The following is a 109,918-nucleotide window of genomic DNA, read 5'->3' on the forward strand; positions in this document are numbered from 1 at the left end:
CTTGTATACTTTCATATTTTTGAATGATATTTTGTATACATGCTTATAATATTATAAGAACATTTCTAATAAAAATTTAGAATTTTTTAACCTAAGATGAATATTATTTATGAATTTTTATGTGCAACAAACTAAAAAATTCATATTTAATTCATCTGTTGTTAAAAAAATTTAAACTTTTGTAAGAAAGATTCATATAATTTACTAAACATAAAAAAAAATTAAAATTTCAAATAATATGCACGAGTTGAATGAAAAGTAGCGACTAAAAACACTGACGGAAAAAAACTTCGGGGACTAAAAAATGCAAAAAAATAAAAATTCAAAGACTAAAAACGAAATTCTGAAAAGTTATAGAGACAAAAAACATAATTAACCCTAAAAAAAATCTATATTTACATCCCCTCCTCAAATTTCAATATGAATATAAATAAAATTTGATGATTACAATTAGTTTCTTTATTTACCTGAATGGAGTGAGCATATAACACTCCTTGACGAGTATACACTTCTTTGAAACTTATAGAAATTCTATCTTATTTTTGTTTGGCCATTCTTTTTTTAAAATATTGTCTTATTACGCTTGCTTCACTTGTTCTATCTTTATGAATGGGATAATTAGAAATGAAGATGTCTTCTTCGTAAAAATATTTAAAGGGCAAAAAACCATTTTGCAACATATCAATCTTTATATAGTGCCTTTTTTGGTAGGACACCGGTGCGTTATATATGTATAGGGGTCGGGATTTGAACCCCGGTCATCCCAGTTATCCATTTAAGGGTAGAATTTCTAGCCACTAGACTACTTGACAAAAAAAAATAATCAGACTTTTATGTAACTAAAGAGATTATGAATGTATTTTATTTTATATAATTTACCAACATATATATGGTTATTTAATCAAGGGATTTCTTCTGATACATAGACAAACATTGGTAGCACACCTCGGTATAATAGGAGGTGGGCAAAGAGTTGGAGGACAATCAGAATCTTGAGAACATTTAAAAATTGCTGTAATGAAAAAAGAAAGAAAAATGTTACTAGGATAAAATATTGTATATGAAGTAATTAAAGAAAATTTGCAAAGGATAAAAAGATAGTTTACCATCAACATTCCTTGTAACAAAAACTACAGAAATAAATATAATCATAACATAAACAAAGTTCACAATTTGAGCCATATTTCTCTCTATGTATGTATCAAATATATATAATATGCACTTCATCATTTATAAGAGTTGTCTGATAGGATAAAAAAAAAAAACTGCATGCTCTCTTTTATTGCATCAATCGAATAGTTTTTACTTTTATAAAATTGTAAAAACCCTTCACAAAATTAATATCATCATTAAATACCTCTTAAGTATATCAAAGTGTTGTATTTGTCCCTTCAACACCTAATATAAAATCACATGAAAAACTTATCAATCATAAGAATGAATTCATTATTTTTTTATACTAAATTTCCAGGCTATTTCTATTGTATAAGTTTTTTTTAATAAGCAAAAATTGAATTATAAGGAGTACAAGGGGTACTCAACCCTTATAATTCTAATAGCAACTATTACATGCTAATAATGCATTTTAATGGATCCTTACATCAATCTAAAAAAATACAAGAAGACTTACTAGCTATTTTACCTATAAACCAAAACCTTCAAGTTGAATTTTTAAGTTTGATCAATAATTCCTCGCATGAAGGTTTTATGATGGATAATTATGATTGAATTAATGGAAAGATATGTAGTAACAATAACAACTCAAATTTCTAAATATTATGTAAGAGAAGTTATTTATAAAACAAATGCGATCACATTTTATTGGAATTTTGCATTCAATTCTTTAAATAGTATTAAATATTTCATATCATTAAATATTTACCTTTAGGTAGGACACGAGTTCAGGTTCTCTCCATTTATTATCCCTTCATTTATTCTTCATTTGGAGAGAGATAGACACATTAAGAATTAGTGGGACCCATTAAAAGTGGGTCCCACTAATTTGTGGACCCCACTAATTTTTTCATGTGTCTATCTCTCTCTAAATGGAGAATAAATAGAGATATAATAAATGGAGGGAACCTGAAACTCGTAAGACACATGTTAACATAACTCTTTTCCTAAACGAAAATGTTAAGGGCACATCTTAAGAAGACAAATGTGGTATCATTTTATTGGAACTTGTGCATTCAACTCTTTAAACATTAAATATTTTATATCACTAAATGCAAATTTTATACTTTTACGTAGTTTAACATGTGTCCATGTTAACTAGCATGACCCTTTCCTAAATTATAAAAGATATATTTTATTTTCATATTTAGTTGGATAAAATATTTATTTTTAGATGATGGATATTATTTGGTAAAGTCTAAAAAAGAAAAGTATTAGATAGAATGTGTTTTCAAAAAAAAATTAATAAATAAAGAAATTTTAAAATAAAATAAGTACTCCCTCCGTCCCAAAAAGAATGACCCATTTTGAATATATGCACTATTCATATATATTGTTTTGACCATATTTTTCTACTAATAAATAAAAATAAATATTAACATATAAGATGTTGTTAGATTCGTCTCGATGAGTATTTTCAAAATATCAATTTTTTATAATTTTTACTATTATACAATTAAAGATATTAGTCGCCAAAGTTATGCATTGGCATGCGTGTTTCGGTCAACTGGGTCATTCTTTTTGGGACGGAGGGAGTATAAAAGAGGGTAGTATAACTAACAATTTGTGTTGTGGTGCAGTGGTTGAAATCAGTAAGACTGAATTCAAAGGTATGTGTCTCTGGAATCTTGAAATCTTTGTTTCCCAATGAAGAAAATGTGACAAAGGTTAATTTGAAAGTGAGAGGTATAAACATAATAAGGGGCTGTATTAGTATAAAGAAGATTTCTTTAAAAGCTTCATCAAACATACTTTATTTTAAGTATCAAGTATAAACACTTACGAGTATGTAAAGGAATATTTTGAAATACTTTGACAAAATTGATTTTCTGAAAGTTATAGAAATAGAGGACAGACAATGTACAATGTTAAAAAATTTCAACATCACTTTATCACTTTCCACCACTCCACATCATTTTCTCTTTTTTCCACCTAATCATTTAACTTTTACCCTCTCCAATGATTTTTTCATTCAACACTCTACTCCACCACTTTCTCTACCCCGCCATTTTTATTTCATATTCTTGTTTAAATTTAGGAGAATGTTAACCTGTGCCCTTAAGGGCACATGTTAAGAAGATAAATGTGGAAAAAAAAATTATTGAACTTGTGGTGTATTCAATTATCTAAAAATTAAATTCTTTGTATCATTAAATACTATATTTCTATTTTTAGGTAGCTTAACATGTGCCTTTAGGGCACAAGTTAACATGACCCTTAAATTTATATTTATATTTTTATGATTACATAAAATTATAATTATCGATTAAAATTAAATTAAAATAATAAACACTTAACAATTTATTTTTTTAATAAAAACAAAATTTATTTAAATAATTTATACGATACAAATCATTTTAACTTAATTAATTTAAAATACAACACACAAGTAACATAATTAGTACGATGCAAATAATTTGAAATGCAATACAACACACAAGCAAGATAATTAGTACGATACAAATAATTTAAAATGCGATACACACACAAGCAACGTAATCAGTACGATACAAATCATGTTCAATCACGTCCCATTACAAACTTTGTCCATATGTGATTCACTAAATCTGCTTGCAATTCTTGATGACCTTTTGGATCACGGAACTCGGATCTAGCACACACATGATTTACAAAAGCGGGTAACACCTCGGTCGAGTATGGTTGCGGTGCACTAGATCCACTTTCCTCAGATTCTGTGTCCAAATCAAATGAACCAAGTCTCTATTTATAGACAAAAAAATCATGAATTTTGGTAAAAAAATAAAAAATTATTTTGCGATGAAATAATTGAGTTCAAAGTATTAATGAGATAAGAATCCGCCCAACCAATCAGATTATAACACGTGTCCCTATCTTCTTCTCTCTCCGCGTGAATTTGTCCCTCACTCTCCCTTTCGCGTGTGCTTCCCACACGCCTGTTTTGGCCAAATGAAATGAAATCGCGTGTCCCCTCCGTCAGATTTCAACATAGTTGAAAATTTTCAACTCTTCTCTCCTCCACATCATCTTCAACACACTTCCTCCAATCATTCAACACTCTAAACGCTCATTCAACTCCTCATTAAACTCTCCATTGCACATGGTCTAATAAACAAGCTAGAGGCATGCTAAGGGAGAGCTTTCGAATATCAAGCTAGCTTTTTTCTCATTAAGTGTTTCACTAGAGGCAATGACATTTCTTTTTTCCCTTTTTGCACATCTTAAAGTCATTTCATTAATTCTACTTAACTAATTAATTATTCTAGAGGAAATAATCTTGAGTCTCAAACCTTTGAGGCATAACAAACACGTTAGATACGACACTAATACAAACACGTCGACACTAAAAATAATTTGAAAAAAATGAAATAGTTCCAGCAACCACATGTGTGAGTGTCAACCATTAATACATGTTGGATATCAGACACGCTTTCAGAGTGACGTGTCAGTGCTATATATATATATATTGTCATTATCCCTTGAAATGTAAATGCAAAACATGGTAATCTTAAGAAGTCAATAAAAGATTCCTATCTTTCCTGTCCTTCTCCAAATCAAGCTTTTCCTTCGGTTCCTTTTCCTTCTCATCAATCAGAATCAATTTCAAACAGCGACTAAAGGATAAATAATAAAATAAACACAAGATTTATAACCAACAACATGGCCTTGAGAAAAGTTTGTATCTTACTGCATCGTATATCTTGAGATTCTTCTTATGCAGAAGGCACAACTTATTTTTTTTTTTTTTGTCAAATAGTCTAGTATTATTTACCTCAATGGAGTCAGTAATATTGTAACGCTCCTTGGCGAGTATATACAAGAACAACAACAAGCTGATGCAACCTACTTGGGGTTGGTCGAGTGGTGTTGGCTTGGGCCCTTGAAGTATGTTTTTCTCAAGGTCTCAGGTTCGATTTTCACTAGTGCCGATTTCGGTGGGCTAAGTCCATACAGAGCAAAAAAAACTCTGACTTTAAATGGGATCCCCACAAGTGGGCGGTAGGATTGGTCCCCTTAAATAAATAAAAAAAACAGCAAGCTGATGCTTGCATCTTGTTTTGGAACTTAAATTCCATGTCTTTTTTGTTTGGCCATTTTTTTAATAAATATTGTCTTATTATTACTTGCTCCACATGTCCTATCTTATGAATGCGATAATTAGAAATTAAGATAAGATGTCTTCGTAAAAATATTTAAAGGATAAAAATGTATTTTTGCAACACATCTCTACTACTTTTTTATTAGTAATTTTATAGATTAAATTGAACAACAAAAATAAATACAAAAACAAAATTGACTATTTAAAACAAATTCTCAGAAATCAAAATAACTAATAAAAGAGACATTCAATTATAGATATGTTTGCAATTTCTATACATTTAAAAATCAATGTGACAACGGATACTTTTCAAGGACCAAAATAATAGATGATTTCTCCATGTTTAAATATTTGTGAATGATATATATTATTGAATAAAAAAATTTACTTTTTGAGTTCATTGAATAACCAATATATTTATTATATATTATTTATTTGATATATTTAATGAACCTAAAATATGAAGGGGAAAAATTATAATAGAGACTAGAAAGAGTATTTCATGAATAATTAATTAGGTCAGCATTCAACAATTGCTTATAATCCTCTTAAAGCAATTAGAATTGGGATACCAACCCCTTTTAAGTTTTGACAACACATAAACTTATCTAAGATCAAACCCATGTCAATTGCTTATCTCAAAATGTCCATTTTTTATTTTCTTCATTTTAAATGTCATTTTGAACTTCAAACAACACTGACACAACATCTGTACACGTGACTACATTTAATCAGTTTTGCATTTTCAGATTATTATCAGTTTCAAAGACCAATGTTTGTGTTGCTATTACATTTTATGATGCATGCAAGAAATTAAAATAATTTTTTTTTGGGTAGTTTATTTTCCACCAAAAACAGTTCTGGAAAACTGACAACTAATCCCACACAAAATTATAAAACGGAGAGATTTTACTTTCTTGTAAAGGAAGACACTTGACTTTTCATAGTCAATTATTACACAGAGAAACTAAAGAGATTATGAATGTATTTTATATAGTTCAACAACAATTCCATGCAAAGCACTGGGAAATAATAAAAGAGTAAGTGCATTTTTTTATCACCAGTATTTGACTTACTAGATACTTAATCTAATTCGGGGTCTGCCATCAAGTTGTTCCAACCCTCTTTCAATCGTAATTACGAAGATTAAACTGTGATTCTTCTTATTAAACCCATTGCCAATCCTCAAAGTATGGTTTAATACATGCACAAATGCGTCTGTTAACACAACTTGCTATAATAGGCGGCGGGCACATATATTTTGGACAATCATATTCTTGAAAACATTTAAAAAATACTGTAATAAAAAGAGAGGGAAAAAATGTTGTTATTATAATGGAATGAAATATTGTGTCTAAAGTAATTAAGGAAATTTGTAAAGGATAAAAAAAAGGATTTACCATATCCATCAACGTTCATTGTAATAAGAAATACAAAAATTAATATAATCACCACATAAATAAAGTTGATAATTTGAGTCATATTTCTCCCTCTCTCTGTATCTAACAAATATAATATGATTTTCATCACTTTATATAATTTAAAAAGTGCATGCTCTCCTTTATTACATCAATTGAATAACTTTTAGCACTTAAAAAAATGTAAGAACCCTTCACAAAATTAATATCATTATTAAATGCCTCTTCAGTACATCAAAGTTTCGTTTTGTCCCCTCAACATACTTAGTAGGGAGGTCAAGTAATCATCGTAATAAAAATGTTTAATTACACTTTTTGGTCGCTATTTTTATTTTAGGTTTCAAGTTGCTCCCTTATCTTTTAAACGTTTCAAGATGGTCAATTATCTTTTCTTCCGTTCAATAAGTTAGTCTCTTCCGTCAAATTTTTTACTAACACCGTTAAATGTGGACACGTAGCGAACAAAAAACACACGGGGACAGACACATGGTATTACTTACCCAGTCATGTGCCACATCAATTTCTTTTAATTTGAAAATAAAAATAAAACAAAATAGCTTTTCACATCCAAAATTTCATCATTTTCATCAAAATTTCAAAAATTCACAAACCTTCATAAAGCTTAAATTCCTTTCATCCACAAGCTTCAAAACACTTTTATAAGCTGAAATCCAATAAAAAAAAAGGCAAGGAAATCATTCAAGAAATGTCTAGTTCGAAGTTCATAGTAGTTAAGAAAAAGCTTGAATCGTTTAGAACGTTTCATAGCTCAAATCAGGTAGGTTTCACTTGATTCATGATCTAAATGATGTTTTAATGCTTTTCCACTAATTAATTTTGCTTGGTTGTGGCTGAATCGTGTTTTGCCATTTTTTATGTTCTTGAAACTTTTTCTTCGAAATTTAAAATCTAAGCTTCCACTAAGAAATATAAGTTTGGATTCATGATCAATGAAAAATTTCGAGTGAAATGACATATTCATTTGTAAATTTTGAGGTCCATAAGTGACTCCGATGGTGTCGCCACCATGCCGGAATCACCTCCGGCCGAACCATTTTTTTTTTTGCACGTAGGAGGAAGAAGAGCTGAGGTGGCTTGCTCAGCGCACCCCAGGCCTTCTCCACGTGCCCCCTCTTTATTTTTAGCTTTTGTTTTATATTTATTTTAAAATTAAAAGAAATTGATGTCGCACATGACTAGTAAGTAATCCCATGTGTCTGTGCACATGTGTTTTCTGTTCGCCGCGTGTCTACATCTAATGATGTTAGTAAAAAATTTGACGGGAGGGACTAACTTATTGAATGGAAGAAAAGATAAATTACCAACTTGAAACATTTAAAAGATAAGAGATCAACTTGAAATCTAAAATAAAGATAAGAGGCCAAAAATGTAATTAAGATATTGAACGGAATTAATTCTTTCTTTTTTCTTTATACCAAATTTCCATTATTTTATTACATTTATAACATTTCATGATAGCAAGGCTATTTCTACTGTATACGTTGGATTTCAAGTTCATCAATAATTCCTCAAGATGATGAATAATGATGTATGTTTGGATTAATGAAAAGACGTTCTAAACTATGCCTAGAGCTGCCCCTAAATCCCCTTCTGCTAGGACGTCAAGGACGGCTCAACAAGACGTGGCCTTGCCCGTCCACGTTAGCAAAGCACGTTTACCACGTGCCCTTCCATGTGAGGACGCGTGTTCATTCAAGCATATCCCTTATCCCTAATAAGCGGAACTACTTGGACCAAGATGAAGACCTAAAACGGTTTCTCCCTCCATCCAAGGAGAGGTCCTGGCAGTCATCCTTAATGGGATGTTCAACATAGTTTCCCCCATATTTATCCTTCCAAGATGCTAAAGATCAAAACTAAAAAACTCAAATAACCATCACTCATGGCCAGTACATCACACACTTGTATCGACGGCCTTCACGACAACGTTGTACCCTCTCCCACTCGGAACAACAACAACACCGTCCTTTCCCCGTTCAGAACAACGACATCCCCATTCACTAGAGGAAATGCATTTCTTTTTTCCCTTTTTGCACATCTTAAAGTCATTTCATTGTTTCAAAAAAAAAAAAGTCATTTCATTAATCCTACTTAACTAACCAATTATTCTAGAGTAAATACTCTCGAGTCAAACCTGATTGTAATATTGACTGAGGCATACACAGACACGTTAGACACGGCACTGACACAAACATGTCAACACTAGAAATAATTTGAAAAAATGAAATAGTTCAAGCAACCACATGTGTCGATGTCAACCATTAACATGTTGGATACCATACACACGCTTCCAAGTGACGTGTTGGTGCAATATAGATTGTCATTATCCCTTGAGATGTGAATGCAAAGTTTAACTATAAATCTTAAGAAGTTCCACAGAAGATTTACTATTAGGTTGGTCCAGTACAAGTCAAAGTTCTAAAGTAATGGAATAAATTTGTGTGTGACCACAAAAAAGTGCGCTAAATTGTCTCTACTATGAAAATCAGAAGTTCACAGGAAGCAGACAGAATTCTATTTGTATTGCTACCTAAAATGTTAGAAGAAAAGTTTTCTGTATTCATCCGCCTCCTGTGACATCTCTTCAGGGCTCCTATCTTTCCTCTCCTTGTCCAAATCAAGCTTTTCCTTCAGTTCCTTTTCCTTCTCATCCATCTGAATCAATTTCAAACAGCGAATAAAGGATAAATAATAAAATAAACACGAGATTATAATCAACAACATGGCCTTGAGAAAAGTTTCTATCTTACGGCGTCGTATATCTCGTCATTCTTCTCAAAATCACCACCTTTTCGCGGGACAACATGAATGTGAACATGAGGTACTGTCTGTCCTGCTTGGGGCCCATCCTAAAGTACATAAAGATAATTCCATTATTTCTGAGACACGAATAGCATCTCATGCAGACAGTCCAGAATCACGAAGTTAAACAATGAAAATTGTAACTTACACATAATTGATAATTGTCCAAAGAAAAAAAGGAAAATTGATCAAAGCCAAATGGAAAGTAAGCATTCAGAAAGTTAAGCTTTTGATTCACAGGCTTACTAAGTTGGTGAAAAGAAGGAAGAAATAAATTGCTAAAACAATTATATATCATGAACCTTAGTAGCAAATAATTTAAGCAATAATTCAACAGTCAGAGTCAGACCATGGTTATGAGTATCTTACGCTAAATGCAACTCGTATTTCAATTCAATTCGATGCAAAACTAAATCCAATGGATACAAATTCCTAGTGTATCTCTATTTTAGAAATGAGGCACATCTTGAATCCCGATTCATTATGATGAATATTAATCTATTCTATTGAATCACTCCTAAACTAAGCCATGCAGTTTTATAGTCAACTTTGTCTAGAGAGTCATTTTTCTTTTGTCATTTGATTTAGGACAAATCTTGAAGTATTTTGATGTTCGTATAGGATATATCAGCTTATAACTTTTCTAAGTCACGTGTTTTAACTTAAAAATATCATAATTTGATTTGTAATGCATGTTACGATTCATAATAAGATTTAAGTACAATTCGGAAACTAGATCTTCCAATTCACGACCATGAATCCAATTTGATAACCATTAGTCAGACATCTTGTACATATAAAACATGTCATTTTTTTTAACTACTTCATCTTGGACCATAAGTTTTAAAACATGTCATTTTTTTAACTACTTCATGATTCATTACTAATATATATTAAAGCGTCATCTAGGTCACATTAGCATATAAATGAAAGTCACTAAAAGAAAAGGTAAGCAACTAGGAAAGAGGAGCAGAAAAAATGTCAGCATCCATGTGTTTTCAATATGGTCAAATATGAAAGGTGAATGTGTAGTTAAAGACATGATTGCTACTGTAAATATGCAGCACAAAGTGCACAACTATTACTGAACAATTAATTTATCCTCTACCAATAAAATATAGATGCTAAAGAAAAAGTAAATGCAAATGTTAAAGAATAATGAATTGAACACAACGCATATTTCACTTCAATCTTACTTGGATAGCCAAAGTGAGTGATGAAGCCTTATGGTAGCTCTCAAGTTGTCTACCAACTTTTTGTGCAGTGAGCCATAAATCAGAAGTCTCATCAGCAGTGAGATCAACAAAACGCTTAACTTCGCGCTTTGGACAGATAAGCACATGTGAAAACTGTTAAGTCAAACGTTTCCATACTCCTCTATATTCAAGCTTACAACATTACATTGTGCAAAATACAATAATCTAAAGCCTAATCCTTAAAGCCCTTTAGCACAAAATTGTGACATAAAACAAATACGGAGTATAAACAAATGTAGCTGTAATTCCAAAATCTGCAAACTAACATACACAAGACACAAATTGATTCCTTATACGGCATATCAAACAATCAACGACATGTACATCCTATCAAGTATCAACAGGTGAATGCATTCTAGTGACCATTATGAAACCATAAATCGAAATAAACATCAATAATACGAATCAGCTTCATAATAGCATGTTTGGGAACCCATTTGCAACCTTTAAATCAAATTTGATTGAAGCATCTAGTTTTGTATAAAAGAATGATATTCGGTTGTTTCATATTAAAATTGATTTTGTATCCAAACCGTGATACCATTATAAGTGATAAAAAGTACCATTTATCGTGTATTGAAAATTCTACACTAAACTTACACCGGAAGGGCTGGAACACACTGCTAAATTTCCTAGTCTTTGTATATGTTTGTACTAGTTACTATATTTCAAACCAAAACAGTGACGCAGTATGAAATTCACTCAATAAAATGTTTCATTCATAAGCATTTATTATGACAAGTGCTATTTTTGTAGCATTGGATAAAAATAAGTTGAAAAAAGCTTATGAAAAATGTCATAAGGTCTTTTTATAAGTTCTACCAAACAGTCTCACAAAACTTATGGAAGTAGATAAGCTCAAATAAGTCAATCCAAACAAACCTTTAAACTATAAAAACTACATCAATCACACTACCCCAGAAGTGTATTATTGAAACCCATGAAAAAGGATATGACCTGCAAAGAGACAAAAACAAACGACATGTCAAAATGGGTCTTTTTTAATCTCATAAAAAACAACAATTTCATAAAGAGCAAACAACCACTTTGGTCCCTGAAATTCTATCTTGCTGTCACATTTGTCCCTGAATTTATCCAAATTGCAATTAGGTCCACAAGTGTCTCTTTTATTAGTCATTAATATGTTTTTAGGTAGTCAATTTAGTCCTCAAATGTGTTTTGTTAGTCAATTTAGTCCATAAAATTACTAACTAAAGAGGTACTAGGGATGTATTTGCAATACATTCAGGACCAATATGACATCGGGTTACACTTCCAGAAACTAAAATGGTGGTTTACCGATTTCATAAACAATGTACTAAAAAGACACATTTTTTTTTTAATTGTTCTAAAGAGGTAGCCAAACCTAATTAACTTTCTTTGAGTAAACAGTAAAAAAAAAGTTTGATTTAAAGAAGAAGAAGAAATGGCGGAGATTGTTACCAGGAAGAAGAGGACGAAGGTTAACCATAGCATAAGAGAGATTGGTTGAGTAGAAAACTTCAGTGTGGTGTATCTTGTAAGGGCCAAAAGTGTAGTCTTGTGCAGCCATCTGAGGAGAGAAAAAGGGAAATTGGTGAAGGAAAGTGGAGAAGTAAAGGTAGAAGAAGAGAGAAAGTGGTGAAACGATTGTTACCTTGATGGAGGAAGAGTAGATTGATCGGATTCGGAGAGGTGTTGAAGAATGTCGAAGAAATAAATGGGGGATTTGGCCAATGGTGTTCAACAACATTTGTACTTTTACAAACTAGTAGGAGAAACTGACTTTGTTAAAAACAAATTGCCTAAATTTCACTTATGACCCCCAATTTTTATAAATTTGTGGTTTTTGCCTTTTAACTTTTAAAATAGTATTTTTGGCTTCTAATTTTCACAAACTTGTGATTTTGGGCTTCTAACTTTAGCTTCTTTTGCAAAAGGATAACCCTTACTGATTTTGAGCAAGTTAACGCACATGTGATAATGACTCACCTGCCACGTCAGCATGGTTAGCCTCATATGCTAACGTGGCATGTGAGTCACTTGCCACATTTGCGTTGACTTAGTTAGGAGGCCAAAATCACAAGTTTATGAAAATTAGAGGTTCAAATGTACTATTTAGTCAAACAAATTAAAAAAATGAAAAAAATAAATAAAAAAATCATAAGTTTGCTTACATGTTTAATTGGAAGGATCTTTGGATTGAGATAGACTCTACCCTTATGGTGAACGCCTTCAAAGCCGACTCTCTAAATCCTTGGAAGCCTAAGATCAGATGGGCTAATTGTAAAATTTTAGCCATGAAAGTGAATATTATAGTCTCTCATATGTTTAGAGAAGGTAATAGTTGTCCAGATACCCTGGTTCTTAGATTTTGGAACTTATGTTTTGGTTTGATGTGTCACCTTGTCTTAAAGATAGTTTATTTAGAAACAAACTTGATTTACCTAGAGCGTCTTGGATCACACAATAATGTTTTTTAGAACGAATTTTCTGATAGAAGCATTGGCAGAGGTGTGGAGAGTAAACGATGGAGGTGTGAATAGTAAGCCAATTTCTTTGGGTAGTTTCACTTTTACAAATAAAAAAAAGGCCCAGCCTAAAATCGCCTTTATTCTACTCTGCTATCTCTCTCTCCTATCTCTATCCACTTTTCTTTTATCTTGTAGTCATTCATTTCTGGTTGTGGAGTTCAAGTTCCTCCTTCAAGCAAAAATGGCGAATGTAGCAGCTATGGCTACCACCAACAACACCACCACCACCACCACCAACAGGTGGAATATGTCTTCGCTTCGCTCTGCTTTGCCTTCCATTCCTCCTACTTCCGCTTCCTCATTGCGCTTCACCGCTTTTCCACGCCGTTATTCAACAACAAAAACACTCCGAATTTCCAGAACCAAACCTAATTCCCTACTCGACTCTTTCACCGGAATTCTCCCTCCAACTTCCTTCTTCGCTCCTTCATCTTCAGGTATACTTCATTTATGTCTTTCATTCATTGCTATGCGTTTTTGTTTTACTGCTTTAGAATTCATTGATGGCAACTATTGGTAAATTGAATCTATAATCTGATTAGAAGTTAGAACAGTTACTTCCTTACATATATATAACTGATTTGTATGTTTCTGTAGTGATGTGTTTCTCTTTTAGTTCTCACAAGAGAATTCTTCTAGAATATTTTCAACTGCTTTCTCATTTATGTACCACACCTGTATAACACTTGATCAATGCCAGGTTAAAGACATTACTAAGTTTGTTTGCAAATTTTTTAGCTTTTTTCGATAGTAGATTAATAAATAAAGGTCAAATTCTATTGAATTTTTTTAAAAAACTGTTTAAATAAAATGCAGATGTATATATTTTGATTCTCAATTTAAAATTTTTATATATAATTTAATACTATATATGTAGCGGTGTTGGTGTCCTATGTTATTTACATTAGCAGTGTCGACGTATCAGTATCCATGTCGTGTCAGGTATCTTTGCTTGTGTCAACGTGTCTGTGTTTCATAGATAATGATTACATTTATAGGCACATTTTTGTTTTTCTATTTCTATTTAGAATCTGATGTTTAGATCATTGCTATTCCACTATGATGTTCAGTCTTGAGCATGAGAATGTGTTAGAATACCACATGTACTAGAAATATGGCTTAGTTAGTGTTTGTAAACCTTGAGAAGTCCTCCCCTTAAAATCCGGTTTTGCCAGTCCTACCCGAATTCTAAGACTCATCTGTGCACTCTTTTGGCCTCTCATATTTTTCCTACACTTTCCCTTGGTTTCTCGGTTTATAACATGGTATCACAAAGCTTGTTGATTCAAACACCGTGACTTACTTTCTTGACAAATCCCTTTTCTTTCCTTGAAATTCAACCTAGTTATACTGCTTCAATAAATTGTTCATACCAAAAATCACTATAAAAATTGATGAAAAGAACTGTCTTTAGTGGAAATGACAGATCAAAGGTGTTCTCACAGGCTACTAAAATTGCAATATTTTGTTTTTTAATCGATCAATACCTTGTGACTTTCTCTCCTCACTCAGATAAAGTGGAGAAATCGTACTGTAATATTTCTGCCGAGGTTGTTTCTTTTTTGTTGAGTGTGATTAAAAAGCTGCTTTTCCATAGACAAAGTATCCATTATCTTTTGAAATTTAGCATTGAATTCACTGCTTTACTTTATCTTCTTGAGCAGACTTTAATGGCTTTGATCATGGTTTCACTGTTATTGACAACGGCGGTCGAGTCTATGCTATGAGACATGGAAGGAAAGTGCCTAAACTCAACAGGCCCCCTGATCAGCGTAAGGCACTCATTCGAGGCCTAACAACACAGCTCCTTAAATATGGCCGTATCAAGACCACCAGGGCAAGAGCCAGTGCAATTAGGAAATATGTTGATAAAATGATCACTCTTGCAAAAGATGGTTCTCTTCATAAAAGGAGACAAGCCCTTGGCTTCATCTATGAGAAGCAGATTGTTCATGCTTTATTTGCAGAGGTTCAGGAGCGTTACGGTGAAAGAAATGGTGGTTATACAAGAATTTCAAGAACCCTACCAAGGCGGGGTGATAATGCACCTATGGCGTTCATTGAACTTGTGTAATTATTAGCTGCTGGCTTTTACGGGATGCAATTATTAGCATTCAAGCTGCAATGTTGAGATTTGTGATGCTTCCAAATGTAACAATTGATTCTACAGTTTTCCCCATGTTTAGTTGTATTTGTATTTGTCAGTTTGCATATTTTCTGAGTTGTATGTATGGACAAACATCCATCTTTGATCTGCAAAAGTTCATAGATTCTGTTATCTGTTTTTGACATCCATGATATTCTTGGCTTCCTCAGGTTGCTGCTTAATTTGTATGCATAATGTGAAAATTATACATACTCCGTATGACAGACAACCAAAAGGCTAGATGCAGTGCTGCTCAATTCTCGTTTTGTTATCGAAAAAGAGTAAACCGTAGGGTTTTTAAAAACATTTTTTGAAATGTAGAAACTATCGTTAAAAATCGAGCAAAATGTAGGTACCAAAAACATACATAATCGGGTCTACGTCAACTTTCCGTCTAAGAAAACAAACAGGGAGCCTAAATTTAGTAACAAAAGTAAATGAGTGCATTTGTTTGAGTTTTTAATTTTATATTTTTTTAAAAGAATACCTTTCTCATTTTAAATGTTTAACTTTGTTTGTTAAAGATTTTTTAGAAAATCATTTTTAATCTTAAATGAAAAGCCAATGCACCCAATATTTAGTCTAACAAATGGGTAGGACATTGCATTATATATGTAGTGGGACGGGTTCGAACCCCGTTCATCCCACTAGCCTATTTAAGAAAAAATAAAAATAAAATGAATGGTGGTATTTTTGAAAATATGTGTGGGCATCAATCTTCATATATTACGCTCATTAAAAATTTATATTATATAAATAATTTATATAAAATTTTTAAAAAATCTAAAATAATTTAATATGTTATTTATATTTACAAAAATCAACATATTAAATAATCTTAAATATTTTTTAAAAATTTATACTCGTTAAAAAGTATTATTGAGAGGAGAAATCGGTGGTTTAATTATTAAATAAAGTAAGTTTAGTAAAAAAAAAAAATTGTTAAATAAAGTAAGAATACAAGTTAGATTTAGATATCTAGATAAGGTCTCTGATATCTCACAAAATGTCCCATTCCCTTTTCGCCAGTTGCCATCCTTCTCTACTCTTTTGCTGCTGTCATCACTTCTTCTCATCACTCTCTCTCTCTATAATCCTTTTCAAAGTAAAAGAAAAACCTTTCTGCGTTATCTTATCACAATAACAAGAAGAAGAACACGATGCTGAGCATGGGAACTCTAACTTTGAATTCATCAACTACAATGGTAGCTCATACCACTTCCAATACACTCCTTGGAACCAAAAGACACATCCTTTCCAACAAAACTCATTCCTTACCAATGAATTTGGTTTCTGCCACTAACCAAAATTTCACCTTAATCTCTCCCTTCAAGAAACAAACACCTTTTATCACTGCTGTTGCTTCTGTTCAATCAGACAACGTTAGTTCTTCTGATGCTCCTCCCACCAAGGTTTCTTTCACTCTAATGTTTATTTATTTTTTATACTAAGTTGTTAATTTGGTGTATGTTCCTGCAAAATGACATTTAAGTTGCTCTAAATATTTGATATATTGTTATGAATGGGGTTAGAACTTAGAATGTCATGTCCAGTTAAAGTAGCTCAGTTGGTAGCTATTAGATATATAGTGTGTGAGTCTAGCCACTAGAATGTAATTTCTTTGTTTAAAAGGGATGCTGAATTGCCACAATTGTCCTCAAAATTGCATGTGTAAAATTAGTCCCTAAACTTGAAAGTCGTTGATCATTTTTTTTATTCAAATATAATTTAGATTAGGGCAGTCACACCGCATGCAAATTCAGGGAGAACCGCCAATCCATTGATGATTTGTAATGGAACTTACTTATAAGTTATAACCTACCGATTATGTCAACAAGTGTGAGCAGAATGTCTAACCATCTATGCCAACTGCAAATGTTTGATCATATTATTAATCCCCTAAATTGGCATCACATGGACTAATGTGATCAAGTATTTTTCAATGTTAGGAATGAGTATAGAATTTTGTTTATTTAAGCATCAATTGGTGATTAACTAGTTTGTGAGCTAAGCAATTAACCTTTGTTCTTGGTGATTTATATGCATTTGATGAATCTTGTAGCAATTTTTTATTTGTTTTTTTATATGGTAATTAGTTTTTTTTTTTGGTTTGCTCAGAATGAATTCAACAAGTACTATTTCATTGTTGCAAACGCAAAATTTATGTTGGATGAGGAGGAGCATTTCCAAGAACAGTTATTTGAACGCCGTCGCTACTATGGAGAGCGTAATAAAGAACAGGATTACTGGCTTGTCATTGAGCCTAAATTCTTGGATAGTTTCCCCGACATTACCAAGAGATTGCGGAGACCTGCTGTTGCTCTCGTGTCAACTAATGGTCCATGGATCACGTAAGAACATTAATCATTTCTTCATTTTCGGTGCTTAGAGTGGCTGTTATAAACTTTGAAACATGTATATAATTCATTTGGGTTTAGATTATACACTATGGTCAGCACATCTCAATCGTTGGATTAAAACCGGACAGTTCATGTTCTAAGTTTAAATAGAAAAAATAGATGTATGTTTTTATATATGCTTGCATGAAGAATTGGATTCCCTACAATGGAAGAATCTGAAGTCAAGCAATCTGAACTGTGTTTTTGATCAGACAGCTCACAACATAAATATTTTGAATTTTCTTTTTAGATATGAATTCCCGAGCTTAAAATTTAAGTTATAGTATCTTGATTGAATGATCTAGCTTCTTCATATGCCTCATTTTGTTTTTGTTTTTACCTCTTAGAAGTGTAGGTTGCTAACGACTATAACATTTTTCTCTTTACCTTTTTCATGACAACTTTTAGTGTCTAGATCCACCGGAGTGAGATTTGACCTTTCAAATGGTATAATATGAAATAAGTGCATGATCAATTGAATTTTTGCAATGAAAGTTGTCAACATAGCATGAAATGCCAGCATTTGATGTTTTAGACAAGTTGTAACTATTCCCTCATGCGTGTTTTGGCAGATTCATGAAGTTAAGACTAGATCGAGTTTTATCAGGAAGTTTTGAAGCTGACAGCGTAGAAGAAGCATTAGCTTCCAATCCTGCTAATCTGGAGTTTGACAAACCTGATAAATGGGTGGCACCCTATCCTAAATATGAATCTGGATGGTGGGAATCTTTCTTGCTCTCTGGACAGAAAGAGGTGAACTCCTCATAAGACATTTATTTTCCATTCTGTTTCAGTGATTGGTATTTGTAGATCTTTTTCTCCAAGCGCTTTTGTTAATGTAAAACCAATGTAGTCGATGTCAGCTAAATTTGCTTTCAGTTTTGTAATTTTTGGTAGGTGGTATAATTATTTAAAGTCGAAGTGTCGTCCTCAGAATCTAAGTTCTAGGTATTGTTTTTATGACTTTTGTGTAAAACATGTTATGGGAAACCTGCAATCTGCATGGATCCCCAAGTGAATCCAACAATGTAGAATCAGTTATGACTTTTGAGTATTGCATATCTAGAATTACCCTTTCCTATATGTGGATACACTTTTGAAATTGAGTTTGTGTCATAATCTAACCATGATCTGCAGTCGGTTATGGTCTGCTACTAGCCATTGCTAGTCACCCTCCCCAAACCATAGAACAGATTCTGCTGATGGCTACTTGGCTAGGCCCTTTTCTGCTAACAATTAGCCGTGTTACTAGTTGTGACTCATTATTTATTGAACAAACTAAAATGGTTTGTTTAGCTTTGATTATGACAGAGACAAGTTGTATACAACTTTTAGAAAACCTTTTATGATGACTATACCACATTATGTACACTTATAACAAGAAATTTGTACAATGTTAACTGGTGTATAAAAATTGGTGTGCATGTCCCAAGACAATCATAGTATGTACTTTTTTGGTACATCATATATATATATATATATATATATAGAAACATTGTTTGGTTCATGTCTTGGTCCATCTAGGATTTGCATTACCTCTACTCTAGATTATTATCTTGCAAGTGTACGGACTTCCCAAAGATCTTCTTCATCAACTCTGCATATCGACTTCTTAATTCAATCATCGCCTTCTCAGAAAGAATATCTATAATATCTTGATGCCTTTCATATACTGCTGGCAATGTCAGCAATGCTACCGTCGCTACATCAACAGAGCAAAAGAGAACATTTTAGTACCAACTTGCATTCAAGATTTCAAGTAATATTTTTACAGTTGATGAATCACAAAGTTGCTGCAGTTAGGAGAGCGGTTCTATTGAATCAAAATCAGTCTGTTCAAGTTTTGAATATATAGTAAATTTGATTCAAAATACAATTTCAGAATATGATCCATCTGATCTTTGATCCAACGGTGTTGATCTCTTTACTGCGGCAACTGGAGATTCCTTAACCGTATGAAATCGAAATCTGGCTCGTAATTTGACGGTACTGTAAGTAGCTGACCTAGGTAGAAAATAGTTGCAGCAGTGAACCAATTACCAAGAACTGAAACAACTCCTAATGTCCATGTAACCTGAAGATTATTTATTTGTCAGGTAAAACCAAATGATACTGTGATAAGATGACTAAGCCTATATTTGGTATCATGGTGGATATGTCAGAATCACACCAACTTGGATATTCCAAAAGCCACACTATGTAGCTTCTGCAAAATTACGGTGGATCACCTTGATTCTAACATACTTACAGTGATACCAAACATACACTAAACAAGCTTAAAAGGATAGTGAAAGGCACCAAGAGAAACTTCTTGAAATCTCGTCCGCAAGCTAGGTCTCCAAATATTTTGAGCTGTTTGTTAAGTCTTTTTGTCATTGAAATAGCAGTATTAACAATGAACCCTTCTGGTAAGATGAGTGCTGATAATTTAGGTGGAGGTCTATTAAAAATAAAACAACATCATTCCTTGGTGTAAAGCAATAATCAAAGTATGTAGTATATATTGATTGATAGAGGGAAATAAACTCACATGTCAATGAAGGTGGTTAGATGAGTCCAGAGGAACAGTATGGACAATAGAATTATGAGAGATTCACAAATGAAACTAAGAAAGGTGTATTCCATCATCTTATAAATAAACAATATGGCAGTTACACCAGCTAGAATGCTTCCTGTGATCCTCTTATCTCTCCACAGTATAATATCAGCAACTATAAGCAACAACAGAAACACTTTAATTTCCAATGGTTGGAGTATCAATCCGGTTCTAAAGAAAACAAACAAATTTAAATACACAGAAACACAATGATTGGTCATAGTGTTTGGCTAATTGTGCTTATGTCTTTGATAGCAGAGTGACAATTGTAGTTTTCTTTTGTGCCTAGTTGGGATTGTAGAGTACGAAGTTTTGTTTATAAATACTACAGCTCAGTTTATAAGTTAATCTCTAAACAATACCCTATGGAGCTTTGACCCCCCCCCGCACCCTAACCCTCCTAATCGAAACCCAACCCTCCTAGTCGAAATCCAAAAGGCAGGCGCAAACACTTGTGCATTCAGCTCCACTGGCTCTGCTCGAATGTCTATCCACTTATTAGTGAATATGAACCCTACTTAAGTAATTAAAAACAACATGAATGAAACTTGCATTGTATGAAAGAATGAATGGAATGCATATGAGTGGTAGCAAACGCTTCACAAAAATTTCATTTCACGAGTAGTTGAAATTAATGAGTGTCATAATGAGTGTCGCACAGCTGCTTCTCAAGGTTATCAGAAGCATGTGAGCATACCTATTCCAGAACCTAGTACAACATGAACAGGCCTCTTCCGGCCAAAGAAGCGATTCCTGGCAGCAGAAAATGCAAAGTAATTCTCAAACACAGTTTCAAATTCCGAGTCATCGTCATCAAATTCTCTATTATTGCTGAGAAAATCAGAGTCTGCAACATCCATGAATTCCGCATCATGAACCATTATTAATATTCCTCCTTTTTTTCTTTTTTCTTTCTTCTTTTCTTCTTTCTATTATATGTTAGATCTTTCCCCAATGCTATAAATAAATATAGTAAAACCTGTATATACAATAACATTAAAAAACAGTGACATGCATTAACAAAAACAATGTCACAATAATATATAGATTGCATAAATAAATGAAGAATGTAAAATTTTAATAATGACAAACACATACATTGGATTAATCAATGGGGAGTATAACCTTTTAGAGATTTCTCCTTTTGAAGACTTGTTGAATTTGTTTTGGCTAATTGGTGTTCTACCTCTTTGTAATAAGGTACAAATTTTAGAACCCTACAAAATAAATCTGACCCCATAAAATTCGCACGAAGGCAAACATAACTTAATCTTTTCTATAACTTAATCTTTTCTAAATATTGACTATTTTTTTAGACTTTTTAATATTTTGTCAATCTGATAATTTTTTAAGGAAAATAAGGGAATAAGCTCTTTTGTTGTAATGCAATACTAGACCCTTACCCGTGCGATGCACGGGTGTGATGAAATTATTTTTATTTTACAATTGCATAAAACTGAAACATTACATATTATCAAAATAATAATAATAATAAAATAGAGAATCCGAAATTCAAAAGATTTATTTTCTAAGGAGAAGTGGTGTGGCATTGTAAGTGAGTGGTTAAATGAAGAAATATTATTGGTTTAAGGATTATGATTTACTTTACATGAGTAACAAAATGACTATCTAAAATTTATATATACAGGAGTAATAAAATTAAAGGGTACATACCTTTTAAAAATATTCCAAAGGGACATATGTGAAGAGCATCAACCTCACAGTTCAGTTCGTTTGAGTAAGAGATGATGACCCAAAGCCTAAAATCAAAATTTATAAAAATAAGTATATCAATAAAAAAAATGAATAAATAAAAAAGTAAAGAAAAGGAAAGTAAAACAACTATTACATAATTCAATTAAAAATAAAGTATATATTATTTAATTTGTATCATAATAGAATATAAATACACATATACAGTAACAATTAACTAAACCTATAAATGATGTGCAACACAAAAGTTGAATGTATGATCTGCAAGAAACAAAAAATGTCAAATTCTCTTAATTTTATTTGTTATGCAAAAAGTTAATTTTTGCAAAAAATAAAATAACTACAACAAATCATGGTTTTAGAAAATAACATAAGTATTTATACCTGATGCACAAAAGATGAAGAGGCAAGATAATGGAAAGAGAAATTGCACATTATAAGATATGAAAAAATCTATTCTCACATTCAACCGGAAAAACAAATGGTAATCTTATTAAGCACATGATTGAGCACCAGGGGATGAAAATATTTGTTTCTAACATTCGTAATGGTTAGTTAGGAAAATATGAATAGGATACAAATTAAAACAGTTGTAAGCTATATATTAAAATATTGGTAGAAGAGTCCAAGAGATGAAAATTGAATTGTGACTTAAGAGATGAAAAATATATTACCGTGAGTTACAAAGTTAATTAGTGTGTATTTTTGTATTCTCCTTATTATAATATAGTAAGCAAAAATTATTATATTCACCAAAAAAAGTAAAGGCTAAGTAAAAGCTTGAGTGAGTGTATATTAAAAAGGCATAAGTATATAAATGTAGAATATGAAAAGTATAGAGATGACAATAATAATTATAATAATAACTAATAATAATAATAATAATAATAATAATAATAATAATAATAATAATAATAATAATATAGATGATGTGGCTAAATGAAACAATTTGATTGGTCTAAGTGGATTAGGGTTAGGAGAACTATTTAGGAATTATATATATAGATATCCAAAAACAAATTCTCTTTAAATACTAACGGTTATTGGGAAAGAACTAAAATAAAAATAATTGTATTCTCCAAATTTTCGTTCATTAAAACTTGTGTTATAGAAATGAAATTTTTTACCATGAATTGGTCCAAGGTCAAGGGTTTATTGGCTCATGTGAGGAAACTTCCTGGCTCATGTGGTCAAGTGGTAAGGTTTCTTGTGTTCTCCTACAGGTTCCCCGACGAAGATTAGTCATCGCTAACAGCGGTGAAAACTTCGTAACAATATTTTTGAAATGGTATTACTAGCTACTCCATTTAAAATTATAAAAAAATATGTGCTTTATGTTATGGTGAGTTTGTTAATAAAAGATTTTTGTTGCTACTAAAAAAAAGCAAGGGTAATGTTGGTATTATGAAAAGTCTACACCAAAACTCATGTATTCTCTTTATATATAGTATAGAATAGATATAGATGAAAAAACCATTAAAAAAAAAAGAGAGGAAGTTAAGGGTAATTATGAAATAATTAAAAAGCCATAAAGGAAGTTAAGGGCAAAATGGACAAAAAATAAAAGTCAGCCCAAACTCCCCTATCCCTTTATATATATATTGTTATAGATTTTACAAAATTATTTTTATTAATGATATGAAAAATGATAAATAAAAAAATTAATTATTAATTACAAAAAGGAGATAAAAAAATGAAACAAAAACAAAAAAGAGAGATTGAATACACATGGCTTAGTGCATACGATACATTTGGTTTATTGCATCATTCACATTTGTATCGTTGCATGTAGTGCATTTTACACTTTTAATGTTGCATATATATATATAGAGAGGATGTATACTATGAGAATGGTAAAGATATATGAGAATATGAGAATGAATGACAACCATTAGATTTAAATGAAGGAGTAGGATTAGAATCATGTGATTGTAATGTAGCATTATCATTCCATTCAATTTTCTCTCTCCTCCAGTACATGTTCAATCCATTCCCACTACCAATTGGGCTACGTAGCTCAATTGGTAGTGGGAATGAATTGAACATGTACTTGAACCCCAGGGTACATGGTTCGATTCCCACGGAAGGCAAAAACTCCACTAGAGAGGGGGGTGGAGAAGATCGTGAGGTAAAGCACCGGGATCGCCAAGATGGGGCCCGGGGGCTGTTACAACGTTGTACCAAAAAAAAAATCAAAAACTGTATAAAATATGTTATCTGATACAGGACAAATTATAACTGATAAACAATTCAAAATAATTATCATATATACTAATTAAATCATACGCGGGACAAAATACGATACGGATTCAAATACGAAATTTTTTATTTATAATTACAAAATATATACATTGGTAAAAAATATGCTTTCGCATATGGGATAAATTATAACTTATAAAAAACTCAAAATTGCTATTATATATACTAAATAAGTCATTAAATATTAATGAAAGTCTTCTGCTTTTTTTTAAATGACTGTCTTAGTGCAATATTTTATTTTTTAATTTTAATTAGCAAGGCGTAACGTTACAACCCGTGCGATAGCAAATATCTATTACCGGTTAATATTATAGATCTAAGTTCAAACTTATTATTTTCACTTTTTCATATTTTAAATGCGTAAATATAATCATTACTATACTTGAAAAAAAATGTACACACAAAGAAAACAATATACCACACCAACATGGGATGATATCTATCCACCAAGGTAATTATTTTTTAGTTACGGTGATTATAAAAGAAGAAAAAACAAAAAGAATATACACACCACATGATGTTATAGGAGTAAACAGTCACTTTGGTCCCCGAAAATGGCACTCGCTGTCATATTAGTCCATGAATTATCAAAAAACATTTAAAACTCCCTGAATGTAACTTCCGTTAGTCAAAATAGTCCCCGGCGTCAAGTTTTAGCAAAGAACTGTTTGATAGTGCTAACGTGGACAATTTGTTGACTTTGTTGACCAATACGTGTCACTTTTCTTTAAAATTTAATGCCACGTAGGCAGGGACCATATTGAAGGAAAAATTAAACAAAAAGGAAGATGAACATTGAGGGACTAAATTGACAAAGAAAAAATCACCCCCAAATATAAAGTGGGAATCCAAAATCTTCTTCCTCTTCTGTTTCACCAAAAAAAAATCTTCTTCCTCTTCTCATGGCCATGTTCTTCTTATTCTCATTGAAGTTTTATCAATCATAATCTTTATAACCATTTTTGAAAACCTTGAAAGATGAAAGGGGGAGGTAAAGTGGGAATCCAAAATCATCTACATACATTATTTGACTATTTGATTTGGTTTTGAAATTCTTAGTAATTAAGAATATCGAAAAATCCACTCAAATTTGTTTGAACATATCTGGAGAAGACAAGTGCAATTTCAATTTATGTTAGAAGCTTCTTTATAGTTGTTTATGAAGAAGTTAGATAGTTTTTGAAAAAGTTGAGATGAATAAGTTAATTTCAATTTATGTTAGAGGCTGCTTTATGATTATGGAGAGATTATGATTGATAAAATTTCAATGAGAATAGGAAGAAGATGGAGATGGGAAGAGGAAGAAGATGAAGATTGATTTAGGGTTTTATATTTGGGGGTGATTTTCTCTTTTAGTCACTTTAGTCCCTTAATGTTCATCTTTCTTTTTGTCCTATTTTGCGTTCAATATGGTCCCCGCTTATGTGGCATCAAATTTTAAAGAAAGTGACATGTATTGGTCAATGAAGTCAACAAATCGTCCACGTCAGCACATCAAACGGTTCTTTGCTAAAAATTTACGTCAGGGACTATTCTGACTAACGAAAATTACATTCAGGGATCTTAAAATGTTTTTTGATGATTCAGGGACTACTACAACAGCGAGTGCCACTTTCAGGGACGAAACTGACTGTTTGCTCGATGTTATAGAGAATGCAAACTATTCGCATCAAATCATAGATCAAATCAACGTCCAATTTTTTATTTTTCTTATGCCCACTAGAATCCATACTATTATTGTTTTTATAATAATTGAATATAATATACTGTATTATGTTGGTGCGCCCGGGTCAACCTACAATATTAACGTAACCAATTATCATTGCTTACAATTTGGCATATGCCCTCTCTATCCTTTATTATAAACAATATTTTAACATCTAACCTCCCAACACCCTCTAGAGAAGGAGAAAACAATTGACCACGAAGAAGGATAGACACAAGATGTTCCAAACTTCCAATCAACTAGACTTCAAGAGACCCAGCTTCACACTCCACCAAACTTTACTGATTCCAGCAAAAAATAGGTTCACCTGTACAAAGAACATGGGGGGTGCCAAAATTTTTACCTCTGAAACTATTTTCAAGATAAAAGTTTCACTCTATCGATGCGATACTTAGCAGAAAATGTTCCTTCCGAAAAACAAACATCATTAAGCGAGTTTTAGATAATCCACACAATAATTTACCAAATTAATATCCACTCTAATTTATTTTTCCTATTCAAACCCAAATCTAAAAAAATCTCAAACGACCCAATGATATCATGAGGGGACATCCACTCAACCCTAAGTATAAAGAAATGTTAGTTTTTATTATTAGCAATGATATAGACACTATGCGGGGGTCAACGTCCATTTTCTATTTTTGTGCCTAATAGAACATACTACTCCGTCCCAAAATATAAGCAAAAGTTGGTCAACAAAAGTGGATGTATTTGGTCCAAATCTTTAACCAAATACATCAAGTTTATTTGACTCACTTTTGCTTATATTTTGCGACGGAGGGAGTACTATTTAGGGAAGGTTCCCGGGTCAACGTCCATTAGTAGTATAAATTATCTAATCAGTAATCATCCTTGCTTATAATTTGGCAGATACAGGCAGTATTCTTTATTATAAAATAAAAATCGTTTTATAATAAAAAATTGACTTTTTAAATTCATTAAATAATTAATATATTTAGTCTATATTACATATCATACATATTATTTATTAATGAATCTATAAAGTAAAAAATTTCTTATAAAAAAATCTGAAAGAATAAAATAAAATTATTTCTTAAATTTATTGAATAATTGATCAGACATATTAATTATTGAATAAATAAAAAATAATTTTTTAGCTTAAAATAAAATCAAAGAGTGTTAAGTATGAAGAAATTAAACACTATATAAACTAATATTATTTTTTTTAATATTATTATTATTATTATTATTATTATTATTATTATTATTATTATTATTATTAATTATTATTATTATGTTAGCTGGCTCTATCCATATTCTATAATTAGGCCAAAACATTCACATTTTTACTTGAAATTCAGATACCAACACTTGAGCAAATTAGTTTCCCTTTGGCTTTAGTTTGCATAGAAAGTCATTTATTTATTTTTTTTGCAATGAAGATCCAATTTGATTTGCAGCTTTTCACATCCATTGTGTTCATTGGTTTTGTAGCACTCTTATTTCGCTTGTACACTAGCTTGGTGCATAATCCAAACGTGCTTCGTGCTAAGCTAAGGAAACAAGGTATAAATGGTCCACCTCCAACTATACTTTTTGGAAATTTAATGGAAATAATGAAATCTCAACCCTCCATTCCAAATTCTCCTTGTTCTGAACCCCCTCTTACTCACAACATTGCTTCTCTTCTCTTTCCCAAATTTGAAGAATGGAGGGAACAATACGGTATGTTAACTTTTGTTATATATATATCCTTTAATTTTTCTGAAGCACCTACTTTTGATATGTTGTATATATAAATAGGCAAACTGTACATGTTTTCTTTTGGAAGCATTCAAACATTATGTGTGAGCCAAACAGACATAGTGAAAGAAATCACCACATGCACTTCTTTTGATTTGGGGAAGAATTCATTTACAAAGAGACTACTTGAGTCTTACTTTGGTGATGGTATTATAACATCAAATGGGACTACATGGGCTCATCATAGAAAGATCTTAGCTCCAGAGTTATACATCAATAAGGTTAAGGTATAAAATAATACTATCTCGAACTTTTTTGTTTTGAACTAAAAACGATATTCATTCATTTAAATTGATATAATACATCAAAAAATACAAATTCATATTGCTAAAGACTTAAAAGGATGAATCTGCGAACAAACTCATAGCATCCATGTTAATAGCATACAACGGCAAAAATGCTAACAAATGTGAAAAAACCTACAAATATGACGCAATTGAAGTGCTCGGAATACCCATATGCCTCTAAGTCTTCAACGTTGAAGACACCAAAGTCATTGGTTGAATATGCACTAAGTCAAATCTAATCTGTACCGAACAAACACTGCACTTAAGACGGGAAAACAAAATAATGTCGCACCAAGACGACGACCAACACAATGTCACACTAAGACGACAAAATCATAAAAAGAAAAACTAAATTATTTGAAAGTCAATTATTTGAATATAAAGTCACTTATCTTCGAACTTAAATATAATACTTTCTTTAATTTTTTTTTTCTCTCTCATTTTATAAGACATCGAAATGGTTAATGTATGAAATAATATACTCTATCCGATCTTAATTATGAGACTCTTCAGTTTTCTCTTTGTCCCATTTTTATTAATCTTAGTTGAATTTTCAAATATATTAATTAAACATATATGTAGTTAATTTACTATTTTTTTAGATTTTAATTGTTGTGTACCGTCGGTGTAAATTTTTTTTACACATACATCTAATGACGCGTTGCCACATCATTTAATGAATGTAGAACATCATGTGTTTTTAATTACCATACATGATGTGTCGGTATATTATTGGATGAATGTGCAAACTAACTTTACACCGACAGTGCATATAAATTAAATTCTTTTTTTATATATAATATTTGTATTAAATACACTAATTTGAACATTTGTTAATTCTCTCTTAAAGGATAAACATTTATTAAAATTTATACAAATTGTCAACAAATTTAATATCACAATTAACTTTCTTAATTTCTATAATTTATTTAATGAGTCATATATTTAGGAATGGATTAATTAATTACCGTAATTTGCTTTTTAGTTATTTATGTTTGCATTGGCTTCTTATAATTGACTAATTACTTTTAATGTCTTTCAAAGGGAATGGTGAATATTGTTGGTGAGTCTTGTGAATCTCTACTAAACTTATGGAGTAGTAAAATAGAGGCACAAGATGAAGTTGCGGATATAAATATTGATGAAGACATAAAAAGATTCTCTGGGAATGTTATTTCAAGAGCATGCTTTGGAAGTGATTATTCCAAAGGAGAAAAACTTTTCTTAAATTTTGAAGCTCTCCAAGAAGTTGCTGGTTCATGGAAAAATCTATTATTAGCTTTTCCTGGCATGAGGTAGCCATAGTTTCTTTTGAGAAAATATTTGATGGTTGCATTTTCTTATTTTACTTAAAAAATTTGCATGTCACCTTTTTTAACTATGTTTACTTTACAAACATGAAACAAATAAAAATAAGGTGGAAACTATATAATTAAAACTAAAAATAGGAAGAAAAACAAAAATATTGTTGTACAAACAGGGCTGTTTTTGAGATTTTTGTGACTTAGAGGCGAACTTAATTTGAGCTCTAGACTATTCAAACATTTCTTGTGATATTAGCGATCTAAAGTAGTTTTTCAATAATTTCGAAATTAAAATTATTGAAAAACTACTTGAGAATAAGAAGCAACAGGAAAAATAAAGAATTTTGAAATATTTTTTTTAGTTCGGCCTAATATCCGTAAAAAGAATTTTTTTTAGGCCCAAATTTTGAATTTATTGTTTAGAGCTTAAAACAGTCGCCCTCTTCGTAGTACCTCACCGTACACAAAGTAATCAACATTACATTATTATCTTCCATTTTCATTTTTGAATCAATCCAATTAAATTCGCTTTTATATGTATATATATAACAGATATCTTCCAACAAAGTCCAATAGAAAAACATGGATGTTAAAAAAGGAGGTGAAAAGTTTGATACTTGAAATGGTGAAGGAAAGAAAAGAAAAAACTAGTTTCCAAAATGACTTGCTGCAAATGGTTATTGAAGATGCCAAGAAAAGTAATCTCACACAAAAGGCCAGTGACCGTTTTATTATTGATAGCTTCAAGAATATATACTTTGCAGGCTTTGAAACAACTGCAGTTACTGCTACATGGTGTCTTATGTTGTTGGCCTCAAATCAAAATTGGCAAGATCGTGCTCGTGCCGAAGTACTAGAAATTTGCAGAGGTAGCACCCCTGATTTTGATATGCTTTCAAAGATGAAGCTGGTAAGGACAATTTTCATTTTATGAGTAAACCTTTTACAATAGTTCCTGAATTTATAAGTTGGTGACTACTCCCACCAGCCTTAATTATATAAGAAAAAGTTTATTTTTCAGATTCATTGAATAACCAATGTATTTAGTCTATGATATATCAGTTATTCAAAGAATCTGAAAAATTAACTTTTGTTGATAATTAAGGATGGAGTACCACTTTAGTCTCTCTGGTTCAAAAGTGTTAAATGAATATCCCAAAATTGTTAGGTTGTTAGAAATGTTAGTTACAACTTGCTAGTGTTTGTTAGTTAGCAAGTTTGTTAGATTACTTGCATAACAAGCTACTATGAGAACTCTATAAATAGAGCCTTTGAAATGTGTTTTTCAACCACTCAATGAATTACATATTACCAATATAACTCTCTTCTCTCTAGTTTTAATTCAAGTCTCATTAATTCTTTGATTTTGCTAAGCATGTTCATCTTGCTACATTGATAATCATTGTTCTTGTTTTGAGCGCGCGCAGCACCCAAACCCGACACATTGCAGGGTCGGTTTTGTGCTCTAACAAAAAAACTAACGTGCTCTAAGTTAGTTAGCGACCATTTTGTTGGTTTAATCTTTTTGATTCACTACTACAAAAAAGAGTTTTAATAGCGCCCATTTAATAGCGCTTTTTTGAAAATGCTATTAAAAGATTAAACGGAGCCCTTATTATAGCGCCTTTCTAAAAAGCGCTGTTAAAGCCTTGACCCAAAGTACATATAATAGCGTTTTGTTAGAAACCGATATTAAAGACATAAACGCGCAGCTTTATATTAGCGCTTTTGAAAAAGTGCTGTTAAAGCTAATACCCTATAATAGCGCGTTTTACATAACCGCTATTGTAAAATGAAATTAATAAATAAAAATTGTGGTGGGTGGGTGTCGAACCCTGGTCCTTGGTTCCTAAATCATCATATAATAAAAAACACATAAAAAAAAATAAATAAGCAGGGAAAAATTTATCACTAATTTATCACCACGATCTTCAATCCACTTCAAGGAAAAATTGAATTCAAACCCTAGAAAAAAAAATCAATGTTCTTCTAACTTCTTCAAACCATTCCTAGCAAACATTGAACTCAAACCCTAAGATTCAAAATCGATCGTCTTGTGGCTTCAAACCCAAAGGAATCTCGGTCCTCTGTAATCAAACTCAGAGCAAACGGAACTCAAAGAGGTTGATTCCCAGATAAATTGAAGTTAGAGCAATCGGAACTCAGATAAGTTGTTTCCCAGATTAATCGTTCAACTCGTCTTCTCCAATCACACTCGGCAATTCTAATATCCAAGAACCCATAAACCACTTTGAACCCTAACCCATAACCCAAAAATCATCTTCTCTCCAAGAACCTTAATCCAATAACCCACGAATTTAACCGTCACCATGCTTTCACAACTCAAACTGCCGTCATTAAGGTATGCTTACAATTGAATTTGCAAAATTGATTTAATTTAGAAGACAAAGTTGTTTTTGGGTGTTGGTAATCACCTGTTATTTTTTCAACTGTAGTGGTGTGTTTACAATTGTGATTTTTAGTGGAAGATATTAAATTTGTGATTTTCAATTGCACTTATTTTTAGTTCATTGTTCCATATCTACTCTAATTTTCAATTGCTATAGAAGCTTATTCCACTTCTTACACCAAAGTAGTATGACAGAGCACTTAAAGTGACTCATTAAATTTGACTTATTTTTAAAGGGGTCATTGAGAAACTGTAAGCCACTAGACAACATGACATATATTGATCCAACTGTGTATGCGAGCTATTACTGAGTATGCATAGCAGTGGAGTCACTCTCTGATTCACTCAAACGGGTATGTTATTGACTGTGAAATGTTTTGTTGATATATTTATTCCTTTTTTGCTGTCTCAAATCATGAGAGTTACATGAGAGTTCATAGTAGTCTATGGTTTATTTTCTATTTATCTGCATATATGATATATGATATGATATTAGTGAATGCACATTTTTTTTATAATCTGTTAGGATTTGGCATTTGATCACTTTAACTATTATTATATTCAGTTTCAATTTCTTACTTTTGGGTTTAATTTGTTTACCTTATTATTATTTTTATAAAAAAAATTTGTGTTACTGATTTTTAAGGTTTGGGTCCAAAGGAAGAAGAACACAGTAGCTTTTTCCACAAAACCAAAGCAAGTTGCAGAGTCTAGGTGACTCTCTCATCTTTAATTATGTGATTGCGTGTTACAAATTTTCATTCAATTCAATTTATACCAACTAATAATAATAATTCTTATTTATGAATCTCTTCTTCAGTGGATTTAATAATGTGGAAAGATGTTTCAAGATCAGCATTTGTGTTTAGTATTGGAACATTCATTATAATCTCATTTTCTTATGCAAGGGATATATCAATTTGAGGTTAGAAATCTACACTAAAGAGTTTATCTTTTACTGCTCCAGAACTGAAGTTTTTCTGCAGTTGGCAGTTTTGGCTAGATGTGGCAGTTTCATAACAATTTGGAAGATGGCTAAATTCGGTAACTTTTCAAATTGTACTGTATAAGTCTGTTCAAATTTTTTGCATTTCAATTCAGTTCTTTTTTTTTGTGATCTGTTAGGATTTTGCATTTCTGCACTGCTGGGAGATAACATCTACAACTACCTTGTTCAAAAAAACATCTACAACTACAACTTTCGAGAGCTACTTGCCCATCCTATTGTGAGTATCTGTTGATTTTGTTGTTTGGAATGCCTACTCTTTCAAGTTTCTCTACTCCACTCATCTATTTAGGTTACTATATACTTATGTAGGTACTAGGTATGAGTTGAAGTTATTAATCTAGCCTTATTCTAGTTACACTGTACATGTCCTAAATTGATTAAGTTAATGCACTCCATTCACCATTTTATCTATGTCATAAGTTTCTCATTAAATTTATTTGTGTTGTTATAAATTTCAAGTGTTAGATTTGGGCTTGTTTATTGTAGAATAAAAGTTCGATACATATTTCCATGTCCACTTTTAGTTGATCCTTTCCTCTAATCAGAAGAACGACCAAATGTATGCAGGGGTTTTAGATATCCCTTTGTACTTTGAGCCTTGTTTTAATGTACTTCAGTGATTCCAATTTGTCTTAGAAATGCTGATTTCTCTTTTACTATCCACATGGTCTTTTACTTCAAGGTTATTATTATATTCGGAGAACTCTTTAGTCAAGGTATGTTCTCTAATGTTGGACTTCTTTAGTCATGGAAACAAAGTATCACTCACTAATGTAATCTAGCTGTTTTTCTTTTAGTAAATTAAGATAAGTCTCAGAGAACATAACCATGTTGAATTGTGAGAAAAACAATAAACAAAAAGAGATACAAAAGCAATCAAAGTTTTCACGTATTGTCTTCTAGCAGAGACGGAGGGGTATATTTTTTGTCTTGCATATATTTGGCACATCCCAAGCGCCGACAAGTTTTTATATAACTTTAAAATGCCTCAATAGAACCTGTTATATTCATATCACATGAGTAATTTCATGATAATAATAACTTCACATTCTCATTCATGTTCATTATAGTGTTTGTTTCAAGACATTTGAAAGTCCTGTTATGATTAAGCCATGCATTCGAGCGTTGTAGATTGAAAATGGAATAAATCTCTATTCAGCAACAATTCTTATATGCCCAGTCTCTGTCGAAGGTGCTTCATTTGAATCAATAAGTTATATAAATGATGCAGCACAAACCTTAAGGTATCCAAGTGGAGTGTAGGTGAGAATTAATATGAATGTCAAAATGGAAGAGCTCAACTACAGGTTATATGTCTCTTAATTGATATTAAAGCTTTTGGTTATTAGTTAGTTTATGTTTTTCCCCCTTTCTTTTTAATTTCATTATAGTTAATTAATTTTGTTATAGGTTAGTTTGTGCGAGACCGCGACCGTCGTTGTTCCATCTCGTCGAACCTCCATCTCCATCCTTATCAATTAAGGTCTTCCTGAGCTATTTGCATTATGTGCTTTGTCACGCTTGGAATTGGAGAGTGATGCTTTCGTAGTGTTTCTTTTTCTGCTCTTTTGTTATTATAGGTTTCAGTTGCACTATTAGACACGAGTTATTGGATCAATATGTCATGAGCACAAGATATTGACTATATTGAGTATATTTTTAATTTTTCAGGGACTACATGAAAACATCAGAGGTGTTGGCTTGGTTTGGGAAATGGTAGAGGAATGCTTAGGTTAATTTTAATTTGGTTGCTTTGGTGTTCTGAACTCATCAGCTAGTTGCAAGAAATGGTCTGTTGGGAGGTTATTATTCACGTTGTAGTAAACCAATTTTGTTGTCTTGTGCTGGTTGTTATCTTATTAAGGTTGAGAATCATATATAGGAAGGACCTTTGTATTAGCATATTAGCATAATTGAGTTTCTTTTGATGGTGATAGTTATGTACTCAGCTTGAATATTATATCAGTCCAAATGTATATTACTCATGTTATATATTGGAAAAGTACTTTTTATTCTCTATAAAGTACTTGATATTATTTGCTATATTTTAAATTTTAAAATTAAGCTCCAGGTTACATATATTAAAAAAAAAAAAGCACCAGGTTGAATTAAAAAAAAATAAATCATAAGACATACAATAGCGCTTTCATATAAATCGCTATAAAACGTTTAGAAAAAACAGCCTTACTATAGCGCTTTAAGCACGGGCGCTATTAAAACTGGAACCTTTAATAGCGCTTTTCTCATAAACCGCTATTAAAACCTATTGACAAAGGCATTAAAATACGCGTAATCAGTTATACTATAGCGTTTTAATACTTATAATAGCGCTTTTTGAAAACGTTATAATAGGCGTGATACCTATAATAGCGGATCCATCAATAGCGCTTTTAAATGCTATAAAAGCCAAAAAAAAACGCTATAAAAGCCCTTTTTTGTAGTAGTGATTGGAATGAAATCGAGAACAAATTAATTTCCAAATTACTCTCTTTGGCCATTATTATAAACAAATATTTTTTATAAGTCAATGAATAACTGATGCATCTGATTTATAGTACCACAAACAAACCATAACTAATTAATTGTACTTGTTTGTTTTGGCATGAAATGCAGCTGACAATGGTTATTCAAGAATCCTTGCGCCTTTATCCTCCTACGCCTTTATTGTCAAGGAAAACTTTCAAGGACATGAAATTTGGGAATATTGATGTGCCCAAAGACACTGACCTTTGGATATTTATTATAACTATGCATACAAATCCTAATATATGGGGAGATGATGCCTACAAATTTAACCCAGAAAGATTTGCCAATGGAACTGTAGGTGCTTGTAAGCAACCACAAGTGTATATGCCATTTGGAGTTGGCCCAAGAGTTTGTCTTGGACAGAACTTAGCCATGCTTGAACTTAAGATGCTCATAGCTCTCATTTTGTCCAACTTCTCTTTCTCCCTCTCTCCTAGATACATACATTCACCTGCATATGGAATTACAATGAAGCCTAACAATGGAGTCCAGCTTCTAGTAAGAAAACTATAAACTATGGACAAAACTAGGTGCAACATATCCTAAACTGTCTCTTTAATAAACCTATTTTCAAATCTCAAGTTTCATAAAACTATTTGTCTCTTTAATAAAAGGGTTCTTTTTAAGCCACTAGCTATATTTGGTCTAGTGGCGAGGGATTTAGGTAGTATGCTAGAGGTCATTGTTTCGATCCTCAGCTCCATTGTAAACAAAAAAAAGTTTCCTTTTTCTTCGGCGCTCCCTTGAAATTACTTTTTACAATTAATTGTACAATAGTTTTGTAATATTGTAGCAGTAGTTTCTTATTTTCCTGTTAGTTCTATGAATAGTACATTAAGTGTTTGGATGTATAGTCCCTTTATGTGCATGACTTATACTTCTACATGTTCTTCTTTGTCTATTCAAATTAAAAAAAAAGGCACACAAAATTCTGACCATCGACGATGTTCTCATTTTAGAATTCAAACTGTGTTCGAACTCTAGAATTTGTGTTTTTTCAATGCTCGAATTCTACAATGCGAGCGAGACATTTTTGGCTAGCAAGAAGGCACACAAAATGGTTAGAAGGCGCGAAAAGAAACACTCTTTTATAGAACAAACATGGGCCACCACTTCAAGACTAAAAGAAAGTATGACAGTACTAGTTAACTAAGTTCACCATTTCCACCTCTATTAATTAAATTTTATAGGTTTATTAAGTCAGAGGTTCAAGTACTTGAGAATAGTTTACATACACAACTTACATAAAGTGCTTTATACATTGTTCTTACTATTCTTTTCTTCATTTGAAAAGTAATCTTCTCTCTGCTATTTTGTGAATGAAACAATAAGAACAAAATATGTGACAAAGCACCTAAAAATTCAACCATAGTTCATAGCTTTCTTACTAGGAGCTGGACTCCATGGTCAGGCTTCATTGTAATCCCAAGTGCAGGTGAATGTATGTATCTAGGAGAGAGTGAGAAAGAGAAGTTGGACAAAATGAGAGCTATGAGCATCTTAAGTTCAAGTATGGCCAAGTTTTGTCCAAGACAAATTCTTGGGCCAACTCCAAATGGCATATATGCATGTGGATGCTTACAAGCACCTGCGACTCCATTAGCAAATCTTTCTGGATTGAATTTGTATGCATCATCTCCCCATATATCTGGATTTGTATGCAAACTTATTATCAATATCCAAAGGCCAGTGCCCTTGGGGACATCAATATTCCCAAATTTCATGTCCTTGAAAGCATGCCTTAGCAATAATGGTGCTGGAGGATATAGGCGCAAAGTTTCATGAATAATCATTGTAAGCTGCATTGCACACCACAACAAATAAATGTAATTAACTATTGTATGTTCCATGGTACTCTATGACAAAATATAAGCAAAATTCAGTTTTTAGTTTCTTTACATAATTAATGTATCTGATCAATACTCTGGAAAATATAAGCAATATTGTAGGCGCCATTTCGAGGGTTTATTCAGAATGAAATTTTTAGTTACCTGTTTCATCTTTGAAAGCATATCTAAATCTGGGATTCTACCTCTGCAAATCTCTAGTACCTCGGCACGAGCGCGATCTTGCCAATTTTGGTTTGAGGCCAATAACATAAGACACCATGAAGAAACAACTGCAGTTGATTCAAAGCCTGCCAAGTATATATTTTTGCAGTTATCAATAATAAAATTATCACCGGCCTCTTGTGTGAGATTACTTTTCTTGGCACCTTCAATAACCATTTGCAGCAAGTCCTTTTCAAAACTAGTTTTTTCCTTTCTTTCCTTCACCACTTGAAGTATCAAACTTTTCACCTCCTTTGCTAATATCCATGATTTTCTGTTAGTCTTTGTTGGAAGGTATCTGTTTTAGTACATATAAAAGTGAATTGAATTTGATTAATTCAAAAATGAAAACAGGACAATAATAATGTAATGTTGGTTACTTTCTGTGCAAATGCAGAGACTAATCCCTCGAGCCTTGCAAAACCCAAATGGGTGGCACACTCATGACCTTGGTTAAACTAGAAGAGACCCGTGTAATCTCATCTAAACGCTCTTGGTTTTAACGCTGCTTCATGCCCAAGCCAAGGATTGAAATCAAGACCTTGGTTAAGCTAGAAGAGACCCGTGTAATCTCATCTAAATGCTCTTGGGTGTGACGAAAGTAGATATTGAAAACAATGTGAAAATTTTGTATGTAATAGTAAAATGAAACCTACAAATGTTTTCTGAAACTAAAAGAAAGTGTTAGCTACCTCATGCCAGGAACTGCTGAAGAGAGATTTTTCCAGGAAAAACCAACTTCTTGGAGAGCTCCAAGTTTCAAGAATATTTCTTGCCCCTTGGAATAATCACTTCCAAAGCATGCTCTTGAAATAACATTACCAGAGAATATTTTCAAGTCCTCATCAATATTTATATCAGCAACTCCACTTTGAGCCTCTATTTTACTATTCCATAAGTTTAGCAGAGATTCACCAGCCTCACTAATAATATTCACCATTCCCTTTGAAATACATCGGAAGTAAAACTTATAAGTAAATTAAGGGAACGATGTAACATAAATAATTAAGAATCATTATTATTAGGCTTAACCAAGGTTATCAAAACCGGATCGGACCGGCCGGTCGGACCGTGAACCGGTCATGAAAACGGTTCGGTTTTGAGCAAAAAACGGATAGGAAACCGACCGGCAAAAAACCGCATGAACCGGGGTCGAACCGGCCGGGCGGTTCAAGTGGTTTTGCAGATTTTTTAATTTTTTTTTAAAAAAATAGGGCAAAACCACGTCGTTTTAACTTTTTTTTTTTTAAAAAAAATGAAACAAAACAATGAAGTCGTAGGAATAGGAAAGATTTTTGTTTTTCATCTATTTTTCATTTGGTTTGAATTATAAATTTTATTTTATTTTGACTTGTGATATTTTATCTTTTTAATGTGTGAAATTATGAAATATTGAGCAATTATTCATATATTTTTATTTATATATTAATTAAAATATATATTTAATTAAAAACGGTTCGACCCGATTGAACCCGGTCCGACCAATTGAACCTTGAACCGGTGAGCTCGCCGGTTCGATAACCGGTCCGGTTCTGACAACCTTGGGCTTAACTACCAAATTACAAATGATAGATAAGGAGCCAAAATCATATAATAGCTATATTTAAGTAAAAATATGAAATTAAGACCTTATTATTATTTACCTACCTTAACTTTATCGATGTATAGTTCTGGAGCTAAGATCTTTCTATGATGGGCCCATGTAGTCCCATTTGATGTTAAAATACCATCACCTAACAAAGGCCTAAAAAGTTTCTTGTGAAATGGAGGTAACCCCAAGTCAAAAGAAGTGTATGTGGTGATTTCTTTTATCATGTCTGTTTGGCTCACACACAATGATTGAATGTTTCCAAAAGAAAACACGAAAACTTCACCTGTTTACCGGTTGAAGAAAAGAGTAAAAAAATAATAATATAATCCTGACAGTATATCATAATATCATATAATATATTTGATCTAACGGACAAAACATGTGACACACGGTAAGAGACCTATTAAGATTTAAGATCCCCCATCCTAAACTCCGCCTAATTCCGGTGATAAAAAACTGTAAAGATATTTGACATGTTAGGATGCGAGTTTAAACTCAAATTTATCACTTTTCAACATTGAGTGCATGTGAGTTTCACCTTTACACTCTTTAGGAAAAAAATATTAACACCATGAAAAATACATATATATAATTAACATACCATATTGTTTCCTCCATTCTTCAAATTTGGGAAAGACAAGAGAAGCAGTGTTGTGAGTGAGAAAAGAATGAGAAATTGGAATGGTAAGCTGAGATTTCATTATCTCCATTAGATTTCCAAGAAGTATAGTTGGAGGTGGACCACTTATACCTTGTTTCCTTAGCTTAGAACGAAGAACATTTGGCTTGTGCACAAAACTAGTGTACAAACGAAACAATAGTGCTACAAAACTGATAAAAACAATGGATGTGAAAAACTGCGAATCAAATTGGACCTTCATTGCTAAAAATTCACTCTCTAAGCAAACTCAAGTCAAATGAAATTTCGCTATAAGTATAATATTCATGGATCTGGCCAATTAACATAATTAATAAAAAAAAACAGATGTTAGTTTGATGTTTAATTTCATCATATTTAATATATGCCATGTTGTAAGCAAGGATGATTATATTAATGGACGTTGAACTGCGCATTGGGCAGGTGAATAAGAAAATAGTGGTTGACTGAGTACAAATCAAAAGTACCAGAATTACTCAACAACAAATAAGAAAAAAGATGCAAAACAAAAGCACCAAAGAGGACTCCCAAAGACTAAAAAGAACCTCAACCACCTAGAGCATCCAATAAGGAGAGGAAGAGAAAAGTCATCTCTAAGGGAGGACCCCAATAGATATCACTCGACCAGAACCTGAAAAAAAATCAGGCAAGACATCCTCACATCGCCTTACTGGACCAACACAAGAGACGTTGTACCTCCCATAGTATAGGGAGCATGTGCTATCAGGATTTTTACCTAAAAACCATTTATAGAGTTTCACCCAATCCACAAGATTATCAATCGTTGAAGGCCCACCGGCGAAGATAACATCATTCTGGGAGGTCCATATAGTCTACACAACAGCATGCCACACTAGAATCATACCTAACCGAGCCCGACGCGGCCCACACCAAAGAAACTCTCAAAAACCTGCATAATTAATTCTAGTGGGAGACACGGTACCAAACAGAAGAGATCCGATCACAAGAAATGAAAAGATGGTCTATCGACTCCTCAACCTCCCAACAAAACACACAAGAAGAGTCAGTAGCTCCTACGATCACCCCTCGCCTACGAAGGTTTTGTCGAGTGGGGACCCTTTCTTGAAGGAGTGTAACATTAAATATGAAGTAATTAACATGGTGTTAAAAAATTTGGTAAAGAACTCGAGTTTAATTTCTAAAGTCGTGTATTAATTTGAGAGGCAATCCAATTCAGTATTGAAATGCAAAAATATAGGACCTAAACCGTAGGGATACCTTAAAATGTAGAGCGCTTATGTTTGGTTAAATACAAAAATATATATAAAAATATGCGGATAGTTTATATGATAAAAAATATAATCCTTACCAAAAAAAATATAAAAAATATAATTAACATACCATACTGCTTCCTCCATTCTTCAAATTTAGGAAAAACAAGAGAAGCAGTGTTGTGAGTGACAATGGAAGTTGGAGTGGTAGGGTTAGATTTCATTATTTCCATTAGATTTCCAATTAGTATAGTTGGAGGTGGACCACTTATACCTTGTTTCTTTAGCTTAGTACGAAGCACGTTTGGATTATGCACCAAGCTAGTGTACAAACGAAACAATAGTGCTACAAAACCAATAAATACAATGGATGTGAAAAACTGTGAATCAAATTGGAGCTTCATTGCTAAATAAATACTATTCACTTTCTATGCAAACTCAAGTCACATGAAATTTTGTTCTAATGAGAATGGTATTGAAGGGATAATGTGAATGTAGTATCCTAATTATATGGATCTGGATATGTCTTGAATCTCAGTTACAAGAAGTCAGAAAAATCTTTGTTGAATCTTTTTGCATCTTTGATGTTTTGAAGATTTTTTGGGAAAAAATATATTTTTTTGGAAGACACTCTGACTTGGATTTGTTTTATTTTAAAACAGATTTGTTACTAGTTTTTTGGCATATATTTTTCCATAAATAGGGATTACTTTATTCATAGACAAATTGAGAGAAAGAGAGTAGAGATGTAGAGGCAAGGATTAGGGTTTGTCACCACACAAGGGCTAGGGTCTTAGAGAGGAAAAATGGTTTTTTCTCTTGGTACAACTCTAGGGTGGGCGAACTATCTTTGTGGTACACCTTGGGAAACACTTATCAAATTGAGTCTCTTGGCCACGGGAAGAGATTCGTGATTTGGGTAGAATTAGGATTAATTCTTATAACCCAATTGGGAATTTCTTTGTAAAGTTACTCGTTTGATATAGTGGAACGGAGGGGCTGCTCTCTCCCCCAGACTAGGTCATTATTGGACCGAACTGGGTAAACAAATATTGTGTTCTTTATTCTCCTTTATCTCGTTTATCGGTTATTATTATTATTGCTTATTCCGCTTAATTATTTGGTTGCCGTTCTATTGCTCCACAAATCAAGTTATTCATTGGTGTGATTTTAAGACGAATTCACAACAATTGGCGCCCACCGTGGGGCAATTGGAACAATTTGAAGTGAGCACCATGGGTTCTAAGTTGGATATTGAGGGACTTTCCGAAAGCAATTTGGAATTGTGGAAAGTGAAGATGGAAGCAATTTTAATGTTCGGGATGACGGGTAAAACATGGAGTGTTGTTATCCGGTGCCTCGAAGATAAAAGGTTAATGGAGATGGCGAAGAAGGTCGGCCTGGAGAGGCGATGGTAATAATACTCGGGTTACTTCTGAAACAACAACTTTATTATGTGGAGGTTCTAGTGGAAGTTGAGATTCAGTGGAGTGTTGAGTCATGGACCGTTGGATGCTCCTTTCACATGTGTTCAAAGAATGAATACTTTGAGACTCTAGAGTTAGTTCAAGGTGGAGTTGTTCATCTTGAAAACGGAAAGCTTGAAGGTTCAAGGTATGGGTTCAGTTTGTCTTACGAAGTTTGACAATCGTGAGTTTCTTTACATGATGTGAGGTATGTTTCTGAACTTAGATGCAAAGATAGTTGGTCATGCATCTTTAACTAGTGGTGACTCTCATAATGTGGTTGAGTTGTGGGACTTCGGGTGGACCTGTTAGTGACATGAGTTTAGTTGGACTAGTGAACAAGGTTTACTAGGTGTTGAACTGAACTGGAATTGTTGGAGACTAACAATAACTTGAAGTATGTTTCAGAGGAGTTTAAGAGGTCTTGCGTGTTACAAGGTGGAGATCATGGTGGGTATACTTTGGTGGAAACTCAGTTTGAGGTAGAGTCTTTCAATAGTGGTAGACAATCAACATTAGCTCTTGGCTATCTAATCGGAGATAGGGAGGAAAGTGGTATTGTTGAACCAAAAGGGATGACCATGGAGACCTTGTGGGTTATGTTTCAATTGTGGCTGAAGAAGTGCAAGACCTTGAGATGATCTTCAGGGAGGCAATTGAAAGCAACAGGTGATCAGACTTGGTAACTTGTGAGACTGTTGGAGGTAGTTGGATACAAGGAGAGTTTGATGTTGCAGCTTGTGGAACCACCTAAAATTCCAAGGTTGGTTTGGAGCCAAGCAAAACTTCGAGAGTACGGAAGGCATTCCGGGGTCGAAGTGTGGTGAAGGCTTGTAGGGCTATCGCAAAATCCCATGGATAGTCAGAGGCAAGCGATTCTTCAGGAGGACGGAAAAGGCACAATCCGGGGGCTGAAGAGGGATGGTGGAGCTTGTTGAGCTATCTAAAATTCCGATGATAGTTGGGAGCAAGCGTTTCTTCAGGGAGGTACGAAGTTGACCACTTCGGAGTCTGAAGAGGGTGCGGTGAATCTTGTGGGGCTACCTAAAATCCTATGGTAGTGGGATGCAAGATCTTCATGAGAGCGGAAGGCATTCCGAGGGTGAAGAGGGAGGTACGATCCGGTGATCTTGAATAGAGGTTCAAGATGGAGAGAGCAGCACGGTGGTTGATCGGATCACCATCGATTTAAAGGCAAGGTGGAGAATTGTTGGATATGCCTTGAAATCTCAGTTACAAGAAGTCAGAAAAATCTTTGTTGAATCTTTTTGCATCTTTGATGTTTTTAAGATTTTTTGGGAAAAAATATATTTTTTTGGAAGACACTCTGACTTGGATTTGTTTTATTTTAAAACAGATTTGTTACTAGTTTTTTGACATATATTTTTCCATAAATAGGGATTACTTTATTCATAGAAAAATTGAGAGAAAGAGAGTACAGATGTAGAGGCAAGGATTAGGGTTTGTCACCACACAAGGGCTAGGGTCTTAGAGAGGAAAAATGGTTTTTTCTCTTGGTACAACTCTAGGGTGGGCGAACTATCTTTGTGGTACACCTTGGGAAACACTTATCAAATTGAGTCTCTTGGCCACGGGAAGAGATTCGTGATTTGGGTAGAATTAGGATTAATTCTTGTAACCCAATTGGGAATTTCTTTGTAAAGTTACTCGTTTGATATAGTGGAACGGAGGGGCTGCTCTCTCCCCGAGACTAGGTCATTATTGGACCGAACTGGGTAAACAAATATTGTGTTCTTTATTCTCCTTTATCTCGTTTATCGGTTATTATTATTATTGCTTATTCCGCTTAATTATTTGGTTGCCGTTCTATTGCTCCACACATCAAGTTATTCATTGGTGTAATTTTAAGACGAATTCACAACAGCTACAATACGTATCAGACAAGTCATGTATATATTAGAATATGTTGGGATACACCAATTTTGTTCTATTTTTTTTTAGGTTTAACTATACATTTGGTCCGTTACGTTTATTTTAGGTTTCTATTTTGTCTCTTATATTTAAAATGTATCAATTTGGTCCCTTACGTTTATTTTAGGTTTCAAGTTAGTCCTTTCCGTAAATTTTGTCACATGTGGCAGCCAATTTGCATATGTGGACTGACACGTGACACTTGAACACACTGACACGTGTACTGTTCAAACGGTGTTAGTGACAAAACTAACGGAAAGGACTAACTTGAAACCTAAAATAAACGTAAGGGACCAAATTGATACTTTTTAAACGTAAGAGACCAAATTGAAACCTAAAATAAACGTAAGGGACCAAATGTGTAGTTAAGCCTTTTGTATAATAATATTTTAAGTGCAAGTCTCTAACTTTACTTGTATTGTTTTCATTCTCAATCCATTTTATTTTGATTTTGACACTTATTTAGGTGATTGGATTTATTTTGAGACTTGTTTAATATTGTTGAGTTTTTATTGGTACTTTATTTTATCGAGACTTATTTATTTTAAAGAATGACATCGATATTACGAGATGTAGCGAATTAAAACTAAATTAACTATTAATAGTTTACATGAAGCAATTTGGTGATCTATTTGAATTATTAATTATTACTATTTACTACATGATTTGAGTTTTTAATCTTTTGAGTTATTTTCTATCATGCGTTGTTGAATCTTTTTTTCTTTTCATAAAACAATATAAAAAAATAGTAAATACTATACCAACCCGTCAACTCGTTAGTAAATGGGGCGGACTTGACCTTTGAGCTCCGATCCCAAAGTTAGTCCATCGCGCCCCACCCCAATTTTAGATGAGCTTTAGGCAAACTTATAAGTTTTTTTTCACATAAACTATATTGAAAAACTTATAATAATACATAAAAGCTTATTTATTTGCATAAGGTATTTCGTATAAACTATAATAAAAAAAAAAAAATCCAAACTGGCCTTAAATATGTTTTTAGTCCTTTTAAATATATCAAATTTCATTTTAAGCCTCTCTAAAAATTTCGTTTGAACTTTGGTCCAACTAAATTTTCAATTTTAGTCCCTCATTTTTTACGAAAGTTAGCATGTTCCAGATGACTTATTTTTATGACATATTATTATTATTATTTATTATTATTATTATTATTATTATTATTATTATTATTTATAACTATTATTCAAGACCTTAAAATATCATTACGTTAATTATATAACTATATTTAATCTTTAGTTTAACAATTTAATCTTTAATTTGAAGTTATAGATAAATCGGTTAAATGTGTTTTTGGTCCGTATATTTTGCTCACCTTTTAACAATAGTCCCTACATTTAAAAAAAAAAGTTTTTAAAAAACCTTATAGTTTTTTTTTTAACAAGCTAAAATGAGATATATTAACACCAACAGCCTCCCCAACACAAGACGTCCCGAGGTAGACTAAACCTTATAGTTCTTAAAAACTTTTATTTTTGTTTCTTAAGCTCTATATGGCAATACCTCGTTTTAAGCTTATGACATATAGCTTATAAAAATTTATATGACAAAAAATATCCTTTTGATAAGGTTAATTTCTCAATAGTTTTTAGCTTATTTTTGCTAAATTGTAGCTTATATTTTTGTATTTCTTTCTTTTTGTATGGCAATTTCTTTATTTATGCCGCTTGAGTTATGATTTGTAGACAATCCTTAAATTATCAAGGAGTGAATTAAAAAAAAAACTTTTAAAAGTAATGCAAACATGAAATTTAGTGGAGCTAAGTCATCGATTTGCATTATTAAAAAATTAAAATTTATTAGGTAATCAAGAAATCAATAAGGATTGAAATCTCTTTTTCAGCATAATCTTAGAAAGGGTAATTAATGAAGGTATCAATTGACTTGCGAATATTAGAGCCTCCTGTAATGATAGATTGAAGATTTGGAATAGTTGTCCTCCTAAACTCAATCTCATGTTGATGGCTGATGTTGTGGGCGTTGCTCGTCCACGAGCTTAGTTTCTTTTCTTTTCTTTTCTTTTCTTGTTTGTCTGTTTTTTTTCCATCTGTCATAAAAAAAAAATCAATAAAATAAATAGGTAATCACATTTTGAGTTGGCTTATCTCCATTTTTGGGAAGTTGGATCTGCTCAAGTTCCTTAACTCTCCAATTATCCATTTTAACTATGACTAATTTTGTTCTATAATTTAAAAATTTATTTATGTCATTACTTTTTTTTTTATATAGATTATTTATGTCATTACTGTTTATAATAATTATATTATATTACAAAATTATAGTTAAAGTTTTTTTAACGATAATTAAAATATTTATTCTAAAACTCATGTTTCCTTTCTTACTTGAACATGTTTCACTTTGCTTCTTATTCTTGCGTGAAAGTAGAAAATGATGTTTGAAGAAGAAATGTAGACTACAAGTTACAACGATGCATTGTTGTTATGAAATTAAAATTTAGTTTTTTAGTCAATATGGGGTTAATTTCTTTTAATTTGGTCTACTAAAATTTATTGGGCTTCTTTCTCATTTTGCTATTATTGGGTGTCGTGAAGAAACCAATTTTTTTATGTGAGCATATTCATTTTTATAATTTTGTTACAAATTGTTTTAATATTTATTAGTTCAGTTCTGATTTTCATTATTAATTAAATATCAATTCAAAATTGTAGTTCAATTAGTTGAACCATGACTCAGAATTTTCATGGATTTAATTTCCGATTCAATTTTTAAAACATTGGTATTAGCTTAGTAAAAAAAAAATGTTACAACGCATTGTGAATTACATATATTATTCATTCTCTTCTCGTTGAAGCAAATTACATATATTATTTGATTGACTGTTTGTTTACCAATCTATCTTGGATAATATCCATCGTACTTTCAACCTCGATGATTAGACTGTGAAAATATTTCATATTTTTAGAGAAATCAAAAAATTGTGTTGAAATAATTCTTATTTTTCTTATCTAGATATTTCACATTGCAAATCTATAACAAATTTTTTGTTGAAATAGAATTTCCTAAATATAATCTTTTGATGAATTTTTTTATAGCTTAACAAAATTAAACCTTGAGAATGTACATATATATCATTCATGGTTGTGGCAGCAGATCTAATTATTTACAATGAACTTCCTTAATCATATATGGATCTTCAAGCTTGAAGAAAGATGAAAATGTTCCTACTTGGTTGTTGAGGGTTGGAAAATCAGAAATGATAAGTAGCATCATCATCAAGCTTCTTGACTAAGTGGTTAGTCCAGCAATTTCTTTTAGTGGAGTCCATGTAAACTTTCTCCTGATCATTCACACAAACATGAAAATAAAAATGTTCAAAAAAAATAAAACATGAAAATAATACATCTTATCTTAACATCACTATAATTCATTTTGAATAAACTTTTCAACAAGTATTTATAGAAACAGTTTAAATAATCCTGCAAATAATACAAATATTTTAGTTAAAAAATTTCTGCATAAGTTGGAATGAGCTTCTCTATTTCCATATTTTCATACCTATATACTTATATAGTATTAGTTTTTCTATGTTAGTTAAGAATAAATTACTTATTATAAAAAAAATAAAAATAAATTACTTATCTTGGTGGAGAAGTTCTTAAATAAGCTACTCCCTGCATCCATTATATTAGGGTGTCCCAAACAATTTGAGGACTTTTTTCTAATATTAAAAATTAGACTTCTAATTAATACAACGTAAACATAAAAAATAACACATAAAATTTGGGTGCAAAGCGTAAAAGTCGGGAGATTCATTATCCGAAAAAATAATATTATTTGTATAAATTATTAAGACCCGGGGGTGCAGCTGCACCCTCTCACGTGTATGTGGCACCGCCACTGGTATGCGCCGTTGCATCATCATGGAATGTGGTTCGATCTCTAAGAAAATTTACAATGGAGAAATTCAATTTTTGGTACTTAAGTGAATCATACGTGTACACATAATTTATTTATAAATTTTTAATAATAATACTTAATAAGCGACCTATCTTTTCAAACGGGCATCTAAAAAAACTTACTAGATGAGACCTACAAATAATCTTTGGGGCCTACTAATAATCTTATATGAACCCACAAGCACACACATCACTTCACACAAATGCTCCAACCACTATGATACTACTCTCTCCGTCCCAAATCTTTAGTCTTTTTTACTTTTTAATTTTGTTTTAAAACTTTAGTCCTTTTAAGAAAGCAATGCACATTTAGTGATATTTTACCATTTGCACCCTTACAAAAGTTAAAGCATTAATTAAATATATTTTATCTTTCTTAATAAAGTAAGGATAAAAATGACTTTACTTATCATTTCTTAATCTCCGTGCAAAACTCCAAAAAAACTAAAGTTTTGAGACGGGTGGATTAATACATTGTGTCATTTTCCACAGTTTACTAATACTTAAATATGATGTTTTCTCTTCCGACCCCGCCTTTCTTTTATACCCCAAAAATTTCATTTTGCCCGTTGTGGTTTGAAGAAAATTTGGCAACATATTTCGGTTTTTAAGAACCGAAACAATTGAAACACAAAATATGCAAATGAATTCTTCACCATGATTTCTTTACTTGAATTTATGGAAGCAACATGATTTTTTCACCATGAATTGAATTCATGGAAGCAATCACCAACTTTGATTTTGATGAACTCATTCGAAAACACCATGAATTACGATGTTTATGGAAGCAAATGAATTCTTCACCATGAATTGAATTTATGGAAGTGATTTCTTCACCATGAATTGAATTCATGGAAGCAATCACCAAAACACCAAGGAAGAAGAAAAAAGCACAACAGGCCAAAACAGCAGAACAGGAATTCAGTTTGTATAAACCGAATTGCTTAAACCGTAAAATTAATTCGGTTCGTACAAATCGAAGTACTCACAAGGATAAAAATGGAAATTCAGGGGTAGAAAAGAAAGACGGAGTCGGGAGAGAAAACATCCTTAAATATTTTCAACAATTACTTTTAAAATTTTCAACTGACCCAAAATTTGAGGCCTTGTGCAGAGGGTCATGTACCCTTACATAGGACGGCCCTGATCTATAAGTTTTTTTTTTTATCAAAAAAAAATTAATTCCTTTAAGAAACAAAGATACAACTAATGAAAATTTTCCCTTTGTATCCTTACAAACATGAAGAAAATGCATTGAACTTTACTTTTACTAATGAATTAAGGGCAAAATGGTCTAAACTTATCTAACTTAAAAGACAAGATTAGTCACAGAGTAGATGTTAATCTAAGCTGGGCATAGCATATATATGTGGAAAGTTGAAGTTAGGCAAATTCAAGTCCTCTAGGCTCTAGCACATGTTTTATGCACCAGAAATTAAGGACAACAATCACTAGAAACAGACAATAAAAGAATAAAAACCACATAATCTACAACAAAATGATAGTAATAATGCAAATAGCAACATGAAGTTTAGAAAATTTGACATCCTACCAATTTCCACATTCAGCAATGACCCTCACATTAGGCCTTAGTGTAGGCAGTAGAGCAAGGAATTGCAGTTCTGCCTTTGAGAGAACCTAAGAAAATGCCAAAAGAACATTTACACCAGTACAATTTGAGGTATGAGGTTTATGATAATTTTCAACAAAACATATAAGTAATCATTATAGTGTTTATGTATGTATGGTGTATTTTAATTTTATTAATGTAATAAATGTAATAGCATAATCCACACCTTGGCTTCAATGATCCAAACCACTAGTCCTTTGGCATTTGGCGGCAATGCTTCCAATCTGTAATCAACTTCTGGTGGGAAATACCACCTTGCTATTGGTTGCTTTCCTAAATGAGCCTGTCATTCATGACAAAATTCTATATACTTTAAACTTGAGTAATAATCTATGAAGCACTAATAACACCAAACACAGGTAATAATATGAGAAAACAAAAGTTATAGAATCTAACTACATGTGAAGGTGTCATGTTTGTATTTGTAATTATTTTGCATAATTTGAATACCAGAGACGTCTTTAATCTGAAGTGTTGATGCTTTACGCCACCAAACACCACTAATTCTAATATATGTAGACAGACACAGATAATAAATTAAGAAAATGAAAGTTGTAGAATATAACTACACGCGTCAGTCTCATGTTGGTATCAGACACCGATAGATGTGAGATATGAGACACACCTTCAATTCAAAGTGTTGTGCTACATTTTCTATCCATCAGATAACAAGAATGAGTTATCAAATCTACAAAAGAGAGAAAAACTTACAGGACAAACAGGGTGAACTTTGGTAAGAGTGGTTTCGGGATCACCGAGACCACGAGCAGTAAGGTCGAGAAAATAGTACCCCTGACGTTGAAGACGAGATAAGTAACGACCTTCATACCCTCCTTCATGAGGAGTATATATAGCAAGTGCTTTATGTTCTTCAACATCTGAAAGCCAACGTCCAATATCAAGTTTAACCAAATCTCCTCCAATGAAGTCACCTAACCCAATTCCACTACTGCACCTCACTACCCTTTTAGTTTTGTTACTGTTACATTGTTTTCCTCTCCAATCCACAAACAATCTTATTGTGTTGTTCTGTTTTTCAGCTATGAAATTGTTCCTTGTTGGTTGTTGAACATTTGAGCATGTTAGTCCTCCACAACGTAAGCTAGCAGATGCTAACATTTTTGTTCTGTTAATAAAGAAATTTAATAATGTTTGTGAGTGGTTATTGGTGAATAAGGTACATGTTTTATTTTCTTCATAAGTTGAAAGATAAAGAAATATTGGTTAGAAATATGTTTTGGTTGGAAATTAGGAAGGGGGTGAGTTGTATGGTGGAGAAATGAGATAAAGTTATCAACGATAGGACATAGGTTTTGTCTTCACTTGTAACCTTCAATTAGAGATGGTGTCATGTGGTCAAGCTTTCCCCTTATTTTAAACAGCTCTGTATTTAAACACATAAATTCTGAACCTGTATCTTTACCCCGTATACAAATCAGTGTAGACGTCAAATTTGAGAGAAGTGTTTCGCGCTGGGCCAAGAGTCCATCTGCGTGCTGAATCGGGTCATTCGACCCCCAAATAACAACACTACAACAAATATGGTATCTGGCAACACTTTTTTAGGCAACACATAAAAATTGTCCCCTAAAAGTTGCCTTAGGCAACGCTTTATGGCTGTTGCCAGAAGTGTTTTTGCAACCGCTTATAATCGTTCCCTAAAATATTATTGGGGACGTTTTCGGAGTGTTACTCTATTATTTAATGGCGATGATTGTTAATTGTCCCCTTAGATACTTCTGGGCACGCTTTTAAATTGTGGCATTATTTCTAACAAAAGGCTACATTTTTATGTTGTTGCATAAGAATTTCAGCCACAACAAATTTTTGGAGGCAATCTTCCCTCCAAACTTTTTCACCAAAAAAATCAAATCTATTATTTTTTATTTTATTTTTAATAAACATAAACATTACACTTCCAGACACACTCAATCTCAAATCGCTACTATTCACATCTACGCCCAATCTCATCTACTCACCTTCGACCATGTTCCTCAAACCCAAATCATAAACGGGTCACGACTCAAAACCAAACCCTTCTTGAACCAATAACCCAAATCCCAAATCGATTTCATTTTCCCTTCTTGTCTTAGATCGCTACTCTCCAAACCCAAATCGCTTCACGCATCAAACCGCTCATCTTCACGCCCTCAGATCTTGGATTTCTCTCTTCAGACCTCAAATCCCAAACCGCTACTCTTCACACACAACTCAGATCGATTTCTATTTCCCAATCTCACGGTATACTTGACTTCTCTCTGCTTTGGATTTCGACTTAGCTTATTATTTATTTTACGTTGTTTATGATCCAAATATGAGAATTTGTAGTGTAGTTTTTCCGGTTTTGATGATTATTTTTTGTTCTCATTTTGAATGGTGTGATGTTTCCCTTTTGAATGATATGTACGAATTTTTAGCTACTGTGAATAGATGAGATTGAGCAAGGAAATAATTTATGGTTCATTTCATGATTTTCCTACTTCTTTGTGTTAATTTCATGATTTTGAAATTTGGGTCGCTGTTATTTTTGCTCAATATGTTTATTTAGAATCAACTTTTATGCTAAGACTTGTTGTACTTAAGTTTTTTTTACTGATTAAACTAATTAGTATGAAGATGAAGAACTAATTAAACTAAACTTGTTTACATGAAGTTGTGGGTCTATTAACAGTTCAGTTTTTTATTGGCTGATATACAATATGTGCAAGACTTTTGTAGTCACAATTTTATTTATTAATTTTTTCCATTGATGGATAATGTGGTTGTTTATGTTTTTTGTTTGTTTTGGATCATTTTGACAAATTCTTTAATTTGAAGTTCATGAATGCTCTATTATGTATGAGTTATAGAAATTGGTGGAATAGGTTGGTGTTCTTGTTATGAATTTAGCATTGGAAGACTTAGACTAAGATGCTTATGGGTTAGTCTATTCCTTGATTAGCTTGTCTATATATTTATGTTATTGAACTTGAGGAAATTTAGTCACATGGTTTTTTCAATCAAAGCAATACAAAGATTGCTACATATAAACCGAGTGGAGCAATCTATATGGCAATATTTAGATATTGACGATCGAGTTTTGCTCACAAAACTGAGTGTTGTGTTTTTTCGTAATTAAAATCTCATTTGATGTTTGTTTGGGAATGGTACCACAATTTACAGCGAGCTTTTTGGTGCTGAGTTACAGGACCAAGCCAACATTTCAGATTACTTCACTTGGCCAGGGGTAAGCTGCAGCAATCATTCAATGTTGGACAACCCTGATCTTGCTCACTAGAAACAAAGGGAATGTGACTAATATATCTTAGCTAAAAGCTTTGAAGTTACATGACCTTTCAAATAATAACTTTGGTGGATTGATTCCTCTTACTTTTGGAACTTTGATGAACATGAGAGTCATTTAACATTACTCAATCTAGCACATAAGGACTAAGTTGTGGAATCTAGTGATAATGACTCGTCAATATAATGTTAGGAGGAAGCACTCTAATGTCTTAACTCACTATTATGCAAGTATTTTGCACAGTGTTGAACAACATCAACTTGTTATATCGTGAGTCTCTTTATCAACTTCAACTTAGATTGGGGTTTCCCTAAATTTTGCCAAAACCCTGACATCCTCTTTCATCCCAAATTAAATTTCTCTGTTCTTGGCTCAGTTAGAAGTTTGATGTTAATTTTTCTGATTATTATTTGCATGTTTTTCATATTCTGTTCAATTTCAAGCCTAACAAGATTTGGTCATATTTGAATGGAACTTTGTTGGTTTTTGGTGTGTATAGGTTTTCGATAATTGTTTATACTTTCTAGATTTTGATTTTGGGTTTGCGGGTTTTTGTGAAATATAGTGATTACTAAATACTAGATACTAATTACTATTTAATACTTAGTATGTAGAGGATAATGGTTTTATGAATGAGCTAGCCAATTCACGTTGAGTGAAAACTCATGCTTGGAGTATGAATGAACCAATTTATCTTGACTAAACCTCATGAAATTGATATTGAAATGCCAAATTACTTGTTATGCCCCTTTACTTGTTATTGAAATTGATATTGAATGTGAAATTGAAATTGATAATCAATTGTATGAAATGTTAACATTTGGTGTAGGTGAATAATGTAGTACAACTAAGCGAGAAGAAGGAATTAACTGAAACAAGCCTTAAAACAAACTACTTTGGTGTAGGTGAACATTGGAGAACTTGGCATTTACTTTTAGCAAGAAAGGGGCATAGTTGCCAAAATCAAGTTAACATTCATTAATTCTCAACTCCAAGTAGGTAAAGGTACACATGTTTAAGTGGCAAATAATTATAATTATGTGCTTGTATTTAAATGCATTTTCTTGGAATATGTAGACAAATTCGATCCTTACCAAGCAATTGAAAATTGTGGTGCAGGAAGCAATTTACTCTTAACACAAAGTGATTTTGATTAGAAACTTAACTTGTCTGATTGTAAGTTATTTGCAATTCAATTTTCCACTACTAATTTCATATTGTCTACATTTTTTAAGTTATTTCTAACCTGTGTATCTGGCCTTAAATTATGTAAGCCTATCTAATTGTTTGATTTTAGCTCTTCTTTTATTTAATTTAATTATTCAATTAGCTATGTAGACACCATTGTGTTTGGTTTTACAGCCCTCTACCATCTAGAGGAAGTCTAGGTATTGTTGTTTGTATTTAAGAGTTGTTGTAGTCTTGTTGTTGAGTTGCATGGTTATTTATACTGAGACAAAACTTCTGAAGTGTATTGGATATCTTGTTGAGTTGTGAGAAATAAAGAAGCAAACGAATTTGTAAAAGGAACCATCACTTATTCTCATATTCCTAAGAGATAGTTCAGATATGAAATTGAATTTTCAATGAAATGACTAGATGTAATTTGGTACATTTACATTATAGAGGACAGTGATACTCTAATTTTGTAATGGCAATATGCATTCTAGTGTATATAGGGTGTGTTGTTAGCATAACTAGTGAGATTGTAGTTCAGTTTTTGTTCAACTATTTGATTATTTGGTGTAGCAGGTTCTGCATTGGAGCAATACGATGAAAAGGGATCATCATCAAAGATATGTTGGAATTGATCAAGAACATTGAAAAGTATGCAAAGGGCATGTTATAGGTGGTTCTTCATATGATTATGCAACCAAGATAGTGGGGGCAATGAAAAGAAATTTACAATTTACACAAAAAGTGCCCAATTTTAGTTGTATTGGTTTTGAGATATTGTCTTAATTTGTATATAAGTAGTCATGGGAGAAGTAACCATGACTTTAGGTGTTTTATAGTAAGAGTCCACATGTTGCTAATTTTTAGTACCCATAGAAAGGAGGTACTCTTTATGCAATTTTGTAATACTACATACATTTGAATGAAGGAGTTCATATATTTGCCTCATTTTTATTTGAAATATATAATTTGGATATTAAATTTGGTTAAAATCTTTTCAAAATTATTGTCTATATTACAAATGTAAATTTAAAAACTGTTGCCTATAAGTTGTGGCCAAAAAATGTTGCCAATACATAATGGGGACGTTTGAAAATTGTTCCCTTTGCTTAATCTTTAGGCAACAATTGTAGACTGTAAATAAAGTTGGCAACGCAGAATAACTGTTCCCTAAAGTTTTTTGAATAATTGTTCCCTTTTCTCGATAACATAGGCGACAGTTTTAAAAAGTGTGCCCAAAACGCGAAAAAACTGTAACCTTAGATAATAGGTAACGCTCGCTTATAAAACAGGTGAAAACTGTCCCCTATACTTTTAGGCAACAATTTTCATGGTTTGGGCAACAGTTTTCAACGGTTGTCTAAAAGCAAAAATGTTGTAGTGCAATGTACATCATATGATGGATACACCTTGATTACAAGAAATTACTGCTCTACAGGGACACGTGGACTAACTGGCACTGCCGCCCTGCCATGAAATGTCACTTGTCACAATTACAACGGAGAGAAGAATATTCTAGGTATTTACAGCCATAATTGTTTCCTTATATAAGGTTTACAAAACGCTACATCAAGTGTGCAATATCTAACCCTAAATACATCCCACTTACGGCGTTTACCGACTTGATCATCAAAGTGTGTGTAGCTAGGTATCACTCCCTACTTTCCAACAGAGTTCAACCATCACCAACAACCAGTTAAACCACCAGCTAAAGTCCATACACAACGGGTTGTCAAAAAAAAAGTCCATACACAACGATTGTCACCGCCGTATGATCTAGATCTTAGGTCTGGAACATATCAAGAAGTAAAAAGATTTGACATAACAATGTATATTTATACGGTTTTTTACTTTTATACTATTAGAAAAAATCGCGACAAATAAAAACGGATGTATTTAATTCAAAATTTGGATCAAATACATTAACTTTTGTTGACCCAAAGAATTTAATCTAATAACTATTAGTTTTTAATTCCATAAACTAGACACTCTTAAATTGTATGGCTCATATAGTTTAAAAGAGATCCGTCAACAATATCTAGTCTAGAATTTTTTAGCTACTCGTAACTATAATAACAACTATAATAGGAATTTGAAAATTATACATGAAAAGACAAAAAAGAATGAATAAATTGTTCTCTAGTATTCTTCATTTGGAGAAAAATGTTGGATTTCAAGTATGAGTGGTTAAGTTTCACATCGGCTATGTATGAGAGAAATGTTGAATTTATAAGAGAGTTGACCCATTAACCTAATGCCTTAAGGTTTTGGGTTGAGATATGGTGTTTCCTAGGGATGGCAAAAAAACTCAAACCCAAGAGACCACACGAACCCAAACCCAAGTCAACAAGTGAAACCCGAGTTGACTGGGTTTGGGTTCGGGTGACACCTGATAATATGAGTTTGGTATTAGTCAAACTCACCCACACCCGAAACTCATACACCCACCCGAAATATGTTAAATTACCTTAATTTTAGTTGTGATTTAATTTCTTGAAAGTCTATGTTGTAATTTCTTGAAAATCTATGTTTGAATTACATTGGAAGACCTTAATTTTAGTTGTAATTTAATTCCAAGTCTATGTTGTAATTTAATTTCTTAAATTTGCAAATTATTTTCATATGCGATGCGGGTTTGGGTTTTGGAAAAAAAAAACTCGAACCCAATGGGTGTGGGCGTAGGTTTTGTTTTGCCACCCGAACAGTCTTTGGGTTTGGGTGTTGATTTCGGGTGTGGGTTTGGTAAGTGTCAAACCCGCCGCACCCATGAGCGCCCGTTGTCATCCCTAGTGTTTCCCTCTCTTGTGGTCCAACTATAGGATGTGTGAACTCACACTTGGGGGGAGAATGTTAGGTTTCAAGTGTGAGTGGTTAAGTCTCACATCGGCTATATATGGAAAAAATGCCTTAAAGTTTTGGGTTGTGATGTGGTGTTTCCCTCTCTTGTGGTCCTAGAGCAATGAATGATGGCTGTGAAATAAAGAAAAATAGCAGGTACTTAATTTAAATTTTAAACCAACTATATTATTTAGTTAATATTATTGTTGTATACCCCTATTCATATTGAAGAAAAGTAGAAGTTTTGGGAGATTTATTATATCAAAAAATTGTTTTTAAAGAGTGACTTAACCACTCATTCTTCTTATTCATATAGTCGCGAAATTTAACCACACACACTTTTGAAACTCAACATTATATATGTAGCATATAGGAGGCACAAAATTTACTCTTGATTTATTTATTCATAGTACTAGTTATTGTTACAACATAATGCCTTTTATTTTTTGCTCACTATGAGCTATATTCATAATTTTGATCACTCATTATAAAGCTCCCAAAATTGAAGATATGGGACTCCTTTTTCTCTGGATTTCTTCCTCCCATTGTTGAGGCTGAGCATTTGCAAAGTAAGATTGTTTCTGATTCTTTAATAGCCTTTCAACCTGTTGAGCTGATCCGGGGAATGCAAGTTCCTTCACTGATCTATGTATTTGACTTATCACATTGTCTTCCTCACCTTCAAATTTTCAATCACAACCAAAAACATATATAAAACTAATTAGCTTTTTCTCATTCAAAAAAGTAGAATAAAATATATTAATCAATGTTAACATGTATGAAAAATATAAATAATTAATACATGCTAGTGAATATAGTATACCTGCAAGGAAGTTCCTCTGATTGTTCTCAGCATTGATACCAAATCCAACTAAATAGAGATTTGAGGAAGCACTCACAGCAACTGGATGACCTGCTGGAATTACAAAAACATCACCTGGAGATAACCTAGCTCTGTACCTTTGCACTTGTCTGCTTCTCTCTTGTCCTTCTTCTTTCTCTGCCTCATCTTCTTCTCTTTGCTCATGTTGATTCTCATTTTCATGACTTACAAGTTCAAACTCGCCGTTTCCTTCAACAGTTGTTACTATCAATGTGGCCCTTGAATTGTAGTGTGGCAAAAAGAGAGATCCCTAAAATTATATTTGAAAAAAAAAAATCATTAAATTTTTTAGCTATATGTTCTCTAATTTGAACATATATATGTAATAAATTAATTTTGTTATACCTCCTTAATCTCTACGGCGTTGACAAGTATATCCAAGTCTTGTAGTTGTGGATTTTTTTCGGGGGTGATCTCAAAGAAGTTGCCAAACTTGTTGGAATAGATAGGGTCACGGTTTCCCAAGTTGAATGGTTCATATTCAGAAGATGCACTTTTTTTAGAGCTAGACTTTGCATTTTTGCTCAGTTCCTCAATTTGTTCCCTTGTTAGTTTGACTATTATATTTGCTTCCTGGCTCTGTTGCCTCCTCCTATCCTTAAGGCCTCTTCTATGTTGTGGTTCTTTGTTCTGCTCTTCTATAAGGACCCTCTCAATCTCCTCATAATCAGCCTATATATATTTATAAGTACATATATAGTGAATATCTACACAAATTTAACAAAACAAATGCATGCAAAATGAATAAATAGGGTTTAGTATGCTTACATTGAAGGCGGCCTCTAGAATATTCTTGCTGAACCCAGATAAAAAGGATTGTTGGTTTTCGCTTCCAGACAATAAGAAAGACTGTCAAAAGGATCAAGAACAATGGTATGAGTAAAAATAGTTATGCTGCAAAGTTTTACAATTAACACCGCGAAATGTGGGCAAATATAGTTGCAATTGTTGTTGTGATGCAATTGTAGTTAGTGACCTCTAAAACTTTGATATTACCTCAAAATGACCGGGTCTGTTTACGGGGATGGCAAGATCTAATACTTTAAGATCTTCGTTGTCGTCGCGGTTTGCCAAATAGGCAATGGTGCCAGCAGGGAGTTTGATGGTATCACCACGCTCAAGGTTGAAGGAGTTTCTATCATTAGGGTTCAACACGGTGAGAATAGCTTTCCCTGCAAATTCCAATTAAAGGAACTTTCAAAATAAAAAATTACTCATTCTTTATTAATTTAATGAACTTTTAAGGTAAGAAATGTCGTTTTTTGTAAACTCTTTTTTTCCTATAAAACACTACATCTTTTTCAATATGTAAGATTTTTTTTTATGCAATTCAATATATAAGATTAGACCATACATAATGATTTTATTATGTAAAATAAAATAAACTACTTGTAATAAATATTTAATTACCACTTAGAACTGCAAGGATGAAGTCAGCATCATTTTGTTGTGGGAGAAAGATGGTGTGAGGCTTGGACTTATATTCTAAAAGGCGGTAGTTTTGGAGATTCTCAAATATTTTAGAACGTTTGTCGAACCTTTGAAGGAGACGGATGTGACCGTTTTCATTTTCAAAAAGGGTTTGGACACGGTTAGACTTAAACAAAAAAGGGTTCTCTTGATCCTGATCTTGATCGGATCTAGAAGAGACACAAACTGAGGAGACTAGGAAAACAATTCCTAGCAGCATTAATGGAGCTTTGATTGCCATTTTAATTTTGAATTAATGTCACTTATAACTTGGATGATGAGATGATGGAGTACACTGAGATTAAACGGTATTTATAGCTATAGAAATGGAAGATAGATGATTGTGATGCATGAACATTTGGCTATGGTGTGACATGCATATTGACGAGTGTTGAAATGAACAAATTGAGGTGGCAAAATGAAGACAATAGTGGTACTGGACTTGGGTGGTGGAGTTTTGTTTGAATTTGATGAACTTGGACATTCTTTTAGTATAAGGGGATGCTTTATATTTATTTTCATCACTGACCAATGGTTGGATTTTGCGTATGAATTATTGAAGCAACTAGAAAACGTTAGTACTCCATATGATATGAGATAAACCAAGAAAAGAACTAACTTTTTTTACTTTTTATTTAAAATTTTCTCGGTAGCCATTTTTTTTTTTGGTACAAAATTTTTGGTATGCATTTATTTAAATATGTACGGGTATGGTATAGTTACTGAGATGATTTAAACGGTGTTTATTAATTTTTCTATATTAAACACTATTTGTAGACCTATTAGAATTGTCAGTGTATCGATAATTCGATACATGTCCAAATAAGATGTATACTGGAATGTTCAATTTTTTTTATTATTAAATATAAACGATATTAATTCATTGAAATTGATAGATTACATTGATGCCAGACTCGGATTCACCTTGACATAAACAAATAAATGGGCAATTGATAATGACAATTTTCATGGTTATAAGTTATAACGTCGGAAATGACCTACAGTTTCATACCCTTCAATTTGTGGATGATACGATTCTGTTTGGTGAAGGTAATTGGGACAATGTCCATTAAAACCTTCGAGGTTTTGAATTGGTGTCTGGCTTGAAGGTCAATTTTTAAAAAAGTAAATTATACAGGATTAATCTTGATGAAACTTTTTTGTCTGTTGCGTCCTCTTTCCTACAATGCGGGGTAGATTCAATTCCATTTCACTTTTTAGGCATTCCAGTCGGTGCCTTGACATTTTCAATCAAGCATTACTTTGCAAATGGAAATGGAGAGCACTTAACGAAGGAAATTCTATGTAGTGCAAATTATTAGTACATAGATCATATGGTTCAATGGACAAAAAATTTATGTGCATCGTGAACAGGTCTGAAAAAGGACAGTCAGTATGGTGAGAGATATCACGAAGATAGGAGGAGAAGATAATGGTGACTGGTTCAAATCTAATGTGTGCACTGTGTTGGGCAAATGAGATAGCATTCGGCTTTGGCAAATAAGATGGGCAGAGAATGTTAGCTTGCAGCATCTTTATCCACAATTGGAGAGCAAAGCTTTGAATTATGAGGCTGTGATAACAGATGTTGGCTTTTGGAATGAAGGCAATTGGCAGTGGCACTTGCAATGGGTAGAGGAATTGCTATCAACCGAGATGGAAGCTTCATCAGAACTAACATGCATGTTGACAGATATCAGTCCAACGCTAGACAGTCTAGATCGCAGGAAATGGATCCCGAACCATGCCGGCATTTTTTCGGTGAGCTCAACTTATGCATGCTTTCCTTCAAAATTGTGACGCACAAACGACCATTGACAATAACGTTGTGGATGCGCTACAAAATTTATGGGCGAATGATGTTCCTTCCAAAGTGAGCATTTTTGGTTGGCGGTTATTATTAGCAAAATTTCCGACCCGTATGGCTTTGGCGAGAAAAATATTATTGTCAATCCTCGTGAATTTGGTTGTGCGTTTTGTTTTCGAGAAGAAGAAGACATCGACCATTTATTTTTTAATTGTTCTTTCTCATTACAAGTATGGAAAAAAAAAAATTAAATGGTTGAATGTGGAATTCATACCCTTTGAAGAATGATGAAAGCATTTTAATACTTTTGACAGTTTGGTGAAGCATAAGAAATACGCTAAAGCAAGGCACATAATTTGGTTAGCAACCACTTTGAGTCTATGGCGTGCACGCAATAACACCATGTTTAGAGGAGAAGTGGTTAATTTGTCTTCCTTAGTAGATCAGATTATTTTTATTTCCTGGTTTTGGTTTATAGGATGAATAGGGAATATTTGTTCTTTTGTATTTTCTAATTGGTGTAATCACCTGTTAGTATTCATTCAAAGCATCTAACGGTATATTTTATTTTTGAATTGTAAGATTTGAGTACATCTAGTACTTCTTATAATTCAAATTTTTCTTATAAAAAAAACTATTTTTTATTCATTGACCCCACTTAAAATATTATAAACTCACCGCATGGATTGTTATTTTTGTAAATGATACTACAGTGTACAACTAAAAACAACACAATGATTAGTATTATGGAGTACTGAGGGATGACAATGGGGCGGGGTGGGGATGGATTTTGCTATCTCCAAACCTAAACTCATAAAATTTGGGTTTCCGTAAGCCCATCCCAATTTCAAGTGGAGATAAAAAAAATATAACCTCAAACTCATATCCAACGGGGACCAGCTATCTCAGAAGGGTTAAGGTATCCTTACGCCTCTTTCCACATAAATTTTGATTGTATTTTAGTATTCTTTTATTAAAAAAAATTAAAAGTCTAAAATTATTTTGTTTCAACATTATTTTTTTATATAAAGAAAAGAAATAGAGAAAACAATTTATTTATTTCTCAAATTAAAAATAAACATATGAATGTAGTAGTTTAAGAGATTGTTTAACGGTTTCTAATTTAAAAGAGGTCAAATATAATTTTAATATAAGCGGGATGGGTTCGAGGACGAGTTCGGGGTGGATATTAATGTCCCCATTATCCGCCCCAACCCCGTCTTTTGAAATCGGGAAAATCCCAAACCCGAACCCAAATTCAGTCAACTCGGATATTTTTCGTCAAAGCGGGTAAGATTTAGACGGGTACCGCAGATATGAGTTTTATTACCATGCCTAAATACTTGATTATATAGTATTACATTATTAGTACAATATACTAAGAAAATGGTATTAAGTGTTCCTGTGAGCATCTTAGTTGGTAGGAATATTGTACCTAATTTATATTGATCAAATTTGGAACTATGGTGTTTTCACTTATTCATCTAAAAAAGAGGAATTCTAACCACTAAACTACTTAAAAAAATGACCTTAAGCCTAAAAAACAAAAACAAAAAAATCACTTCTTTATTTTATAAAATAAATTGAATTTTAAGGACAAATGACTTCGCCACTTATGAGAATTTATGGATCGATCCATGATTGATGCAATACAAATTTAAAATCATTAATGACTTAATTACAGTTTTGTCTCATGTATTCACTTATACATAGAACCTAGAATATATCGACCCGTGCGGTGCACGGGTCTAAGTAGCCGTAGGATGTAACGATAAAATAAAATATGATAATTGCGATAATGAAAGGTATATGAAAAAAATTGATTAACAATAAACAATAGTTCAACAATGAATTTGAATAAATATTCATACAAAGGAAATTATGGTATCTTACGAATTGGAAGTCGTATTTGTATATTCACCATCATCGCCGAAAATATATGGACGGGATTTATTTTGTTAAACGGTTGAGATTAGAAGACGATTAAGGGGATTACATAAAAAAAATGGAATTAAACGGTTAAGATTAGAATAAGATTAAGGGGATCACATAAAAAAAATGAAATTATGGTAAAAATTGCTTTTTGGAGGAATATAAGAGATTACTTCCCTCATTTGTACTTGTACATGCAATCAGAAATCGTTGATTTAAGGTTGTACTTTTGCTGATTGTATAGTGAAACATAAAACTTTGGAATGGCGAGAGTGGCTTTAATCGAGAAGGTTTGTGTACACGACATATCAAGAAGTAAAAAGATCTAACATAATAATGTATTTTTGTATGGTTTTTACCTTTTATACTATATTCAGTTATATAAAAAAATTGCGACAATAAAAACAGATGTATTTGATTCAAAATTTGGATCAACTATAATATATTAATTTTTGTTGAACCAACGAGTATTAACCTAACTCCTTAAAAAAAACGAGTATTAAACTAATAACTATTAGTTTTTAATTCCATAAACTAGATACTCGTAAATTTTATAGCTCAGATAGTTTAAAAGAGATTCATCAACAATTTTTAGTGTACAATTGTTTCGTGACTATAATTACAACTACAGAGTTTTGAAAATTATATATGAAAAAAGAAAAAGAATGAATAAGTTGTTCTATAATATTCTTCATTTGGAGAAAAAGATATGTGCATAATTTCAAATTTTAAACCTACTAATATATAAATATATTGGAGAAAAGTACTAGTTTTGGGAGGTTTACTGTCAAAAAATTGTTTTTAAAGAGAGGGACTTAACCACTCATTCTTTTTATTCATATAGTCGCAAAATTTAACCACACACACTTTTGAAACTCAACATTATATATGTAGCATATAGGAGGCACAAAATTTACTCTTGATTTATTTATTCATAGTACTGGTTATTGTTACAACATAATGCCGTTTTATTTTTTGCTCACTATGAGCTATATTCATAATTTTGATCACTCATTATAAAGCTCCCAAAATTGAATATATGATACTCCTTTTTCTCTAGATTTCTTCCTCCCATTGTTGAGGCTGAGCATTTGTAAAGTAAGATTGTTTCTGATTCTTTAGTAGCCTTTCAACCTGTTGAGCTGATCCGGGGAATGCAAGCTCTTTCACTGATCTATGTATTTGACTTATCACATTGTCTTCCTCACCTTCAAATTTTCAATCACAACCAAAAACATATATAAAACTAATTAGCTTTTTCTCATTCAAAAAAGTAGAATAAAATATATTAATCAATGTTAACATGTATGAAAAATATAAATAATTAATACATGCTAGTGAATATAGTATACCTGCAAGGAAGTTCCTCTGATTGTTCTCAGCATTGATACCAAATCCAACTAAATAGAGATTTGAGGAAGCACTCACAGCAACTGGATGACCTGCTGGAATTACAAAAACATCACCTGGAGATAACCTAGCTCTGTACCTTTGCACTTGTCTGCTTCTCTCTTGTCCTTCTTCTTTCTCTGCCTCATCTTCTTCTCTTTGCTCATGTTGATTCTCATTTTCATGACTTACAAGTTCAAACTCGCCGTTTCCTTCAACAGTTGTTACTATCAATGTGGCCCTTGAATTGTAGTGTGGCAAAAAGAGAGATCCCTAAAATTATATTTGAAAAAAAAAAATCATTAAATTTTTTAGCTATATGTTCTCTAATTTGAACATATATATGTAATAAATTAATTTTGTTATACCTCCTTAATCTCTACGGCGTTGACAAGTATATCCAAGTCTTGTAGTTGTGGATTTTTTTCGGGGGTGATCTCAAAGAAGTTGCCAAACTTGTTGGAATAGATAGGGTCACGGTTTCCCAAGTTGAATGGTTCATATTCAGAAGATGCACTTTTTTTAGAGCTAGACTTTGCATTTTTGCTCAGTTCCTCAATTTGTTCCCTTGTTAGTTTGACTATTATATTTGCTTCCTGGCTCTGTTGCCTCCTCCTATCCTTAAGGCCTCTTCTATGTTGTGGTTCTTTGTTCTGCTCTTCTATAAGGACCCTCTCAATCTCCTCATAATCAGCCTATATATATTTATAAGTACATATATAGTGAATATCTACACAAATTTAACAAAACAAATGCATGCAAAATGAATAAATAGGGTTTAGTATGCTTACATTGAAGGCGGCCTCTAGAATATTCTTGCTGAACCCAGATAAAAAGGATTGTTGGTTTTCGCTTCCAGACAATAAGAAAGACTGTCAAAAGGATCAAGAACAATGGTATGAGTAAAAATAGTTATGCTGCAAAGTTTTACAATTAACACCGCGAAATGTGGGCAAATATAGTTGCAATTGTTGTTGTGATGCAATTGTAGTTAGTGACCTCTAAAACTTTGATATTACCTCAAAATGACCGGGTCTGTTTACGGGGATGGCAAGATCTAATACTTTAAGATCTTCGTTGTCGTCGCGGTTTGCCAAATAGGCAATGGTGCCAGCAGGGAGTTTGATGGTATCACCACGCTCAAGGTTGAAGGAGTTTCTATCATTAGGGTTCAACACGGTGAGAATAGCTTTCCCTGCAAATTCCAATTAAAGGAACTTTCAAAATAAAAAATTACTCATTCTTTATTAATTTAATGAACTTTTAAGGTAAGAAATGTCGTTTTTTGTAAACTCTTTTTTTCCTATAAAACACTACATCTTTTTCAATATGTAAGATTTTTTTTTATGCAATTCAATATATAAGATTAGACCATACATAATGATTTTATTATGTAAAATAAAATAAACTACTTGTAATAAATATTTAATTACCACTTAGAACTGCAAGGATGAAGTCAGCATCATTTTGTTGTGGGAGAAAGATGGTGTGAGGCTTGGACTTATATTCTAAAAGGCGGTAGTTTTGGAGATTCTCAAATATTTTAGAACGTTTGTCGAACCTTTGAAGGAGACGGATGTGACCGTTTTCATTTTCAAAAAGGGTTTGGACACGGTTAGACTTAAACAAAAAAGGGTTCTCTTGATCCTGATCTTGATCGGATCTAGAAGAGACACAAACTGAGGAGACTAGGAAAACAATTCCTAGCAGCATTAATGGAGCTTTGATTGCCATTTTAATTTTGAATTAATGTCACTTATAACTTGGATGATGAGATGATGGAGTACACTGAGATTAAACGGTATTTATAGCTATAGAAATGGAAGATAGATGATTGTGATGCATGAACATTTGGCTATGGTGTGACATGCATATTGACGAGTGTTGAAATGAACAAATTGAGGTGGCAAAATGAAGACAATAGTGGTACTGGACTTGGGTGGTGGAGTTTTGTTTGAATTTGATGAACTTGGACATTCTTTTAGTATAAGGGGATGCTTTATATTTATTTTCATCACTGACCAATGGTTGGATTTTGCGTATGAATTATTGAAGCAACTAGAAAACGTTAGTACTCCATATGATATGAGATAAACCAAGAAAAGAACTAACTTTTTTTACTTTTTATTTAAAATTTTCTCGGTAGCCATTTTTTTTTTTGGTACAAAATTTTTGGTATGCATTTATTTAAATATGTACGGGTATGGTATAGTTACTGAGATGATTTAAACGGTGTTTATTAATTTTTCTATATTAAACACTATTTGTAGACCTATTAGAATTGTCAGTGTATCGATAATTCGATACATGTCCAAATAAGATGTATACTGGAATGTTCAATTTTTTTTATTATTAAATATAAACGATATTAATTCATTGAAATTGATAGATTACATTGATGCCAGACTCGGATTCACCTTGACATAAACAAATAAATGGGCAATTGATAATGACAATTTTCATGGTTATAAGTTATAACGTCGGAAATGACCTACAGTTTCATACCCTTCAATTTGTGGATGATACGATTCTGTTTGGTGAAGGTAATTGGGACAATGTCCATTAAAACCTTCGAGGTTTTGAATTGGTGTCTGGCTTGAAGGTCAATTTTTAAAAAAGTAAATTATACAGGATTAATCTTGATGAAACTTTTTTGTCTGTTGCGTCCTCTTTCCTACAATGCGGGGTAGATTCAATTCCATTTCACTTTTTAGGCATTCCAGTCGGTGCCTTGACATTTTCAATCAAGCATTACTTTGCAAATGGAAATGGAGAGCACTTAACGAAGGAAATTCTATGTAGTGCAAATTATTAGTACATAGATCATATGGTTCAATGGACAAAAAATTTATGTGCATCGTGAACAGGTCTGAAAAAGGACAGTCAGTATGGTGAGAGATATCACGAAGATAGGAGGAGAAGATAATGGTGACTGGTTCAAATCTAATGTGTGCACTGTGTTGGGCAAATGAGATAGCATTCGGCTTTGGCAAATAAGATGGGCAGAGAATGTTAGCTTGCAGCATCTTTATCCACAATTGGAGAGCAAAGCTTTGAATTATGAGGCTGTGATAACAGATGTTGGCTTTTGGAATGAAGGCAATTGGCAGTGGCACTTGCAATGGGTAGAGGAATTGCTATCAACCGAGATGGAAGCTTCATCAGAACTAACATGCATGTTGACAGATATCAGTCCAACGCTAGACAGTCTAGATCGCAGGAAATGGATCCCGAACCATGCCGGCATTTTTTCGGTGAGCTCAACTTATGCATGCTTTCCTTCAAAATTGTGACGCACAAACGACCATTGACAATAACGTTGTGGATGCGCTACAAAATTTATGGGCGAATGATGTTCCTTCCAAAGTGAGCATTTTTGGTTGGCGGTTATTATTAGCAAAATTTCCGACCCGTATGGCTTTGGCGAGAAAAATATTATTGTCAATCCTCGTGAATTTGGTTGTGCGTTTTGTTTTCGAGAAGAAGAAGACATCGACCATTTATTTTTTAATTGTTCTTTCTCATTACAAGTATGGAAAAAAAAAATTAAATGGTTGAATGTGGAATTCATACCCTTTGAAGAATGATGAAAGCATTTTAATACTTTTGGCAGTTTGGTGAAGCATAAGAAATACGCTAAAGCAAGGCACATAATTTGGTTAGCAACCACTTTGAGTCTATGGCGTGCACGCAATAACACCATGTTTAGAGGAGAAGTGGTTAATTTGTCTTCCTTAGTAGATCAGATTATTTTTATTTCCTGGTTTTGGTTTATAGGATGAATAGGGAATATTTGTTCTTTTGTATTTTCTAATTGGTGTAATCACCTGTTAGTATTCATTCAAAGCATCTAACGGTATATTTTATTTTTGAATTGTAAGATTTGAGTACATCTAGTACTTCTTATAATTCAAATTTTTCTTATAAAAAAAACTAATTTTTATTCATTGACCCCACTTAAAATATTATAAACTCACCGCATGGATTGTTATTTTTGTAAATGATACTACAGTGTACAACTAAAAACAACACAATGATTAGTATTATGGAGTACTGAGGGATGACAATGGGGCGGGGTGGGGATGGATTTTGCTATCTCCAAACCTAAACTCATAAAATTTGGGTTTCCGTAAGCTCATCCCAATTTCAAGTGGAGATAAAAAAAATATAACCTCAAACTCATATCCAACGGGGACCAGCTATCTCAGAAGGGTTAAGGTATCCTTACGCCTCTTTCCACATAAATTTTGATTGTATTTTAGTATTCTTTTATTAAAAAAAATTAAAAGTCTAAAATTATTTTGTTTCAACATTATTTTTTTATATAAAGAAAAGAAATAGAGAAAACAATTTATTTATTTCTCAAATTAAAAATAAACATATGAATGTAGTAGTTTAAGAGATTGTTTAACGGTTTCTAATTTAAAAGAGGTCAAATATAATTTTAATATAAGCGGGATGGGTTCGAGGACGAGTTCGGGGTGGATATTAATGTCCCCATTATCCGCCCCAACCCCGTCTTTTGAAATCGGGAAAATCCCAAACCCGAACCCAAATTCAGTCAACTCGGATATTTTTCGTCAAAGCGGGTAAGATTTAGACGGGTACCGCAGATATGAGTTTTATTACCATGCCTAAATACTTGATTATATAGTATTACATTATTAGTACAATATACTAAGAAAATGGTATTAAGTGTTCCTGTGAGCATCTTAGTTGGTAGGAATATTGTACCTAATTTATATTGATCAAATTTGGAACTATGGTGTTTTCACTTATTCATCTAAAAAAGAGGAATTCTAACCACTAAACTACTTAAAAAAATGACCTTAAGCCTAAAAAACAAAAACAAAAAAATCACTTCTTTATTTTATAAAATAAATTGAATTTTAAGGACAAATGACTTCGCCACTTATGAGAATTTATGGATCGATCCATGATTGATGCAATACAAATTTAAAATCATTAATGACTTAATTACAGTTTTGTCTCATGTATTCACTTATACATAGAACCTAGAATATATCGACCCGTGCGGTGCACGGGTCTAAGTAGCCGTAGGATGTAACGATAAAATAAAATATGATAATTGCGATAATGAAAGGTATATGAAAAAAATTGATTAACAATAAACAATAGTTCAACAATGAATTTGAATAAATATTCATACAAAGGAAATTATGGTATCTTACGAATTGGAAGTCGTATTTGTATATTCACCATCATCGCCGAAAATATATGGACGGGATTTATTTTGTTAAACGGTTGAGATTAGAAGACGATTAAGGGGATTACATAAAAAAAATGGAATTAAACGGTTAAGATTAGAATAAGATTAAGGGGATCACATAAAAAAAATGAAATTATGGTAAAAATTGCTTTTTGGAGGAATATAAGAGATTACTTCCCTCATGTGTACTTGTACATGCAATCAGAAATCGTTGATTTAAGGTTGTACTTTTGCTGATTGTATAGTGAAACATAAAACTTTGGAATGGCGAGAGTGGCTTTAATCGAGAAGGTTTGTGTACACGACATATCAAGAAGTAAAAAGATCTAACATAATAATGTATTTTTGTATGGTTTTTACCTTTTATACTATATTCAGTTATATAAAAAAATTGCGACAATAAAAACAGATGTATTTGATTCAAAATTTGGATCAACTATAATATATTAATTTTTGTTGAACCAACGAGTATTAACCTAACTCCTTAAAAAAAACGAGTATTAAACTAATAACTATTAGTTTTTAATTCCATAAACTAGATACTCGTAAATTTTATAGCTCAGATAGTTTAAAAGAGATTCATCAACAATTTTTAGTGTACAATTGTTTCGTGACTATAATTACAACTACAGAGTTTTGAAAATTATATATGAAAAAAGAAAAAGAATGAATAAGTTGTTCTATAATATTCTTCATTTGGAGAAAAAGATATGTGCATAATTTCAAATTTTAAACCTACTAATATATAAATATATTGGAGAAAAGTACTAGTTTTGGGAGGTTTACTACGTCAAAAAATTGTTTTTAAAGAGAGGGACTTAACCACTCATTCTTTTTATTCATATAGTCGCAAAATTTAACCACACACACTTTAGAAACTCAACATTATATATGTAGCATATAGGAGGCACAAAATTTACTCTTGATTTATTTATTCATAGTACTGGTTATTGTTACAACATAATGCCGTTTTATTTTTTGCTCACTATGAGCTATATTCATAATTTTGATCACTCATTATAAAGCTCCCAAAATTGAATATATGATACTCCTTTTTCTCTAGATTTCTTCCTCCCATTGTTGAGGCTGAGCATTTGCAAAGTAAGATTGTTTCTGATTCTTTAGTAGCCTTTCAACCTGTTGAGCTGATCCGGGGAATGCAAGCTCTTTCACTGATCTATGTATTTGACTTATCACATTGTCTTCCTCACCTTCAAATTTTCAATCACAACCAAAAACATATATAAAACTAATTAGCTTTTTCTCATTCAAAAAAGTAGAATAAAATATATTAATCAATGTTAACATGTATGAAAAATATAAATAATTAATACATGCTAGTGAATATAGTATACCTGCAAGGAAGTTCCTCTGATTGTTCTCAGCATTGATACCAAATCCAACTAAATAGAGATTTGAGGAAGCACTCACAGCAACTGGATGACCTGCTGGAATTACAAAAACATCACCTGGAGATAACCTAGCTCTGTACCTTTGCACTTGTCTGCTTCTCTCTTGTCCTTCTTCTTTCTCTGCCTCATCTTCTTCTCTTTGCTCATGTTGATTCTCATTTTCATGACTTACAAGTTCAAACTCGCCGTTTCCTTCAACAGTTGTTACTATCAATGTGGCCCTTGAATTGTAGTGTGGCAAAAAGAGAGATCCCTAAAATTATATTTGAAAAAAAAAATCATTAAATTTTTTAGCTATATGTTCTCTAATTTGAACATATATATGTAATAAATTAATTTTGTTATACCTCCTTAATCTCTACGGCGTTGACAAGTATATCCAAGTCTTGTAGTTGTGGATTTTTTTCGGGGGTGATCTCAAAGAAGTTGCCAAACTTGTTGGAATAGATAGGGTCACGGTTTCCCAAGTTGAATGGTTCATATTCAGAAGATGCACTTTTTTTAGAGCTAGACTTTGCATTTTTGCTCAGTTCCTCAATTTGTTCCCTTGTTAGTTTGACTATTATATTTGCTTCCTGGCTCTGTTGCCTCCTCCTATCCTTAAGGCCTCTTCTATGTTGTGGTTCTTTGTTCTGCTCTTCTATAAGGACCCTCTCAATCTCCTCATAATCAGCCTATATATATTTATAAGTACATATATAGTGAATATCTACACAAATTTAACAAAACAAATGCATGCAAAATGAATAAATAGGGTTTAGTATGCTTACATTGAAGGCGGCCTCTAGAATATTCTTGCTGAACCCAGATAAAAAGGATTGTTGGTTTTCGCTTCCAGACAATAAGAAAGACTGTCAAAAGGATCAAGAACAATGGTATGAGTAAAAATAGTTATTCAAAGTTTTACAATTAACACCTCGAAATGTGGGCAAATATAGTTGCAATTGTTGTTGTGATGCAATTGTAGTTAGTGACCTCTAAAACTTTGATATTACCTCAAAATGACCGGGTCTGTTTACGGGGATGGCAAGATCTAATACTCTAAGATCTTCATTGTCGTCGCGATTTGCCAAATAAGCAATGGTGCCAGCAGGTAGTTTGATGGTATCACCACGCTCAAGGTTGAAGGAGTTTCTATCATTGGGGTTCAACACGGTGAGAATAGCCTTCCCTGCAAATTACATTTTTTTTTTCATGTAAAGCTTTATATCTTTTTAATGATTTTACTATATAAAATAAAATAAACTACTTGTAATAAATATTTAATTACCACTTAGAACTGCAAGGATGAAGTCAGCATCATTTTGTTGTGGGAGAAAGATGGTGTGAGGCTTGGACTTATATTCTAAAAGGCGGTAGTTTTGGAGATTCTCAAATATTTTAGAACGTTTATCGAACCTTTGAAGGAGACGGATGTGACCGTTTTCATTTTCAAAAAGGGTTTGGGCACGGTTAGACTTAAACAAAAAAGGGTTCTCTTGATCCTGATCTTGATCGGATCTAGAAGAGACACAAACTGAGGAGACTAGGAAAACAATTCCTAGCAGCATTAATGGAGCTTTGATTGCCATATTGATTTTGAATTAATGTCACTTATAACTTGGATAATGAGATGATAGAGTACACTGAGATTAAACAGTATTTATAGCTATAGAAATGGAAGATATATGATTGTGATGCATGAACATTTGGCTATGGTGTGGCATGCATATTGACGAGTGTTGAAATGAACAAATTGAGGTGGCAAAATGAAGAGAATAGTGGTACTGAACTTGGGTGGTGGAGTTTTGTTTGAATATGATTTGATGAACTTGGACATTCTTTTAGTATAAGGGGATGGTTTATTATTTTCATCTCTGACCAATGGTTGGATTTTCCATCCTGCGTATGAATTATTGAAGCGACTAGAAAACGTTAACTCCGTATGATATGTGATAAACCAAGAAAAAAAATTAACAAACAACTTTTTTTTTTTTTTTTACTAAATATAAACCATAATTTTTACTCACCAAAAAAAAAAAAAAAAAAACCATAATTTTTTTACGAAACATAACATTTGTATAAAGTTTAAATATGTCAAAAGTATTAATATTGTCAAAATATTACTGGAAGTCATAGTCAAAGCCATAGAAAAAGAAAAATAGTTGTAAATCCTGAGTAAATTTGGGAAATTATGTCCCAAGGTTTTGAGCAAAATGAGAGGCGCATGTGTAAAAATATATTTCTTTTTTTAAAAAATTTCATGTTGCCCAATAATAATTTCATGTCAAACCCTTATTGGGTAAGTATAAAATTTCATGTTGCCCTTATTGAGAAATAATATGCGACACATTGATGCACCACAGACAGTTACAAGGGCCGGCCCAGACCAAGTGCAGGATGTGCTATGGAGCTGGGCCTCAAATTTTTGGAGGCCTATTTGTCCAATTTTTTGAGCCAAATTTACTAACTTAGATATTATATATTTGCTAATGTCATTTTAAAACATAAATTGGGATTGGCCAAGTGGTGTAGTCAACTGTGTGTTTTTATGAACCTCAAGGTCACTCTATCAAATCCGTATATTCACTTGCATATTTATAATTTTAAAAAATATTGATTTTTTTATTTTTAAAATGAACTTTTATTAAGAGTATACTTTTAAAATTACAACCGGGCCTCCAAATTGCTTGGACCGGCCCTGACAATAACCCTACCCCAGATGTGTGTTTCCTTATCGATTTTGTAGGTGGTAGGCAAGCAATACCTTAAACAGTAATTTCTTAAATACCGCGTAAATTTTTTTTTTTATATATGTGTTCGGAGGAAGTATTGGAGTTCCTTGAATCACTCCCATCCAACTAAAGAACGTGGGGCAAAGCAAAGCAATTAAGCTGATGTTATTGTGTTTTTAATTGACCAAATTTTGCTTTTATTTGTGTTTTATTTTAGAATAAAGTAGTCGACACTGCAATCAACGTAGCACACTCCGAAAGCTATTAGGTTTGAGCTAATAATGAGATATTTGAATAGTATATATGAGATTCTAAGTTTGATTCTCAATTCTTATTGAAAATGTTCTAAGTTCATATGACAAAAATATATTTGTTTGGTAATATTTTTCTAATAAGTTTGTAACTTATTTATTTATTATGATAAACTAATTCAATTTGCTTATAATTTTTTATCTTGAAAAAAATCAAAAATTAATTAAGCATATTATTTTTTGTTATTTTATATTTAAGTTAGTTTAACTGCTAATTTATTCTATGAATTGGAAACACTAACACAGATATCAGATACGACACAAACATTGACATGTCAAACAACATAATTTAGGGTGGTGTTGATGTTGAACACTTACACGTATGTGATACCGAAACATGTCTAATCTAAGGAGTGTGTACTTCATAACTTATAACTTATTTGGTATCAATTCATCATCTATAAACTAACTTACTAATTATCCATTACTTTTTGACAAACCAAGTTATACCAAATTGAGTAAATCACATAATTGGTCCTCGGACTTTAACTTTTAAAAAGGTCTCGAATTCTATTAAATTGTCAAGTGTGTCTCTCTGTATATTACAACTTACTATCAATTAAGTTTCAATATTTTATAACTGGCTTGTATTTGGTGTTTAAGTTTATCCATTTATACTTTCAATTTAACCCAGGACATATTCTTTGACAGAATAATATGAATAAAATTTAATAGATTCGTAAACATTTTTCAAATATTTATAAAGTTAAGGACTTGTTTTTTTTATTTACAACGGAGTAGAAAATCGAACACAGAATCTCATGTATTGCAATATTTCTTCGTCTTCTTTTTTCTTGAAGATTGAATTTGCTATTGTCTATTTCAATCTTTTTCTAAACATCAAAATTCTCAATTCTCATTATAGTCTAAATGTACCAAACATAAAAAGAATTGAGGTTTAATTAATTGTGGAGTATATTACAAAAAAATAAGATAAACAATTAACTTGTGCACGTTTATAAAAATATATAAATGACCCGTGCGAGAAAAAAATAAGATAAAAGATAAAAAAAATTTAACAAATAAATAAGATAAAAGATTAATTCATGTCGTTTATGAAAATAAAAGACTAGTGTAAAAAAAACGAATCTATTACAAATAAATAAAATAAAAACCTCACATATAATTTTGCCATAATTATTTATACTGAAGCTGCAAAAAGCAAATACTTGATTTAGACGACCAAAATCCTTATTTGTAAAACCAAACAATAATATGATCACCAACCACAGCTGAGAGAAAATAAATTTACCACACTACAAAATTTATGACAAGCCCAACTAAAATCACAAACACAAGCCAAGAGGTATTTTAGACCTTTTGGAGTAATAATAATAGTAATGACAATTCTTCCATTAGCATGATGTTGGCAAGGCAAAGTAAATAAATATAGTACTGTAGTAGCTATAAATAATCACTCAAACACCACTCAATTTGCAGGGCAAGACCATAGTGACTATATTAGTGCATGAAAACCAAATGGCACTACCGCATGGCTATGGCTATGTAGCATCGTACTTCAAATAAAAAATAGGGATCTAGCTCCAGTATCGTAGTAAAAGCACACAATTAGACACAGTAATTAATTAATCACAAGTAGTAGTATTGATTTATGTTCAGACGATTTAAATTACAAAACAGTTTTAACATTGTTCAACGATCTGAGCACAATGTGTAACATTGTTACTACTAAAAATCAAATTCCGTAAAATAAATACTACACTGATACATTTCAGTTATATTTAGCTATTTCTATTTTATCAAAATATTACAATTATGTAACCAAATGATCACTCTTATGTGGTCAATGAACTCCAAGCTAGAATAATCTTTAACAAAATTTTAGTTACATCTGATTTTCATCTCCATGGCTCAATTTCCTAAGAACTAAAAGATTAAAACAAAATAAAATTATTACCTTATTTTCATGTGATTGGTGTGTTTGTGCTTCGTAGATCATGAGTAATCATAAGACTAGTTACAATGGTTTCAACACCAAAACACATTCAACACTCACTTTTTCACTCCACATCATTTTCTCTTTCTTCCACCTAATCATTCAACACACATTCAACTTTTACCCTCTCTAATGGTTTTTCTATTCAACACCATACTCCACCATTTTCTCTACCCCAGTCACACCACTTTCTATTTCATATTCTTATTTAAATTTTAATTTTTGTTTTTATGATTAAATAACATTATAATTATTGATTAAAATTAAATTAAAATAATAAACTTAACAAAATTTATTTAAATATTTTTTTCTTCTTAATTTAAAATGCAATACATCACACAAATAACGTAATTAGTACGATACAAATTAACTTAAAATGCAATACAACACACAAGTTACGTAATTAATACGATGCAAATTAACTTAAAATACGAAACAACACACAAATACGAAACAAATCATCTTTAATCCTGAAACATTCCAAATTTTGTCCATATGTGCTTCACTAGATTTGCTTGCAATTCCTGATGAGCTTTTTTATCACGGAACTCAGATCTAGCACGCACATGATTTGCAAAAGCGGGTAATACCTCGGTTGAATATGGTCGCGGTGCACTAGATCCACTTTCACTAAAAAAAGATTTATAGCATAATTAGAAGAATTGTTGGGATCCATTTCACTAAAAAAAGATTAAAACTTCAAAAGAAAGACTAATTAGAAAGATAATAATAGATTAAGATAGTGAAAAATTTGGTTTTTTTTTCTATGTCCAAATGAAATGAACCAAGCTCTATTTGTAGAGAAAAAAAATCACGAATTTTGGTAAAAAAATAAAAAAATAAAAAATTAATTTGCAATGAGATAATTGAGTTCAAAGGATAAAAATCATAAAAATCCACCGGACCAATCAGCAGCAGCCACGTGGCTGCCTTTTATCCAAAGCACCTTCTCTCTCTGCGTGACCAGTTCCCACACGCGCTATGTCCGCGCGTGTTGCGCACGCGCCAGGCAGAGCAAATTAAAACGCGCCAAGTGGCGTTCCAAGCAGGTTTCAACTGTGTTTAATTGTTTCATCATCTCTCTCCGCCAGTTCACATTCAACATACCCTTGCAATGGTTTCAACATGAAATTGGAGATTCAACACAATGGATTCAACACCATTGTAACTAGTCTAACAAGAATAATAAAATTATGATATTTTAACGGCGAAAGGGAGCTCCCTTCAGTCCAAGCAAAGACAAGAGAAAGATGAAATTTAGCTCCCGCATCATTCACGCATTCACAATATAGCATAATATTATGCTTTTGCTATTGTGTTTGAATGAATGAGTCGGCAGCTAATTCAAAACCTTTTCACATCTTTGAGTGGACTGAAGAGAGCTCTCTTAAACTATTTCTTAAATAAATAAATTCATGCTAACCAAATATTTGAACACCATGATTGCATACGGAAAGGGATATTAAAGAGCAAAACTAAGCCAAAAATGAGACAACAATTAGAACTTAAATAATAATTCAAAAAGTTTTAAGGCTCTCTAAATTCACATTACTAATGAAGAACACTATTTGTGAACATCCAACATGCAGATCTGTTTAATTTATGTAACTGGAATGTGAAAATATAATATCATTTGTAAGATATAAATTCACCTGATCTTTCTCTTGAGATGGATTTATGTAAGCCTTCATACTCTTCCCAATCATTAGTTAGTTCAGTGATGATTAACGATGAACTTAGTAGAAAGGACAACGGTTCAATTCTCCACAACTGTGATTGGGATGGGCTGAAACCACATAATGCCATAACTAACCCCTCAAATTAGGTAGTTCAGTGGCTGGTGGTGAAAAAAAAAATTCCCAATGTTTGATGAATTAAGGATTACGTACTATACTGTAATAAAAGCCTTAATATGCTAAGCACTGCCAAGCTAAGCAATCTATATATGTTTTTGTCAAAATTAATAAATGGCATGATCTAACAATAATTTCATGTAATTGGCTTCTATGTATTTGGAAAAGAAATTCTTTCAAGAACCCTAACCCTAGGCCTTACAAGGTTCCTTTCAAAAAATTCTAACACTAAAATATAGTGCCCATTTTTTTATTCCTTGAATATATATTTGGCGCAATTCATCAAATCATGGGTGTAATTTCACGAGCATAAAATAAAATCATAAAAACATATGCAATTAACAAAAATCTAAATAAATAAATAAAATAAAAACTACATCTTGAACTTACTCTTCTCATGAATCAAACTCAAAGCCCAACCTAGAATCCAAAAGCTTCAACCAACTAAAAAGGAGTATAAAAATAGAAATATGAATCAGAACACTAAGTTGAGGAGTTATAAATATATAAGAAAAAAACAATTTATTAAATTTATTAAATGAGTTCAAACCAAAAAATAGAAAAAAGATAATGAATGGTCAAAAGCAGAAATCACGTAAGAGAAACTGTTTGAAAAGAACAGGTGGAAGTGTAGTTAATGTCTTCATGAGAATCAGAGAAGTGAAAGAAAACGATTAAAAATCTCATATCCATACAAATCAGGCAAATGCACCATTTCCAAAAAATAAATAAATAAATAAATAAATAAAATAAAAATCCAAATTATTGCAAACATAAAAACTAAAATAAAATCCAAATATAGAAAGAAAGGAAAAAAAAGCGTTTCTTTTTTCTTTGGAGTTGGATCATCTTCTTCTTTAATTAATGTGTCCTGCCAAATCTCCTGCTTTAACCTAATGACAGAAATAATAAAGAAAAATAAAATAGTACATCTGAAAAGAGAAACAACAAAGATCCTACCGTTATAATTAGTGCATGACAGACAACATGGAACGATTAACCGGAGATGATCCGAATCCTTTTTTTCTCCTTATTTATTCATTTATTTCCTTTGAATGATAAATAAACACTCGCCTTTACTTTCTTTCGGAAACTGAGAAAGACCCTTTTATTTATCATAAATAGTAACACAAATAAAAATCTCAACTACTTTGTACTGTACAAGTACTGTTGATAAAGAGAGAAAGAAATATGAGAGTGAAAGCTGAAAGGTGGGGTTCTCGTTACTCCTTTAAGCCTCTCTTTATCTTCCATTTGTACAAAATTTTACTGTTTGTGCACTAATATCAATGAGTCTATATGTCCTTTTATAGCATTTACTGCAGTTAATGAAAATGGTGTTTCTTATAATGGCGGATTCTAGAGAAGAGACGTTAAACGGATTGAATATGATACATGCATGATATTATGTATTATATAATTTTCTTTTTTTTTTTATTTTTCACTCTCTTTTGTATCAATAATATTGGTGGATAACCACAACAAAATTTTATGTTCAAATCTCTCAGAGTTCAAATTCAAATTAAATTTTTCCTGAAAAAATCGGAAACTTTTTTTCCATAAAAAAAATTCCTGAAAAAATAACTTTTTCGGAAAAAACTTCCGATCTTTTTTTGGAAAAAAAGTTCCCGATTTTTAGGAGAAAAATTTTCGATTTCAAATAAAAACAATTTTGAAGTTTTTTCTGGAAAAAAAATTTTCCTATCTTTTTTCGGGAAAAAAGTTCCGATATTTTATTGGGAAAAACTTTTTCGAATATTTTCCAGAAAAAAAATTTCCGATTTTTCTGGGAAAAGTTCCGATATTTTAGGAATTTGAATTTGGACTCTGAGGAATTTGGACATAAAATTTGGTTGTGATCATCTACCAATATTGCTGATACAAATGAGAGTGAAAAAAGAAAATTATATGATACCTACATCATAATATCATGTATCACATTCAATCCATCCATCCTTTTTGGTGAAGTACAAGAGAAACTTTTTTAGGAATATTCTATCACTATTTTCTTTTTTTCTTCTTTTTGAATTTTGATTTTTTTTTAAGAGACTATTTTTTTAAGGAACTTTTGATGTATTCCGTTTTTTTTTTTTCTTTGTGATAGTTCTCTTGTATACCACCCCACACTTAGATGTTGCTATTTCCAAAAACAACCCCACACTTAAAATGTTGTCAAGACAAGAGAACTAGATCTCTACCTAACTCCAAAGATGGTAAATACTTTATTTTTCAGGTCTTAGGCTTATAATCTGGTTTGTCACCGAAAGAAAAGGGATATTTTATTTTTACGGATCAAAGAGGTTAGCAAAGGATAACAATATATGGGTGGCTTGAAAAAGGCTCTAGGTTAAATGAATAAAATGCCTCAATGCGTATAAGTAAAACCAATCGGTAAGCAGAGAATAATTGCAAGTTCTAGAAAATGAACAAGTACACGGATACTCTCATAAGTGTATAGAAAGAAATTTGTAATACCGTGAAAATATTTGGCTCAAATTCTCACTTGGCTTCGATTTCTAGAAAGTCGAATATTTATCTCATGGACACTATCTTCCTTACTAGTCTCGTTGACGATCTGCAAAACATGGATAAAGAAGATACTATGAGTCTATTTATACCAGTAGCCGAGCCAATGTTGGGTAGAGGACATAGAATCAAACAACCTTCAATTCGCCTACAAAACCATGTGACGAATACCGCTAGAAGATTGAGCCCATCCAACTGTCCACCTCCTCCAAAAGCAAACTCAGGTGCACCTTATCCCATAACTAACTATGTGAATTATGATCATTTTTCTATTGCACATTGTTCTTTTCTTTCAGCTGTTTCACAGGAAAAAGAGCATATCACGTATGCTGATGCAATGAAAGATAGTCGATGGAGAGAGGCTATGCAAAGCGAAATACATGCACTTGAGATCAATGGAACATGGACAGTAACAGAACTGCCACCCGGGAAGAAGGCACTCGATTGTAAGTGGGTTTACAAAATAAAGCATAAATCAGATGGAAGTGTAGAACGGTTCAAAGCACGATTAGTGATTCTTGGAAACCATCAAAAGGAAGGGATTGATTACACAGAGACTTTTGCACCAGTCGTGAAAATGGTTACGGTTCGTGCGGTGTTAGCCGTAGCAGCCACACGAGATTGGGAATTGCACCAAATGGATGTGCACAACGCATTTTTACACGGAGACCTTGAAGAGATTGTATACATGAAGCCTCCCCTTGGATTTCTTCCACAACGATCTGGTACAATATGTAAACTTAATAAGTCCCTATATAGACTTAAACAAGCGCCTCGTTGTTGGTTTGCAAAACTGTCAATTTCTTTAAAGCACTATGAATTTCTGCAATCTCGCTCTGATTATTCTCTCTTTGTCTTACAAAAACCGGGAGTACACATTGTAGTGTTGGTGTATGTTGATGATCTCGTAATTACAGGTGATAACCATGATGCTATCAATGATTTTAAAGCATATTTACATGATTGTTTTCGCATGAAAGACTTGGGGATCCTTAAATATTTTTTAGGCATCGAAGTGGCTAGATCCTCAGCTGGTATCTTTCTTTGTCAACGCAAATATGCTTTAGACATTATAGCTGAAACTGGGCTTATGGGAGCTAAGCCATCAAATGTGCCAATTGAACAGAATCATCGGTTGGCACTCGCTGCAGATGTGCCGTTTCCTCATCCAGAGCAGTATAGGCGGTTGGTAGGTCGCCTTATTTACCTGTGTTTTACCAGGCCTGAGCTTTCATACTGTGTGCACATTCTCTCTCAATTCATGCAGGAACCTAAAGTAGACCATTGGGAGGCTGCTCTCAGAGTTGTTCGATACTTGAAAGGGAACCCGGGACAAGGTGTTTTATTACAAAGGGACTGTGACCTGCAACTGCAACTATCTGGTTGGTGTGATTCTGATTGGGCCGAATGTCCTTTAACTCGGCGATCTCTTACTGGATGGTTTGTTTTCCTCGGCTCCTCTCCAATTTCATGGAAGACTAAGAAACAACAAACAGTATCTCGTTCTTCCGCCGAGGCTGAATACCGTTCAATGGCAGCTATAACAGGAGAACTAAAATGGTTAAAAGGCCTTCTTTTCACTCTTGGTATTTCACATCCCAAGCCTATGAAAAATCATTGTGACAGTCAAGCAGCGCTTCATATTGTCAAGAATCCGGTTTTTCACGAGAGAACCAAGCACATTGAAGTGGATTGCCACTACATTCGTGATGAATACCTTACTGGTAATATTGCACCAGCCTATGTTCCTACACAAGCACAATTAGCAGACGTGTTTACTAAGGCTATTAGTCCCACTCAATTCACTTCCTTGCTAAGCAAGTTGGGCATATGTAATTTACATGCTCCAACTTGAGGGGGGGGGGGGGGGGGGGGGGGGGGGTAATGACAGGCATTATTTTAGGATGGAAAAGATTGTAATTAATATGCTAGTTGACTGATATTGTGATATCAGTACCACATAATTGCTCTCAATTATGTATAGGCGTGAACATAGGAGATTTTCATAGTAGTATCAATTTGTTTAGCTCAATATTAGGAGATGTTATTATTATTCTCTTGTATATATTTGCACACTGCAATACATGAAAGGCATCAGAGTAATTTTCTATCACAGGTTCCTTTAACACATATCCTCATTAGGTATGAAAAGAAAAAGTTGATCGGAACTTTGTGGAACTTTGACGATGCTTCTGGTATGTATGATATGTTGAATAATAAAGGACTTAATCATGTTAGGTTACTTTGTGGATTGAAATCCATAGTATAACAAGAGAGGCAAAAAATAACTTAGTTATTGTAATTTCACACTTTTAGATTTTCATATTAATCGTGTGATCACTTAAGGGCTATTTTCGTAGTAGTGAATCTTGAACGAATTGTGAAAAAGTTGGTTTTCTCATTCATCTTTTTACACTCATGAGTTCGAATTCACTCTATCACCGTATCTTAAACTATAACTCCAAAATTGTAAAACAAAAGGTAACTCGGTCGATTGCTTTAAACCTCCGCGATTTCAACGACGGAATTCTAGGAATCAAGGATTAGACATTAAAATTTGTGTAAAGATAAAAACCCTAACACATGAGAATCAATGGATTGAAGGGTGAAAGACTTACCAATGATGAGAGTTGCATAAGTAAGAGATTCTACGACCAAATTCAACCGTTGAAGCGAAAGATCGTTCAAATATATGTGTCTGATCAAATTTAAAATGACACTTGTTGGAATTAGAATCACGACAAAACATTTGGAATGAAAGGAAAGTAGAAATTATGAATAAAAAAAATAGAAGGATAGACTGATACGAAATCGTATGAATTTATGTTCCGAGACATTCCATTAATTTCTTACTACTCTAATCAGAGAATTTCATCTCATACTATTCCACTCGATTACATTCCATCAACAAAAAAATAAGCGAGACTGATAAGAAATCGTATGAATTTATGCTCCTTGACACTCCAATAATTTCTTACTATTACCAAATCGGAGAATTTCATTTTATACCACTCTACTCGTTCACGTTCTATCAATTCAAATGTAGTCTTAATTTCGGCAGAGACAAAATGAATTATTCTCATCATGTTAGAAAAGAAATTTATAAAATAATTTAAATTGATGTAATAAACCATTAAACCCTGTCGCGCATCAGAGTTACACACTTCCTTATCAAAATATTGACTGTCCAGCGGTTCATGATCGGATCCAGAATCAAAGAACCACGGCCGACGAAGATTCTGGAAGAATCAAAACTGCGGAGGATTGCGGCGGCAGTGATATTAGTCAATTACAGTGCTAGTTTCGTTCATTTCTAGTACGAACCGTTTCGTGTAGAGATTCAATTGGATCCAGAAAATCGATGGCGTATAGAAGGAAACAATACGGAACTTCAAAGTCTTCTCCTTCGATTTTCCACGACGAAGCATTTCGAAACCCTAATCCAATTGCACCTTCTTCTTCGAACAGTGGTGAAGTCGTTGATGCTTCTTCTTCGTCTTCGCTTGCTGCTAAAGCTATTAGAGCTTCTTCTGCGGGTCGTGATTCTTCGCTTTCGTCTCTCTATGGTCACTCCAATCTCTCGTCTCCTCGTTCTCAACAACAACCTACTCCAACTGCTCCTCCATCCATAAAGGTTTATCTCTGATTTTTTTTTTTTTTTTTTTTGCTGTTTTTGTTCAGCTTTGATATTCAGTAAGTTTAACTCTAATAATGCAAATTAGAGTGTATTGTTGATGATTTTTCCGTAGCATATGATTTTTGAGGTATTTTTATTGTTGATTGATATATAATATTTATTTTTTGAATCGCCTAAAAATGATACAAAGGAAAATTAGATATAGAGATAGAAGATTGTAATTTTCTATGGAAAATGCTTATCTTTACGAAGCTTAGTGGAGACAAAACGCGAGAATGAGTTTGGGCCGTTGATTTAAACAATAACCTCCCATACGGACCTAACATATTTAATTATCTTTTTTTTTTTAATTATGCACATACAATTCTTAGTGCGAAGTTCGGAAAAATTGAAAACTATTTATGAAAAACTTATTGGCAGAAACTGTTTTAACAAATGCGCCCCAGCTAGTTATGGATTAGAACTATTTGTGTACATTACCTTGAAGATTGATGTTCATGTCACATTGAGGAAAATGATGGTATATATGGGCAATTCAAAATGATGTTAACTTTGAGGAAATTAGTGAAGATGTAGTGTATATGCGTCCAGTTTGGATTAGCTTCTAGTTTATGGGAGCATCTCAACTGAAATGAATGAGAAATTCTTGTAAGTTAATAGATGCTCGTGAAGAAGTTGGGCGAGGGAGTTTTCGTTGAGAAGTTGATTTCAACTTATGAGATATTTGTTACCACTTTTCTTTGGCTATAAATGCTTATATAGAAAAGTTTATCCAAATTAACTCATAAACTCTATCACCTTTAATTCCTCTGAAAATCTTTAAGATTAGATACAGAGATAGAAGATTATAATTCTTCTAAGCAAAATGCTTATCTTTACGAAGCTTAGTGGAGATGAAACGAAAGAATGAGCTTGGGCAGTTGATTTAAACAATCAGGACCTCCTGTCATTTCCCTTAAATACGGACCTAACACTTTTAATTATCTTTTTTAAATTATGCACAAACAATTCTTAGCGCGAAGTTCGGAAAAATTGAAAACTATTTATGGAAAACTTATTGGCAGAAACTGTTTTAAGAAATGTACCCAAGCTAGTTATGGATTATAACTACTAGTGTACATTACCTTGAAGATTGATGTTCATGTCACATTGTTGCCTGCGCATTGTAAAGTTTGTGTTTCCGTGTGGTGCATATGAAATGGTATATATGGGCAATTCAAAATGACATCAACTTTGAGGAAATTAGTGAAAATGTAGTGTATATATAGGACTAGTTTGGATTAGCTTCTGGTTTAAGGGAGCATCTCAACTGAAATGAAGTTTTACTAACTTATGAGAAATTCTTGTAAGTTAATAGATGCTCGTGAAGAAGTTGGGTGAGGGAATTTTCGTTGAGAAGTTGATTTCAACTTATGAGATATTTGTTACTCTTTTCTTTTGCTATAAATGCTTATATAGAAAAGTTTATCCAAATTAGCTCATAAACTCTATCACCTTTAATTCCTCTGAAAATCTTTATATCATCAATGCCTGGCATTTAGGATCGGCGTGTGTCTATTTCTCTGAGGACATTTTTTTTGTATATTTTTCTTGTTGGACGAATTCTTTGGTTGATATTACCCACAACCCAGATGTTGGAGCTGTTTCATTAAATTCTTGATGTCATACAATTCTAGTTTCAAATTTGTAGTGATACAAAATTAGATATCTGCAAGATCTATTTGTTACAATTACTGCACATGAAACCTAAAGCTAGTGCTGAATTGCTGATTTCATATGAATGAATTGAAGATTGGAAATCAACGTCTAACACATGCTTTTCTCTGTTTTATTCAATTTGTATTCTTTATAACCCGCCAAATGTATCATTCTGTTGTTTCAAAATTTTAGGCTAGTTTTGCTAAACATAATAAGGTGTTTGTAAATGTAGGATTCAAGAGAATATGAATATACATCTATGAAGAGATTGAATGAGTCCAAGAATGGATTTTGGGGTGCTCTAGCGAGAAAAGCAAAATCAATTATTGAGGATGATAGTTTAACCCGGCAATCTGAAACACCTGGGACAACAAGGTCACAAATTCCTGGGGTAACATCTAGGGGGAAGGTGAGTTTATAATTATATCTCTTAATACCTTGGATAGGATGCTGCTTTGTAAATTGCATGTTATCCCTGGGAAAGAAATTGAACTGTTCCATATGATTTCATTGATCTCTAGCTCCAGCATTTTCTGCAACAACGTTGTAGTAAATTTCTTAATGTTGCTTACAAAAGATAGCATTGCATTTTAAAAGAGATAGATATTGTACTGAAAAAGTTGGAACTATATAGTCTAGAATGTCAAAGTTTAGTCTGCTAGAGTATTTTCACTGTATATATTTGTTAACAGAAATAGAAGATTTAATATCAAATAAAAAAGAAACAAGGAGAAGTACAAATAAAATGAAGATAAGGAATCCTATGTACTACATCAGAGTACAAGTTAAAATGCATCAAAACTGCCCGATCAGTATTAGTGTTAGAAATGGAAACTACATTGAGATGATATTAACAGAACACCAAATGGGGGACATATACACCATATGTACTTAATTTTCACAATCTTTCATCTCACTAGTAATTAACTGCTTATTCTGTATTTTTGAACCGTAAAATTGGATGCTAGTGTCGTTCTCTGCGCAGGACCAAAATTTGAGTCACTTAGAGGAGGGAAATCTAAAAAGGGACAGTCCGGCAATTTATAAGGGATTGGATGCTATCACATCTTCTCTTAGTCATATCGGTGGCACCATTGGTAAATCTTTGGAGGTGAGCTTTGATATAATTTTTTTCGCTGATGATTAGATCTATATTTTCATTCTCTTAGTTGCGGTCGGTCGGATGGGATTATAGGAATCTTTTACCTGTAAAAGGAAGGTTGAGTTGCTCATAAGCAAGCATTGTGATGATGTGGCACCTCTAAGAAAACTCCACTTAAATTAGTAGGTTGTTTGATGTGTTATAGTAGGTTGTTTATCCCATTCTTTTGAAGTTCAAGACTTCATGTGTACCTACATATTCTTCTCTCCCTCTTCCATGAGGACATGCTTTGTGGACTTATTATACTCATGCAATTTGTATTTGCAGGAAGGTTTTACAATTGTTGAGAATCGGACTTCAGATATCATTCAGGAAACCCGTAAGCATATCAGGAAAAAGCCTGGAAACTTTGTAGGACAAAATCAGGAAACAAACCATTCCACTACATTGCAAGACCCTCAGTTGCGGAACCAGATGTCACCAGTGCAAGCAGACCAAGAACTTCAGCTGAAGGCATCTCGCGACGTAAGGTGGCAACTGTGTATTACTTTTTAATGTGGTAAAAGTGCATGTGTGGTTAAGTGCTGTAGCAACATATGTTCTATACTCTTGCTCTATGTTGTTTGTTTTTAAAATTTTCTCTCCCTCTCATTTCATGTGTTTTTACTAAAATATACTGCATTTTTGTGTGTAACTAATGATACTCAATATAGGAATGATTCATGCAAATCGATTTATGCTATTAAGCAAGCGCATGGATATGGTGTACTAGATACAAATTTACATGATACAATGACTAACATATCAAATTCCAAAACATAAGTACCTATTAAAATACTCATTTATAAAAGATTGTGTGTTTGTGTTTATACACCGATTTGGAAAGAGAGAATTTTTGCTATAGGTTTAAAACATGTTTTGAAAGTATTTAAGTGTTAAACCATCTTTTTCATCTTTTTAATTCCTAAAATTACAAATAATGTTGGAGTGTTGTTTGAGTGACCATGCCTAACATATGACAAACATAGGCAGCATTGCTTTATAGTTGTCCGGTACAGATTCCCTCACCTAAAACAAAAATGTACACTAATTGTTGACACAGGTAATCAGATTCCTAAATGATGCTTGTTTCCTCTTGTTCCATTGAATCTATTTATTAAATCCAGCCATCTTTCCAGTTTCTAATCACTAATTACATTATCAACATTCAACATTAAGCTGTAAATATTTTTGGGGTGCTAAAGCTGACACAGGGCCATAATTTTCCTAGCTCCATCTTATGGACAGATATCTGAAGCTAGAGTAATGCTAAGCTAATATTTTGTTAGTTTTAAGTTTTCTATCAGCTCATTCTTACTCTTGCCTTTACTGCCCTTATATAGTATGTTTTGGATTCTTTCAATAGTAGATAATGTTTCTTCATTTTCTATTCCATGGTTTTTTTAAGGTAAAGGATTTTCATTAGTATTCTTGAATTTATAGATATGAATGTCTTTGAAGCAGCCTTTGCCATGTGGTTTTTGTGCAGGTTGCAATGGCAATGGCTGCCAAAGCAAAACTGCTTCTTCGGGAGTTGAAGACTGTCAAGGCTGATCTGGCATTTGCAAAGGATCGATGTGCTCAACTAGAGGAAGAAAATAAAATCCTCCGTGTAAATCGTGAAAGGGGAGATAGTCATGATGATGATGATTTGGTATGCATTTTTTTTGGTCGACTTTCTTTTTTTTTAGTTTCATTACCTTGTCTTTCAGTAGGACAAAATTGAAGGTTATTATGTCATGTGTTTGTTCGTTTAATTTACTTCATATCAACCTATGATGTAGACACCCCTCACTTTTGCAAACTCATCTCACGAGTACAATCATCCACCTTTGCTTGGTTACTAATTATAATACGCCTTTTACGGATATATAGTGCTTCTTACCAAACCCCCAATATTCTATGCTCGTGAGGGCATATCTGCTTATATTTAACCCACTTCAAGCCCCATACGATGGGAGTTTCATGCATGGGATGACTATTTAATGATACAACTGCAGGGTTTTAGACTTCAAACTTAGAATGCTTCTTTAATAACAGTGCAACCTGCTTCTTTTCAGTTGTCATTTTTTTTTTTGTGAAAAGTATTCTGGGATGATTGTTGTCTACTAAATTGGTATTCTTATAGGGAGAATGTATATAATAAAAATCAGTATTTGTCTAGTAAATAAAGCTTGGGTATCTAATTCCAGATTGGATTTCTAGATTGTCTACTAAATAAAGCTTGGGGGCTTCTTTAAATTTAAATAATCAAAGTCATCAAAACAAAATGTCAGAAAGAGTTGGATGGGGCTGTAATCTAAAGGTCTCTTTGGTTTGGCAAAACATTTTTTGTTTGCATTTGATGTTTACACTAATAAAGTGATAATCACAAAAATACCATGTTATTTCTACCAAAAGAAAAATACCATGTTATTTTCACTTTATTTCTTTTTTTTCAAAGTTTAGTATAGAAAACATCGGAATCAACTATATTTTACTCTTCGTTGTACACATTTTCGTAAACAATAAAAAATAATACATGGTATTTTTGTCCTACCAAATAGGCCACCTTTTTCAAAAGGAATGAACACACCTTTTTCTCCTACCAAATAGGCTCCAAGTATTCAGAGTTCAATTATTTTTAAACCTGGAGTTTGACTATACCCTAAATTGGCTTCTATGTTTCAACTGTAAAGTTGTTGGATGCTTTGAAATGTCGACATTGTTTCTAGAACCCAATAACATGAATCACATTCCAAGAGAACTGATGGCCATAAGTTTCTCAATCTATTTGTATACATGAATTTTGGAGTACTTATTTTGTATAAAAACAAAATATGTACTATGCAAATGTGGGGCCAAGGGGAAAATGATTTGCTATGATTCCCTAAAGTTCAGTATTAATATATTCTAAGTTCTGTACATGTATAAGCTCTATATAAGATATTCTATTAAGCTTAAGAAAATTAGATGAAAGCAACTTATGAATATATCATTTTTTTACTAAACTATTTGTATAGGTTCTTTCAAACATTTTCTTAAGTGTTTGGCATAAAATAAACTCTTTCAAACCACCCCGTAATCTCCATTTGCATTGTATGTTAATTAGAAAATTAACTATAAAAGAAAGTACTTTTACTACTCTCCCTGCTTTCCCTTCTAAGACACTCAAAAATAAGAGACAGGAAGTTGTTCCCAAATTTAGAATGATTAAATTTGAGTTTTTCCCAGCTCTGGTTCATAATTCAGTCTTAAATAAATTGATTTGGTTATCCAGGTTTTAAGCACATTGTGTCCTTGTGGAAAATGTTCTCCAACTATGCTCATTCCACCAAAATTTTCTGTATTTAATGATAGCATTTCCCTTACAGATACGACTTCAACTTGAAACTCTCCTAGCTGAGAAAGCTCGCTTGGCCCATGAGAACTCAGTTTATGCCCGTGAGAATCGCTTTTTGAGGGAGGTTGTTGAATATCATCAGCTTACAATGCAGGATGTTATCTACTTAGACGAGAACAATGAGGAAGTCTCTGAAGTTAATCCTCTTAACCTACCCCCAGTGCCTGTTATGTCCCTTGATTCTATTACTTCATCTGCAAAATCCCTATCACTGTCTTCAGAAGCCAACCTTGGCACGGATTCAGAATTAACAAGAAACATTTCATATCCCATATCAGCAAAGGATGTAAAGAGTTCTGAGGTGATTGTAAAGGATTCTACTAGTTCTGGAGTTACAAGGATCTCTTCTATAGCTGGAAAGGATGCAAAATGACATGAAATTCTTCTATTAGATTGGTGATGCACCGTTTTTTATGCCTCTGATTTTTTATTTAGATGTTGCTCGTTTTATATGTCGTGGGTGACATTAGCTTGATGTAATTTTGTACCTTATATCATGTAACTTTACGTGTTTTTGTTTTTAAATTATAATACCTGCATATACAACCTAGATTGGCTATTTTCTGTATAGCAATATTTGCCAAAAACAAAAACAGTTTCTGTATATCAAAATACTGTTACTTCTCAAGTTCAGTTTATTATTTTGGTGTGTGCATCATGGTGGATGTTTAACTTTTAATCCCAGATACAGTAAAACGTAAGTAGATTGTAGACTACTATCTCACCAAGTGCATTTAGTGCTTTTTTTTAATAGAATAAGTGCATTTAGTGCTTGTTAAAGGGCAAATTGCTAAAAGATACACAATTTAGTGACAGTGATAGGGTACCAATATTTCTTTATTTCAGTTCATACTGTTTTTGTGATCTTGTGTGTGGATATTGAAAACTTCTTTTCCAGAACTAACCACTAATCTTGTGGTTGGTGTTCCTTTGTACATGGAACAGCTTCCCATTATTTCAGGAGTTATTTTGGGATCACATCACATTATATCATTGTTTAGCTAAACTTAATTTTTCATAAGCATAAGCATGTGTGCATTAGTGATTTACCAACTGGTTTTAAATATTTTGTGGGGAACCTCACCTACACTATTGAGTATAGAGAAGTTTGGTCAATGGTCATGTATTGCAATTCCAACGTAACATGTAGTTTTTTTTTTTCTAACAGTTCCTTATCAATTTTTAAGCTTTTTACATAATCCACATCCAAGCACAAATAAGCTCAAGTGAAAACGAGACTAATTAGAAAAATGAAATACAATTTTCCAAGTGAGTGACACTTGTTGCATAATATTCATAGATTAGTGAAAACCAAGCTATGAAAACCATATGTACTTTAATTTTTATTTTTTTTGACAATTACGAATTTCTCTTACTTTAAAATTTAATTAGAAATTGACTATCCATGATTCAGATTTTTATTAAGTAATCTGCAATATATTAAGGCTTCGGTTGGTCACTCCTTTTCTTTCCTATTTTGGTTGTGAATGAACCCTACTTGGGCAGATAGTTGGTTGTAGCATTGACTAGATTCCGCGTACCATTAAATCATATTTGCAATAACTGGCAACTTATGTCTTTTTTTGATTTGCGATTATTGGCTGATCTAAATGTACTTGCTTTGATCCAATGTTTGCAATATTTTTCATCTTTTCCCCAAACTTTTCGGTGAGTCCTTTTCCTTGATTTAAAAGATACCAAAGGTTCACATTTTTGTTTTTTGACAAGACAAAGGTTTAAAATAATACCCAATGAACTTTTTTTTTTCTTTTCAAAAAAGACATACAACAATCATAAAATATATATATACACACAATAAAAATAGGTGAAGCTTGTACTATCTCTTTTTTTTTTTTTTTTTTAATTTTATAAGCAAGCTTGTACTATCTCTTGATAATTATAGAGTATTTACCAACAATCAATGAAAATAAGTCTCATAATTAAGTTTTCAAGTGGTACTCAACTCATAACTAATTTTTACTCCACATTTATATGATTTATTCTCATTGATTGTTGAATAAATAACTTCAAATTATCAGCGTAGTGTAGAAAAAACCATAAAAATATATTGTTTTGATATATGATATATTTTAAATATTTACATATCACCCTAATATTGAAACTGCATTTTATTCTCTTTGTCTTAATTATTAACAAAAAGAATTCATCAATTTCTTTTTATGGTCATAAATATAAATAAATATTAAATATTTTTGTTCATGTAAACATAGTTCAATTGGTAGGGACGTTGTATGTAAAATGCAATTACCAAGGTTCGAACTCTGGTACTCCCATTATTTTACTTTAAAGAGTGAAATTCTAGCCATTAAGCTACTCGACAAAAAAATATATCTTATTTAATGTTTTTATTCTTAAATTATCCCTCAATAAAGTAATTTTTTTTTCAAGAAAGCTTTTATTTCATTCAACACATTTCCAAAAGAAATTTTTTCAAAAAAAAAATTCCATAAGAAATAATTTAAAGAATACAATTAAATAATTTTTTATTTAGAAAAAGTTAAATGACATTGACCATTTTTATAAAGAGTTTAATTGTTGTGCACCGTCGGTGTAATTTTTTTTTACACATACATCCAATGACGCGTTGCCACATCATTTAATGAATGTGACACATCATGTGTTTTTAATGACCATACTTGATGTGTCTGTATATTATTGGACGCATGTGCAAAATATCTTTACACCGACGGTGCATATAAATTAAATTCTTTTATAAATACTAACATGTTATTAATTACAAAATTTTGTGCGCCTTATGCCACTAGGTTTGTTATAGTGGTGAGGGGTTTGGGTAGTATGTTATAGGTCATGAGTTCGATTCCCACTCATTGTAAACAAAAAAAAATTGTGCGCCTCATTGTAACATGGTGCGCTGCTTATAAAAAAAAATTGTAATATGGTGCACCTATGAACCACAGATTTCGACACGAACACCGCGACACGATACAGACACTGCAACATCACTAATGTAAAAAATATAAGACACCGACACCGCTACATATTTATAAAACATATAAATTGAGAATCAAAATATATACATGTAAATCAAATTTGAGCAGGTTATTTTTCTAAAAAAGTTTTAAAACAAGATATGATAGTATTTTACCTTTTTTTTTATCTATTTACTATCGGAAAAACTAAAAATATTGTAATAAAAAATGTAATGTCTTCAATCCCTCATTAATCAATATTGTAGAAATGTCTGATATGTGCCTAAGAAGAGAATAAGCAAAGAAAAAATAATATTTTTGGGACACTTGTCTGACACGTGTCGTATGAGTATCTTACATGTGTCGGACAACGATCAAAGGAGTGTCAAAGTAAAGGAAAAATTGAGTTTTTTTCTGACACCGGTATGAACTATCCGACACATGTCGTATGAGTGTCATACAAGTTTGAACACTGCAACACGTCCAATCATAGAGGTGTCGTGCGCCCTATGATTGAAGTATCTTATGTTCGAATCGAGCAGGCCGCAAAGTAACAAAAAAAAGATATGGTATTAATTCTTCTTTTTCAACTATACTTTCTAATCGAATCACTGACCATATAATTAAGGAGACCAAACCTATTACCACTTGGACCAATGTTATTAAAGACTAAAAGAGTAATTAAAAAATACTCGTACTAATTAGTGGTTTAGTTAAGACAGATAAAAAACAGCAGAAGAGTCAAGAGACTCAAGAGTGTCTGCACTGCATGCACTAATACCACAGTGTATCTTCCACTCCCAATCTCATACACCAACGCCGCTCCCTAAATCTTCTCCTCATTCTCTGCTCTGTTTCCATTTGTCCCAATTTTCTAATCTCTCTTTCTTTCCACACCCAATTTTCCATTTCCATTATTTTCCTTTAATCCAAAATTCAGGTTAAAAAAAAACACCATTTTTCCATTATCTTCTTCCATGAATCTCAAACACCAAACTCATTCTCTGTTAAAAATCTCAACATTTTGTCTCCAACCCATTTCAGCAAAGCAACTAGTTTCTTCAAAGATCTGATTTTTATCATTCTTGAAGTGAAGTTTCTGCAAAAAAATTCTCTCACATTGTCTTCATCTGCAGAGTCACCACAACACAATGTTGAACAATTCATGGCCGTTTTGTGCTGTGTAAGCTATAAAGTTTCTCTCTTTTTCACTCATTGTTGCATTCTAGCTTCACTAGCTGTGTCCCTTTTTGATAGATTTTTATTGGGTTTTATTTAATTTTGATTTAACATATGAGATCTTGATGAGGGTTGCAAAAAATTTCCTTGCAATTCTCACATTGCCATTGTTACTTTCATTTCAATTTTCAATTGCTCAGGTTCCATTTGATGATGATATTTCATCAAGAGCCCTTGATTCGGTTCTTCAAGTTCACGCCTTTAAGGCGTTTTCTAGACCTAAAACTGGTGTACCTTATGATGCTCAATTGCCCAATAACCTAACTGGTGTTAAAGTTTCAGCATTGAGGCTTAGAAGTGGTAGTTTAAGAACAAGAGGTGTTCAATCCTACAAAGAATTTCAGATCCCAACTGGGGTTGTTGAACAGCCTTATGTAGAGAGGCTTGTTTTTGTTTATCATAATTTAGGAAATTGGTCTGAAAAATTTTACCCTTTACCTGGTTACACATATTTAGCACCTGTTTTAGGTTTATTGTCATATAGTGGTGTTGATTTGTCTGCTAATGAGTTACCTGAGTTGGATATAAGAGCTTCTGATAAACCGATTTTGATTAAGTTCAATGATGTGAAATCAGCACCATATGGTTCAGTTCCTAAGTGTGTGTATTTTGATCTACATGGTTCAGTGCAATTTGATATTTTACTACCTGATAATGTGTGTTCAACAGTGCAACAAGGGCACTTCTCGATTGTTGTCGAGTCTATTGCACCGACTCCGGCGCCTGCTGCTGTTGCTGCTACTATTGGTGAAAGTGGTAGGAAGAAAAAGTCTAAGGTTTGGATAATTGTTGGATCTTTGGTTGGTGGATGCATATTGTTGATTATATTGAGTTTATTGGTTGTTAGATTGATAAAGATCAAAAAAGGGATGAAGATACAGGAATTGGAATGGACTGCTGATAGTAATGAAACTTTGCAGATGACATCTATTGGAGGAACCAAAGCACCATTAGCAATTGGGACTAGAACAAGACCAATAATAGAAAATGATTACATTCCTTAGATTTTGAAATTGATTATTGTTGAATGAACTAATTTTTTCTTGCTTGTGTGACATGGCATTGTAATTTTTCTGTTCATAACGGATGAACTAAAATGCTTCCTGTGACTATTTCTAGAAATTTAGTTTACTTGGTTTCAATTGATATTATTATTTATTTGAATTGCATAGGATGTGCTTATATCATATAACCAACAAAGAGTTTTAATTATTATATGTAACCTAGTGGCCAATACATTTATCTCCTTTATCCCTGATCTGTTATGTCAACATGTTTCCTTGACTCTTTTCATTATTATATGTAACCTAGTGGCCAAAAATTTCACTCAAAGTGAAATAAGCGGGGTGTCCAGAGTTCGAACTCCGACCCCTGCATATGTAATGCAATGTCCCTATCAGTACCAACTAAGTTAAGCTCACGGGGACCCTCTTCCCATTATATTGATTTGGCTATTTGTGGACTTAAGAAATGGATCAAATTTCTCTGCACTCTGCTGCAGTCTCTGAAATAATCCATGTACTAAGTCTAATGTAATAGTATACTATAGTATACTAGTAATTTGTTTTTTCTAACTCACTGTTAGGTCTTTGGCTCCAGTATATGCTCAATGTATCTCCCCTGCTTAATTATTTTTAGGCTAACTATGAGATTCATTTTCGAGTCGGTAGTAGGACTTTCAATTTTCTTATACAGGATTGAGCTGTCTTTGAAATGAGCGACTCTAGAAATTGAACTCGAGAGAGTTATGTTGTCAACTCTTCGAACACATAAGTCATATTAACAGACATGTTACAACAATTGTTAGTTTGTCATTAAATACCTTTTTATATGCTCATGAGTGAGGTTATAATTCTGTACCTTTTAATTATTCTATTCTCTTCCTTTGACTTGAAAGTACAACATAAGCAACATAAAATCAAGGTTTAAATATAGGGCATGCTAACATGTGCCCTTAAGTATACTTTAAATAGTATTTATGTATTGAACAAATCAATTGTTGACTTCTAAAGATATGAATTGGATAACTTTTAATGGAAAATTACTAATCTATGCGCACATTTTGATTTTAGTCCCTGCAAGTTTTTTTGTTGAATTTTAGGCCTATCGTTTTTTTTAAAAATTGTTTTTGGTCTTTGACGTTAGTAAACGTTAAACAATTTTTTTTAAAGTAACTGAGTGCTACGTGGTTCATCATTTCACTCCATCAAATGCATGAAATGAATGAGTCACATGACATTCCGTTATTTTTAGCTCTTTTTTAAACGTTTTACTAATGTCACTATGTTAGAGACCAAAAACAAATTTTTTAAAACTACAGGGACTGAAGTCTAACAAAAAAACTTGTAAGGACCAAAACTAAAAGGCACTGTTTTAAAAACCGGATCGGTCATCGAACCGGCGAGGGCATTGGGTCACTGGTTCATTGGTCGAACCACTGGGTCATTGGTCGAACCGCACGACAAACCGGATTAAACCGATGGAATGAATCGGTCTCTATGATAAGACTATATAGTTATTAAATCGGTTGAATCGAATAACTCAGTCTTTAAAAAAGTATTAAAAATATGAAAATTTGAAAATTTCATAAAAAGAATGCCATAAATTCTATAAAACAATGTCACTAATAATAATAAATAAATTTTTATATAAAGAATGTCATATACAAATAAACTATGTTTATAAGTTTTAAAAGAATAAATAATACTAATTGTATATCTTACAAAAAAATTGTTTGTCAAATAGTTATGATGTTGGAAGGTTTTTAGTATTAATAAATTGCTTTTACCTTTTCAAAAACCAAAGAAAGAAAATATAATAGAGATATTTTTGTCAAAAAAAATTATTTATTTATCTCATTTGGAGAGTCAATAATATTTTGGAATACATGGTTCGGTGGTGTCAAAACTAGGAAAATACTAAAAAAATATATAAAATGTTACTTTTGAAAATGCAAGATTTTCTTAGGGAGGCATCTTTTTCATTCGGAAGGTGCCATGTATATATTGGATCTTTTGATAATATATTCATTCCCAAAGTCGGTTTTTATTATTACTTGTTGACTTAATTCTGTTACCTCTGTTAGATAATAAAATAATAGTTTATGTTATTGGGCCTGTTAGTTCAGAGTCCATTAGATTTTATTATATATTCTCTCCAGTAACCTTTTTGTAATGTTAAGTAAGCTATTGGTATTCTATTGAAACCCTAGCCGTCTTTCTCTTTTCCTATTTGTGTATCTCTAATTCTAACATGGTATCTAGAGCAAGGTTCGATCCACCATGAACCGTTCGTCGTTGCTTCCGCTGCTTGTGTTCTCAATAGTTTGAGAATATTGTGATTATTTTGGTTTAATTTCAAGTGTTGGTCTTTTGAATATGTTTGTTTTTATGTTGTCGTTGATTTGTTCTTTGAAGCTTGGTGTCTCTGAATCGGTGTGGTTGTGCTTTGATCTTGTGCCTATGTGCTTTGTTTCGTCGCCGTCGGTTTGCATCTCACACAATTGTTTCTCTCAAGATGAATTATTTGAATGTTACAACTCTGTGCACTTGTGGCCGCATATGATTTGGTGTTGGCATATGGAGATAGTGGAGAAAGTATTTCAAGTTCAATTTGTGTTGGGTTTTGACTTTGAGTTATATCGGTTGTTACTGTGTAACATGGATGAATATAAGATGGATTGCAATATGTACGGTACTGATTGAACACAAGGAAGCTTGTCTTTTTTGACAATTTTGGTTTCTAATTTGTCTGATTGATTGCATTGCATTTCTCCCTATTGCACTTCTTCTGATTGCATTGCACTTCTCCCCCTATTGCACTTCTTTTCTGATTGCATTGCACTTCTCCCTATTGCACTTCTTCTGATTGTATTGCACTTCTCCCCCTATTGCACTTCTCTTCTGATTGTATTGCACTTCTCTCCCTATTGCACTTCTTCTGATTGCATTGCACTTCTCCCCCTATTGCACTTCTCTTCTGATTGCATTGCACTTCTCCCTATTGCACTTCTTCTGTTTGATTGCATCTTTCTATATTGGCTGATTCTTCTGTTTGGTCAGATTTTGTTTGATTTAGTACGATTTGGATTGGTTGACTTTGGACCGGACTAGATTGGATGTTGGATATTTGATTTGTTTCTCCCTTCTTTGATGGTTTTTGTATTGACTGCGAATGGCTGCTCTCAGTTGATCATGATCTTAATTGGGTTGATTTATTGTCAGGGCCAATTTGTAACAAGCTTAAAGCTTAGTAAGCTTTAGCTTGAGGGTGATGTTAGAAGTTTATTTTATTTGGTAGTTTATTTTATTTTCGTATTTTGTTTGACAAACTCATAATGCTTGTAACAAGCTTAAAGCTTAGTAAGCTTTAGCTTGAGGGTGATGTTAGAAGTTTATTTTATTTGGTAGTTTATTTTATTTTCGTATTTTGTTTGACAAACTCATAATGCTTCTCGTTGATGCATCATGAGTTTGAGAGTAGGTGTTAGATAATAAAATAATAGTTTATGATATTGGGCCTGTTAGTTCAGAGTCCATTAGATTTTATTATATATTCTCTCCAGTAACCTTTTTGTAATGTTAAGTAAGCTATTGGTATTCTATTGAAACCCTAGCCGTCTTTCTCTTTTCCTATTTGTGTATCTCTAATTCTAACAACCTCTTTAAAATTTTCTGTGAAAGTTATGGATGTTCAAGTGAATGGTGCCTTGGTTTTTAAGCAACAAGTGTTACAATTGTATGTCTAAAAACAGAAGCATGCATATCATACTATCTCATGTGTACATGGATAGCAACCATTGTGCCGACTTGACCTTAATTTGCGTAGTCTCCATTGTTTGCATAGTCTTCATATTTGCATAGAGATTAGAGATAGTTTTGATAGGAACAAATTTTGGTAAACACTCAGGGTTGTACATAGCTAATGAAATTTTGGTCAAATTACCCTATTTTATTGTATTATTAAAAAAAATGGATGTTCAAGTGGAAGAAGAACTTTGAGTTTTTGTTTGTAAACATGTGATGACCTGAGCATGTTTTCTTTAAGAGTACCGTCGGTAATGATCCAAGTCAACTCGCGAAGTTCGATTTGATAGTTGACTTGTTGAACTTGATTTATGAACCAAATGAGCTGAACTTGAATTAAGAATTAAGTGAAGGTTCAAGAAACACAAGAAATGGGGGGGGGGGGGGGGGGGGGGGGGGGGGGGGGGGGGGGGGGGGGGGGGGGGGGGGGGGGGGGGGGGTTGAATAGATTTAGAAATCTTTTTGCAATACCCAAAACTTAACACGACTAATAAAACTCTGACTATAAACAACTTGACTCTTAACACAAACAGCAAAACTCTGAAAGAAGACATGCTATTAACAATAACACAAAGTGTAAAGAGTGAAAGAATAGAGGATGACACAGTTGATTTTTATACTGGTTCACCTATAATGAGGCTACTCCAGTCCACCCCACCTGAGTGAGTTTGTCTTGTACCTCACGGACTTAATCCAATAATCTAGAAAGATTACAACAACCAATAACACTGATTACTTGTCAATGACTCCTTTTGTGTTTATAGGGTACTTCTTATAAGCATATTACACAAATGATTTTTAAGCTCTTCTACTTAGTATTTTCTCCTAAGTATCTATACAGACGATTTAAAAAGAATGAAAGAATTTGTCTGTGCAAGTATGTACGTTAATGTGTATGTTCAATGTTGTGTGTTGTACTTGCTTCGATTTCTTTGATATTCTTTTATAGCTGTATTGAGGAAGTAGATCACCGTTGGAGTTTGAATTAGGAGCGTCGTCCTCTTCAATGATGATTGTCGTGATTTTAGCGTTGCCGTTGCAAAGCTTTCCATATTTGATTTCCTTGTCTGATGCTTCATAAAAGGAAATACTCCATTTGATATTGATGGCAAAGATCTTCTTCCAACGTCTCTTTTGATCATTGACTTTAAGTTGAAAATATCATAGAAGTGTAATTAAGTCATTGGTCGTTTCCTCTTGTCTGGGATTACTTGGATTTTTAACTGAACATCTCGCATAAAGTCTGAAATCCAACACTAGTGACATAACTCGAACTTCACTCAGTCACAGACTTCACCTAGTTCAGAGTCAGAGTCCCGCTTCGTTCAACGTCCTTTATGTGAGGCCTTTCAACATCTTCAGATACATCTTTCACTTATTTTCTGCATACTTAACAAACACGTTAGTGCATAAAACTGTTCTCTCCATATTTTGGTATCATCAAAACTCCCGAGTTAGATAGTTGCAGGACCAACCTTGTTCCAACATTAAGTTCGTTATATATATATATATATATATATAACTTTCCAAATCTTTTTCAAGCTCTATTTAAACTTATACGACTATAGTCAATACCTTGCACTTTAATTTTTTTAAACTTTCTCTTTAACAAAAAAATAACTTTGTACGCGTTTATTCATTGCACACTTGTGATGACTTTTATTTCTTTCGGTTTTTGTTTTTTTTATTTTATATTTTTATGCATATTTATGTCGGTTTGAACTTTGTATGCGTTTATCCATTTTACAGTTGGGATTACTTTTATTTTAGTTTGGTATTTGGTTTTTCTTTTTAAAAAAATAGTTTAAAAGGTTAAAGATCCAATTTTGAAATTTTGACCACAAAATTGACTTTAAAATCATGCGATTCACTTAACGAGTTGAACTTAACGAGCCGAACCGAGTTGTTCGTGAATTTAAAATGAGTCGAGTTTGAGCTAAAAAAATAGTTCGTAATAAACTCGAGTCGAGTTTTGAGCTGAACCAATTCTTAACGAGTTGAGTCGAGCTAATGAGAGTTCGACTCAACTAGACTCATTTCCAGCCCAACTCCGGAGTGTATTGAAAATCAATTTTGCACTTTGTTTATTCGTATTTTTTTTTTTGTACAATTTATTCATTCTTTTTTTTTTGTTTGCACCGCCAATATCCGGCCCACTAGACAACCTAATCTAGTTCGGAAGTCAATTCTGGTATCAAGTGGTTCCACCCCTTTTTGGTCGTACAGTGTTTTTCTTCTTATTTTATAAAATCCGTAATTTTAGTCCCTTTATTTTGTTTTGCGTAATTTTGGTCCCCATATTTTACAAAATGCCCAATTTTGGACCCCTTATTTTAAAAAAATTAGACATTTGGTCATCCTCTTCATTTAATTTAACCTTAAATTTTGATGATTTGACACATTCTTTAAATGACATGACACATGATACATGCTTATGTTTAAGACGAACACGATGAAGAAGAAGAAACACACTCTTAAATTTTTTTTTTTATTTTTTTTTTATTTTTTATTTTTGAAAACTTGGTATCCGGCCTTAGGACCGACTATTGCAGAAGAAACACGAAAGAAGAAGAAACACACTCTTAAATTTAATTTTAATTTCTTAGTTTATGTTTTTTTAATTATGTTTTAATTTAAGAAGTAATAAAACAAGATTTAAATTTTAAATAAAAAATTCACTACAAGAAAATAAACACTTTGCGACTGTCAATATTGTAATTTGCGACGGTTCTTAAATCGTTACAGATTTGTGTGTCGCAATAGAACTTTGCGACAGTTTTGAAAACCGTCGATACAACCGTTCAAAACCGTCACTATGTTTTTTCCCACGTGATACTAGATTTAATAGTAGAGGTTGCAATTTAAAACATTTTTTTATTCATTTTGATAGCTTATTAAATAATAGTTACAATATCCATACAAGAATAAGAAAATTAAAATGCACAAATATATAAATATAAATAACTTAATCTCATTTATATAATTCATTCAAATCAATACCGACAAAATTCATACATAAAAAATTTAATTAAATTACATGAAACACCAAAAGAAAAATCTAATGTAGTTCAATCATTCAAAAAACTAAAACCTAACCATAGTAGAGTGGCAAAACATACAAAACATTAAGTCAAAATAAGTTCACAAAATATCTCAATATTCCCAGTACGTGATGTTGCTTCATGATGCTTAATTAGTGCTAACTAAACTCTGAACACCTGCAGAACTAGATTGTAAGATTGTTGTGGATGATGTGAACAAGATGAGTATCAACCAATCGGAGTATGGTTCAATCATTCAAAATTGTCGAACCTTACTTCATCACTATAATGACTTCATAGTCGTTTTTACTAGGCGTCAAGCAAACGGTAGCGCTCATGCACTCGCACGAGCAGCTTTATCCCATGCTTATCGCAGTACTTTTAATGTAATCCCTCATTGTATTGCTACTATTATTATGAATGAAATGACATAAGTTTTCTTTGCGTCAAAAAAAAAAACTCTGAACACCTGCCATCTCTTGACTCTTCTAACTCAGTTACCTGAAGAAACATAAGTACATATTAGGATACTTAAAAAAATGGAATTAGATTAACTTAGTCCATGGCATAATTCCACAATTTATTACAGAACAAGTAAATGAACTTATAACAAAACATAACGAAATCTATTTTCTAAGTACATCAAATAAATGAACTTATAACAGAACAAGTTTTTATTTTTTGAAAAGTAAAGAAACAATTTATTAATGAAAGATGAAATAGAGACATAAGGTATACAAAAGAGTCACAATAGAAAACTCCAAAACTGACAAACACAAATTATTACAATGCCAAAGTGCCTCAATTATTAACAACCCTAAGCTTTACTGAATGAATCAAACAACATCCCACAACCTGTGTCACAACAGCAATCTCTAAGCTAGAATTTAATATCACATTCCTCAAAAAATCCCCTACAAAAAATCCCCTACAAAAAATCCCCTAAAAAAATACCTAAGTTAAGTTGGAAAGCTCTTGAGCCGCCGTCATTCACTTTGTTGCGATTCCGATAACGGGAGGCGCGACGCTGCTGACTTGGAGGTTGGGACATCATCTTTAAGTGGTCGTGCTTTGTAGGTTTACATTTCTATTCTCTTATGAAGTGTAGATCTATTATCCTTGTTATCTGTGTTGTAAAGCTCACCATGAGCTAAATCTCTCGATGTTGGAATTATGTGAAGTCTAATGAAAGTTTAATGTTATTCATGTGATGTGTTGTGTGTTGTTATGTTATTTTGGTTCATTTGCTATTTTGTTATATATTTGATTCTGAGATTGATCAACTTAGGATTAGATACAAGTTTATTATTATGAGACATCTAATAGTAAATAGACTTAATGAACCAATATGGTTAAGTAGAGGATGAACACATACTTCTTACTCTAGGACTTAGACATAAGCCTTGGGGTCATAGTGATTAAAACAAGCAAGGATTTCTGAACTAAAATGAACTAAGCGTGACCTAGACATATGATCCACCTTATCCCTCATTTTATTATCTAACGTTGTAGACATACACCGCAAGGCAAGCTTGGTCATAGTATCCATGACATCACTTATCACACACAAACATTGAACCGTAGTTAGACTGTTCATTGATTCCAACAACTTTCCAACTATGGTTACTCAAACCTATTTTCATTATTGTCATTTATATTTTCTTGTTATAAAAACCCCAAAAATGATGTTTTGTTACCTTTATACTCATAAGTTAAGAATTGGCTGAATAAGAATTGAAACGAAGTTCCATTCGCAATTTCTGTGGGAACAATACTCTATCTTATTACTTTTCTGCAATTGACTGTGTATACTTGCACACGTTAAAAGCAACGAACAGGAGGAAGAAGATTGTATCATGATATGGGAATTGGGCGGTCTGAAAATTACGATTTAAAGAATGCAAGTGATGCTAAGGAGATGGAGGGAGAAGAAATGAAGGATTATGAAGGAATGAAGGTGGAATATATAGAATACTTTTTTAATGCAGCAAGTTTTTTATTATAATTGTTGACCAAGCACAAGATGGCTAGGAAAACAAAGTAACAGTACATTCAAAAGATCTTTATAAGGTTTTATGACACGCTCGCAAGTGTACGTGTATGTCATCGTATTAGAAAGAGTATCAAATTCATAGGAACTTGTGAGATAAGAGGTATATGACACGATAATTGTAAAATCAATAAGAAAGTAAGTAGAAATATGATGATGAATGTTTGATTTGAATTTAGTTTGGTTTTGCAATGATAAGAAAATAACGATAAACAAACAATATATCTAAACATTTTAGAATCGCAATTTGTCACATTGATTTCGGTTATGTTATCCTCTACTTACTCTAAAGACATACAGTATGTTTACAGACGAGGTACTAATTTATATACACGTACTCTCTCGAGTCAATTAACGGAATATTCAGCGTAGACGTCCTAACCCAACTTTATCCCCTATTTTCATGTAGGGATGTCAATATGATATGTAAATGTGTATTTCCGTGAAGATTGCCCCGTATGGAACCCGAAGACGGGAAATTTTTTCCCGCGGGAATGGTGAAGGAGGAAAAAGTCCCCCCAAAGGAAGTTTGGGGATGAGGATGAGATTTTTCTCCCACTCCGCGTAGACTCGTTCCCAAAAACTTTATTAAAATAACATTTATATGTGTATATTTAAGTATTTTATATGTTATATTTATTTATATTTTTACACAATATGTGCATAAATTTATTTTTATGTGATGTTTATTATTGTTACAACTCACAAGACTCACAATAATGTCTTAATTTTTTATTGGGTAAATAGGGCTTTACCCCCCCTGCAAAATAGGAGAATTTTGCATTACCCCCCTATAAAATAAAAAGTTGTGATTCCCCCTCGTAATATTAAGATTCTTTGTTTTACCCCCCTGAATTGACAACATGAATTTGGAATCTTAATTTTGCTGACATGGCAACCATACGTGGCTTTTTTTTTACACATGGTTTTTTTTTTACTGTTTTTATTTATTTATTTTTTATTTTGCCACATATTAAGCTATGTCATTTAAAAAAAAATAAAAAACAAAAAAGGGGAAAAACAAATAGCAAGAAACATCAACAATCTCCACCACTCTCATGGGAAGAACAAACAACAACAACAAACTTCATCTTCAATCTTAAATTTCATCTCATCAATTCAATCTCAAACCCATAAATCCAAAACCATAAAAAACTCATAAGTTTCTCAAAACATAAAATCTCACGGTTCATTCTCCACCACCAGCCACCACCACCGTCGTCGTCCATCTCTCTTTCCCACCAATTGCATCTCTCTTCCTTGTAGCATCACTCTCAATTTTGTTGTTTGTTGATTTTCCAAAAAATTAAAATTAAATCAGGATTAATGATGTTTGGAGAACATGTGTTGTTGTTATTTTTCTTGAACTTGTAATTGCTAACCCAACCTATATCCTTCACCAAGATCAAAGAAATGAACACGTGAGAGGTAGAGACCAGGAAGGAGAGGGATGAAGGAGTTGATTATGTTAGGGTTGTTGTTGGTGGTGGTGGTTATGGAGGAGGTGGAGGAAGAGTTTGAATTGGAGGAATTGTGGAGATGATGATTTTTTTTTTTTCGATTTAGGGATTTGAGATGAAAATTGCTTCCTGAGATTTGATATGAAGGTTGTTTTTTGGAAAAAAAAAATTGTGGGATTTGAGATGAAGATTTTTTTATTTTTTATTTTATTTTAAATAACAATGATTTGGAATAATTATAATAATAAAAAAATTAAAAATTCAAAGAAAATCCACATATGCATGCCACATCATAAAAAAAAAGATTTCATGTCTAGTTGGCGAATTAGGGGGGTAATTGAATGAATCTTTATATTACAGGGGGTAATCACAAAATTTTTTTTTGCAGGGGGTAATGCAAAATTCACCCATTTTGCAGGGGGGTAAAACCCTATTTACCCTTTATTAAATTGATAATGGTGAGGAAAGTGCATGCAAAACACGTTAACACTCAAATATTCAAGTTAGTATATGATCAAGAGAAGTGAAAGAGAAAAATGATTGAATCGTGTACCCTTTTCTTTAATTAAAAGGGGGATGATTATAACCGTTTGTGACAATTATATACGATTATATGGTATGATGGGAGACGTTGAGATTTAACTAACAGTCCCACCCCACCCGTAACCCACCCCCGTTTCTTTTACTATAACTTCTCACATTTGTTCATCTCGTACAAATTTGTGGTATTACTTCCCACCAGGTACAAATGTGTTCATGTCACCTCCTTCTTTCTCATACAAGTAAATTTTATGTTAGTTAAGTGTAGTTTAGATTTATGTTTAAAAACTGCAGGTAAGGGAAACGTATTTTTTGATTTTCTTTTTCAAGCGAAATTTCGGAAAATATTTTCTGGTGTATCGGATTAGTGAAATGTTAATTCAACACAAAATACTGACAAAAATGTGACAAAAATACGGTTTCAGAATTTTTAAATATTTTTTTGGCCTCAATTTACGTGCAACATGTGTAAATAAGAACACATTCATCTTTTGTCTATACTTTTTTGTGTCTATATAACAGCTCTCATCGGATTATGCTTTATGTTCAAGAACCTACAACCTACTAATGCAAATAATCATGCCTCAAACAGTGAAGAAAGCCTTTGTCAATCCTCTAATGTTGATTTAAGTCCACCACTCCAAGGAAAAATGCAAGCTTCTTTGAGAAATATTATATATGATTCATTTTTTATGTAGTACCACTAGCTTGTAGTCGTTCTCATATTTTTAGGGATGTACATGGTTCGGTTTTCTAACTGAACTGAACTAAACTGTTTGTCTTTCGAACTGAACCAAACCGAACTGTTAAAGTTGTTCTGTTTTATGGTTTTAAACCAAACCATAACTAATTTTTCACTAAAAATAACTGAACCATTAAACCAAACCGAACCGAACCAAACCAAACTGATAATCATGAACCGAACCAAACTGTTTCAGTTCAGTTTTAAAACTGTTTGTTATGGTTCAGTTTTTTTTGTTTGGTTCGGTCTAGTTTGGTAGTTCGGTTTGGTTTTTTGGTTTTTTTGCCCACCCCTACATATTTTGGGTTCAGTATTACTATTTCTTATACTTGGTTCCATTTGTGATATAATTTTGTCAATATGAAAAATTAAAATTGTTTGATTATATAAGTAGTTTATTATAAACCACCTTTAAAATTTTATAATAATACACAAAAACTTATTTATTTACATAAGTTGTTTCTCATAAGTTAAAAAATAAGTCTAAAAATAGGAAATTAATTGAGTAATGCACTATTAAAGAACTAAATAAGGGGGTGAGATGGGGTAGCTCAACCAATTGAGCTAAGGGTTAAGGAGCAGGAGGTCCAAGATTCAAGTCCTAGCAAATGAGAAAAGAATTTTTTTTCTACCCTTACATTTAACTTTTTACCCCAACAAATTTTAAAATATTCTCATTATACCCTTATATTAAAGTGTGCTGGTATGTTAAAAGTGTGTTGATATGTTAATTAAAGTGTGCTGATATGTTAAAAGTGTGCTGATATGTTAAAACTGCATCAAAAGTGTGATGGTATGTTAAAAATGTGCTGGTATTATCCAAATACAGATTCATCACCGTTAGAGCATCATCAAGATTACATAAAAGAATTAATTACACGGCATGTTTAGGGTTTTAAAAAATAGGTCGGCGCCCACGATCTAGACTCCAACATCATGGTTTTGTATGTCTCGGTGGCCATGATTGAAATCGGACCAGGTTTGAGTGCAGTCAAGGATTTCTGACTGCACTGCATTTAGGCACATCGGAGCCGTTCAATAATAGATCGGACGGTCAGATTTAAAAATCAATTTTATATTTAAAAAACTAACTAATATCTGAACTTAAACTCTTAACCGTCTGATCAAAATCGAACGGTTTGTATGTACTGACTGCGTGCATTTTGACTGCACTGGATCTGTTTCCATTGAAATCACATCGATTTACATTGCATCAGCAACGTTTAATTGTGATTCTCTCGACAATATCTAGGATTATGACGTGACCACAGTCGTCACCACAACTGCAATAAAACCTTAGCCCTACATATTGTTGTCTATTCTACGAAATGTATGCATCATGAGCAATAATGCTTCGTCTAGGATCTAATAAAAAACAACTTTAGAGAATAAACAACAAAATTGATATACATGATAAACAAGCCATAACATTAATGTATCTTCTCAATCATTCGAACATAGAAGAACTCACCAATGAATTCACAAGGAACACAGGACAGGAGAATCTAAAAGTGTAGTAGGACTAAGACCAGGCGGTATAGTCAAATAAGGAGACTGAATCTCAGAATTGAGTGAAAGTTCAGTAGATCTAATGCTTTCTGTATTCAGTCTTGGAGCATTAAATCTGGTTCTAGCAATTCTTTCAACAAGACCACCCCGCGAGCTCGATTTTGTCATTCCTATTTGTAACTAAGAAAACACAGAAGTTTTTTAAGGATTGATTATGAACCAAAACACATGTGACCAAAACTGTAATATATAGTAACAGAAATCCAATGAAAATGGAAAACAAGTTATGTTGAAGACAGCATCAGCAAAAATAAGGTTGACTATAACGCTAACAAAACACATGATAAGAGTGGCTATGTTACTTTTCGATCGGTCTCTTCCCTGATAGAAGTTCTAACAGTATGACACCGTAACTATAAACATCGCCTTTTGCTGTGCATCGAAAACTTTGATAGTATTCAGGTGGTACATAACCTGGTGTACCTGCAAGTGTGCTAACTGTGAGATGAGTGTCATGAGCATTAACCAATCTCACCATACCGAAACCCGAAACTCTAGCCTCAAAATTTTCGTCGAGAAGAATATTGCTTGACTTCATATCTCTATGGATAATATGAGGTATGCAACTATGATGAAGAAATGCAAGACCTCTTGCTGATCCTAGTGCTATCTTCTTTCTTGTTTCCCAAGCAAGCTTTGAACTTTTGTTACTCTCATGTAGAACAGTTTCTAAACTTTTGACTCTTAAATAAACCGCGTCTCATCTTCTCACCCTTCCATCATCTTCCACCGTTTCCCTTCCATCACTGTCACTCACTCCAGCACTCAAAGCTTAGCGACAACCGGATGCCTATTCATAAAAAGAAATGTAGTCAACGTCGAATCCAAACTCCGTCAAATTACTGAAACCTCTGTTACCAAAGTCCTCATTATCGATATGTTTTGCACTTCTGCCATGGAAATAGCTTCCACCATGCTAATTCCTGTTTACTATTTCTTCACTACTGGAGCTCTGTATTCCTAATTTCCAAAAATTCACCGCGAAAC

The 109,918-nt window shown here is 32.6% G+C and overlaps 12 protein-coding genes and 2 long non-coding RNA genes across 25 annotated transcripts; 6 read left to right on the plus strand and 8 right to left on the minus strand.

The window, feature by feature from the left end:
- Window positions 1–6,142: 6,142 nt before the first annotated feature.
- LOC123916935 lies at window positions 6,143–6,829 on the minus strand. The gene is made up of 2 exons (XR_006812329.1): window positions 6,652–6,829; window positions 6,143–6,548 (listed from the first exon to the last, which is right to left on the minus strand). It is a non-coding gene; the product is annotated as an uncharacterized LOC123916935 (long non-coding RNA).
- A 2,210-nt stretch (window positions 6,830–9,039) lies between these two features.
- Window positions 9,040–12,532, minus strand: LOC123914368 (bifunctional bis(5'-adenosyl)-triphosphatase/adenylylsulfatase FHIT). Its single transcript, XM_045965491.1, has 5 exons — window positions 12,385–12,532; window positions 12,190–12,300; window positions 10,689–10,835; window positions 9,441–9,539; window positions 9,040–9,345 (listed from the first exon to the last, which is right to left on the minus strand). The coding sequence occupies exons 1-5, from the start codon at window positions 12,478–12,480 to the stop codon at window positions 9,229–9,231; spliced, it is 570 nt and encodes a 189-aa protein (XP_045821447.1). The 5' UTR covers window positions 12,481–12,532; the 3' UTR covers window positions 9,040–9,228.
- Window positions 12,533–13,349: 817 nt separating this feature from the next.
- On the plus strand, window positions 13,350–18,887 carry LOC123915082. Its single transcript, XM_045966230.1, has 5 exons — window positions 13,350–13,698; window positions 14,926–15,329; window positions 16,520–16,819; window positions 17,526–17,758; window positions 18,379–18,887. The coding sequence occupies exons 1-5, from the start codon at window positions 13,443–13,445 to the stop codon at window positions 18,572–18,574; spliced, it is 1,389 nt and encodes a 462-aa protein (XP_045822186.1). The 5' UTR covers window positions 13,350–13,442; the 3' UTR covers window positions 18,575–18,887.
- Window positions 18,888–19,344: 457 nt separating this feature from the next.
- Window positions 19,345–21,283, minus strand: LOC123914369 (reticulon-like protein B1). The gene is made up of 5 exons (XM_045965492.1): window positions 21,100–21,283; window positions 20,337–20,517; window positions 20,105–20,246; window positions 19,811–19,880; window positions 19,345–19,508 (listed from the first exon to the last, which is right to left on the minus strand). Exons 1-5 carry the CDS (start codon window positions 21,281–21,283, stop codon window positions 19,345–19,347), a joined length of 741 nt encoding a protein of 246 aa, XP_045821448.1.
- A 6,168-nt stretch (window positions 21,284–27,451) lies between these two features.
- On the plus strand, window positions 27,452–36,085 carry LOC123918692 (cytochrome P450 714C2-like). Its single transcript, XM_045970814.1, has 5 exons — window positions 27,452–27,786; window positions 27,865–28,091; window positions 29,196–29,446; window positions 30,008–30,365; window positions 35,488–36,085. The coding sequence occupies exons 1-5, from the start codon at window positions 27,498–27,500 to the stop codon at window positions 35,911–35,913; spliced, it is 1,551 nt and encodes a 516-aa protein (XP_045826770.1). The 5' UTR covers window positions 27,452–27,497; the 3' UTR covers window positions 35,914–36,085.
- Window positions 31,464–34,916, plus strand: LOC123918693. 11 transcript variants are annotated; one of them, XR_006812880.1, is made up of 7 exons: window positions 31,464–31,817; window positions 32,102–32,218; window positions 32,512–32,579; window positions 32,774–32,909; window positions 32,991–34,181; window positions 34,285–34,357; window positions 34,546–34,916. XR_006812880.1 is itself a non-coding variant. In XM_045970816.1 (7 exons), exons 3-7 carry the CDS (start codon window positions 32,767–32,769, stop codon window positions 34,135–34,137), a joined length of 249 nt encoding a protein of 82 aa, XP_045826772.1. In that variant the 5' UTR covers window positions 31,464–31,817; window positions 32,102–32,579; window positions 32,686–32,766; the 3' UTR covers window positions 34,138–34,894. The 11 variants fall into 11 exon arrangements, 2 of the variants coding, with proteins under 2 accessions (XP_045826772.1, XP_045826771.1); XR_006812879.1 differs by having other exon boundaries at window positions 32,102–32,579; window positions 32,686–32,909; window positions 32,991–33,091; window positions 34,006–34,181; window positions 34,546–34,894; XM_045970816.1 differs by having other exon boundaries at window positions 32,102–32,579; window positions 32,686–32,790; window positions 32,852–32,909; ... (1 more) ...; window positions 33,557–33,590; window positions 34,106–34,894.
- Window positions 36,086–36,464: 379 nt separating the features above from the next.
- LOC123916578 (cytochrome P450 714C2-like) lies at window positions 36,465–41,262 on the minus strand. Its single transcript, XM_045968058.1, has 5 exons — window positions 39,644–41,262; window positions 39,099–39,325; window positions 38,144–38,394; window positions 37,392–37,749; window positions 36,465–37,199 (listed from the first exon to the last, which is right to left on the minus strand). Exons 1-5 carry the CDS (start codon window positions 39,921–39,923, stop codon window positions 36,774–36,776), a joined length of 1,542 nt encoding a protein of 513 aa, XP_045824014.1. The 5' UTR covers window positions 39,924–41,262; the 3' UTR covers window positions 36,465–36,773.
- Window positions 41,263–47,364: 6,102 nt separating this feature from the next.
- LOC123915696 (NAD(P)H-quinone oxidoreductase subunit N, chloroplastic) lies at window positions 47,365–51,217 on the minus strand. The gene is made up of 4 exons (XM_045966900.1): window positions 50,607–51,217; window positions 50,062–50,178; window positions 49,818–49,903; window positions 47,365–47,646 (listed from the first exon to the last, which is right to left on the minus strand). Exons 1-4 carry the CDS (start codon window positions 51,012–51,014, stop codon window positions 47,595–47,597), a joined length of 663 nt encoding a protein of 220 aa, XP_045822856.1. The 5' UTR covers window positions 51,015–51,217; the 3' UTR covers window positions 47,365–47,594.
- Window positions 51,218–51,577: 360 nt separating this feature from the next.
- Window positions 51,578–55,302, plus strand: LOC123915698. 2 transcript variants are annotated; one of them, XR_006811954.1, is made up of 5 exons: window positions 51,578–52,136; window positions 53,058–53,448; window positions 54,008–54,183; window positions 54,298–54,354; window positions 54,931–55,302. It is a non-coding gene; the product is annotated as an uncharacterized LOC123915698 (long non-coding RNA). The 2 variants fall into 2 exon arrangements; XR_006811955.1 differs by having other exon boundaries at window positions 51,793–52,136; window positions 54,928–55,302.
- Window positions 55,303–57,610: 2,308 nt separating this feature from the next.
- Window positions 57,611–59,802, minus strand: LOC123916284 (provicilin-like). The gene is made up of 6 exons (XM_045967703.1): window positions 59,486–59,802; window positions 59,072–59,247; window positions 58,844–58,924; window positions 58,421–58,747; window positions 58,016–58,325; window positions 57,611–57,871 (listed from the first exon to the last, which is right to left on the minus strand). The coding sequence occupies exons 1-6, from the start codon at window positions 59,784–59,786 to the stop codon at window positions 57,678–57,680; spliced, it is 1,389 nt and encodes a 462-aa protein (XP_045823659.1). The 5' UTR covers window positions 59,787–59,802; the 3' UTR covers window positions 57,611–57,677.
- Window positions 59,803–64,182: 4,380 nt separating this feature from the next.
- Window positions 64,183–66,423, minus strand: LOC123916274 (vicilin-like). The gene is made up of 6 exons (XM_045967694.1): window positions 66,107–66,423; window positions 65,693–65,868; window positions 65,465–65,545; window positions 65,042–65,368; window positions 64,637–64,946; window positions 64,183–64,492 (listed from the first exon to the last, which is right to left on the minus strand). The coding sequence occupies exons 1-6, from the start codon at window positions 66,405–66,407 to the stop codon at window positions 64,341–64,343; spliced, it is 1,347 nt and encodes a 448-aa protein (XP_045823650.1). The 5' UTR covers window positions 66,408–66,423; the 3' UTR covers window positions 64,183–64,340.
- A 4,381-nt stretch (window positions 66,424–70,804) lies between these two features.
- LOC123916117 (vicilin-like) lies at window positions 70,805–72,913 on the minus strand. Its single transcript, XM_045967489.1, has 6 exons — window positions 72,586–72,913; window positions 72,311–72,486; window positions 72,086–72,166; window positions 71,663–71,989; window positions 71,259–71,568; window positions 70,805–71,114 (listed from the first exon to the last, which is right to left on the minus strand). Exons 1-6 carry the CDS (start codon window positions 72,884–72,886, stop codon window positions 70,963–70,965), a joined length of 1,347 nt encoding a protein of 448 aa, XP_045823445.1. The 5' UTR covers window positions 72,887–72,913; the 3' UTR covers window positions 70,805–70,962.
- A 10,889-nt stretch (window positions 72,914–83,802) lies between these two features.
- On the plus strand, window positions 83,803–91,175 carry LOC123915879. Its single transcript, XM_045967151.1, has 6 exons — window positions 83,803–84,310; window positions 86,244–86,420; window positions 86,997–87,122; window positions 87,441–87,638; window positions 88,642–88,806; window positions 90,506–91,175. The coding sequence occupies exons 1-6, from the start codon at window positions 84,038–84,040 to the stop codon at window positions 90,905–90,907; spliced, it is 1,341 nt and encodes a 446-aa protein (XP_045823107.1). The 5' UTR covers window positions 83,803–84,037; the 3' UTR covers window positions 90,908–91,175.
- Window positions 91,176–94,222: 3,047 nt separating this feature from the next.
- Window positions 94,223–95,866, plus strand: LOC123915896. Its single transcript, XM_045967173.1, has one exon. It carries the CDS (start codon window positions 94,790–94,792, stop codon window positions 95,726–95,728), a length of 939 nt encoding a protein of 312 aa, XP_045823129.1. The 5' UTR covers window positions 94,223–94,789; the 3' UTR covers window positions 95,729–95,866.
- Window positions 95,867–109,918: the final 14,052 nt, after the last annotated feature.

Source organism: Trifolium pratense, linkage group LG3 (assembly GCF_020283565.1).
Source record: "Trifolium pratense cultivar HEN17-A07 linkage group LG3, ARS_RC_1.1, whole genome shotgun sequence".
NCBI lineage: Eukaryota > Viridiplantae > Streptophyta > Magnoliopsida > Fabales > Fabaceae > Trifolium > Trifolium pratense.

Excerpts from the sequence above, each read along its gene's own strand:
- LOC123914368 (XM_045965491.1), bottom strand. The coding sequence starts at position 12,480 with ATGTTGTTGAACACCATTGGCCAAATCCCCCATTTATTTCTTCGACAT. Across the intron at positions 10,836-12,189 it reads TTCGTCCTCTTCTTCCTGGT|CATGTGCTTATCTGTCCAAA; the intron begins AACAATCTCCGC and ends TAACAGTTTTCA. Across the intron at positions 9,346-9,440 it reads ATGACGAGATATACGACGCC|ATGGATGAGAAGGAAAAGGA; the intron begins GTAAGATAGAAA and ends AAATTGATTCAG.
- LOC123915082 (XM_045966230.1), top strand. The coding sequence starts at position 13,443 with ATGGCGAATGTAGCAGCTATGGCTACCACCAACAACACCACCACCACC. Across the intron at positions 13,699-14,925 it reads CTTCGCTCCTTCATCTTCAG|ACTTTAATGGCTTTGATCAT; the intron begins GTATACTTCATT and ends CTTCTTGAGCAG. Across the intron at positions 15,330-16,519 it reads CTATGGCGTTCATTGAACTT|AAAAACCTTTCTGCGTTATC; the intron begins GTGTAATTATTA and ends TCAAAGTAAAAG.
- LOC123914369 (XM_045965492.1), bottom strand. The coding sequence starts at position 21,283 with ATGGTTCATGATGCGGAATTCATGGATGTTGCAGACTCTGATTTTCTC. Across the intron at positions 20,247-20,336 it reads CTAACCACCTTCATTGACAT|ACCTCCACCTAAATTATCAG; the intron begins GTGAGTTTATTT and ends TATTTTTAATAG. Across the intron at positions 19,881-20,104 it reads ATTTCAAGAAGTTTCTCTTG|GTTACATGGACATTAGGAGT; the intron begins GTGCCTTTCACT and ends AATAATCTTCAG.
- LOC123918692 (XM_045970814.1), top strand. The coding sequence starts at position 27,498 with ATGAAGATCCAATTTGATTTGCAGCTTTTCACATCCATTGTGTTCATT. Across the intron at positions 29,447-30,007 it reads TTAGCTTTTCCTGGCATGAG|ATATCTTCCAACAAAGTCCA; the intron begins GTAGCCATAGTT and ends TATATATAACAG. Across the intron at positions 30,366-35,487 it reads TGCTTTCAAAGATGAAGCTG|CTGACAATGGTTATTCAAGA; the intron begins GTAAGGACAATT and ends CATGAAATGCAG.
- LOC123918693 (XM_045970815.1), top strand. The coding sequence starts at position 32,767 with ATGCAAGGGATATATCAATTTGAG. Across the intron at positions 32,791-32,851 it reads AAGGGATATATCAATTTGAG|TTGGCAGTTTTGGCTAGATG; the intron begins GTTAGAAATCTA and ends GTTTTTCTGCAG. Across the intron at positions 33,092-34,005 it reads AGCTACTTGCCCATCCTATT|ATTGAAAATGGAATAAATCT; the intron begins GTGAGTATCTGT and ends CGAGCGTTGTAG.
- LOC123916578 (XM_045968058.1), bottom strand. The coding sequence starts at position 39,923 with ATGAAGGTCCAATTTGATTCGCAGTTTTTCACATCCATTGTTTTTATC. Across the intron at positions 37,750-38,143 it reads TCAGCAGTTCCTGGCATGAG|ATACCTTCCAACAAAGACTA; the intron begins GTAGCTAACACT and ends GTACTAAAACAG. Across the intron at positions 37,200-37,391 it reads TGCTTTCAAAGATGAAACAG|CTTACAATGATTATTCATGA; the intron begins GTAACTAAAAAT and ends TGTGCAATGCAG.
- LOC123915696 (XM_045966900.1), bottom strand. The coding sequence starts at position 51,014 with ATGTTAGCATCTGCTAGCTTACGTTGTGGAGGACTAACATGCTCAAAT. Across the intron at positions 50,179-50,606 it reads AAGTTCACCCTGTTTGTCCT|GCTCATTTAGGAAAGCAACC; the intron begins GTAAGTTTTTCT and ends CATGAATGACAG. Across the intron at positions 47,647-49,817 it reads ATTGCTGAATGTGGAAATTG|GAGAAAGTTTACATGGACTC; the intron begins GTAGGATGTCAA and ends GTGAATGATCAG.
- LOC123916284 (XM_045967703.1), bottom strand. The coding sequence starts at position 59,786 with ATGGCAATCAAAGCTCCATTAATGCTGCTAGGAATTGTTTTCCTAGTC. Across the intron at positions 58,748-58,843 it reads TTCTAGAGGCCGCCTTCAAT|GCTGATTATGAGGAGATTGA; the intron begins GTAAGCATACTA and ends AAATATATATAG. Across the intron at positions 58,326-58,420 it reads ACGCCGTAGAGATTAAGGAG|GGATCTCTCTTTTTGCCACA; the intron begins GTATAACAAAAT and ends ATATAATTTTAG.
- LOC123916274 (XM_045967694.1), bottom strand. The coding sequence starts at position 66,407 with ATGGCAATCAAAGCTCCATTAATGCTGCTAGGAATTGTTTTCCTAGTC. Across the intron at positions 65,869-66,106 it reads CATCCTTGCAGTTCTAAGTG|GGAAAGCTATTCTCACCGTG; the intron begins GTAATTAAATAT and ends TGGAATTTGCAG. Across the intron at positions 64,493-64,636 it reads TCAGAGGAACTTCCTTGCAG|GTGAGGAAGACAATGTGATA; the intron begins GTATACTATATT and ends GAAAATTTGAAG.
- LOC123916117 (XM_045967489.1), bottom strand. The coding sequence starts at position 72,886 with ATGGCAATCAAAGCTCCATTAATGCTGCTAGGAATTGTTTTCCTAGTC. Across the intron at positions 72,487-72,585 it reads CATCCTTGCAGTTCTAAGTG|GGAAGGCTATTCTCACCGTG; the intron begins GTAATTAAATAT and ends TGTAATTTGCAG. Across the intron at positions 71,990-72,085 it reads TTCTAGAGGCCGCCTTCAAT|GCTGATTATGAGGAGATTGA; the intron begins GTAAGCATACTA and ends AAATATATATAG.
- LOC123915879 (XM_045967151.1), top strand. The coding sequence starts at position 84,038 with ATGGCGTATAGAAGGAAACAATACGGAACTTCAAAGTCTTCTCCTTCG. Across the intron at positions 87,639-88,641 it reads AGCTGAAGGCATCTCGCGAC|GTTGCAATGGCAATGGCTGC; the intron begins GTAAGGTGGCAA and ends GTTTTTGTGCAG. Across the intron at positions 88,807-90,505 it reads GTCATGATGATGATGATTTG|ATACGACTTCAACTTGAAAC; the intron begins GTATGCATTTTT and ends TTTCCCTTACAG.
- LOC123915896 (XM_045967173.1), top strand. The coding sequence starts at position 94,790 with ATGAGGGTTGCAAAAAATTTCCTTGCAATTCTCACATTGCCATTGTTA.